Consider the following 130,903-nt stretch of genomic DNA (forward strand, 5'->3'; position numbering starts at 1 on the left):
GTGTTTCGGCTTTGTAGAAGCCTGCCTCAGAGGTACAGATGGTAATGTAAGTGCCGATTGATAAAGCATTTTCTCACTGATCGTGGACATGGAGCCACATACCTTTTGAGCAACACATCAGACCTTTATCAATTAGCACTTAGATTACCATCTGCAACCCTGAGGCAGGCTTCTACAACAAAGCCGAAACACCGACTGTGTCAGGTCTGCAAAGACAAACAGGTCTTCATACCACATATTTGTTTTTTTAACAGTTGATTGTATTTAATAAACTCTACTTTATCCCAAGTTGATGTGTACGGTTCCTTCCCCGCCTATTCGTGACAGCCGTTTTTTAACACTTGATTGTATTTAATAAACTCTATTTTATCCCAGCTTCCTTCCCCACTTTCTCTCTGCTGTATACGTGCCATGGGGTTGTCTGACTTGCTTTTTGGATTGTATTTGTCATGAATAGGCTGCATTTAGTGGGTGAAAAGCAGCACATTGAGTCTGTTCTCTAATACACAATGCAAACAACATATTATTTACTGTGAAAAGTCCCAGAAAAACAGCACGTGTTCAAGATGCTATAAACCATGCAAAGCTTGTTAACTAGCATGCAGAAACTATCCAGTGACAGGTGACATCATTGCAAATTTACAACCTTATTGTATTCCACATTAAGTTTACAGAACAATTCTTCAGGTTAGAACAAAGAAACATTAAAAAAATTTGCACATTTCTTTAGTGCAAACAAATAGCAAGCTGTTTTGAGGTAAGAATCTCTTCTACTTGTTAAACTGCATGTTGTACCACATTTCAATCGAGTGCACCCTATATCAGAGCTAATACCATTATAGCAGTTCACCTCCAGGATGCATTTGTGCTGTAAGCAAGAAGGAAATTCAATGGTAGTGGAAGGACGACTAGATTGGACTGCAAATATCTTGTTCCATAGATTATTAAGTGACTGAATGAGAGTGATCTGAGAGATACAAAAAAAGGGCAACAAAGAAAAGAAACATTTCCTAAGCCTCATATACACAATAACATTATTGTAGCAACATTGTTGCAGAAATATGACATTTATCTGTTGCCAGTCTAACAAATGAAAGAGACATGATTTTACATTTTTATAAAATGAAGAGTAGCCTGCATTTAAAAAGAAGGGGAGGTGACCAGTAAAAGTGATCTTCTAATCTAAAAGGTTTAAAAAAAAATTCAATGGGTAGCAGAACCTTCCATTTATTTCTCTTCCTTGTAGACCAAATTACTACATCAGTTAAGATCCCCCCCTCCCATGAAAAATCACTGCCAGGAATCAAACTGTCACCCACACCCACGAGATGGGCTTCTTATACTTCTGGACCAGAAACTGCACTGCACGATACAGATCTGCAGGACAGCAACTAGACTGAGAATCTCCGTGCCTGTGAATCATACGATCATGCTTCCCAAATCTTCTGGGCTAGGAGTATAGCACCCCAGAATCTGCTATCTTCTCAGCCACAACCAAATGTTGATGAAACACGCAGTTAGCATAACTGAGAAGATGACGACCTCCTTCTGATGCATGCTTATTCTTTCCTCCTCTAGAATTTGAAGTCTTCCAGAAATTATATTTAGCTGTAGAACAAAGAAATTGATAGCATTACAAAGCAAGCAGATGTCTGACATCTCAAAACTAAAGGAGACCTCAATATTATTACTCTTTCTCAGCAGAAGTCACTATAGTGATTGATGTATTTCTGTTACTTAAGAGGGAGGTATACAAATATATGGTCTTATGGATAAGTGGGCTAAACCATTTTTCACACATGAAGTGTTTAGCCTGGTTGTCCATGTGGTCCATGGTAATAGTTTGTTAATCATGAGCCAAAATCATTGACTTTTAGCTTAGTCCAACTGTCCATAGTTACGAGATATTGTCATCTTGTTGCAAGAGTTCCAAAAAGCTGCAAGCCGTCAAAATTGAGGGTTAGCCCACTTGTCTGTATGACCACCCTAATGTCCAGTACAGTGGAACCTTGGTTTACAAGCATAATTTGTTCCAGAAGCATGCTCGTAAACCAAATTACTCGTATTTCAAAGTGTTTCCCCATAGGAAGTAAGGGAAACTCACTTGATACGTTCCCACCCACCCCCATCCCCCGAGGCCAGCGACGCTGCTCCACCCCCCCACTCGCAAACACTCCCTCCCCCCCACCGCCTGAACAGCATTCAGCCTTAGCCCCCATCTGGCATCGGCACGCAGCCCACACGAGAGTGAGAACGAGAAGACCTTGAGCATGCGCAGATGCTCAAGGCCCAAGCAAGAGGCAGGAATTTCTTTCAACGGCACCAGCATGTCCTGTGGGCTGCGTGCCGGTGCCAGATTGGGGGGGGGGGGTAAGGATGAATGCTGTTCGGGCGTGGGGGGGGGGGCGCTGGTTCGTGCAGGGGGGTGCTCGCAAATCGAGTCAACGCTCTTTTTGCAAGACAAGATTTGTGAGAATGTTTTTGCTCGTCTTGCAAAACACTTGCAAATCACGTTACTTGCAAACCGAGGTTTGACTGTATTTTAAAGTGAAAATTCCAAATAAGGTTTCTAAAATAACCCACTTGTTCTTATTTCCTTCTTTCCAAAAAAAATAACTGGCTGATGATGCAAAATGTTGGCTACACATCCATTCCATGCCTTTGCTAAGAGAATACCTTCAAGGAATACATAAATACATTCATTTTAGTATACTAGCCTGAATCGGGAGACTATCTAGTATAGGAGTCTAGCAGTATCATTTCTTTTCTCTTACTTGTTTCCTCATTGCTGCAACCTCCAACATGCCAGTCTCCTCCACTCGACCATCTGAGGATTCTGATCTAACCTCCTGCAAGCTTTGAAACAATACAAGTTAGCATTTAATTTATTTACCAGCATACATATGCTGGATCACTCATAGATACTGTCACAGGAAAGAACCTGTGAGCACTGAGAGAGACCTGGAGAAGCCAGAGGCAGATAAAAACACAGCCAGATTAGCAGATTCCTGTTAATCACAAGCCCATTGCTCACACCAGGTTAGTGCAAAAAGAAAAAGTGTTGCCCCAAAGCACCTTTCAGAGTGAATCTAAGCAGCCTAGTATCTGTTTAACATTTCGTAGCTGAAGGTCTAGCAACATAGGATCAGGACAGAAAATATCTGCTAGGCTGGGATGCTAGGACAGGGCGATTCAGAAACTAAGGCCAAACCAGATCCAGTGTACCTCAGGCAGAAAACTAGTTTAAACCAGTACAGCACACCCAGGAATACACAGCCAATTAAGGGAAAAACTGGGTCTGGCTTTAACTTCCCATTTGCAGGGAGCGAACCAGGAGGAACACACAGCAACAGTCATGAGCAGCAGAATTGGAAACCTGCCAGCAAGCCACGTTTGGTTAGGAGAGCTAATTCAGCTTCAGGAGAGCAGCAGAACAGACCACATTCAGAATCACAGGTAGAATCCCATGAGGCTGAAATTCAGGATGAAAATATGTCTCTGTGCTCGGAGAATTCTGAAGCTATGGAGAAAGATGAAGGCTCGGGCTTCTATAATAGCAATGGTGATTATTTACTTACAGAAAGCACTATGGAAATGGACATTGCTTAAATGGGCAAAACGTTTATTGTTGAAAAGAGAAGTAACCTGAAATGCTGTGTGGTTTTTTCCTTGATCCATTGAAGGCAAAGCTTGAGTGGGAGAAGCTTCAAAAGAAACTGTTTTTGTAAATACACTTCCCCCTCCGTATTCATGGGGCTTGGGGGCAGAGCTGGCCCGCAAATATTAAAAAACCATCAATAATGTTCGGGCCAGTTCTGCCCCTAACCCCCGGCTATTTTAAGCTCTGAAAGCCCCCCCCCCCTAAGCTTTACCTGGTGGTCTAGCAGGTTTTCAGGCAGGAGCGATCTTCCCACGCTTCTGCCCCGTGCAGATCGGTCACAGGAAATGGCTGCCTTGAGCTCCCATAGTCTCTTGAGTAATTTCCTGTGAGCGATCTGCACAGGGCAGGAGAGTGGGAAGATCGCTCTTGCCCCAAAAACCCGCTAGACCACCAGGTAAGGCTTAAAGGGGGGCTTACAGGGCTTAAAATAGCCTGAAAAATGAAAATAAATGTTTTGGTTTAAAACCGCGAATAAGCGAATCCGTAGATACGGAATTCGTGAATACGGAGGGGAAGTGTAATTTATTTACTTGCTATACCACTATAAAACTAATGTGCAGAACTAAGTGGGTTACAATACTAAAAACACAGTCACAGGAAAGGAACTCCAGTTCTTAAATAGGAAAGAGGCCATAACAACAAAAAAGACATATATCTAGGGAAACAGGTGGACTGCCAAATGCCAATCCCACAACTTCTGATTACAGTGAGGCAGAAAACATCTGATCTAAAAGTGAAGTTTTCAGTAGGACATGACATTTTTTCAGTGATCCTTCTGCACATAAATTTAACACTAATGTGTTCAAAAAATATGGAGCAGCAAAAAAAAAAAAAAAAGGGCAGTTGTGCGTTGTTTCAAGTTGCACCAATCGTGGACTAGGCAAGACCATGCTATAGTCATTTAAAGACTTGCCTCAGGTGTATTTATGTCACAAAGGTATTTAAACATCTCTATCATATCTTCCCCTCTCACCTTTCCTCCAAAGTATACATATGGAGATCTTTAAGTCTGTCCCCATACGCCTTACGACGTAGACCAGCAACCATTATATTGCCTTCCTCTGGACCAACCCCATCCTCTTCATATCTTTTTGAAGGTACAGTCTCCAGAAATGTACACAATATTCCAACTGAGGTCTCACCAGAGTCTTATACAGGGGCATCAATACCTCCTTTTTCCTCCTGACCATTCCTCTCCCTAAGCACCCAAGCATCCTTCTAGTTTTCAGCGTTGCCTTTTCAACCTGTTTGGCCACCTTAAGATCATCACATACTATCACTCCCAAGTCTCCCTTCTCTTTTGTTCACAAAACTTCTTCACCCCCAAAACTCTCACCATATTGCCTCCACGAATACAAGTATGTAGTAGGCTTACTTTTCTGAAGTAGACTGTGAAAACGGTAAGGCTGTTTATAGCTATTCTGCATGCTATTTTAGATTCTTTAATTTGTAATTTTTCAATATGTAATTGTTATCTTTCCATTACTTTTTATTCTTTAATTTTTTTAGAGCTACGTTGTGATTAAAATGTATAATTTCAATTAATGTAGGTTGGGATTCCCCCCCCCCCCCCCCACCACTACAGCTGCCTGTGCCTTTATCCAGATTCACAAGGAGCTGCAGTGGGGAAAAAGTAAACAACATACCTTTAATCACACCATTAATCGCAATTAAAATTCTAATCAAAATGCAGTCCTAGTACGTAGCATGAATTGCATTAGTATGCTAATTAATACACCATAACTATAGTTTTCTCTCTTAGAAAGGTCAGCGAATCAGTCATAGCCAAATCAGCAAGTTGGAAGGCATGTCAAAATAAAAAACAAACAAAAATATTTCAGCATGCATACATGAAATGTAAGCTCTGAATTCTGTCTTCAGTGTTTGTCCTGTTTGGTAATGAGTGCATGAAACCTGGTTTCAGCTACTGAATTCACAAGAGACATACTTCCTCTCTTGTGGGCTGATGCTCAAAACCAGTGTCAGGTTGCTCACAGGGCTCTAACCATTGCCACCGAACACAAAATGCATATAAATGTGATCATTAGTAAGGCTGTTGTATATTATTTTTAACAAAGGGCTGTCTGGTGCTTTAGTGTCAGAAAATGAATGCCTGATCCAGGGCAGTGCTGAGGGCCGTTTGAGAGAAGTCTAAGGGCACCCCTTCTCTCCCACCAATCCAACCACCTTGCCCTACCAGACATGCTTACCCCGCCATCAACCAGGATGGGCCCAGCCCTCTAAATACCATTGGACTTGGTGGTCCAGTGGATTCTTGAACCCTCCAGGCTGGGCCTGGCCCAACCCCCTATCACTGCCCTGGTGGTCTAGTGACTCTCAAACATTACATTACATTAGAGATTTCTATTCCACCATTACCTTGCGGTTCAAGGCGGATTACAAAAGATTTATTAATGGGGGTTACAATGGAAGAATAATTGTCATTTCTAGAGTTGTAAAGAGTAAGGTCATTTGTCAGTTCTCAAGTGGTAAAAAGTGGTGAAGAGTAGGTAGATATTTATGAATGGAGGGTAACAAAGGAAGATCATTTGCCATTTCTCAGGTTTTACAGAGAAGGTCATGGCCCCACATGGCCATGTTGAAGTGGACCTGATCCCCTATTACCATCCTGGTGGTCTAGTGACTCTCGAACCCCCACCATCACCACTGGTCCTGGTGGCCTAGTGGAATCTCACTCCTCCCCACACCTTTTCAAAATGTTGGTACCCTGCCCCTATCTGGTACATCCTGGGATGCACAGGGCGGGACCTAAGTACCATATAAGGACTTTTTTCCTTGCCTAATGCATCCTAAGATGCGCCAGACAGGGGCAGGGCATCATCATTTAAAAAATGGCAGACTAGAAGCAAGAGGCGGGAGGAAGTAGGCATCTCTCGTACGATTAAGATAAGTGGAGGGATGAAGATTCTACTAGGTCACCAGGGTTGGAATGGGCCTGGCCTGGTTAGAGGGTTGGAATGGGCCTGGCCTGGGTGGGTCTGTTCGGATTCAAAGAAGTAGCTGGCATGTTGTGACATGCTTTTTCTGTTTGTTTGTTTGTTTTACTTGACTTTCCTATCAATGCCTGAGCCAATCAGTGCTCAGGCACCGACAGGAAAGTCAGTTCAGAGTAATGAGCAGCAAATTACATATTGCCATGATGTTAACATGGCATGAACTTGCAAGCTCATTCCTTTGAACATGCTATGCTGATTTTTTCACGCTGGATTTGCAGTAGAGTTTGGGCATCTTTTGAGCATGGACCCACTGGTTCATTCAGCAGACTGAGGGGAAAACCTAAGACATTAAAGGGAGGAAATAGTTCAATAACATTCCTCTTTCAGAAAAGAAAAACACCAAATTAGAAATTTTGCTTCAAATGAAAGCACCTATGAATTAGAAATTTTGCTTCAAACAAAAAACTTTTCCCAGTTTGGACCTCAACTTGTTGGCTATATAACACACAGTCTGTTAAATTCATGCCACAATTGAAAGAAAACAAACATTTTGGGGGTAATTCCACAACAATGGCACTTATTTTAAAAAGGAAAGAAAGTATCTACTTTGTTTTACAGAAAGCTAGCTTAAGAGGTAAAATGTGTGCTTATAATTAGCTGTGATCACGTGCCAATTAGAGAGCTGGTATAAGTGCTTCCATCTAAATGTACAGATTCCTCCTATGTGTATGACTACCTGTAAAACACACTACACTTCTCCCTCGTTATTCGCGGGGGATAGGGGCAGAGCCGGACCGTGAATGGCAAAAAACCGCAAATATCCGGCTCTGACCCACTCCCGCCTCCCTTCCACCTTCCCCTGGCATCCCGGCCTTACCTGGTGGTCTAGCTGGTTTGGGGGGCAGGAGCGATCTTCCTACACTCCTGCCCCGTGCAGATAGCCATTAAGAAATGGCTGTGGGGAGTTCCCGTAGTCTCTCGAGAGACTACGGGAACTCCCCACAGCCATTTCTTAATGGCTATCTGCACGGGGCAGGAGCGTAGGAAGATTGCTCCTGCCCCAAAAACCAGCTAGACCACCAGGTAAGGCCGGGATGCTGGGGGGAAGACAAAAATATGGAGGTTTTTCTTTCCTCCCCACCCCCCCAAAAAAATCGTAATTATGTGAAATCACGAGTAGGGAATCCGCGAATGGGGAGGGGGAAGTGTATGTAAGATATGTGCATATTGACAGAATAGCATAGTGCTTCGCAAACTGTTTGCTGCAGCACACTAGTGTGCCACCCGAGATTCCAGGTGTGTTGCAAGACGCCGGCGCTGGCTGATTGCCTACAGGACGTACCTCTCACGGTGAGACCTAACGAGTCACCGCATCAATGTCTGCACACTTCCGAATGCCTCAAGCCGCGGCCACCACGTTTAGTGTGCCATGGCTTGGCAAAGTCTACGAGACACTGGAATAGCACTTGGGTGAAATTTTGGCATTTATGCGCTTATGTGAATATATATGAAAGTATCTGACATTATTCTAATCATTTATATATGCAATCAGCTGTAAATATAAAAATCTACTTTATAGAATGACCCCCTCAATGCATCTTATACAGCTTTGTTATTTTCACTGTTAGGTGAGGTGAAGCAAGCTCACACAGTAAGGTCCCATTTAAGAGAAGGCAGGTGGTGGTGGCTACCTGGAAAGCTGTGGCCAAGAAAGAGACCGATGTTTCCCTAAAGTCCGTAGTTCACTGCCTCCATTATCCATGAGAGCAGACACACTACCCCAAAACAGACCATACGAGACAGAGGCAGGGTCAGAAATAAGAAAAACAGAATTGGGGGGGAAAAAAAGTTAACTGATAGGTCTCTATGAATTGCATTAGTACATACAGATAATGGATTCAGTTGAGGGCATGCATTGTACCACAGCCATATTTTGAGATCACAATATCAGAAGAACTACAAAAAGGTAGGAAAAGAAGTCCTTTTCTTAAAATGTTGATTGTTACATCACAGTTTCTAAAACCTGCAACAGGACAGTGAATTTGTCCTACACTGGGCTGAGCTAAGATTGTTTGTTAACCTCTCTTGTTTAGTCACTATTATCTAAGGAATTACAATTGGTTGGTTATATAGTACATTTAATAGTGGAAGTAATCTAGGGTTGTGATCATCATGCATCCTGCCGATCAAAGCCATGTGCAGCATGATGCAATCATAAGAAATTATAATTTTGTTAAGTACAAACTTTGTGATGTTGAGCTACTGTTTCGTTGTTGTTGGTTTTTTTATTTTTATTAGACACTCACTGGCAATTCTCAGGGTGAAGAAATACAAAAGGTTCCCAGATGAGCTCCCCCAAAAAAGTATGTTATCTAAATAGTTTCCTGAACACAGAAATACATTTGGTTTTCTACTGTACAGTCTCTACACGCCAGCTAAAGGAGAAGGCAAGAACCCTTGACATTCTAGCTCTTTTACACACATCAGAATTTATCAACTGGAGAGCAAGATCTCTTTGGACAAAATAAAAGGATAGACTTTTTTTAAAAAGGACATTTCTAGAGATGCTTTATAGACTATAAAGCCCCAAACCAGTTCATGCTGCCATCAGACATAGGGAGATCATGCGCAGAGAAACATGCATGAATGCCATGACCGAGACATGACAAAGGGAATCACCTGGGGAGGGGTGGGGAATGCAATGATTCTTGCAGGCGGTGAGAGAGCAGGCACCCCAGGAACCGCACTGTTCTACAGACATTCTGAAGGGAGTAGATCTTCCCATTCTGAGTGAACGAGGGAAAATGGGGGACACTGGTAGGGTGATTCTCCTGCCTGTAGCATGTACACAGAGACAAGATAAGTTATTATGGTCCTTTCCTCCCTCTTTTATGCTCCACCTATCATCCCTTCTTTCTACATACAGAAAATAAATCTGTTAAAAGCAATGAACAGGACAGTCATGGAACCCAAGACACGTATTTGGCGTGTGCAGTGTGCGTCTATACTTCTACGACTGATTTTCCTAGTGACTTTGAATCTTCAGTTCCTTATTCATATGAGAAATTATGATCATGAGTTACAAAGGCTTCCGAAGCAGGCTTTAGAGGCCGAAACACGTGCATGTCGAGCCACCGCACAAGACTGTAATTTGATTAATAAAATTGCCCACCATTGTTCTTGAACCTCCACTGTTGTTTGTTGGACAACATTAGGATCTATACTTTTGCTATGATTGTGGTAACAGAACATCAGAAGGAGATAACTCAGTAGAGGAGTACCGAGTCTTTATCCACGCATCAGGGAATCTGTATATGAATCCAATGTGCTTTTTTCTTTCATAAAATGGGGCTTTTAGCCGGTTCTTATCCTCTGCAAATTCAGTGCAGAATATGGATCAACATTACATAAAACTACTAGACAAAAGGCACATAAATCTCTGGAAAGATTTTAGCAAGCAAAATATTCAATAGCAATATCCTAAAAAAATCATTTGTCAGCTGTATTTCTGCACTAAACTGTTACCTGTGATATTAAATTATGTAGCATATTGTTTTTGCTGATGTTATGGTTCATTAGCCTGCATGCTGCAGAGTTGTTTCATGAGCTTTATTTGTCTGCTTGACATCAAAGAAGAAAGAAGAGGAGAAACCCCTTAGAGACAAATTGTTGGATCAGCATAACTGATTGCAAATCAGGATCATAATCACAAGAAAGTCTGATTCACCCAATCAGATTAATTCTGGTCATTGAAATTTCAATCTGCATGCAATACCTTCCATGTAAGAGAGACTTACCCCCTCCCCTCCCCCCCCCCTTTTATGAAGCCACATTTGGCTTCTTTTTTATCACCGACCACAGCGGTTTTAACTCGTAAGAATTGCATGTGCGTTGGAGCTAATACTGCCACGGTCAGTGAAAAAAAAGCCTAATGTAGCTTTGAAAAAGGAGTCCTTAAAAATACTATAATAAGGAAAAACAAGAATTAAAGAAACAATTTGCTTCAGTTATATGAACATATATCTTATTTATTTGCATTTTTTCGTGAGGTGGTTCACATTAATGGGTTCTTTTACTAAACTGCATTGGGCATGAATGCATGTCTAATACAGCTCAAAATAGCGTAACAAGAGACATGATCAAGCATCCTGTGGCAGCTGCCAAATTAGCATGCGTTAATCTAGGTGCTAAAAGATATTTCTTTTTTTTTTTTGGGGGGGGGGAAGGTTATCAGGGTTGCAGAGTGGGTGTTTCTGTGCTAAACAGCACATTCATATTAGCACATGCTAACTGGTTAGTACATGATTACTGGAAGAACTCTTAGGGCCAGATTCTACAATCTCATTCTTGGGTCATCCATCCCCTTATCCTATGAGGCTGTAATTTGTGGTACGTTATTTCATGTTAAGCCTACTTTAGACAAGTATAAAAGTCGCCTTTTCCTGATCATGACAGGAATAGCTGTTCAACTGATCACACATAATTGGAAGAACCATGACAGGATTATTATACTTTTGGGTGGGTAAATGTGTGTACCACATATAAGTATGAAAGAATGATGGCGGATCGTTTGGGGCCTAGGAAGTCTTTTAATGATGTATGGAGTCCATTGACTACTTTTGTTGCATTACAGTAAGGGTCATATTTCTTCCCTTTTCATTAGATTTCTTTACACATCCAGGGAGGGTGGGTGGGTGGAGGGAAGGAAATGTACTTTGAGGAGTTAAATTATTTAATTATAATATTGAAATCACATCACATGTATTATTGTATTAATAATTAAGATGAGGATGGGAGTAAATGATTGTTTAATGTAATAATTGTATAGTTATTAGTGCGTTTTATGCAGTATTTATGTACCAATTGTATTGCACTATTAAAGTTTGAAAATCAATAAAGATTTAAAAAAAAAAAAAAAAAAGCACATGCTAACTGGTTAGTACATAATTACTGCAAAAGCTCTTAGGGCCAGATTCTACAAAAGCCACTGAAAGTTACGTGCCACCTAACTTAATTGGTTTAATTGAGTTTCAGTGGTGTGTAATTGGTTGCACAAGTGGTGTGATAACTGGTTGCGCCATTAAAACCTAATTAACCCCTTGTTAAAAAGAAAAATAGCCATCGCTATGTGGCCTCTGGGACTGGCGCTTAGGTCCCTGGTGGCTAGTGGTACATAATGACCCCAAAGCCCTGATGGTTAGGGGCACCGCTGACTTTGGTGTCACTATGTGCCCCTGGACACAATTCAGGAAAGACCATGGGTGCTGGAAAAGTAGGACTGTAAAACCCTGGCCTACATTTCCAGTGTCCTTGGCAGCCGTGATTCTGGAAGCGGTGCCTATTGATTATTGACACGTGGCAGGTGCCCGTCATGGCATGCACTGCTTACAGAATTATGGCTTTACTGTTTACAAAGCTCACAAGGCCACATTAGCACATGGCCATTAATAAAAAAAATTAAAAAAAATAAAATTGTCCATTTTATGGTTGTGGTAAAGATGACATTAGTGCAGAGGTAGGCAATTCCGGTCCTCGAGAGCCACAGGCAAGTCAGGTTTTCAGGATAACCACAATGAATATGGATTTGCATGCACTGCCTCCATGAGAATGCAAATCTATCTCATGCATATTTATTGTGGATATCCTGAAAACCTGACCTGCCTGTGGCTCTTGAGGACCAGAATTGCCTACCCCTGCCTTATTGTGTGGGTAAAACCTGCGCAAAGGTGTGCTAAGGCCACTTTTTACTGCAACTTAACAAAAAAGACCCCTGAGTTACATAAGTACTTCTGTGTCTCCCAAGGGGCTTACAATGTAAGGGCCTAACCAACACTCAGATTACACATGTATACTGTTTTAGCATAAGAACAATTACCATGGGATTCGCAGACCCAGGGACCAGTAGCATAGTCAGGATGCCAATTCTGAGTGGGCCTGAGTTTAAAATGGGTAGGCACACAATATTTTTCTCCATGTTACTTCAGCTAGGGATTAGACTGCCAAATGCGGTAAAGTTCTGTGATAATTCCGCTAAGGACCTTTGGCCACCATTTGTCAAGTGGCAGTCACTGAGGCAGATGAAGCTGGGGATCATTCCTGCCCTTCCTGCTAATAACCAGGTATTCAGAGGCATTTGCTGAGGGAGATGGGGGACACACCACATTTGTAAGGGATCAGGGGTGGGAGAAAAGCATTTTCACTGTGTCAGCCTCCTAAACATGCTCCCCAGAAGCACTGGCTCAGCCATTAGCAGGCTGATACTCCAGAGGGAAGTTAACACTACCTCAAACTGGTGTTAACTTTCTATGAATAGTGCAGCTTGTGAGATTTAATGCAAACATCCTTATTCATTGTGCATAATAAAGATTTGTTTTGCATGTGCTGTGGTAAAAAAAAAAAAAAATCTTCCATTAAGCTGCATTATTAGTAAATAATGCACATTATTGCCATTTAATAACACATAATTGCTATACAGCTACTTAGCAGGGTAAAGTAAGATGAAAAGAGTTGAAAGAAGCAGATTTTGAAACCTGCTGCCCTAACCATAAGTCTGCTCTTCCACTTCTATGCACAGTCACTGTGGATAAACTGAAAACTCAGAGACAGATATTCAAGGCTGCAAAAGGAAGCCTAGCTACCTCCCATGGTCAGCAGTAAACCTGGATATTCAATACTGGGGCCATATCTAGCCATTGGCAGTCAATTTTGAGGTTAAATGCCACCACTGAAGATTTAGCCAGCCAAGCCTGATTTTCATCAACTGGCTGACTAAAGGATAGTGGCCAAACATAGACCTGCTTTTTAGGCGGGCCAATCTGACCGCTAGACTTAGCCGGTAAGACAATGAATAATGGCGGAGATCGGCTATGTCATGCAACAAAGCCAGTCATTGGCCAATCTGCTGACTGGGATATTCGGCGAGAGATGGCCAGTGATTGGTGGATAGCCGACTTAGCAGTATTTAGCCAGCTGGGAGCTATTCTCACCAGGCTAAATACCTCTGAATATCTGGAGGAAAGTGTCTGAAGTTCCTTGAGTACACGTTTGGGTTTTATTGACATATATTACTTCAGATTCCCTGTTCTCATCTGCATCACTAGTTGATCTACATTTGTGGAATATACTACCTCTATATCTGCAGCAGGAAAAGAGATATTTTACACCCACACCCACACCCTATTATGAAGAGAGAGATTGGAGAAACTTGGCCTCTTCTCCCTTGAAAAGAGGAGACTGAGAGGGGACATGATCGAAACATTCAAGATAATGAAGGGAATAGACTTAGTAAAGACAGGTTGTTCACCCTCTCCAAGGTAGAGAGAACAAGAGGGCACTCTCTAAAGTTAAAAGGGGATAGATTCTGTACAAACATAAGGAAGTTCTTCACCCAGAGAGTGATGGAAAACTGAAACGCTCTTCTGGAGGCTGTCATAGGGGAAAACACCCTCTAGGGATTCAAGACAAAGTTGGACAAGTTCCTGCTAAACTGGAACGTACGCAGGTGAGGCTGGACTCATTTAGAGCACTGATCTTTGACCTGGGGGCCGCCGTGTGAGCGGACTGCTGGACATGTTGGACCACTGGTCTGACCCAGCAGCGGCAATTCTTATGTTCTTATGCTGCGTAGGGTTTTTTTTTCGCAGGCCATAGTGGTAAAAGCTCTGACGCTCATAAGAATTCTATGAGCATTGGAGCTTTCACCACTGCCGCCGGCAATAAAAACCCTAATGCAGCTTCATAAAACGGGGGTAATTTTTGTTAAGAAGTTAACAGGTTTCTTTTTAATCTTTCTTTTTTTTTGTATGTTGTATTTGTTTCATTATTTGTGTGCATTAATTTGATTTTGTTTTGCATATATTGTGTTTGTTTTGAATACTGGAAACCTCACAAATTTAAAATGATAGAAATTCAAACATGCAAAACTACCTACCAGGATATTACATGCTCCAATAGAACTATAGCATGCATGGTGTAAAAGTCTCTACCTTGGTTCTTACCTGTAATGTGGTTGGTCTACAGTATGTACATTGAGAGGATTATGCTCATTTCCACTTCGCTCCCTTTTGGATTTGTTTTGAGATGCCTAGGGAAAAAAGATATGTCATTAAAAAAATCACAGGTAAGTCTGGCACTCTCATTGCTCTACCCCATCACTCTCTTAGGCTCAGCCTTTCCATATGGCACTGTCACATGCAGGAAGAAGGGTACTAATCCTCGAGTTGTCCCAGAGTTTCCAAAAACTAAAGGTTCAGCCTCCAAGGAGGTGCAGCAAGCAAAACTGAAGAAATCTCAGAAGCAGAAAGAGAAAACCAACTTATTAGATATATCTCCTCATCAGCTTCTTATTCATGTATTCCTGAAGACTGTATTTTAACCGCTGTCTACAAGGTCCGCACTAAAGAACAATCATGTGAGCATAGTCTTACAGGAGACTCCTCCCCAATTTGCGAGATAAATCTAACATTTAATCAGCCTTTTTTAACCTAATCTCTGAAGAAAAAAAAGATCTATGAATGTTATGTCTGTGTAATCCTAATAACGTTTTGGTTTGTGTCCTACCAACACCAAATTTTCAGGTGAATTCAGGGACTTTAACATGTAAGTGTGTGGATAGCGGATACAGAAACATCTTGATTAGCAGTTTGCTTTAGCTCTAGGTAGAACTTCTTCTTAGTTCTCCTATATTTCTCATGTAGTCAATTGTTGATGGTAAATTCTTCTTCTAGGTTTAATTCAGGACTTGACAAATCCCAGGCACTAGGTTGCCATGGTACCTAGAAATTGCACCCCATAACCCCGATGTCATACCCTCAATTTTCCTTTTCTGGTTTCTGTTGCTGCGGAAGAGGCAGTGTTCTCCTACAGCCCCTGTGACTCAGCTCTCCAAAACTAAGTCACATAGCGCAGGAAATTCTAGCTGGTCTTGCAATTACAACTTGGCCTCTGAATGAACTCCCAGGAGGTACTCACAGAATAATACTGAGTCAAAGATTTGCTGCAGAGTAATATCATGGTTATAGAATGAAATTCTTTTATTATACCTTCCTCTTTCCCACCAGGTCAAAAAAGATAGGCAATTCTCATAAGACATCTAAGGGAGAAGGGATAGTAGATAGAATGGATAAGCAGACTGGACAAGCCACATGCTGGCTGATATTCAAAGCGATTTAACCAGCAGGAGAGGTTCCTGCCTACTTAAATCGCTAGTCTCTGGCTTACTTTAACTATTCAGTGGCACTTAACCGATTAGCACCACTAAATATTTGCGGTAACCACCTGAGCCGTTCCAGGGGTGGAGTTTGCACTTATGCAATTAAGTGCTGATATTCAGCCTTAACTACATAGGTTATTCACTTAAATAGCAGCCCTATCTTTAAGCAGTTCAATTTATACAGTTAAGGGCTGAATATTGCAGTTAACCACATAAGCTTTAGAAGCCAACCGATAACCACATATTCAATACCTGTGCCCGGATATGCCCAACACTGAATATCTGGGAGCGCAGTTGGCAGTGGACAGTGGACAAAAATGCTGACTGCCACCGGCTGAGTAACGGCTGGATGGTCATTATCTGCTGTTATTTTCTATATTTCTATACATATAAAGACTAAACTTCATAAGGATGACTTCTGGTTTCATTTCTAATATTTTTATAAAATTTCTGTGCATTTAATTTTATTATATGTCATGTTAGATTGTCAAGTTATTATATGTCAAGTTAGATTGCAAGCTCTATTAAGGACCTGTTTAGGAAGTTGCGTGGCAACGGCCCTGAAGCCCTTTAAATCTTTATGGGCTTCAGGGTCGTTACCGCAGTGCAGCCGCTAGTGCGGCTTCGTAAAACAGGCCCTAAATGTCAAAATGTACAGCATTGCATATGCCTTTCAAGTGCTATATAAGTGATAAATAGTAGTAGTAGTAGTAGCAATATAAATTTTTAGTTGTTTTAAAATAAGCCAACAGAGTTGGTTTGGTACCAGTGCTGAGATTTTCTGGCTCAGAGCGCCCCTCAGAGGTGGGAATATTTACAGCTCTGCTGGGGGTGGATGGAGAATTATTATCGTGGAAAGGCCACATCTAGTGGCAGAATTTGTTTAAGAAACTTCTTATCCACAGCATCTTTTACTGTAGGCAGATAAATTCATATACATAATAATAATAATAATTAAAAAACAAAACAAAAAAACCCCAAGAAAAACGTTTTTTTGTTTGTTTTGAAAATAGTGATTTTTTTAAAATGTGCTTGTCCTCAGTGCATCTATCTTTTTGAACCATTAAAAAAAAAAGTTCAAAAAAAAAATTCACAAAACAAGCCTTTGGGATGTAAGAGGGGCCAGCAGAGAAGTGGAGCACCTTAGGGGGCACTGCAGTGAACTTCATATAAAGAGGCCCAAGCACACATCTCATCATTTCCCCCTTATAGTGTGTGGTGAGCCCTCCAAAACCCACCCAAAATCTACTGAGCCCAACTATACACCACACCAATAGCCCTTATGTCTGCAGGTATCACCTATATGTAGGTACAGTGAGATTTGGGTAGACTGTGGAAAGCTCAAATATTCCACCACATGTGTATTGTGGGGTACAGGCGGTTCACTACACCACCCACAAAGCTGCTCCAGGAGCCTGCTTGCTGATCTACTAGGACTGGCCATAACATCTGAAGACATCATACAGGCTGGTAGAAGGCAAAAAGAGTGAAGGTGTTGATTTTGTTCATCACTAGGGTTTTCAACTTTTTTGTAATTATCTACTTTGTAACATATACCGGACAGTTGTACAAATGCTTTAGGATGGAGAGGGGATCAGGGGATGTGGGATTGCATCAGGGTAGAATAAAAATGGAATAAAATTGTAATATTATACTGTTTTCTACTGCGGATGGTTGTATACAAACCTGCTCTTAATATTATGTTTGCTTTGTGTTGCTGTTTCAGTGGTATTTTGGTGCTTATTTGTACCATGACAATTTCTCAATAAAAGTTAAATCTAAAAACATACAAAGAAAAATACCTTCTTTTTAGGTACTGGATGACTAATATCTCTAGTAAATAGAATAGAATAGAAAAAAAGATGAGCAGAGACTTTATTATTGAAAGTTTACGGATGCTACTTGATACAGACTTTCAGAATAGCAAGATCTCTTTCTTATAGTGTCAACTTCATCCACTATAAGACGTAACTATAAAAAGATAGGAATGTACCATGAACACAGGCAAGGACATTTGTTAAGTTTTATGCACAGTGCTCTAGCAAAAACTGAGGAGGCAGTATACAGTACATAAATAGAAATATGTAAGCCTTTGCAGCAGTTGAAGGTGTTAATGTAAGATCAAGCAAGGAAAGATCTGAATGAAACATATTTCACTTAGAGTAAAAGGCTTGCTATTAAAGATCATTTATATATAGACCTGCTAAAACTATGTATGAAGAATGGGTTATAGAAAAAAGTAGAACGGTTTACAGAAAACTAGATGATTCATGTCCTGAAAACCTGCTGAACTGCAAAAGCAGGTAGGTAGGAGAATTTATCAGTTCAAGGCATATTAATTGTTGTGGCATTCATGGTCTGTATTTACTGTGCTGTCTTGTAATTTATGATAACTGTGCTGAACTACATGAAGAGTAACCAAACTTCGAAAACTAAGGGATATACATATGAAATAGTTGTCCCTCTACATTAAAATTCATGGGTTTATTACAGAAAGAATGAATAGGGAAGGAGAGGGAGCTAAGAAAAACAAATAGTAAAAGGCAATTAGTTTAGATTATGGAAATTCATGCCTATGAGATATCATAACCATTCCAACGGAGGAAGGCCCAGGAAGCAGAATTTAATGGTAATGTTTTTAAGTTAAAGATAAGGAGTAATTTAATGCTAAGAAAGCCGTTTTCAACCAGGATAAGGCCTAGACGGTATGTATCTAGTCTTCCACCTAAACAAAAGGCAAACAATTCCTCCTGTGCCAGGCCTGACAGAATGCCACTCTTCTCCACCTTCCCTAGTGGAAGGCTACTCTCTCTCATCCTCCATTTCGGTCTTTCTCGGGCATTACCAACTCCTCCTCTTCTGGGCTGGCAGGACACAAACTCTACCTTCCCCCGCTGAGCCCAGAAGTGACACTATGAATATTCCCTTTATTTTGTGGGACCAGAAAATAAGAGGCAACAGAAGCTAAAAAGCGAACTCCTATTGCCTCCTTTTGTCAGAGCGGGCTTCCTGCTTCTAACTTTTTTAAAAAAGTGACTCGTTGCTCCCCTGAAGAAGGCAACCTGTTTGCCAAAACTTGGATCTTAGTTGAGATTTTACTTGGATTCTCATACACAGGCACCTTGGAACTGTTTTTGATATTTCCATGGACTTTTGTGGAATTATTGTGTTTGTATTATAAACATTAACTGTAGTTTGGAAATCAGACATCTCACTTGTCTCTTCTGTTGCTTTGGTATAATTTTGAGGCAAGATTTCTTCTTTCCTTCTGTTTGGTTTGTTCTCCTTTTGTCAACATTATGTCATCCAACTGGCTGAAGGTGAAAGCAACTGTCTCCTCTATTATCATCCCATTAACTCTGACAAGCTGTCAGCAAGGATGGAGTTTCAGGCAGCCAGGAGAAGGGAGGCTATGTGGGTCTGCTAGGCAGAGAGGGGTAGGAAAGCATGAGAAATTATGAAGCAAAGTGAATGGGTAGGTTAGAAAAAAATTCAATATGAAGATAATAGGGACATGTATGGAGAGGAGGAGTAAAAATAATAATAACTTTATTTTTCTATACCGCCACAGTAGGTGTGAGGTTCCACTGCTTGTTTCAAGAAGAGCCTCAACTATGCATATCTCTGACCTCCAGTCAGCAGGTGTCAGTAGGCTCCAGTAGGTTTACAAGCCATCCTAGCCAGCTGTCTGCCACTTCCTGTCAGAGACCATCTTGTTTCTGTCTATGGTCTGTATATAAACCCAGTCCTGGCTAGGTTTCTTTGCTAGAGATCAGTTTGCAGCTTGTCATGTTGCCTAGTGCTTCGGCTCCTTTGCTGCATTTCTATTCCATCTCTACAGGGACCACCTCAGCTTTATACCAAGTCCCTGGCGAATTCCAGCTTTGAATCCATTCCGAGTTACTGTGTGCATGTGTTCTCTTCCTTTCTTCCCATGCTCAGAGATGCCAATTATCCAGTTCCACGAGGGAGACATTTTGGCTAATATTAATTTGAATTTATATAAGAACATAAGAACTGCCATCTCCGGATCAGACCTTTGGTCCATCAAGTCCGGCGATCCGCGCACGCGGAGGCCCTGCCAGGTGTACCCTGGCGTAATTTATAGTCCATCATATCTTTATATGCCTCTCTTAAGGAGATATGCATCTAGTTTGCTCTTGAAGCCTAGGACGGTCGATTCCGCAATAATCTCCTCTGGGAGGGCATTCCAGGCGTCAACCACTCTCTGAGTGAAGCAGAACTTCCTGACATTAGTCCTGAACCTGTCCCCCCTTAGCTTCATTTCATGTCCTCTAGTCCGTGTCAAATTGGACAATGTAAATAATCTTCTCTGCTCTATTTTGTCGATTCCTTTCAGTATTTTGAAGGTCTCGATCATATCCCCACGCAGTCTCCTTTTCTCTAGGGAGAACAATCCTAGTGTTATAAGTCTATCCTCGTATTCCAGTTTCTCCATACCCTTCACCAGTTTTGTTGCTCGTCTCTGCACCCTCTCCAGCAGTTTTATATCCTTCTTTAGGTAGGGAGACCAATGTTGGACGCAGTATTCCAAGTGTGGTCTGACCATTGCCCTATAAAGCGGCATTATAACTTTCTCCGATCTACTCGAGATTCCTTTCTTTATCATGCCCAACATTCTATTTGCCTTCTTTGCCGCTGCCGCGCATTGTGCCGACGGCTTCAGGGTCCTATCTATCAGTACACCCAGGTCCTTTTCTTGTTCACTCTTCCCCAGAGTTGCACCTGACATTGTATACTCGTATTCCTTATTCTTATTGCCTAAATGCATTACCTTGCATTTCTCCACATTGAACTTCATCTGCCATTTCTCCGCCCATGTTTCTAACCGACACAAGTCGCTCTGGAGTTCCTCTCTATCCTCCTGCGATCTGATTGCCCGGCATAGTTTTGTATCATCTGCAAACTTGATGATCTCACTGGTTGTTCCTTCCTCCAGGTCATTGATATAAATATTAAAAAGGATCGGCCCAAGTACCGAGCCCTGTGGTACACCACTAGTCACTTTCTCCCAGTCGGAGAACTTCCCATTTATGCCCACTCTCTGCTTTCGGTTTTCCAGCCATTTGCCTATCCACCTTTGTATATCCCCCTCTATGCCATGGCTTTGTAGTTTCCTGAGAAGTCTTTCATGTGGAACTTTGTCGAACGCTTTCTGGAAGTCCAAGTATATTATGTCCACCGGCTTCCCACTATCAATTTGCTCGTTCACAGTCTCAAAAAATTGGAGTAAATTCGTCAAACATGATTTCCCTTTCCTGAATCCATGTTGACTGGGTTTCATCAAGTCGTGTGCGTCCAAGTGCCAGACTATGCTATCCTTGATCAGTGCTTCAACCATCTTGCCGGGGACAGACGTAAGACTCACAGGCCTATAGTTGCCCGGTTCCCCTCTTGATCCTTTTTTAAAAATTGGCGTGACGTTCGCTATCCTCCAGTCGTCCGGTATCTGTCCAGTTCTGATTGTCAGGTTTGCAAGTTTTTGCAATAACTCTCCGATTTCAACCTTCAATTCCTTTAAGACTCTCGGGTGAATTCCATCCGGTCCAGGGGATTTGTCACTTTTAAGTTTGTCGATCTGATAGTATATCTGGTCTAAGTCCACTTCAACTGTGGTGAGGCTGTCTTCTATTTCTCCTGCAAACACTTTCTCCGCTTCAGGTATTGTTGAGGTGTCCTCCTTCGTAAAGACGGACGCAAAGAAGGAATTTAGTTTGTCTGCGATTTGTTTATCTTCCTTGATGTACCCTTTTCTTCCCTGGTCGTCCAGGGGTCCCACTGCCTCTTTTGCAGGTTTTTTCCCTTTCACGTATCTAAAGAAGGGCTTGAAGTTTTTGGCCTCCTGTGCTATTTTTTCCTCATACTCCTGTTTGGCATCCCTCACCGCCTTGTGACATTTCTTCTGATCATCTTTATGTTTGTTCCAGGCTTCGGTTGTCTTTATGCATTTCCATTTTTTGAAAGAGTCCTTCTTTTCTTTTATGGCTTCCTTCACCTGTATGGTAAGCCATGCCGGTTCTCTTTTGCTCTTTGTTCTCCGATCTTTGGAAATCCTCGGAATGTAGAGATCTTGTGCTTCTGTGATAGTATTTTTCAGTAGGGACCATGCCTGATCTACCGTTTCAAGTTTGTCCACCATCTTCTCGAGTCGTTTTTCTACCATGGCTCTCATGCGATCGTATTTACCCTTTTTAAAGTTTAAGGTGGTGGTTAAGGTTTTGGCATGTTTTCCTTTCCCGATGTCAAGTTTAAAGTTGATTACATTGTGATCACTCGTTCCCAGTGGAACCACGACTTCCACTTCTGTTATCGGTCCCGTGAGGCCATTTAGGACCAAATCCAAGGTGGCGTTGCCTCTTGTCGGCTCTTTTACCATTTGTTCCAGGAAGCAATCCCCTAGCACCTCCAGGAACTTGGCCTCCTTGCCGCAGTTGGAGGTTGCTAGTTTCCAGTCTATCCCTGGGAAATTGAAGTCTCCCAATATAATTACATTTCCTGTCTTGCATTCTTGTTTGATTTCCTCCATCATTTCTGAGTCAGTTTCCTCCGCCTGTCCTGGGGGACGATAGTAAAGGCCAATTTTCGTATCTGCGCCATATTGACCAGGAATTTTGATCCAGAGTGACTCAAGCTTCTCTTTCATTTCTGTTGTAACCATTTCAACAGAATCTATTCCCTCCTTAACATATAGAGCAATACCTCCACCTTTCTGCCCTACTCGATCTCTTCTATACAGTTTGTATCCTTGTAGTACTGTGTCCCATTTGTTTTCTTCATTCCACCATGTTTCTGTTATGCCAATGATATCCAATATGTCATGTCTTGCTATTGTCTCTAGTTCCAATGTGTGGTATTTGCAGTCCCTAATTCTAGCCACTGAAATTAGTGCTGAGGTTGCTGCCATTAGATCACTCCTCACTCCTTTTAGCCTTTCCTTTCTAAACAGTGCTCATGATGCCACATTTGTGTGGTTGCCACAACCTATGACACTTCCCTCAGAAGCTAGTGCTCTAGGCATTAATCTAGTGCTATCAATTGGCAAGAAAATTTGAATAATACTCTTGCTTCTAATGCTAACCAATGCAATTGGCTAAAAATAAAAATATTCTACAACAGGGGTTCCCAATCTTTTTTTTTTTTTTTTTTTTTTTTTTTGGGGGGGGGGGGTAAAATGGTTGAGGACTCTCTCTTCATCCCTGTCTCACTCCTAGACAGATCCCATCAGTCTTTTCCTAAATCTGCCAATCACTCTCTCCTCTCCCCAATTACTCCCAGCCTCACCTATGACAGCTCTTATCACTGTGCCAGTTCAACCTATGGATCAGGTGAGGCACTGGTTCAGGGTGTCAGAATCTCTCCCTCTCTCTCTTTCCTCCCCCTGCACAACAAGGGGAGGGGAGGGAGAGATGCTAGACCAGAATTCAGGATTTTGGTACCCTATATCACTTGGTGGTGGTGGTGGGGGGGGGGGGGGGCCTTGAGAGAGAGGTAGAGCTACTGATTTGTGAGTGGTGGGGCCTATTGATGCAAAGATTAGCTCTAGGCTTCACAGACTTTTGAGTGGCCCTGTGCCTGTGAGTGCCTTTTTGGCTATACAGACACCTTGTCACCCTCCAAAATATTCTGAGATCCCTACAGTCCACTTTCATCACTCACTCTCTCCATCTCTACCCATAAGCCTGTCCTTACTAGTCTCTCTTGTTGCTCAAAATCCAACCCACTTTCTCTCCCATCCCTCTCTCACCTGCAACCTAGAATTTCCTCATCAGTTGATTGCTTGCTACAGTACATTCCCACAAACTGTACTTTACCCTTAAACCAACTTGTCCCCATTAGTGTCTTTTCCCCCTCAACCTGATTCCACTTGATTGATCTCCTCACCAGTCATCCATCCCTCTATCCATCCTTTGCATCCTAGCCTTATTACGCTTTACTGCCCCAACTATTACTAAATCCTGCCACTATCATCCCTCCTTCCCTCAGCCTCTGATCCTGTGGCCACTATCCCTTTTTTGGGCCTTGAGGGGCTGCCACCAATATCACCACTGCTGTTGAACTCTATGGCCTGAGTGATGTACAGCCTCACGATTGGTATTTTTTCCTTTCCCTGTATTGGAGGATGGTCTCATGGATCTCGAGATTGTCTCATGGATCACAGGTTGAAAACCACTGTTTTATAAAGCAGGCGTGCTCACTTTCCCCTTCAGAAGTGCTGCTGAACATAAAATGACTATTATGGAGCAGCTGTGGACAGCAGGAGTCCTTTCTTCCTGCACTGCTGGGTTTTTAATGAACACTAATTATGGTCAGTGTTCTATCCTATAAATTTTAGCATGTGGCATTAGGATGTTCTCCAGTTTGAGAAGTGACCTCTGGGACGTAGAACAGCAACAGCAGTGCACTGATCTGATAATGCAGAGCCAGAACTAAACTGTCCAGCTACAATGCTATCTCACCAATCCCTGATTTGTGTGAACAGTGATAAATGTAGAATATTGTTGCTTGCAATTTATAGAGAATCAATTTATTATTTTCTTGAGATTTTCCTCTGTAAAGACTGTACGTCTAGGTTCATCTTGCTCTGCCATAGATTTAAATATTTGCACACTTTAAAATGAATAGTGTACATCTTGAAGTTAATTGGATAAATTCTTCCTACTATATTTCTCCAATGAAAAGTTTGATAAGAAAAACAAGTTAAATATATATTTTTTTAAACCCAGTTATATTTCTCAACATAGTATCCATTGTGGTCTGTACACTTAGTCCAGCAAATGCCCAGTTTTTCCAACCTATCAGAAAAATAAGTTTTGTCAAATTTAAAAAAAATGTATAACTTGCTTTTATTTCCTAACTTTTCTAACCGCCCTCATATGTGCTGTACATTTACCGTATTTTTCAGACCATAAGACGCACCGGACCATAAGATGCACCCATCTGTAGAGGAGGAAAAACCAAGAAAAAAAAATTTGGTTCAGAATTTTTTCTTCTTGTTTTTTCCTCCTCGACACATAGGTGCATCTGGTGGTCTGATGAGTCTGGTGCTGGGAAGCCCGCAGCCCAAAACTCTGAAGCCGCCCATAGCTGCCAGAAGCTGCCCGGTACTTTTAGTGGCGGTGGTCCAGCGTGGTCTCCTGGATGGCTGCCTTTGTCTTAGAAGAGCGACGCTTCCTGCCTGGTCCCGTGCCACTCTGTGATGGTTGAAGTCAGTAACTGACTACAGCAATCACAGAGCAATGCAACCAGGCAGGAAGTGCAAAGGTTGCGCTCCTGCATTGTGCGTCGCTCTCCTAAGACAAAGGTAGCCGTCCAGGAGACCGTGCTGGGGGGGTGAGGGGCACAGTGTATTCGGTCCATAAGACGTACCCCCTTTTCCACACATGTTCCTTTTCCACACAAGTCACATGTCTGCATAAGTTTGGTGATAATCAGTCCACAGCATCCCACCTTACTTAGATTTATCATAGTGTGGTGTGGTTATGGAGATCATTTCAAATGTATCAAACAGCCATTTTCCAATTCTGGAATACCATAGACTTAGGGCTGGATTCTCTAACTGGCGATGCTGCTGGAGGCCGCCTTAAAAGCAGTCACCAATCGTGTGTCAATCATGCAACGGTGCCAGTTACAGAATTGTGTCTCCGGCAATGGTAGGCACCAGAAATGTAGGTCAGGGTTTTCCAGGCCTATATTTACGGTCCCTACCTTTGAAATGAATTGCACCTCCCTAGTCACTTTAGGACGCCTAACGCCACTTCCAGAATTAAGCACGCCCACAGTGGTGTTAGGAGGCCTAAAGCACCTACGGAGGTGTGATTCCAGCGCCAATTTTTTAGGCGCCTTGAAACTCAGTTAAAAAACATCATTTAAACAACATACAAAGTGCAAAACCTGTATTGACAGACACATACAGATTATGTTTCCTCAGCTAACCAATACAATAAATGATAATATGAGCTGACGTGGTCATTCTTCTTCAGACCAAAAATCAATCTGACCGCGGTGTTCTGAATTATTCTCAATCTTCTTAAAATTTTTTGGAAAGATCCCAAATAAATGATATTACAATAATCCAGAATAGGTAAGATCAATGATTGTACCAATAGTCTAAAAGACAATGGATCAAAATATTTTTAATGGTCTGTAATTTCCATAATATATAAAAACATTTTTGTACCACTAAATTTGTGTGATTGATCCAAGTCAGTTGACGGTCAAGCGTGATTCCCAGAAATTTAATGGAATTGATTATTGGATAGCCATGTCCAAATAATGCTTTCATCTCCACCAGGAGGCTGTTCCCATACATCCACCACCCTTTCTGTAAAAAAAAAAAAAAAATTCCCTAAATCTATTCCATTTCACACTCTTCCACTGACCCCTTATATTCAAGACGCCTGCTACATGTGTATTTATGCCATGGAGGTATTTAAATGGATTCCAGAAACAGCATTATCCTGTTTTGGAAATGACTCAATTAATTTACTCTCTAAAGAAGACAGACCAACTAGTTTGTAGTTTCCTGCCTCTTCCTTGCTTCCATGTTGGTCAACAGGAACCACTCCATGCCCCAAAAACAGACCCGAGTCAGATGAGTACTCACTTCAGCACATTCTGCTTTTGGGAAAAATGTACAGCACTATAGGCATTTTGCCCAGTTCAGTTCCCTCACAACTATTTAATGCTCTCAGGGCCAATGTTGCAACATGCTAAGGCCTGGGACAGAAAACTGGGAGGGGCCCCAAAGCCCACCAGCAGGCTGTATCTTCAGTTTCAGGTAGGCTCAGAGGCCTGGGGAAATTGCCCTGTTTGCACACACCTCTTCCCCTTATGTTAGCCCTGAGAGCTCTGGAAAAATAGACTGACTATAAACAATTCTGTCAAAGGTTTCATATATTTGGGACTGCTGTAGATTATGCACAAAATATTCTTCACAGTTTTCTTTGCACAAGTATTCCTTTACTTTGGACTCTAGATAATGCTGGTGATGCATTCTCAGTGACCTTTGCCATGACGAATTCAAGAAAAGTAAACATCATTTCTGTTGCTCGGGTACACTCATTCACTGAGGAAGATGATAGGTCAAACACACTCATGTGCACGGTTCTATCATGATACTTACTATGAACAAAGTGGATAGTGAAGAAAGTGATGCATTTCAGCACACCAGGAATTACTCCCTCCCTCATGAGTGTGTAGTCACAGTTAAGATTACTGTACCTTTCTCTGATGCATTTGCATTCCAAATTTGGTAGAAACCTTCAGGAAGGGTGGTTCTGCTGGCTGGATAGTAGAGTGGTCTATGGCGTCATACGCATGAACCAAAGACTTTTCTTGCATCTCGTCCAATAGAAATGGTCTCATACTAACATCCGCCATCCCTAAACCAGGCAGAGAGTGAACAATACCAGTATATTAGCAAACAAAGCTCATATGCTGGCAGAGGTAGGCAATACCAAGCGAGATAAGACTAGGTCTAGTTTTCCCAATTTGTTAAATGTATTTACATATATAACTGGTCTAATTTCCAAGTTTTTTTTATTCGGGAAACCACCTCTCAAGGGCTGGGGAGATTAAACCTTCCAAAAACCCTAGTGTTATTTACTAATCTAAGTTACGCCCCAAACCATACATTCCACCAATGTACTAAGCATATTAAATAAAATGGTATTACGTGGTATTTTCCCTATGAATAAAGCTCTGTGTATGTACATCCAGTAATGCTACAGAAATGCACAGTAGTAGTAATACTGTTATAAGGAATGCACAGAGAAACAAATCACCCAAATTCCTAAGGGATATATTCTGCACATTCCTATGCTTTGAACTTGTGGTATTTGTACTCCCACTTCTTCCATTCAAAATCTGCACTACAGCAGGCACCTAAAGCTTAAGATGACCGCCTGAAAGGTAATTTAGAAAGTCATTTCTGTGAACAATGCAGTGCGTCAAATGTAGAAGTGGACTTTAAAAAATAATTCACTTGGTATGTAGTTAAACTATACATGTAGGACCTGATTACATGTATTTTGCTTGCAGCAAGGAGAATTCCTGAGGGCAAGGTTTTTCATTTAGCTTTTGAAAATGTGCAAGTATATGATCAGGGCAGGATTAATTCGTCGAGGGCCCCTAGGCACTCAAGTACACTTGGCCACCTGCCCTGCCCCACCCCACCATGCGCCCAGGCGGAAACAGGAAGCTGCGTCGGAGGGAAGCTTTGGGCAAGCAGCACCACTTCCAAAATTACAGTTCCCATTGCCTTTCTTACCTGCGTTGCTTGCTTGTCTTACTTTCCGTCGATTGAGGGGGCCGGGTTGCTGATCGGGGGGGGGGGGGGGGGGCGCGTTGCCGATTGATGCTGGAGGGCCCCATCGCCGTTTGGTAAAAACAATGTTGATGCCCTCCTTCATTGGGCCCCCCCTGACCATTTTGGGCCCTAGGCACGTGCCTACTTGGTCTATTGGTTAATCCTGCCCTGTATACGATATACATGTCTACAACCCCTAAAAAGTGTGCCAAATAGCAAATGTAAATGCTTGTATATAGTTTTGCTTAGATAAATTTCAAAGCAAAAGTATGCACCAACTTCATTAATGCTGTAATGATGATATCCCATAAATGACCCAATAAAAATGTGTGAAAAAAAGAGGCAGTCATCTTTCATTTATTTATTTATTCATTTTTCTATACCGTTCTTCCAGGGGAGCTCAGAATGGTTTACATGAATTTATTCAGGTACTCAAACATTTTTTCCCAGATTCAAAACAAATGCCAGGAAGTTCTTCTTTACCCAACGTGTGGTGGACACCTGGAATGCGCTTCCAGAGGATATAATAGAGCAGAGAACGGTACTGGGGTTTAAGAAAGGATTGGACAATTTCCTGCTGGAAAAAGGGATAGAGGGGTATAGATAGAGGATTACTGCATAGGTCCTGGACCTGTTGGGCCGCCGCGTGTGCGGACTGCTGGACATGATGGATCTCAGGTCTGACTCAGCGGAGGCATTGCTTATGTTCTTATATTCTTATTTAATGTACCTAAGGCAAAAGGGGGATTTAGGGGTCCTTTTACTAAGGCGCACTAGCCGTTTTAGCTCGCACTAAACGCTAACGCGTCCATTATATTCTATGGCTTGGCTCCATTGCTCTTTAATATTTTCCTGGCTCTTTTGCTTTGCCCCATTCAATTATTACATATGACACCATCCCCCTAATTCTACATAGAATGCTCAAAATTGTATGTACAAAATTTAGGCACATAATAATAATAATAATAATTTTATTCTTATATACTGCCATACCCAGCGAGTTCTAGGCGGTTTACATTAATTAGAATAGGATCCACATAGACATGTAGATTTACCACAAATTTATCGGATTTACAACAAATTTAGCCAAACTTGGCAGATGAAGAAGGAAGAGGGTAGAAGAAGGGGAGGATAGGAGCTATCATGAGGAGGAGATGAGCCGAGCCAGGGGCCCGGAGATTACCGGAAGGGACCGTTAAGGGTCTTGTTTGCTGAATAGGTAAGTTTTGAGTAATTTTCTGAAGCTGAGGTAGGTGGGGGTCTCGAGTATCATTTGGGCTAGCCATGGGTTCAGCTTGGCTGCTTGGAAGGCGAGGGTTTTATCTAGGAATCTTTTGAGATGACAGAGCTTTAGCGAAGGGAAGGCGAACAGCTGAATTCTGCGGGATTTCTTATTGGTGCAGTGAAGGTTAAAGTGGGGAGTGATATATCTTGGCGAAAGGCCATTTACCGCTTTGTAGCAGAAGCATGCGAACTTGAAAAGAACTCTGGATTCGAATTGCAGCCAGTGAAGTTGGTGGTAGTACGGGGTGATGTGTTCTCGTTTCTTCAGGCCATAGGTGAGACGAATGGCGGTGTTTTGGATCAGTTTTAGTCTTCTGGTATTTTTCTTTGTGGAGCTCAGGTAGATAATATTGCAGTAGTCCAGCATGCTGAGAATGGAAGATTGTACTAGTAGGCGGAAGGAAGTGTCATTGAAGTATTTTTTTATGGTACAGAGTTTCCAAAGTACCGCAAAGCATTTCCTGACGATGAGGTCGGTGTGATTTTCTAGGGATAGGTTTTTGTCTAGGGTGACTCCCAGTATTTTTAAGGTGTGTTCTAGGGGGAAAGTCATTCCTTTCAGGTGAATTGAGGTGTTCTTGATTTTGTCCTTGGGGGTGGCTAGAAAAAATTTTGTTTTGTCAGGGTTTAGTTTTAGCCTGAACGATAGCATCCAATGTTCAATCTGATTGAGAATATTTGTAATGTGGTCAAGTAGTTCTGGTGTGAAACTGGTTAAAGGGATGGCTATTGTGATGTCATCTGCATAGATGAAAAATTTGAGCTTGAGGGTGTGAAGGAGGTTACCTAGGGAGGCTAGGTAGATATTGAATAGAGTGGGGGATAGTGGGGAGCCCTGCGGGACACCACAGGTGTTGTCCCAGCTATATGAGAAAGAGTTGTCCTTGAGTATCTTGTAGGATCTATTTTTTAGGAACCCTTGGAACCAGTTGAGGACCTGATCAGATATGCCAATGTGTGCCAGGCATTCGAGGAGTATGGTGTGGTCGACCGGGTCAAAGACACTGCTTAGGTCTAGCTGTATGATCAAGGCACTAGAGCCTTGACTAAAGAGCATGTGAAGATAGTCAAGAAGGGAGGCTATTATGGTTTCGGTGCTGTGGTCCGCTCGAAAGCCTGATTGATTGTCGCTTAGGATGTTGAATTTTTCTAGGTATGTGGAGAGTTCAGCCTTTACCACCCCTTCTGCTATTTTGATTAATAGGGGGATGTTTGCGATCGGTCTGTAATTAGATGGTGAGTTTGGGGATTCTTTTGCATTTTTTATAATGGGTGTGATCATAATGTGACCTTGCTCTGGTGGGAAGTTTCCTGTGGATAGTAGGGAGTTGATCCATGTCATCATGTTTGCTTTGAAGTGGCTTGGAGCAGCTTTCATGATGTATGGTGGGCATGTGTCCAATTTGCAGAAGGAGTGGGTATATTTATTGTAGTAGGTATTAAAGGTTTGCCAGTCAATTGTTGAGAATTGTTTCCAGTTAAGGTCTGTTCTGGCTCCTGGGTTTGGGTTGGCTATATCAGGGTCTGGGAGAATGGGGAATAGTTCGAGGGGATTTGTCCTGGTGGGTAAAGTTGATCTTAATTTTTGGGTCTTGGTGTTGAAGAAGTCTGCGAGGGTGTTGGCGGTTATAGTGGGTTCTTCATAGGGGTTTGTGAAGGTTTCGATGTTGTATAGGTCGTTAACCAATTTAAAGAGGTTGCTACTGTTGGTTACCAATTTTGTGGGAGTAAAAGTTTTTTCTTTTTTCGTTGGTGAGGTTTTTGTAATTTTTTAGTTTTAGTCTCCAGGCCAGTCTATGTTCTTGGGTTCCTGATTTTTGCCATAGTCTTTCTTGTGCCCAAGATATGTGCACAATTTAATTGCCTAACGAGTCAATTAGCACTAATAATAGGGCATTAACAATTACTGGTCCTGAATGGCAATAATTAGAACTTCTGCACACATTTTTATAGTCCCATTGGATCATCTGTGAAAGTCTTAGATAGATCGATAGATAAACATTTAGATTTTAGAGGGCATATTTTTAATGTTGTTCAACATTGCTTTTTTAAAATTACGGATGCTATATTCAATGAGATACTTATTCATTACAGCTGTCCTATGTGTTCTTGTGCATGACTTTGTTATTAGCATTCCGTACTACATTGCTTTGCTGCATAGCACTCAAACCTCTGATATTAAGGGCTCCTTTTACATGACAATGAAGCCGACGGCACAGTGTGCAGCGGCCGCTAAGAGAGAGAATAGAATGCTAGGCATAATCAAGAAGGGTATTACAACCAGAACGAAAGAAGTTATCCTGCCGTTGTATCGGGCAATGGTGCGTCCGCATCTGGAGTACTGCGTCCAATATTGGTCGCTGTACCTTAAGAAGGATATGACGTTACTCGAGAGGGTTCAGAGAAGAGCGACACGTCTGATAAAAGGTATGGAAAACCTTTCATACGCTGAGAGATTGGAGAAACTGGGACTCTTTTCCCTGGAGAAGAGACTTAGAGGGGATATGATAGAGACTTATAAGATCATGAAGGGTATAGAGAGAGTAGAGAGGGACAGATTCTTCAAACTTTCAAAGAATAAAAGAACAAGACGGCATTTGGAAAAGTTGAAAGGGGACAGATTCAAAATGAATGCTAGGAAGTTCTTCTTTACTCAATGTGTGGTGGATACCTGGAATGCGCTTCCAGAGGAAGTAATAGGGCAGAGTACGGTGCTAGGGTTTAAGAAAGGATTGGACAATTTCCTGCTGGAAAAGGGGATAGAAGGGTATAGATAGAGGATTACTGCACAGGTTGAAGCTGGGCTTCAACGCTAAGAAATGAAAGATCATGCACCTCGGCAGCAGAAATCCGTGCAGAACTTACACCTTGAATGGTGAGACCTTAGCTAGAACTTCAACAGAACGAGACTTGGGAGTGATCATCAGCGCAGACATGAAAGCTGCTGATCATGTGGAGAAGGCTTCATCTAAGGCAAGACAGCTGTTAGGTTGCATCCGCAGGAGTTTCGTCAGCCGGAAGCCTGAAGTCAAAATGCCATTATACAGAACCATGGTGAGACCTCATTTGGAATACTGTGTGCAATTCTGCAGGCCACACTACCGAAAAGATGTGCTGAGAGTAGAGTCGTGCAAAGGATGGCCACCAGGATGGTCTCGGGGCTCAAGGATCTATCGTACGAGAAAAGGCTGAAAAATTTGCGGCTGTACTCACTCGAGGAACGTAGGGAGAGAGGAGACATGATCAAGATGTTTAAGCATATTACCGGCCGTATCGAAATGAAAGAAGAGATTCTCTTTCTCAAAGGACCCTCAGCCACAAGAGGGCATCCGCTCAAACTCAGGGGTGGGAAATTTCATGGCGACACCAGGAAATATTTCTTCACCGAGAGAGTGGTTGATCCTTGGAACGAGCTCCCGGTGCAGGTGATCGAGGCAAACAGCGTGCAAGAATTTAAGAGCAAATGGGATGCCCATGTGGGATCCCTTAGAGGGTTAAGCCAAGGGAACCTGTCACCAGGAGTGGGATCCCTAGGATAGTAGGCTTGGGGGTGGGTCAGTAGAGTGGGCAGACCTGATGGGCTATGGCCCTTATCTGCCTTCATCTTCTATGTTTCTATGTCCTGGACCTGTTGGGCCGCCGCATGAGCGGACTGCTGGGCACGATGGACCTCAGGTTTCTATGCCTTTCATGATCTTATAAGTCTCTATCATGTCCCCTCTAAGACTCCGCTTTTCCAGGGAAAAGAGCCCCAGCTTCTCTAGCCTTTCAGCATATGAAAGGTTTTCCATGCCCTTGATCATCCTTGTTTCTCATTTCTGGACCCTCTCGAGCATTGCCATATCCTTTTTTAGGAACGGCGACCAGTACTGGACGCAGTACTCCAGATGCGGGCGCACCATTGCCCGATACAGTGGCAGGATAACTTCCTTCGTTCTGGTAGTGATACCTTTTTTGATAATTCCCAACATTCTGTTTGCCTTCTTTGAGGCCGCTGCGCATTGTGCTGCCGGCTTCATTGTTTTATCCACCAATACCCCCAAGTCCTTTTCTAGTTTGTCTTCCCTCAGTACCATCCCTCCCATCGTATAGTTGTACATAGGGTTCCCTTTCCCTATGTGCAAGACTTTACATTTCTCTACATTGAAGCTCATCTGCCATTTCTTTGCCCACTCACTCAGTTTGTTCAGGTCTCTTTGTAGTTCTTTACATTCCTCAACAGTTTTAACCCTACTGGAGAGTTTCGTGTCGTCCGTGAATTTTATAACTTCGCACTTCATCCATGATTCCAGGTCATTAATGAACATATTGAACAGCAGCGGTCCCAGCACTGACCCTTGTGGGACACCACTCATGACCCCTTTCCAGTCAGAGTATTGTCCCTTTACTCCTACTCTCTATTTCCTATCCGCCAGCCAATTTTTGATCCACCTGTGCACGTCCCCTTCTACCCCGTGGCTCCACAGTTTCCTTAGTAGGCGCTCATGGGGTACCTTGTCGAAGGCTTTTTGGAAGTCCAGATATACGATGTCTATGGGGTCACCTTTGTCCAATTGTTTGCTTATCCACTCAAAGAAGTGCAGTAGGTTCATTTGGCATGATCTTCCTTTACAGAAACCATGCTGGCTTGATCTCATCAGTTTATTTTTTTCTATGTGCTCATTGATACTGCCCTTGATCAAAGATTCAACCATCTTCCTCAGAAATGAGGTCAAGCTCACCGGTCTGTAGTTCCCTGGGTCGCCTCTCGATCCTTTTTTGAAGATAGGTGTAACCTAAAAATAGAATGCCGACACCATGTCAGAAGGCCACAAGGCTCCAGTGCTGTCAGGAGAACTTGGAGATGCTCTATGAAGATCAAGTGAATTTTTTTTCATCGTTTGGTGACTGGAGATGAGACTTGGGTCTATCACAGAAATCCCGAGTCCAAAATGAAGTCAATGCAATGGAAGCACAAATCATCCCCCACCTCCAAAAAGTTCAATACAGAAAAATCTGCAGGCACAGTCATAGCAACTGTCTTCTAGGATGATGAAAGACTTTTGCTTCTAGAGTTCATGCCACACAAGACAACCATACCAGAGAGAGTTACGCCAACAGTATGATCGCTTTGTGGGAGTCAATCAAGGAGAAAAGATGAGGAAAACTCACAACAGGTGTGCTGCTTCTTCATGACAATGTGCTGATGCACATGTTATGACAATCACAAGCTTCCATCCGAGAATGTGGGTTTCAGCAGCTGAACCATAATCCCTACAATCCTTACCTGGCCCCCTCAGATTATTTCCTGTTCTGAGTTTTGAAGAAATCTCTCCTTGGATAGCAGTTTTCAAGTGATGAATAAGTCAAGGAAACTGTGATATTCTGGTTTGAAGGTCAAAAAGAATTCCTTTCAAAGGGGTTAAAGTCATTGTAGGAAAAGTAAAGTATATGGAGATATCAGTGGACTATACTGAAAAATAAAACAACATTTTTTTGAAAACTTTGCTTCTGAGGTAAATATATCATTGAACACCCCTCGTATATATTTTTGTATCATCAGTGTTGTACTCCATCTCAGAGAATTAGGCTATATTATTCTTCACTGATCCTTTTTCATTTTAAATTCAAAAAGAATTCAATTTATCTTGGGCAGAGATTCACTTTCAAAAGGAAGCTGTGACAAAAAAACAGGAAACCAACATGAATTCATATTTTGCTCAACTGTCTGTTTCAAGGGAATTACCCCTTCAACTTCAATTTGCAATGCTATAATTGTAGCAGTCATATCTCTTCCATAAAGCTGAATTCTTTTTTAATTTAAGAGTATGAAGAATATTTAAAAGGAAAAAGAATCAATGAAGAATATTATAGCCTAATCTCTGAGGAGAATGTTTTGAAAGACTATAAGACTCGTGAGCCAAAATATTTATTTATTTATTTTGAAGTGCTACCTTATTGGGTTGAAAGTAAATATGGGTACAGGCAATAGTCAGATTTATTTTGACCCCATTCTGAGTCTTCGATTTTGCCAATGTAATTACAATAACATTAATAAATATGGATAAATACCCTGACTTCAGTTCAAGCCATAAAGCTTTGAGATCTTTCCTCCTTACAAACAATTATGAATGCTGGTTTGTTTACATATGATTAGTATAAGAGATTCAGTGAACTCTTTTGATATTATCTTTCATTAATACAAGTTTACAGCCATCACTTAGCTAGATTGTATATCTAATTCAATTATGGCTTCTAACTCTTTGCAGGATACTTTTAGTTTTAACAGATTACAAAGAAAGACCTCCACATTTGCCAGTTGTCAGATTTAGTCATCTTTAATAAGTTTATGTTAGTAAAATTGTACAGAGCTACTTTAAAATTGAATATTCTAAATGAGAAATTATATGAGGTCTGCACATATTTAAAGAATCTAAAATTATTTACTGATAAGTTTGAATTTCCCAAGCCATTAGAATGCTATCCTTAATGAATGTTCATTAGATTTAGCAGTGTTAGTGATTGAGGCCACTAATTATTTTAATGTGGATGTTGGATGAGAAGTTGGAGACAATTAAACAGAACACTGCTACTGAATCTTTTGATACACACATGAAGATTTAGAAAGGGGGAAAGGGAACAGGACTCGATACACCACCTGTCTGTGGTTACAATCAAAGTGGTTTACATATTATATACAGGTACGTATATTGTACCAAGAGAAACTGAGTGTTTTGTGACTTGCCCAGCACTAGAAACTGAAGCAAGAATCAAACCCAGTTCCCCAGGTTTTCAGGCTTCTGCACTGACCACTAGGCCTGTCCCCGCGGGAACTCATTTTCCCGTCTCGTCCCAGCGAGTTCTTTTCCTGTTCCTGCCCTATTCTTGCAAGCTTTGTCCTCATCTGCCTCAAACACTTTAAAATCATAGGTTTCCAAGGCTTTTGTGGTTAAGGCAGAGCTTACAGGAATGGGACAGGGACAATGACAAAACTTGCGGGGATGTGATGGGGAAATTGAGTTCCAGTAGGGAATGGGACAAATTTGTTCCCATGTCATTCTCTATTTAAGGTTGAATTATGAAGATAGAAATCATTTAAAATTTTAGCATGATGAGATTAAATCCTTTTAAAAATAATTTGTTATATGTAAATACATCCTAATAAGCTGACAGCCAATATGGTATCAGGGAAAGATGTATTTTGGTGGGTTCTCTGGTTTCCTCTCACACCGCTCTGTGTTAGCTGGATCCCTACTATCTCAGATGGGGAAGAAGATGGCAAAAGCGATGCCATACCTTTCAGTTTCAAAGGATCCTCCCCAGCTTGTTTAAAGGACACTCAAGAAATATAGAATTTGCTCTCAACTGGAGGCTGCTGTGACTTTGTGGAGCAGAACAAGGCATCTTTTAGCCCCGATGCAAGTACAGCACCCTTGTGGTTCAGAAGTGGTTTCACCAGTGGGAAAGTTGGCAAGATGTCTGGACTGATATGCTGTGGAGCTGGAGCTGCAATGGAAGGGTCCCCGGTGGCAGTTTTATTTGATTGAGCAGGAAAAGATGTTGAGGGAAGTATCCTGAGAAGGTATAGATTTGGATATAACTTTGAGTGAGACCAAACAGTATGATTCTGGAGGAATGTAAGATGATATTGTTAGACCTATTAAGACTTCAGTCACTTTGGGATGCACCCCAAACAGTAGAAACCTCTCAAAAAATGGCAACCTTGAAACTTTCTGATGAATTTGATTCAATTTCTACACTGTTGAGTGGTCAAGAATGGCCACTGGGTCAACAAGCTTCCAGGTTTGAACAAACAGAGCTATAGATACTCTTAGCAAATATTAAAGACTCCTTTTACTAAGGTGCATTAGGACATTAGCACACGGAGTAGCACGTGCTACAATGCCACACGTGCTAAACGCTAATGCCTCCATAGAGCTTGCATTAGTATTTTTGTCTATTGCGTGGTTTTGCGCGTGCTAAAAACGCTAGCGCATCTTAGTAAAAGGAGCCCTAAAAGCTTTAATGCAACCCTAATAAATGAAAAGGACTTGTTGAAGTGCAAATTGAAAAGATAGGAAAAACAATTTTAAGAATTTTGAATATTTCCAAGTCCTCTTTAGTGTCTCTAGTAGAGAAGGTTTGGAGATAATGTAGAAGGTGTTAAAAGGTGTTAGCAGTGGATAGATTTGCTTCTATTTACAGATGTTTATTTGTCTGTAGGCATAGAGAAGAATCTGGAACCCTGGTTAACCAAGAGGGAGTCCAGTTGGATTATCTGAACCTGATTGAGTTTTCATAGTTTCTGGAGTCAGGCACTGAAGATCAACCATCTTGGCTACTTTTGTGCTAGAACCAGACTACAATACTGTAGCACAATAAATGACACCAGATAAAGCCTACATGTCCATTCAATCTGCCCAACAAGGCGGTCAGAGCCACACTTGCCACACTGTGTGGGTTATATAGTCATTCATGCTTAAACACTGGTTGGCAATTTGCTATCATGCCAACCACATATAGGCAGCTAAATATAATGGAGTCCTGGGACAATATATGTTATAACCAAAATATTGCTAACAGTATTAACTTGCTATTTAAGATGTTTTCCTTTCACTCTTGAGTTGTACAGCACCCTCACTCACAGGATATCATAATAAAGTTGTCAAATCTTCATCTGTCTTTTGCCATTTGCGGGACACGCTGTTCTTAGATCATAGTTCAGTACCTGAACGAGCTTTTCCTTGGTTTTCTTTATTTTGAAATTTTCTTGTTGCATCAGTTATGGGGGAGCCGGAAGTTTCACAGCTCACAAAGGCAGCTCATAATATTCTCTATGTCTCATTGTTGTTACTTCATGTGTGGTCTAATATGATTGTATTTCTCAAGGCTGTGGAGTAGGAGTTGTGGAGTCAGAGTCAGAAGCAATTTTGGGGCTCTGGAGTATGAGTCAGTGAAAATGTGCCAACTCCAACTTTGACACCTAACAGAGTTAAATTGTATGCCATTCAAAAAATTATAATGGAAACATGATGGCAGATAAAGGCCAAATGGCCCATCCGCAGTAACCATTATCTCTTTCTTTCTCTGAGAGATCCCACATGCCTATCCCAGGCCCTTTTGAATTCAGACACAGTCTCTGTCTCCACCACCTCTTCTGGGAGACTGTTCCATGCATCTACCACCCTTTCTGTAAAAAAGTATTTCCTTGGATTACTCCGGAGCCTATCAACTCTTAACTTCATCCTATGCCCTCTCATTGCAGAGTTTCCTTTCAAATGAAAGAGACTCGACTCGTGCATTTACATTACGTAGGTATTTAAACGTCTCTATCATATCTCCCCTCTCCCGTCTTTCCTCCAAAGTATACAGATTGAAATCTTTAAGTCTGTCCCCATACGCCTTATGATGAAGACCACATACCATTTTAGCAGCCTTCCTCTCGACCGACTCCATCCTTTTTATATTTTTTTGAAGGTGCGACCTCCAGAATTGTACACAATATTCTAAATGAGGTCTAACCAAAGTCTTATACAGGGGCATCAATACCTCCTTTTTCCTTTTCTTATTTCACAGATAATAATTTGATTAATACATTTGTTTTAGGATATGTTTTACTTTTAGAATATATTTTGATATCAAGTTCTTTGATGATTTAAAATGTAAACATATTTTATGAATTTATATTAGTGAAAATAGCACATAGAGAATGACGCAGGGCCAAAGTTTGTCACCATCCCTGTGAGCTCTGTCCCCCATCCCTGTACCCATGAACTCCTATATACATATATAGATATATAAATATATAAATAAAGGAGTCGGAATCAAAGTGGAGGTATCATAAAAAAGGAGTTGGAAGGTTTTGTGTACGGACACCACAGCCCTGGTATGTATTTCTTGGGGTTTCTTTTTTCCTTTGTATCTTTCGAATCTAAAGTTATGTTTCATTCAGTTCTCTTAGTGTATAATTAATAAATATTGAATAAAATAAAGTTTTACAACCCCCCCACCCTTTTAATACAGAAGTTATTTATGGTCCAGTCTGAAAGGGAGTAGATGCAATATACTCATTTGAAAGACCAAATTTTGGCCTGGCAAACGTATATAGATGATATCTTTTTGCTGTAGCTAGAGAGATGAATCTAGCCTTATTTGTTTTCATGCATGGCTTAATAGTTGTCACGAGCAGATTCAATTCACAATGCAATATTCTGAAAATGAAATTACTTCCTTAGATTTATGATTAAAGAAGCAGCTAATATAATTGAGACAACAGTATATCGTAAACCAGCGGACTACAATATTATATTACATTTTGATAGTTTTCATCTTCAAGTTTTAAAAGAAAGTCTCCTACTCTTTCAATTTCTGAAGTATACATGTAATTGCACGATCATTAGGCAGTATAACAATACATTTGGGGTCACAGTGCCCTCCAAGAACTGAATATAAGGAGCCTCTTGGGAAGCTGTTAGTAGTAGTAGGGTGACTTAAGAACATAAGTCCATCTAGCCCAGTATTCCATCTTCGCAGAGGCCAATCCAAGTCACAAGTACCTGGCAAAACCCCAAATAGTAGCAGCATTCCATGCTACTGACCCATGTCTGTCTCAACAGCAGACCAGGAACTTGTCCAAACTTTTTTTTTTTTAAACCCAGCTACATTAACTGCTCTTACCACATCCTATGGCAACACATTCCACAGCTTAACTATTCTCTAAGTGAAAAAATATTTCCTCATCTTGGTATTTAAAGTATTACTCTGTAAGAACATAAGAATAGCCTTACTGGGTCAGACTAATGGTCCATCAAGCCCAGTAACCCGCTCTCATGGTGGCCAATCCCCAACTTCAAGTGTCTCCTAGTCTTTGTAAATCTTGATGAAATAAAAAAAATTGATCCGCTTGTACCCGTTCTACACCACTCAGGATTTTATAGGCTTCATTCATATCTCCCCTCAGCCATCTCTTTTCCAAGCTGAAGAGCCCTAACTTCTCTAGTATGCAAGAGTAACCATAGGAATGGGACACACATGCACACAAAACATGCACATCAGCTGCATGTGTACTTGCTGTGGAACTCCAAAAGACTGCTGATCTTCTGCCATAGCAAAGAGGCTTCAGCTGTACCTGGAGGTTGTTGGGGCTTTTTTTTCTTGCCCTTGCTACTGCTTGCTTGAAGTCAGAGCTCTGTCGATCACAGCCCCCTGCACTCTACTGGGCCTGTGAACAAGAGCTGTGCCTACTGCTCAGCTCTTTTGCACAAGCGCCAGGCACAGTCCTCCCCCTTTTACCACAGATACTCAGCACAAATATTATGCATATAACTTGCATGCTGTTTGTGTTGAGCATCAGCCGGTAATCTGAGATCGCTCTGTCATCTACTCCCATGTCTCTCCTTCTGATAGCTACCATCAGTAGTGGAAGCAGAGTTAGTATTATAACGTGATATAATTAATTTACAGCCATTGCACAGCTAGATTTTGTATACAGATGTGAAACACACATTCCCCCTCTTTCTTAAGCTCCTAAAACAGAACAGTGCCACCTAATGACCTTAAAACAGATTGCATCCCCTACAATATAGTAAACTTTAACTTGCTGGCTGTTTTACTTAATCTAATCGGATTTGAATTTATATTGCACTTATTCAGTACAGGTTCAAGGCGATTCAGAAGCTAAGAGGCCTATATGAGGATTTAAAGTTACATTACCTTAATAAGTATGGTTACATAATTGCAAGGAGATAACAGGTATAGGTTCAAGCCAATTCACAGTTAAGAGACCCATTAATAATATGGGGAAATGCAGTTACATCGTCATAAAAGAATAGTTTACATCAGTGGTTCCCAACCCTGTCCTGGAGGACCACCAGCTAGTCAGGTTTTCAGGATAGCCCTAATGAATATGCATGGGGCAGATTTGCATGCCTATCATCTCCATTATATGCACATCTCTCTCATGCATATTCAAGGTAGGAGAGAACCTTGAAGAATATTCCTAAAATATATGAATTTAGAGTGTATCCAGAAAGGACCTGAGACAGTATTAGCTGTTTGGGCCTGGTTAGGAACCAACCCTATAAAGAGTATTAACTGGGACTATATTGTGTGAGAGAGATTTTACTTAAAAGGGCTAAGCCTGTGAAGAAAAAATACTGACTACAGCTTTTTGGTGCAAATAAATAAAGTACTTTTGACTTTTACCTGCAACCTGTGTGTGCAGTATCACGTTATCATGAGCTCTTGCACCCACTTGTAGCCGTGCATATATCAATAAAGTATCAATATTCCCCCTAAGCACAATTCTTTAAAGGTGCACCTAGGTACCACAGTGTCTAAATCTAAGGGGGAGGGGTGAGGGTGTTTAGTACAGTTGCTAAACATGAACAGGGCTGCCACTTACATGCATTTCTTACAGAATTACTGTACATTATGCACCCATGCCACATTTGGGTGTCCTGGCATTGGACTATATTAGTATTCTATTACATCACCTTGGTGCCTATATGCAATTAGAGAATAGGCTCTCTCTTTCTCTATGGCATCAGGGCACCTGAACAATAGCATCAACTTACAGAATTACCTCTTTAATGGATACCTCTGTTATTTGATAGAGTAGTTTCTCTGAAATTTTCTACAATGTTTAGGCTGTCATGAGCTAGTTCAGAGGCGGGCAACCTTTAAACCCTGAGGGCTGCATGAATGTTAGTACTATCAGTCAGTAATGTCAGAACTAGAAATGCAGAGATCTCTGCAGACCTTCTATAATAAATAAATAAAAATTCAATTAAAAATGAAATAAATTGCTGGATTAAATATTCTAAAAATACTTGTGACATGTTGTTGTTAGGTGCCATCGACTCGTGCTCTAGTCCTAGCGACTTGATGAATTGCAGATCTAAAAAAAATTGGTTTTGTGCTACTCCAGAAAGGTCCTCCAGCGTCATCCCCACAGTTGTTTTCAACGTGTCCAGCCATCTGATTGCATGTCCTTCTCCAGTGATCTGTCTCTTCTGATGGTGTGACCAAAATAAGACAGTTGTAACTTCATCATTTAGGCTTCGAGTGAACTAGCCTGTTTGATCTCTCTCAGAATTGATTTGTTTGTTCTTCTGGTGGTCCGTGACATGCCTAGAATCCTTCTCTAGCACCAAATCTCAAATGGGTCAATCTTCTTTCTGTCTTGTTTCTGTCGTGTCCAGCTTTCACATCCGTAACTGACCACTGAGAAAATGAGTGCGTGGACAAGTCCGATCTTCGTTTGGAGTGTTACCTCCTTGCCTTTGAATACTTTGTTGAGAGCCTTCATTGAGGAGCGACCACATGCTATTCTGTGGAGTATTTCCTCCCTGCTAGTTGCTTCTTTATTTACAAAAGAGCCCAAGAGATTGAAATCCTTTACAACTTTTATTCTATCGTTTTCAAGCTCAAAATCTTCATCTTGTTTATGTTCAATTCTAATCCCATGTTATGACTTTCGGCTTTGACTTTTCTCAGTAGATATAGAATGTCTTCTTTGCTACTGGTGATGAGCATAGCACAGGTTGTTTATATTTCAGCACAAACTTTGAAACCAACACTCTCTTCTTCCAAATTTGCTTTTCTGAAGATGGTTTCACCATACAGGTTGAATAAGTAAGGTGAAAAGATGAATCCTTGCCTGACACCATGTTTTATTGGAAACCAATCAGTGTTGCTGTATTCAGTTCTCATTGCAGCTTCTTGATTTTCATATAGGCTTTCAATTAGCTGAGTTATGTGTTTGGGTATTCTCATTTGCACAACAGTTCTCCACAGTTTATTGTGAACTACACAGTCAAAAGCTTTACTGTAGTCGATGAAGCAAAGGTTTTTGGTATTCTTTGTTCTTCTCCAATATCAATCTAACATTGGCAATAATGTTCCTTGATCCTCAACTTTTTCTGAAACCAGCTTGAACTTTGGAATCATACGTTGAGCAATCATACGTTCTTGCTCAATGTATGATTGGAGCCTTCGTTGTATTATTTTCAGCAATATTTTGCTAGCATGTGGATTTAATGCAATTGTTCTGTAGTTGTTACAGTCCTTTGTGTTACCTTTCTTCAGTATAGGTATGAACAGTGATCTTCTCCAATCGGTTGACCATGTTTTTTCCTTCCAAATCTGTTGACACAGTCGAGTGAGAGCCATGATAGCACCTTCTGAGCCTTTTATTAATTCAATTAGAATATCATCGATACCAGGTGACTTGTTTTTTATAAAGTTTTAATTGCTGCTATGACTTCTTCTTTTAAAATATCTGGTTCTTCTTCAGCTTCTAGTTCAATTTCCCCAATTTCCCCAAAATTGCGAGTCATGGAATCGAGGGTGAAATAATCACGTGGATTAAAATCTGACTGGAGCATAGGAAACAGAGAGTGGGAGTAAATGGACAATACTCGGACTGGAAGAGCATCACCAGTGGGGTGCCACAGGGCTCGGTGCTTGGACCCGAGCTCTTCAACATCTTTATAAACGATCTGGACATAGGTATGACGAGCAAGGTGATTAAATTTGCGGATGATACGAAGTTATTCAGAGTAATGAAGATGCAGGGGGATTCCGAAGATCTGCAACGTGATATAATCAGGTTTGAGGAATGGGCATCAACAAGGCAGATGAGATTCAATGTGTAAGTGTAAAGTGATGCATGTCGGTAACAAAAATCTCATGCACGAATATAGGATGTTCGGGGCGGTACTTAGAGAAACCTCCCAGGAAAGGGACTTGGGAGTTCTGATCGACAAGTCAATGAAGCCATTTGCGCAATGTGCGGTGGCGGCAAAAAGGGCTAACAGAATGCAAGGAATGATAAAGAAGGGGATCACGAACAGATCGGAGAAGGTTATCATGCCGCTGTACCGGGCCATGGTGCGCCCTCACCTGGAGTACTGCGTACAGCACTGGTCGCTGTATATGAAGAAGGACACGGTACTACTCAAAAGGGTCCAGAGAAGAGCAACCAAGATGGTTAAGGGGTTGGAGGAGCTGCCATACAGCGAAAGATTAGAGAAACCTCTTCTTCCTCAAACAGAGGAGATTGAGAGGGGACATGATTGAAACATTCAAGGTACTGAAGGGGATAGACTTAGTAGATAAGGATAGGTTGTTCACCCTCTCTCCAAGGTAGGGAGAACGAGAGGGCATTCTCTAAAGTTGAAAGGGGATAAATTATGTACAAACGTAAGGAAGTTCTTTTTCACCCAGAGAGTGATAGAAAACTGGAACGCTCCGGAGTCTGTCATAGGGGAAAACACCCTCCAGGGATTCAAGACAAAGCTAGACAAGTTCCTGATGATCAATAACGTGCACTGGTAGGGCTAGTCTCAGTTAGGGCACTGGTCTTTGACCAGAGGGCCATTGTGTGAGCGAACTGCTGGGCATGATGGACCACTGGTCTGACCCAGCAGCGGCAATTCTTATGTTCTTATGTTATCCTCTTTGCCTTGTTTGTATAAATTTCCCGTATATTCTATCTCTGATGCTTTCTGGATCATTCAATATCATTCCATTGGCATCTTTAAGCATCCCCAGTCGAGATTGGAATTTCTGTTGCAATCTCTTAATCTCCTGAAAAGCTAATCTGGTTTTTCAATTTATATGTTCTGATTCAATTTTCTGATAAATATCCTTGAGATATCATTCTTTGTCTTGCCAAACATGATGTTGAAACATTCAGTTCAATTGTGATACTTTTTCTCTATCACCGGATAGCTTTGCTTATCTTCTTTCTTCTGCTACTTTTCTGGTTTTCTCTGAGATTCTGGAGTGTTTTTATTAGCTTCATCACTAATTACAGTTTTGATGTCATTCCATAAATCTTCAGGCTCTCTATCTCCCATATCAAGCAAGGCAAACCTGTTGTTTAGTTTTATCTAATGGTCTGATGGAATGTTTTCAATGTTGTATTTTGGGAGGTCTCTAATTATCTTCTTCTTATGAAGCTTCACCTTGATCTTGCATGTCAAAAGCTCATGGTCGCTTCAACAATCAGCTCCTGGTTTAGTCCTTGCAGTCAAAACTGCAGATTTCCATCTCTGTCCTATACAGATGTAGTCAATTTGATTTTGATACATGCCATCTGGAGATGTCCATGTGTACTGGCGATGATTGTGGTGTTGGAAATGTGTATTAATGATTGACAGTTGGTTTGTTTTGCAAAAATGTACTAAGTTATCACCAGTGTCATTTCTTTCTCCTATGCCATGCTTTCCAACCACTGCATCTTCAGATATACTTTCTACTTTTGCATTGAAGTCCCCCATAATGATCAGTAGATCTTGTTTTGGCATTTGATCTATTACATTTTGAAGTTGTTCCTAGAACAATTCTACATCCTCAATTCTACATTCTGCATGTTGTTAGAGCTTATACTTTGATCAAGGTGACACTGATTGGCCTTCCCTGCAGATGGATTGTCAAGACTATCATTGATAACATTGTACTTTAGTACCATCTTTGAAAGCTTATTATTGAGGATGAATACCACACCATTTTTCCTGTTTTTCATGACCAGAGTAGCAGATCTAATACTTGTTTGATTGAAAATGGCCCTGTCTTGTTCATTTGAGCTCACTGATCCCTATCAAATCAATTTTGTTTTTTTTCCATTTAATCTTTAACAATTTCCAGTTTTCCTTGATTCATACTTCATACATTCCATGTTCCTATGTTGAGAATACAGTGATGCCTCACACAACGGACGCCTCGCACAGCGCACGCTGCGCACAACGAACTTTATGTCTTGATTCGTACAACGAACTTCGTTTCACACAACGAAGTCGCCCGAGCTGCATCCTTCCGCGCAGGCACTGCGCTTAACTGCCCTCTCTCCGCCTGGCTCCCTCTTGCCCCCCCGACTCCCCGACACGATCGGGGCAAAAAGGAGCCCAAGCCCTCTTGCCCCGCCGATTCCCCAACTCCCCGACAATATCGGGCCAGGAGGGAGCCCAAGTCCTCCTGGCCACGGCGACCCCCTAACCCCACCCTGCACTACATTACGGGCAGGAGGGATCCCAGGCCCTCCTGCCCTCGACGCAAACCCCCCCTCCCCCCAACGACCGCCCCCCCGAAGAACCTCCGACCGCCCCCCCAGACGACTCGCGACCCCCCTGGCCGACCCCCACGACACCCCCAACCCCCTTCCCCGTACCTTTCTGTAGTTGGCCGGACAGACGGGAGCCAAACCCGCCTGTCCGGCAGGCAGCCAACGACGGAATGAGGCCGGATTGGCCCATCCGTCCCAAAGCTCCGCCTACTGGTGGGGCCTAAGGCGCCTGGGCCAATCAGAATAGGCCCGTGAGCCTTAGGTCCCTCCTGGGGGCGGGGCCTGAGGCACATGGGCCCAACCCGACCATGTGCCTCAGGCCCTGCCCCCAGGAGGGACCTAAGGCTCCCGGGCCTATTCTGATTGGCCCAGGCGCCTTAGGCCCCACCAGTAGGCGGAGCTTTGGGACGGATGGGCCAATCCGGCCTCATTCCGTCGTTGGCTGCCTGCCGGACAGGCGGGTTTGGCTCCCGTCTGTCCGGCCAACTACAGAAAGGTACGGGGAAGGGGGTTGGGGGTGTCGTGGGGGTCGGCCAGGGGGGTCGCGGGTCGGCTGGGGGGGCGGTCGGAGGTTCTTGGGGGGGGCGGTCATTGGGGGGAGGGGGGGGTTTGCGTCGAGGGCAGGAGGGCCTGGGATCCCTCCTGCCCGTAATGTAGTGCAGGGTGGGGTTAGGGGGTCGCCGTGGCCAGGAGGACTTGGGCTCCCTCCTGGCCCGATATTGTCGGGGAGTTGGGGAATCGGCGGGGCAAGAGGGCTTGGGCTCCCTTTTGCCCCGATCGTGTCGGGGAGTCGGGGGGGCAAGAGGGCTTGAGCTCCCTTTTGCCCCGATCGTGTCGGGGAGTCGAGGGGCAAGAGGGCTTGAGCTCCCTCTTGCCCCGATCGTGTCGGGGAGTCGGGGGGGCAAGAGGGCTTGAGCTCCCTCTTGCCCCGATCGTGTCGGGGAGTCGGGGGGGCAAGAGGGCTTGAGCTCCCTCTTGCCCCGATCGTGTCGGGGGTGCCAGGGACCACACGGAGTCACCCACCGTACCACCCGATTCGGGTAAGCGCAGGTATCGGTGGGTGGCTTATTTGCGGGGGGGTGCCTTATTTTACATTTTTTTCTAAAAAGGGGGGGCTGTCTTATTTGATGGCCCTGCCTTATCATCGGGGAAACACGGTAGAAAAAAAAAAAAAATGAACAGTTAAGTCCCAGTTTTTGCCGCTGAGACTCTGCCCTCTCTCACTGTAAAATTAGACTCTACTTAGTCTGTCTTTAAATTTAAAAAATGTGTGTTGTTTTAAAAAACAATTATGTTTTTAGATGTATCTAAATAAAAATAATAACCAAAAATTTATCTTTTTTTATGTCATCTTAGCATATTTTATGCTACAGAACGAATTATTTTTTTTAACATGTATTGTTATGGGAAAACGCGTTTCACATAACGAACTTTTCGCATAACAAACTTGCTCCTGGTACGAATTAAGTTCGTTGTGTGAGGCACCACTTGTATCTTTACAGCTTCTGATCTCCCTTTTCTGTCCAGCAACATCAGCATCAGGACGTCTTGGTGGCTTTGATCCATCAGCTTCATAAACACTGGGCATACGCTGAGAGACGGTCAGCTCTTCCCTGGTAGTATGGCGAGTGCCTTCTGACCTAGGAGACCATCTTCCAGCACTATATGTCGATTCTTTATGTCTCATCATCATCAAATTGTCTTGGCAGAATACAGAAGTAAACTGCCGGGCCTTTCTTCTGTGCAGTATAAATTTGTGATATTCAAAATTTAAAACTGCAAAACTCTGGTTAATATAATGTTTTCTGTGCATACTTCCCATGGTCTCGCAGGCTGCATAAAATTCAATAGTGGGCTGCAGGTTGCCCGCCACTGGATTAGTTATATCTGCCTTATCTCAATGCTTACTTATATTTGCCATAGAAGCCAGCTCTGTGAGTGCTTGAACACACTCCAATATTGAGCAAGCTCTCTGACTGAGTCTAGGGAAGGGCAATTACTCTTGGGTTTAACATCCCCAATTCTTTTGCAAAATTGGCTCCTATGGTCTCTGCAGCAGCTCTCTGCTCACTAGCTAAAACTTCACTCAATGCTGGTACCTCCTGTACGTGCCGTAAAGTTCACTTTTATTTTAATACTTCTACTTATTATTTGCTACATCCATGAGCTTTGCACCGTAACAGTTAACAGCAATCACAGCTATCAATGTTATGTCTGGAAAATTATCACTGCCATGGGGATGACCACATTATTACTAAACTATAACCAATGCTAACGGAAGCAAATTTTATACCTGGTATAATCTCAGAGGAAATGTACTGAGTAGATCATCACTGGATTGGGACATTTGTTTCAGTCTGCTGGAACTGATTGCTATTATATACACTGTATGTTGTTGTCTAGGGTAGGTCCCTGAGTAGCACTGCACTGTCCTCAGCAGCGCTTCTATAACTAATGAGCTGGCAACATGAATTTTACCATACTAGAATGGCTTTGATGAGCAGACGTGTCCTCCATTTTATGCAACAGGGCTGCCTACTGTAAGGAAGCTTGTTCTACATATAACAAGCACAGTAACTGTGTGCAGCTCTGGTCACCATATCTCAAAAAAAGATATAGCGGAATTAGAAAAGGTGCAGAGAAGGGCGACCAAAATGATAAAAGGGATGGGACGACTTCCCGATGAGGAAAGGCTAAAGCAGCTAGGGCTCGTCAGCTTGGAGAAGAGACGGCTCAGGGGTGATATGATAGAGGTCTATAAAATAATGAGTGGGGTGGAAAGGGTAGATGTGAATCGTTTGTTCACTCTTTCTAAAAATACTAGGACTAGGGGACATGCAATGAAACTACTAATGGCCTCTTTTACAAAGTCATGCTAGTGGCTGCACTAACGGCCCCGAAGCCCATAGAGATTTAAAGGGCTTCGGGGCTGTTGCCGCGCAGCTTTATAAAAGAGGCCGCAAGTAGTAGATTTAACACAAACCAGAGAAAATATTTCTCCACACAACGTGTAATTAAACTCTGGAATCTGTTGCTGGAGAATGTGGTGAAATCGGGTTTAAAAAAGGTTTGGATAATTTCCTAAAAGAGAAGTCCATAGACCATTATTGAGATGGCTTGAGATAGGATAAGCAACATAAAATCTGTTTTACTACTTGAGATCTAGCCAGGCATTTGGGACCTAGGTTGGTCACTGTGGGAAACAGGATACTGGGCTTGATGGACCTTCTATCTATTCCAGTAAGGCAATTCTTATGTCCTTATGCTCTTAACTTGCAACCGGAGTTATCATCATGTGTGCGCAAGAATCTTACCAATAGGAAATATGGCCAAGTCAGTTTTCTCAGACTTTCAATGACATATCTAACCTTCTAAATAGCATCTAAGAATACATACCATGCCAGGTGGGGTCAGAAAGCAAGAAGTCAGGAAACTATCTTAATAACATTCACCAAAGTTCAGAGTTTTACTGTAAAATACCACCTAGTGGCATTTATCTTTTTTATATTGGAACATATTAATGGATCTTAATGATTGTTTTTTTTATTTAAAGATGTTGTTCCAGATATTATATAGCTACTCGGCATGTGCTCAATGTTTTTTAAACATTATTTTTTATTACAAATATTTGATTATTATTGAAAGATTTTGACAACAGTGCCCATCAAGCTTCAATAAATTTCAGGGAGATCTGAAAAGCCTGGCAAAGGGGGAGGTTCAGAAATTGCAGAATAGTAGTTAAAATTATAGGATTATTTCTGTTAAACCTATTCTATATATTTTTTTTCTTCTTTTGAGTCTCTCTTTACTCTATTATATCCTCCTTCAAAGTAATGGTCTGAGAAAGATTGAATTTATTTCCTTTTTGTTAATTAGCACTATTGCTGAAATTCCTGTTATATGATTTCTTTCTGTTTTACTTGTAACAAGATAATTCTTGTGAAGCAAATTTCAATTTCAATATAAAATAAAAAAAAAGAAAAGAAATATTTTAAAAACTTTATTAAATTTTCAAGGCTAATACAAAGTGCATAAAATTTTACATACATTAAATAGAATCAGCACTTACAATCCATCAGTAACAATACAAAATGAATTACCCCTCCCCCCCTCCCTTCCAGTACATTCAATCAAGGGATAAAATAAAGGAGATAACCCCCCTCACACCCTTCCCTGGATGTGTGCATAAATCTAAAGGGAATTAAAGGTAAAAGGCAACTATACTGAAGTTAATGGACCCCAAACTAATTTGAATAAATTATTATGCCCCAACATGTCAGCGTTCATTTTCTCATACTTATAACACAAACATAAATTCAGCCACTAAAAGGTAAAACTAAGCCAATCCCAATTTTTCCAATTGTGGGTAACCATTTGCATGGCAATCCCGATCATGATAATAAAAAGCCAGCATTTATACTGGTCCAATGGGGGTTTAATATGCAATAGTGTCCCACAGATGACTACATCATAAGTTAATGGAATTGCTGATTCCAGTATGTTATTGATATGTCCCATATCGACTTCCAAAAATTGAGTATCAAAGGACAACAGAATAACAGATGATCCAGTGTCCCTATTTCAAGATGACAGTGCCAGCATCTATTAGATTAAGAGCTATCTAACTTCTGCAAACGAAATGGGGTCCAAAAAGATCTGTGTAACAAGAAAAAACAGGTTTGTCTCATAGATGCTGACGCTATACATCTCATCCTCCAAGTCCAAATCCGTGGCCATTGAGATACAGAAATCTGCTGCTTAATCTCAATGCTCCAAATGTTTTTCAGACTAGTTTTTGGTTTCTTATTCAAATATTCAGATATTAATTTAAACCACTTAACTGCCTGATGCCCTAGCAAATCTGTCTGGAAGCAAAGGTCCAGCAAGCTATACTGATTTTTTTAAATTTCGCCAATCAGGCCTTCTGAATGGCCTGCTTCAACTGCAACCACTTATATGCTTGAGACTTTGCAATACCGAATGATTGTTGCAGTTGTGAAAAATCAAGCATTCTCCCATTTGATACCACATTATCTAAAGTACGTATACCTGCCTGCATCCAATGCTTCCAGAGGATCTTAGACTCGCCAATTTGAATCTTGGAGTATTGGTATAGATGTGAAATTATTAATTAATTTTAATGTTTTCCAAGTGGCAGAAAGAATACTATTGTCCTTGTATATTTGGGGCAACTTGATACACAAAATAAGTTGCCATTCTAAGTAAAGCCAGCCCGGAAGATGCTCCAAGACTTCAGGAAGGATCCAGTACATACCCTAACGCATAATAAAAGCTTGATGGTATCTATAGAAATTTGAAAAATTTACCCCACCCGCCGCAATTGGTTTTTGAAAAGATACTAAGGCTATTCTAGCAGTTTTACCCAGCCAAATAAATTTAGTGAGAATTCCATTCAATTTCTTATAAAAGGACCCCTGAAAATAAACTGGCAACATACTCATTTGGTAGCAAACTACAGGCAAAATCATCATCTTGACAGTTTGGACTCTCCCCCACCAAGAGAGATGTAATGGATTCCAATGCTCACACATTTCTTTGACTTTCAGCAATAAAGATTTTTCATTTGCTGTCATCGTGTCTTCCAATGTTTTTTGAATCATACCTAAATATTTTATACCCTTTTCCTTCAAAAGGAATGGGAATGGATCAAATAATCCTTTTGCACAATGCACATTTTACTCCAGAAAATTTACCAAATCTATCAATCAATTCCAGTAAATGCGGAATGGTAGATTCAGGATTCCTCAAATGAAGCAAGATATCATCTGCATAAGCAGAGATCTTATATTCCTCACCTGCATAAGGAATCCCCTATATCTCCTTTGCCTCCTTTTCCAAAACAATACCAAAAAGCAAAGGAGATAAGGGACATCCTTTCCTCATACGAGAGGAGTTCCATACCCTTTATCATCTTGGTCACTCTTCTTTGAACCTTTTCTAATTCCACTATTTTTTTTTTTTTTTGAGATATGGGCACAGAATTGAATGTAATGTTCAAGGTGAGGTTGTGCCCTGGAGCAATACAGAGGCATTATAACATTCTTAAGTCTTCTTTACCATCACTTTTCTAAGAATTCCTAGCATCTTATTTGCTTTTTTGGCTGCTGCCACACATTAGGCAGAAGGTTTCTGCATACTGTCTACAATGACAACCAGATCTTTTTATGGGCACTGACCCCAAAGGTGGACCCTAGTATCAGGCTCAGGTAGATCTCTTACATATTCTTCACTAAAGACCAAAGCAAAGAATTCATTCAGTTTCTCTACTATGGCCTTATCCTCCCTGAGCTCCCCTTTTGCTCCTTGATCATTCATTGGTCCCACGGATTCCCTCACAGGTTTTCTGCTTCTGAAGTTCCTAAAAAAGTTGTTAGTATGAGTTTTTGTCTCTTTGGCAAGTTTCTCTTCATATTGTTTTTTGGCTTTACATCTAATTTGCCAGTGCGTATGTTTCTTCTTATTTTTTTCTTCATTTGGATCCTTTTTCCATTCTTTAAAGGATTGTCTTGACTTTAATAGCGTCTTTCACTTCATCTTTTAAAGACACCGGCTCTTGTTTTCTCTTCTTTCTACATTTATTAATATGTGCAATACATTTGGTCTTTGCTTTCATGATGGTATTTTTAAAGTAATGTCCATGCCTGGTTTACAAGTCCTAACCTTTGCCACTGATCCTTTTAGCTTCTTTTTAACCATTTTCCTCATTTTATCATGGTCGCCCTTTCAAAATATAAATTCCACTACTTTAGATTTCTTTAGCAACATCACTACAGATATCAGCTCAAATTCTGATCATGTTATGATCACTGTTTCCCAACGGATCCAACACAGTTATCTCTTGTACTATGCCCTGCATTTTTCCAAGGGCCAAATCTAAAATAGCCCCCCCTCTTGTTGGTTCTTGAACCAAGAAGCAGTCATTTATTATGTCTAGGAATTATATCTTCCTGTCACTCCATGATGTAACATTTATCCAGTCAATGCTGGGGTAATAGAAATCACTAATTATGCCAAAAGGGATAAGTGACGTATCAATTAGAAAATCTTACACAAAAACGTACCACAATTCACAGAGGGGATCAACCACCATGCACCTTGATTTTCTACAAGAGTGGAAAAAACCGTAGCACAATATCAGCAAGCACTTCAAAATGCCATCATAGGTCAGAAAAAAATCCACTGTTTCAAGATACAAAAATAAAAAAAAAAAACAAACCCCAATCAGTGGCAATGGAGAAGGGCCCCCCTCTGAGAACTGGAGTACGTTTGTGTAGGATTTTGTAATTGAAATCATACATTATTATACTGTTGACCAATTTGCCAGTTTTCCAACATCATATCATGAGTTTATCTTGTTATCTGCTGTCATCTACTATGTTACTATGTAGAAATCCTAAGCCACAGGATTTTACATTAATGCTATTACATATATATGCACTAATGATAAAAAGGTTTTACCTCACCTACAAGGGATATCCTATCTGGAATGTGCATCTGGAAGGAAGGAGATGGGTCATCTTTCATTTCTGCATCATCCTGTTGAATGGATTCATCTGCTACCTTCAACCTGCTGGGGACCTGCATGCTCTGGTTGATGGCTTCCATGAAACCCAAATCACATTGTATGCGGCTCAAATCCACATCCACAGGTTCCCAGGCTGTCATTTTTAGAGAGGCAGACAGGAACAGTATACTTCCTCTCTTAAGCAAATCACTTTCAAAACCTGATTAAAAAAAAAAAAAAAAAAGGGAGAAAGGTTTGTCACAGAGTGCTTTGTAAGGGGCAAACGGCAAGGGGAGTAACATGGAAGAACTGTCCCCTACTATGACAGAAACAATTACATGGCTACTGAGAAGGTAAAGGGGGATTGAATAAAGATACCCGTTTTGGCTGACAGGACGCCTCTTTCTCTGTGGTTTGTGTTGTGAGGCGAGGACCTTCTTCTTTCCTTTGTTACTGAAAAGGTAAACCAGATGTGCCAAATATACACTTCTTGCTTATCTTTCCAAGGCAATATCAAAACTTACAAATTGATGTTTCACATTTGTTTTGAATATATATCTTTAATATTTGAGAATAAATTACTGTTTAAGGAAATGGCAAAGCTACTTGTAACTGGCAAGGTTTGTATCACCCTTGAGTCAGACATGGGGAGAAGCCACTGCCTGCCTTGGGACTGGTAGCATTGTTACTGTTTGGGTTTCTGCCCAGATAATTGTAACCTGGATTGGCCACTGTTGGAAGCTGAATATTGGGCTACCTGAACCACTGGTCTGACCCAGTATGGCTATTCTTATGTTCAGTGGTATGTGGAAATATCAATACAGTTAGTAAATTACCAACCAAATTATTTTTCCCCTATCATGTTCTTTTACCTGTACGCTCTAATCTAATTTTGACATTCCAACCTGCCTTATCCCCAACAGATCCAAGCAAGCAAAGCAATGGGACATTACAATAAAAACTATTTATTATTATTTAGACTTAGCTCACATCTATTAAGTAGCTTAAGGTGAGTTATATTCAGGCATAGTAGGCATTTTCTGTCCCTGGAATGCTTGTAATTTAAGGCCCCCTTTTATCAAGCTGTGCTAGGGTTTATCGCTGGCTGCTGTAGTAAAAGCTAAGCTAAACTAAACCTTAAGATTATATACCGCATCATCTCCACGGATGTGGAGCTCGGCACGGTTTACAAGAACTTAAATATAGGGAAAGAAGAATAAGGGTAGGGTTGCATACAGGGGGGAAGAGTGAATTACATTTTGGTGAAAAGCCAAGTTTTCAGTTGCTTACGGAATACTTGGAGGGAGCCCAGGTTCCGCAGAGGGATAGTAATATCATTCCAAAGCCCTGTGATTTTGAAAAGGAGGGATTTTCCCAATTTACCAGCATAGAGAATACCATGTAGAGAGGGGAAGGATAGTTTATATCTTTGGGCGGGTCTGGTGGAGTCAGGACTCGAGGAGTTATAAGATAGTGGATTAGGGGAGGAAGGATGCCATGAATGATCTTAAAAGCCAGGCAGGTGCATTTGAAATGGATTCTGGAAATCACTGGGAGCCAGTGAGCGTCGGAGCTTTTACCACAGTGGCCAGCGACAAAAAAAACCAAAACCTAATGTGGTTTGATAAAAGGGGTCCTAAGTTTGTACCTGAGGCAACAGAGGGTTTAGCAACTTGCCCATAATCACAAGGATCAGAAGTGGGATCTGAACTGGGCTCTAACCACTAGGCTATTGTTCCACTCCACTATTTAACCAAAAAGATATCTAGATGTTCCATGTACAGCAATTTATAGTTAACCGAATGTGCTCTCAGTTGAAGCACCACTTCATTAGAAAATACTGACAGCAAATATGCAAGGCTATCAAAGTCTCAGTTCTCGAGCTCTGCTGTTTCTAAATTACAGGGCAGTGTTATTTCATATAGGCCATGCTGGAAGCAAGTCTGAGCACCATGGGGGCCCAGGGGCAGCTGATGCTTGATCTGCAGAAATAACAAAAAGCAACGAGCCATTTGGGAAATTGGTCAGAGCAATCATTTTGCAAGAGATTGATAGTAAATCCACTGCTACACAAAAGGCATGAACACAGTACAGTACCCTGCCAAACATCTAAATCATTTTGCACAGCACCTTGGCAAAGACCAACTGACATATCCAGTTTGCCCAGATTTTGTAATTTACCCAGTTAAAAATATATCCCAGCTGCTAACCATATAACAGCAGGTAGGATATCAATGTTCTCCCCCAAAATTATTAACAGCCAGTTTGCATGGAGAAGTAGCCAAGTGGGGGTAGGGGTGTACTGTGGACTATTATAAAAAAAATTCTGTTAAGTTAGCTGAGTGGTCAGTGAAATCAGCTGGATAGTCCACCCACTGAAAAGGTCTAGGGAGAACACTGGATCCAAGTCAGTTTTTGTTGTCTTCTTAGAAACAAAGAAACACGATGGCAGATAAAGGTCAAATGGCCCATCCAGTCTGCCCATCCGCAGTAACCATTATCTCTTTCTCTCTCTAAGAGATCCTATGTGACTATCCAAGGCTTTCTTGAAATCAGACATAGTCTCTGTCTCCACCATCTCTACTGGGAGACTGTTCCACGCATCTACCACCCAAAAGTATTTTCTTAGAATACTCCTGAGCCTATCACCTCTTAACTTTATCCTATGCCCTCTCATTTCAGAGTTTCCTTTCAAATGAAAGAGACTCGACTCATGTGCATTTATATCACGTAGGTATTTAACACATCTCAATCATATCTCCCTTCTCTCGCCTTTCCTCCAAAGTATACAGATTGAGATCTTTAAGTCTGTCCCCATACGCCTTATGATGAAGACCATGCACCATTTTAGCAGCCTTCCTCTGGACCGATTCCTTCCTTTTAATATCTTTTTGAAGGTGCGGCCTCCAGAATTGTACACAATATTCTAAATGAGGTCTTATCAGAGTCTTATACAGGGGCATCAATACCTCCTTTTTCCTACTGGCCATACTTCTCCCTATTCACCCTAGCATCCTTCTAGCTTTCACTATTACCCTTTCAACCTGTTTGGCCATCTTAAGATCATCACATACAATCACACCCAAGTCCTGCTCTTCTGTCATGCACATAAGTTCTTCACCCATTCTGGGTATCGGAGCACACAAACTCCTATTCCTAATCCTAGTGTTATATACTAGCTAAATAAATGCAACAAATTACTGTACTTAAGTAAAAGTTTGATACCTTATTTGTACAGGATAACATTTGTTACTTTTACTGAAGTAATAATTTTGCCAATTTTTACTACTTTTACCCAAGATGGATGATTTAAATCACTTGCCAGAAAGATTAATTTAAATTATGGTTTTCTACAGACTTTTTCTTGCTGGTATAATCTTAATATTTACAACCAGATGCTTTCACACTAGGCCAATTCTTGATACCTCTCAAAACAATAAACTAGTGTTCCATCTAGCATTTTGTGGGAACATTAGCTTGGTTCCACCCATTCTTTCAGAGCTGCTGCTGCAAAATGACTGTTACGGAAGTATTTAGAAATTTCAATGACATTAGTCTTTGTTTCTGGGACACTGAAGTCTTTTGGCTAAGAGGTGCACTGCAACCATATGTTATTAGCTTAGTAATCTCTTCATGTTCTAAATTTCTTTTCATCTTGGATACATTTGCAGCATTTTCTGTGACTAAACTGCAAACTAGACATTTCTTTTCTTTTTAAATCTCTTTATTAGTTTTTCAATACAACAAAAACAACGTTGACAATAATAATTGAAATACAATAAGCTGTATAATAGTTGTGGAAATGATAACAGAAAATTAGGCATGTAGAGGCATAAGTCAGAAAAAAGTTATGGCCACATTTCAATTTTTGCTCACAATTTATTTTAATAACTTTAGCAATGATCGCATTTGCCAACCCAACTTACCGCCTGGCTTTCTGCACTATCGCTCATTCCCCAATCCAACCATGCAAATAAGCTAATTAATATTAAAATGCCAAGTAAACTAGTAGAGCGATTGATAGTTTAACATGGCTTCCCAATGCACTAAAAAAGTGATCACTTTTAGTGATCCAAAAAAAAGTAACTGGTCAAGACCAGTCCTTACTTGTCTAACCTTTTTTTTTATATGCACATATGCTGAGCATGTTACACATGCACAATATAACCAGCACCTCAAACAGACACCCCCCCCCCACACACACACCCAGTGGCAGTGAAAATGGCCACTTCCTCCTGCCATGCCGACACCACCCCTCCATGAAAGAAAATTGGCAGACGGGAAGCCCACTCCCTCCAGCCATTGGTGCATCAATAGCTCTTTTTAAATTGGCCAAAAAATCAGATTGGTGCAGACCCATACGGTCTTACTGATCCTCTTAGTACATCTAAGTCTAGATCATCTATTGTGATCCTTGGAGTGGGTCAGTTGAGGATCCTAGCCAAAGGAATTTGGTTTTGTTCTTATTTAGTTTCAGACAGTGGGTTGAAGTCCAGTTTTCTATGATGCTACTTCCTGTAAGTATTTCTGCTGTGTGCGTTTCCCGAGATATCAATTGTTTCTGCAAGAAAGACATTCTCTTCTTCTGTTGTTATACAAGCACATACAACAGGATCAACGTGGACATTACTCCACCCATCAAGACTTCCCCCAAAATGTAAACATTGCATGAATATACAGCCTTATGCTAGTTAATTAAAAACTAATCCTTATTTCATGAATAATAACTTTTAGACTATAATTTATTTTAAATAGAAAACTATATTTAGCGCTTTATTTTTAAAAATCCAATTTAAATTTTTTTTATTTAAAAAAAACAAAATCATTGATTTTTATCCATCCTGATGGATCCAGAATATTACTATTAGGCTGTTCTGTTTGGCTGTGAGATAAGATCATTGCTCTCTACTTCTGATCTCTTAACACTGGTTTGCTGGTCACTTATTCTCAGCATGGTCCTCCTCACCCACAAACCTCGACAAACTCTAGCTGAACCTCCCCTCAACAAAAAACCTTAAGTACAAATGCATATTTAGCACCATGTTCACATATATTAGTGCAAAAGCATGGAACAGTCTCCCAACAACCATCAGATCTGAACTAAACTACCTCACATTTTGTAAGACGCTAAAGACCTACCTCTTCGACTCCATATACTCTACCGACATTTAACTCTCAGACCCAACTTTGTAACCCCTATATAATCGGTACCTACATTATCCTATTCTAAAATGTATAACCACCTTGAAATAAATGATAAGGTGATATATCAAATTTTAATAAACTTGAAACTTGAACTCAAGTCTATTAAATACTTTTGCACTACTCAAAAACTGAACAATTCCTATCTCTCTATAGAACTGTATCTTTGATTTTGTTTGCAATGTATCAATTTATATACCCATGATTTCAAATTGTAAGTCAGCTTGAATCTGTTTAGACATAGTGTGACTCAGAAATTCCAGATTAGACTAGATTAAGAACATAAGAATTGCTGCTGCTGGGTCAGATCAGTGGTCCATCATGTCCAGCAGCGGCCCTTAGGCCAAAGACCAGTGCCCTGAGTCTAGCCTTACCTGCGTACGTTCTGGTTCAGCAGGAACTTGACTAACTTTGTCTTGAATCCTTGGAAGGTGTTTTCCCCTATAACAGCCTCTGGAAGAGCGTTCCAGTTTTCCACCACTCTCTGGGTGAAGAAGAACTTCCTTACGTTTGTACGGAATCTATTCCCTTTTAACTTTAGAGAGTGCCCTCTCGTTCTCCCTACCTTGGAGAGGGTGAACAACCTGTCTTTATCTACCAAGTCTATTCCCTTCATTATCTTGAATGTTTCGATCATGTTCCCTCTCAGTCTCCTCTTTTCAAGGGAGAAGAGACCCAGTTTCTCTAACCTCTCACTGTACGACAACTCCTCCAGCCCCTTAACCATTTAAGTCGCTCTTCTCTGGACCCTTTTGAGTAGTACTGTGTCCTTCTTCAAGTACGGTGACCAGTGCTGGATGCAGTATTCCAGGTGGGGGCGTACCATGGCCCGGTACAGCGGCATGATAACCTTCCCGATCTGTTCGTGATCCCCTTCTTAATCATTTCTAGTATTCTGTTTGCCCTTTTCGCCACCACACATTGAGCGGATGGCTTCATTAACTTGTCGACCAGTACTCCCAAGTCTTTTTCCTGGGGGGGTTTCTCCGAGTAATGCACCAGACATCCTGTATTCGTGTATAAGATTTTGTTACTGACATGTATCACCTTACGTTAAACTTCATTTGCCATATCGCGGCCCATTTCTTGAGTGTGTTTATGTCATGTTGCAGGTCTTCGCAATCCTTCTGCTTCTTCACTACTCTGAATAACTTCATATCGTCTGCAAATTTTATCACCTCGCTCGTAGTACCAATTTCCAGGTTGTTTATAAATATTTTGAAGAGCATGGGTCCAAGCACCGAACCCTGCGGCACTCCACTCGTGATGCTTTTCCAGTCAAAGTATTGTCCATTTACCACCACTCTCTGCTTCCTATCCACCAACCAGTTTTTAATCCACGTGAGTATTTCACCCTCGAATCCATGGCTCGCAATTTTTCAAAGTAGTCGTTCATGCGGGACCTTGTCGAACACCTTCTGAAAATCCAGATATACAATGTCAATCGGGTCACCCTTGTCTATCTGCCTGTTAACTCCCTCAAAGAAGTGCAGCAAGTTCGTCAAGCAAGATCTTCCTTTGCTGAAGCCATGCTGTCTGGTCCTCATCAGATTGTGTCCATCAAGGTGGTCAATGATGCAGTCCTTTAGCGCTTCTACCATCTTTCCCGGTACCGAGGTCAGACTCACCAGTCTGTAGTTTCCCAGATCTCCCTTCGAACCTTTCTTGAAGATCGGCGTAACATTTGCCACTTTCCAGTCTTCCGGAATCCTTCCTGATTTGATCAACAGATTGGTTATTAGTTGAAGTAGTTCAGCTATAACCCCTTTCAGTTCCTTGATTACTCTCAGATGGATGCCATCCAGTCTACGGGATTTATCTTTTTTAAGCCTATCAATTTGCCTGTGTACCTCTTCTAGACTGACCGTCAATCCAATCAGTTTCCCATCTTCATTTCCCGCATATAGCCTGTCGGCTTCCGGCATGTTGTGTATATCCCCTTCGGTAAATACAGATGCAAAAAATGTATTCAGTTTGTCGGCCATGGCTTTGTTCTCCTTTAGCACTCCCTTTATTCCATGGTCATCCAACAGCCCTGCCGCTTCCTTTGCGGGTCGTTTCCCTTAATGTATCGAAAGAACGGCTTGAAGTTTTTTGCCTCCTTGGTAATTTTTCCTCATAGTCTCTTTTGGTCCCTTTTCCTGCCTTATGGTACTTGCTTTGATGTTGTTTGTGCTTTTTTCAATTTTTGCCCATTTTTTGACCTTTTCCATTCCTTAAAAGAAGTCTTCTTACTTATGGAGCATTATTTTGTGGGCTCCCAAAATATTTAACCATACCGCTATTATCGTTGATGACCTCTCACCCTACTAGACCATAAATTAGTAATCTCTGTCACCTCCCTCCATATTGGTGTGAGGTTTCAAACCAAGTCTGACAATCTGGGTTCTTTTTTTGCTTGCGTTTATTATGGAATGCCTTGCCCACATATCTGTGGTGGAAACATCAAACTTATACACTTCTCCCTCCGTATTCACTGTGATAGGGGATTAACAGACCCGCGAATACAGAAAAACTGCAAATAACTTTTTCATATGTTATTCGCTGTTTTCTATTAAAAACCATCGTGAATATGGTGAAACCACGAAGAACATGGTGGAAGACCTGGCCTGTTCCTGAAGAAGAGGCAAAACACAGTGAAGAAAGTGCTGGGAATCGGCGATTTTCTTTGTAAACGCTTGGAATCAGCGATTTCTCTATGCAAGCTAATGTAATTTGGGGGCAGGAGCCAGCATGCTAAAAACCATGAATAATCGAAATCGCGATTGCTGAAAACGCAGATATGGAGGGAGAAGTGTACTTAAAAAAAAAGACTTTAGACCTTTTACTTTGAGATTGTGTTTGGGGTGTTGCAGAACAGAGTAGTTATAAGAAGTACTTAATTGCCTTCTAATTTCATCTATTGTGGTGTTAATCCCCAGTTTGCATTTTTCCTGTATTCTTCTCACATGTCCTTTGTTATAAGTTGTAAACTGCTTTGTTATGTAAATAAAAGACAATATATCAAGTACCAAATAAAATATGAAAGCAAGAGTTAGTCATATTGAAATTTGTGGACATGATTTTTAAAGACTACAGGAAACTTGCCATGCTGTTTGTAAAATCTAAAAAGTGGCTGTGAGACAGACTTAATGGGTTGTTTTCAGAAGCCATTTTTCTAATCATAGCCTGTAAGTAGGCACGACAGTCAGGGAGGAGACTGGCAGTGTTAATATTTAGTAATAATGAGCCCATTCCCATGGCAGTGATAATAGCATAAGAATATAAGAACAGACCACAGGTTCATCAAGTCTAATATTTTGTTTCCAACAGTAGTCAATCCAGGTCACAATTCCTGGCAAGATTCCAAAAGAGTAAAACAGATTTTATGCTGCTTATCCTAGGAATAAGCAGTGGATTTTGCAAGAAATTATCCAAACCTTTTTTAAACCCTGTTCAGCTATCTGTTTAGCTAGATTGTGAGCCTTCGGGACAGCTAGGGAAATCCAAAGTACCATTTTTATTTATTTTATTGTATCTTTAATCTATCTTCATTGTAAACCAATTTGAACCTCACGGTATAGCGGTATATAAGAAATCAAATCAAATCTGCTTTACCACATTCTCTGGCAACATTCTCCAGAGTTTAATTACACAGTGAATGAAGGAATATTTTTTCCAACTTGTTTTAAATTTACTCATATTAGCTTCATTGCATGCCCTCTAGTCCTTATATTTTTGAAAAAGCAAACAAGCGATTCACATCTACCCACTCCACTCAGTATTTCATAGACCTCTACAATATCTTTCCTGAGCTATCTCTTCTCCAAGCTGGAGTTCTAGGCACTTTGGCCTTTCCTCATAGGGAAGTCGTCCCATCCCCTTTATCATTTTTCTCATTCTTCACTTTTCTAATTCCACTATACCTTTTTTTGAAATGTGGTGATCAGAATTCCACACCGTATTCAAGGTGCACCATGGAGCCATACCAAGGCAGTATAATATCCTTAGCTTTATTTTTAAGCCTTGGATTCAGCACAAAAATGAGAGCTTAACACTTAACAGAGCTCAATTCAATAAAGTGCACTTGTAAAAGTTAGGCACCAAAAAAAACAGGCACTAAGCTACCTTAATATTCTATAATGGTCCAAGTAATAAAGTCACAGGCCTCAATGATCTGTCCCCATCTAGCAAGATGTGAATATAACTGAGAAGTCAGTAGTTTCTATACTAAATCCTACCCTAAAGCCAAATTGATACGTGCACCACATTTGTTCTTACCAAAAATTACTAACCTGAGACCGAATTTCCAGTTCATTAGAATGTAAATGACAGAGTAGATAAGAACTTCCTAAACTATGAAGTGGGTCCCCCAAACGGGGCTGTGAAACTCACACTTGGGGTCATGGCCTGGGTGGGCACTCACAGGATATCAGTCTGCACCACCTGGTGATCAAATGCTTTCTGTTGTTGCACAGATCGGGTCATTGCCACAGAAAGATTGATGAGCACTGTGTTAGATACTGGATGGAAGTTAGAATTGCTTGGATTGCAATTTAAACATCCTTTGATTTTAAATATGCTATGAAGTTGGTTGCTACACATTTCTTTTTTATTTGTAAACCGCCATGAAGCCCACTGGGGTATTTCAGCGGTATATCAAATATAATGAAAACTAAAGAGTAGAAGTTGTCCAGTGTCGGTCCTTGAGGGCCACAATCCAGTCGGGTTTTCAGGATTTTCCCAATGAATTTGCACGAGTCCTATTTGCTTTCACTGAATGCAAATCGATCTCATGCATATCCATTTGAGAAATTCTGAAAACCCTACCTGGCAAGGGCTGAGGCTGGACACCCCTGTCTAACTGATGAAGACTCTGCCCTTTTTAAGAATGGACAAACTACTGCCTCATTTCAGTTTGTTGGAATTGTGGTTGTTAGTGAGGTATTTTCCTTCCTGTCCTTATGTTTTGTCCTATAATTGTTTTCTTTCCTATCACAATTGTAGCTCTCCACGCATCCCTTTCATATCTAATAAATCATGTTTGTCCATGTCTATGTTCTTAATTGTTTTGCCTGTCTTCCCCACATTTTACTGTACATCACTTTGAATTTTTTTGAAATTGCGATTTGATCAAAACTTTTATTAAACTTAAAACTTCCATTCGAGATATTTCTTGTTAGTGTCTTCTCCCTATTGGGTTTGCCATGATTCCACACAGATGACTCCATTTTGGCTTCTCTTTTCTGGAATGTTTTGCCATATTGCCTCCATTTGGAGACATTCTCTAAATTTAAATCTGATCTCAAAGCATATTTCTTTCCCCAGGCCTTTGGAGTCTGACCAGTCTTGGGTGGGTGGTGTGAGGTTAGCAGCAGCATTGAGCTTTACTTTTCTACTTTCTTTTTATCTTGCTTTAACTATTTCTTCCTTATTTAGAATTTTTATTGTAAACTACTCTATTGCTCTCTGTGAAGGGCAGAATAGGAAGTCTGGTAATAAGCATAAATGAATCAACTAAAGACGTCAGCAACAATTTCTCAAAGGAGCCTAGTGACTTTTGGAAAAGGATGCCACTGGCTAGAAAAGCTGGTTGGTAACTCAAGATGTCCTCCTCAGATAGAGGGGATTCTGGCTCACTTGCCTTATAGGCTCCATTTCGATGTCCTGGTACAGAAGCTAGGAACCACTAGCTTCCTGTACAGTTCAGACCAGATAAAGCAACAGTACTAGAATCCGAGAAACACTCTGGTGACGCTAAGGGCTAGATTCACTAACCTGAGATCCATGTCCGATTGCAGGCAGGCCGACGAATTCACTAAAGGCCTGCATGCAAATGGTGGTCGATCGTTGGCACGTCCCCCACCGACCGCACGGATCACTGGAGAGCAATCCTTGAGCATGCGCAGACCATCTTCCTTGACTGTAGATGGTCTGTGCATGCGCTGGTCCTTTGTGCCCGTATTTTTTTCTTTTTTTACTTACTTTACTGTTTATTTTACTGTTTGTTGTTTTTTTTTTTACTTCGCGAGCCTGTGGTTTGAGCCTGTGGTTTTAACCTGCGGGTTAAAACCACAGGCTTGCACTGCGGGGAAGGGCAGGCGAGTCGGGGCTGAGCAGGGCTGGAGAGTCGAGGCAGAGAACAAAGAGCAGGACGGCCAGAGCAGGAGAATTGGGGCAGAGAGCAGGGTTTTAGCAGAAGTCGCTAGTTTTTTTGATCGGCCAACCAGTCGGTGTGCCAGAAGAAAGTTTAGTGAATCGCGTCCTTCCTGCTTTGCTGTCAATTCCCCTCATTTGCATGCATGGATCGGGATTGGAATCAGTATACAGGTTAGTGAATCAGGTTGGAGGGAAATCGGGTCGGAAAGGGCTCGCAAACCGATTGGTACACAATCAGTTTGCTTAGTGAATCTAGCCCTAAAACCCTTCCTTTCTTATAACTGAATTAGAAAGGATACCAAGTAGACCACACTCTCAGTTTTTCATTTAAAACCTGACCAAATTGTTAAAAGTCTGTTGGTTAATCAAACAGGCTCCCTTTCTGAAAGATCCAAACTCACAAGCAGTTGGAAAAATCTGGAAGCATTCCAAAATATGGATAAACAGTGGAAATGAGAAGTCTAGAATCTGTTTTGATTGTTTAGCCAGTGACATGCTAGAAAGCATTCCTGGGATCCCCATGGGAAATTATTTTATGAAAATAAACATTAATTTGCCAAATAAAGCACAGTTGGTGAGGACTGATTAATAGCCAATTGGTGACAGTCACCTCTCCCATTCTCCAGTTCTTTTTGTTCTAGGGCAGTTTCTCACATCCACATCAGCACAAATGCAATAGTTGGGTCAACATTTATATTATAAAAAAATTTCCAGCAAAATAACATAAAAAGTGAATGGAAGGTAATAACACAAAAAGAGGAAATGCCTTTATCCTTCCTTTTACTCCCACTGAACAGATACTCAAACCTAGGCAGACACACACAAGCAGGAGAGGAGAAAGGAATACATATTTATTTATTTGTTCGATAATAAAAGACCATTTTTCTGATCTCAACAAGCTACCTTTTACTTTTTCCTTTTGTTCTATTTTGGGAGTTATATCAATTTCCTTTTTTCATTTCCCTGCCTCCAGCTTACTTAACTGCCAGCTGCACTGAAGCCGAACTGCAGAAAGATTAAAATACCATGTGCTATGTCCTTTGTTTTGTTCTGGTCCAGGTTTCCTCTTCCATGCTACCTACCGTCACCTTGTGGAGAGGGAAGGCAAGTGGCCGTAACTTCTTTTGCAAAGACAGCAGGAGGAAAACCAATTTCATTCCAAACTTCGGAAGCAAGAAATTCACAGCTCATACCAACTGCACCACTTATATTTAGTACTTTAGACGAGCAAATACTATGTTAACATATGCATGGTTGCTTGGTAGAAATGAAGGTCAACAAATCAGACGCAGATCTCTCTTTATTGGACTAGCTTAATCTGTGACTTGCTCTTAAGAGCTATGCTTTGCTTATGTGATCCACGAAAAATGAGTCAATGATGCAGTTATAAAGAAACTAGAACTGCTTTGTTAATAGTACAGCCAAAACAGTGATGAATTCAAAAAAGGCATAGGATATACACAAAGAATCCCTATCTGACATTAAAACTGAAAGCAAGCATTAAGCGCTTCAGCTCAAAACAACAGTAAAATGGCTTTCTGCACTTCTAAGGAACCTTGGGGGTAGGAAAATAACCTGCAGAGGGCAGCAGTTATATTTCTAATCACCTTAGTGAGCAGACAAGAGTGGCCATTTTGGTTTTTATCTGCTGCAAATGTGGCACGAGGTTAGGGAATCGCTCGGCGTGCTCATTTTATATTAATGACCTTGTTGTACTACATTTGCATGGCAGAATCGGAGACTTCTAGGAAATCTGGAAAAGACCACGGTAAGCCATTTTGATAATCCGCCACTAAAATACATGCACGCAAAACTGTCTGGGATCAGGTTTAGCGAGAACGTTAAAGGCACGTTTAAGTTTTGAGAATCTTCCCCTAAGTGTATAGCCCTCAATGGAGACTGCCACAACTTTGTCGAATGGGTTGAGAACTTTTCAGCGACCCCTCCTATAATACTTGACAATCACCTCTCCACTTTAAGCCCTAGAAAATGGCTTTTAAAATTACATTTACTTATTGCATTGGCAACACATGTTCATGGCAGTAAAGTCTCAAAACACAAAACAAAACAAAAAAAACCCCTGAAAAATAAGAGTGAAAGGGAAACCTATAGCCTCATAGGCAGAAGAATGTACTGGGCAACAGGGCGCTATAACCAGCACAGCATCAGAAACCAGACAGCTTGAAGGTGGGTCTGGAGAATTTGTTTGGTCCCTGAACCAACAATATGTTCCATTGTCCCTGCTTTACCTGATACATTTAAAAAAAAAATATTATCACCAACTGTATTGTCTGTCTATGAAATCGTTTTGGTTAGATCCAAATAATGCAGCCATGAGTACATATCAATGAAAATGGGCTGGAGAAGAACTTGTTTTGGTTTCTTGTCATATCTTTAGTGTGCGGTAACTAAGTATACAGTGAAAACCAAAGTGCACACCATGACAGCTCACAGTACTGTAATCTGTTTAAACTGTACAGGTCTAAAAAAAAAAGCGATGTAGGCTATTACATAACGATCCGATTTAAATTTCTTCTTGCAAAAAGAAAAAAAAAAACCCTTTACAAACTCTCAAAGAAGCTGAAAACTGAGGCTGTGGAAAAATCTAGTGGTCCCACTAGCAGAACTAGTCCGTCCAAAAGAGCACAGGGGAAGCAGTTTGCTAAGTAATGCGTATACAAGTGACTATCTCAAAGGGAGTCCTGCAAAGTGACGCAGAACATTGCTTAGAGCAGCTGCTAAACCGAAAAGCAAACGTTTTAAACCCACCCTTCACTTCTGTTCTAACAACATCCCAGTTTAAGATAAAACCTTTTTGCACTGTTTCAGAAAGTTGGGTCTTTCTAGGGTGTGTTAATCGTACTTATTTTTTTCAGGAAGTAAAGCTCTCTGACCTGTAAACAACTCTTCCTGCTGCCCGATGACCCGGTTTCCAGCAATTCTCACCTCCCGCCCCCCCAAGCTTAGAGGAGTGAATGGCATTGGTCTATTGCCGCAGTTATCCCGCCTCCTCTTAAAGCAGTATCACATGAAATGGCACAATTAGGACATGCACAGTCTACAATTTTAGCAGTTGGCTAGAGGTATGATTCTGAATTAGAGATGGGAAATCTGCAATAAATTAGATCTATGCTGCATTACCAGTCTGAGACATTTCAAAGGCAGTCTGAAGGAAAGATAATTTTTGACAAAGTGGAAAATTTATAGATCTTCAGCAAGAAATACTGCAACACAGGTATTGTATGTACAACTAACTAGTCCAGGCCAAAATCTAAAACATAAGATAAGGCAGGTGCTGAATTTTTTAATTAAGATACTTAGGAGTCCTTTTATTAAGGTACGCTAACCGATTTTGCATGCACTACATGTGCTCCTTAATAAAAGGACCCTTAGTAGAAGAATAGGGTTACAACCTCTCCAACCCTACACCGCTCTGTGATGTAAACAAAATTTTAAAAAAATATTTTTCCTCTCTCTTTTAGGCCCTAGTTCAGGCTTGCTATCTAACACCAGCTCTGGCAGGATACACATTTCAAATCTGATATATTGTAATCATAAAACATAAAATAAAATGATTTTTTTCTACCTTTTATTGTCTGATCATTATTCATATCATGTTGGTCCCAGGCTCTGGTTGTCTTCTGATAACTCACTTGCCAGGGTCTCCTGCCCATTTGTCATTTTCTTCTTTCTCCGTGCTAACCATCCATCTTCCATCTCTGTCCTCCCCTTCCATTTCCCTTCCCTCCCCCGGAGGTCTGGTATCTTTCCTTTTTTTGTCTCCATCCCCACAGCTGCAGCGATGGACCCCACCATCCCCAGATCCATCATCTCTCATTTTCTCAACTACCCTTTTATCCAGCATCTATTCCTCCTTCTCCCCCCCCCCCCCCAGGGTCCACCATCTCTCCCATTGCCCATCATCTCTCTCCCTCTCCTCTGTTTTTAGACCCATTATTTCTTCCCCTCCCCCCACCCTAAGTCCGGCATTTGCACTTCTGTTTGGACTCCCTCCTTCCCTCCCCCCTTGTACTTCTACACCAGGGCCCGCCTTCTTTCTAGCATCTTCCAGCTTCCCAGTCTCACCTTCAAAGCAGCCTACAGAGGATCGCCGGTGCTGTAGCGAACCTAGCAGGCTGCCATCGGCCTCCGCAGCACGTTCCCTCTGCCATGGTCCCACCCTTTCTCTGACATACGGGACTGCGGCAGAGGGAACGTTCTGCGGAAGTCGATGGCAGCCTGCTAGGTTTGCTACAGCTGACCGGCAATCCTCTGCAGACTGCTTTGAAGGTGAGACCAGGAAGCCAGGATGGAGGGAGGAAAGGAACAGAGGGCCAAATCTAACTACCCTGAAGGCCACATTTGGCCCACGGGCCTGAGTTTGACACCCCTGAACTAGTCTATAAAGTAGAGGTTATCCAAATGTAAACCTGGCTCCACCCACATGCAGTCCGCAGGCTCCAGCCAGCTTTTCAGGGTCGGGACACCCACAACAAGGGTCCATAAAAAGAATTTATAAGTGGGGCAACTCTCACAGTCATTTGAGCTAAGCGCAGGCCAGCACAGTCTCTTGCCTATATTGCAGTTGAAAGCATAGGCATTAGAAGGGGGACCATGGGGTCTGTGCTTCCTCCACCCCCCAATTGTGTCTGCACGGTGCTCTCTTCAATGGATTAGTGGTAGCCGGCAGCAATTCTCACACGCTTCCTGCCGTTAAACCGGGAACTTCCCCTCTACCAAGTCCTGACCCTTTCTGCAATTTCTTGTTTCTCCAAGGCAGAGGGAAGGCTTCCAGGTTAGCAGCAGGCAGCATGCGAGAATTGCTGCTGGCTGCCACTGACCCATTGAAGAGCAAGAGGAGAGCTGTAGAAATTGGACAACGAGGGAGGGAAGGAGAGATGCTGGACATGGGGTGAAGAAGGGAGCTGGGGAGAAAGGGAGATATAGCAATGGGATGGAGGGGAGGAAGAGATGCTGTTTTGAGATAGAGAAAATGTTGAACATGGAGAAGGGAAGGGAGAGATATTGGATAAGATGATGGAGGGAAGGGAGAAAGTGCATAGGGAAGAAGGAGAAACATTACTTAAAATGGTGGAGGAAAGGAAGGGAGAGATAGTGTATGGGGAAGAGAGAGGTAAATATTGGATTGGTGGAGAGGAGGAAAGGAGAGATGGTGCAAGGGGAGAGAGGGAGAAATATTGGATAAGATGGCAAAGCAAAAGAAGGGAGAGAGAGTGCATGGGGAGGGAGAGAAAGAAATATTAGATAAGATGGTGGAGGGGAGAAAGTGAAAAAGATGTTGGACCCAGGGCACGAGGGGGGGGAGAGAGCTAGAGATATTGGACATGGGAGTCAAATGTATGTATATCTTACCTATTTATACCATCTATGTACATATAATATTATTATAGTTTCTGTATATCATATATTCATCTTTCTTTGCATTATGTGTGAGTTCACCCTTTCATGTTCCAAGTGGGTAGTAGCCTGCTGTTTCCTCCATGTTGCTATTCTCCCTAATTGATTCTTTATTTGTTAAAAGTGTTCTGTGCTATTCCCCCTAATTGTTTCTTTATTTGCTAAAGTGTTCTGTGAGAAGTTTCGTCGTTATTCTTTACTTGAACTTTTTGGTGTCCTTTTCTAGTTTCAATTCCCTCAGAAGGGAGTTCCATCACATTGGAGCCATCACCGAGAGCATTCTTTTCCTGACGCTTTTGTATTTGATGTCTCTGAAGGAGGGTATTTCCAGTAGGTATTCTAGGCTCAAGTGTAGGGTACGAGTTGGTTTATGGTTGTCTATTCGTTTTCCTAGATATTGCGGTTCTGAAAGATGAATGATTTTGTGCCAGTAACATGATCTTGAGAATTTCCCCTGCTTTCAATTGGAAGCCAGTGTAACTCTTTCAGTAGCGGGGTGGCACTCATCTGCTTCAATTTTCCCAGCAGAAATGTAGCTGCAGCGTTTTGTACTATTTGGATCTGCCTGATCATGTACTTCATGTTGCCTAGCAGGATTGCATTGCAGTAGTCAAAGATTGAGAGTACCAGGGATATTACTACGTTGGACATCACTTGATGGGTTAGGTAGGGTTTTAGTCCTCTGACCCAGTAGTTTGCCATAAGTGTTTTTCATGATACGTTGGATATGTATTGTCATGTCTAACTTTGGATCTAGCCATACTTCTAGGTTTTCCACTCCTTCCGTTGATGATTTTATGGTGTTGCCCTTCAAAGTTAGTTGGTAACTTGGGCTGTTTTCACCCCATTTGTTGATTAGTAGTTCTGGTTTTTCCCTGTTGGCTACTAGTTTGTTTGTTTGGAAAGCAAAAACCAGAAACAACAAAGGTAAAAAAAAAAAAAAAAAAAAATTCTTTTTTCTTATAAATAGAAAATGGAAATAAAGTGATCTTTCTATTGGACTAATTTAAATATATTTTTGACTAACTTTTAGAGACAAAAACCTTCTTCTTCAAGACAGGATACCATAACTGACGTATACTGTTCTGATCTGAGGAAGAAAGTTTTGGCCTCCAAAAGCTAATTGAAAAATGTATTAGCCCAATAAAATATTATCTTTTGTTTTATTTCTATTTGTTAATTTGGCTTGATCTCTGGGAAAAAACCCATAATATAAATGATAATTAAAAGTTTCTCTACATACAGAGTGCTTTGTGTAGTTTAATTATGTGGTTACCATTATGTGTTGTAAATAAGATTTTATTATGTATATATGAAAAATGAATGGAAGAAATGGCATTACAATTATAGTAGTACCATTATTATGGGGGCAGGGTCAGAGCTTGGGCAGGTCTAAGGTGGAGCTTTAGGACCCCCCGCCAAAAAACAAACAAACAACACACCCAAAAAAGCATTCTGCTTTTAATTTAACTTGATTGTAGATTTCGAAATCAACTATTTTACAAGTTCTTCAGTGCTGGCAGTCATCACCTTCAAAAGACATATTTCTCTAAACAGCCACCTCTTCTCACTTGCTCCCTTCTTTCCTCCTTTAGTCCTATATTTTTGTCCTTTCCCCAACCAGTAGGAGAATTCCTTCAGTATCACAGTTTTACGGGAGAACAAGGATAGACAAAGCCTGTGTTTTCTCTGAAACAGAATGTAACCAGCATGAGTAATTACTGTCAAAATAAGGGACAATGGTCACTTACTTTCCCATTTCTCCTCTAGTGATATCCACATTACAACTTATGCAACTATTTTTCCCATTCAAACTTTCCTATATATTGTTAAATATTACAGCTCAGAAATAATGCAGATGCAGCAAACCCTGGACATCAATTTCCAGGTTCTTTTATTGATTTGGCTCTCCTGTTTCTCTTCCACTCAAATTTCTTTCTCCCTCTTTCCATTCCCATTACTCTTTTTTTAGTTGTTGTTATTTTTTAATAATCCTTTTTATTGTTGATTTAATTTGGTCCTATATGTATTATTCCTCTTTGCTGAGCTATTTCCACCATGGTCAGTTCATTCAGTTCAGCTAAACAGATTTGTTTTGTCTGAAACCAAAATATTTTCATTGAGCAGAGGCACCATTTTAACATGATTCTGCATATCAATTTAAAATTTAATCTAATTTCAAATTCATATTACACTTATTGGGCTCAAGATGGAGTACAACAATATAAACCATAAATATGACAATAATCAGTCAGTGGTAGCGAAATTAAACCTAGATAATCAGTGCCATAAGAACACAGTTGCCATAGAGGCCCTGATTCTGCAAAGTGTGTCCCAATTGTAGGCAGCTGTAGGCGCCTACAGCTGTCTAATCAGCCAATCGGGAATAACTTTTTCTAAAAAAATGCTCCCCAGGCAGGTTGCCTATAAGGAAGGTGCCTCTGGGTACCTAGGGAGACCTGCAAGCTCGCCTAAGGCTAGGCGGTAGCCTTAAGCGAACCTAGGCGGCCCTACATGTCTCCCTAGTAGAGCGGGAGATGTTTACAATGTAGGCCAGCAAAATGCTGGCCTACATGGTAAGTAGATGTTGCTGCTATGCTTAATCGTGGCAAGGGATCTCCCTGCCGTGATTAGTATAGCGGCTGTGGCTACGGCCGCCAGTCTCCCCTCTCCCCCCACCGATGATCGCGGCAATAAGGTGCTCAGTCCTTCCTGCCGTTAGAACCCCACCCCACCGATGATCACGACAGGAGGGTGCCCAACCCCTCGTGCCCACAGAACCCATGATCGCCGGCAGTAAGGTGCTCAACCCATCCTGCCGTTAGACACCCCCACCCCTGACGATTGCGACAGGAGGGTGCCCAACCCCTCGTGCCCACAGAACCCACGATCGCCGGCAGTAAGATGCTCAACCCTTCCTGGCAGTAGGCCCCGCCCCCAAAGATTGCCAGCAGGAAGGTACCCAACCGCTCCTGCTGGACCCCCCCCAATGACCCCCCATCAAAATGCCCTAACCCTCTTCCCCGGAACCCCCCCATTGAAACCCCCACTCCGGAAACCCCCCCTTAGGCTTACCCGTAAGTTGGACAAATGGGTCCTCACACCGTCCGGCCAGCAGGCCCACCTCCGTCCAAATGAGCAACCACAGGATCCTAGAGCCGGATTGGCCCAGGCGTCTAAGACCTCTCCTGCCTAGTGACTTATATGGGCAAAAAACCTCCACCCAGTGACCAATGAACAGAAGCTGACACAAACTCTATAAAATACAAATGTATGCAAATCATTCAGACAACTTTAATATATAATTATTATTTGTAGCTTGTAGAATTTTTGTTGTTGTTATAGATTCAGAATAAGAAAACCGTGAATATGGCAGGTATAAATGTTTGGACACCCATTTAGTCAGTACTTTGTAATACCTACTTTAGCAGAAACAACATCTTCCAAATGTTTCTGTATTTATTTATTTTTATTTTATTTATTTAATTTTTTATACCGTTCTCCCAGGGGAGCTCAGAACGGTTTACATGCATTTTATTCAGGTACTCAAGCAGTTTTTCCCTCTCTGTCCCAGCGGGCTCACAATCTATCTAATGTACCTGGGGCAATGAGAGGATTAAGTGACTTGCCCAGGGTCACAAGGAGCAGCGTGGGTTTGAACCCACAACCTCAGGGTGCTGAGGCTGTAGCATTAACCACTGCGCCACACTCTCCCAGCTAAGAGTCTTTCTGTCCTAGCTTTTTGAATGTTGTCTCCCTTTTCCTTGCACAATGTTTCTAGCTCAGAAATTTTCTTAGGTTTCCATGTATGCATTGAAGGTTTGCGATCTCTCTACCGATTCATACAACATTCAAGTCTGAGGACTGTGAAGGCCATTCTAAAACCGTCATCTTTTTGTTCTGTAAATACTTCATAGTTAACTTTGAGCTATGTTTCAGATCGTTGCCTTGCTTAAATATCCAACACTTTCTCTAAGATATACGGATAGCTTTGTTAGATCCATATTTCCTTCCAAAAGCTCAATCTTTCCTGTGTCAGTTGCTGCTACACAACTTGAAAGCACAAGGGCTTTCTTCAAATGTTTCACCCTTTTTTCTCTAAATCTGTCTTGCGTGGATATAGCCACACAGTTCAATTTTGGTTTCCAAAGCACTTTGTTTCAAAAAGTTCTAGGTTTGTCAAGTTTTTCTTTGGCATACTGTAGATCAGTGTTCTTCAACCACTGGTCCATGGACCAGTGCCGGTCCACATAAATTTCCTGCCGGTCCACAGGGCCAGCACATGCATCAGGCCCAAAACAGTGTTCTTCAACCGCCGATCCACGGTGCAATCAATGCGGCGTTATCTTCGAGCCAGCTCCCTCTTCCTAACTGATTCAGTGCACAAAGCCACGGGCAGTGGCTCCTACGGGCATCATGCGCCTGAACCAGAAGCCTTCTCTCTGACGTTCCAATGTCAGAGGGAAGGCTTCCAGATGAGGCACGGGACGTGCAAGGTGCAATTAGTACTATTATGAGGGCAGGGTCTGGGGTGGAGATTGGGTAGAGATGGGCGGGGTCTGGTCCACAACTTAGCCCAGTGTTCTTCAACCACCGGTCCACGGACCGAAGCCGGTCCACAGAATAATTATTTTATTTCTGCCGGACCATAGGTGTAAATAGGTTGAAAAACACTGCTGTAGATAATGACTTTTGTAGTGACATATTGTGGCTGCAGTGTAGTCCACTTAAATGTTCAGAATCAAGGTTAATAAATAAAAGTAAAAATAAATTATTATAAATTATTATTAGACTAACACTTTTTTATTTATTTATTTTTTTTTTACTAGTTTTCAACTGCTAAACCCACCTTCCCAAGGTCAGGACAGAATAAGAAAAACATGGCAATCCTAGAATATTGAAATGAATCATATAAGCATTCTAGTAATCTGAGGGAAATAAGACAGTGGAGGAGGAGAGGGGGCAGACAAAGAAGATGGATAAATTGTCAAAGGGTGACACAGCAGAATGTTATAATTTACAAGGTGTTAGAAAGCTGTTATTTGGGGCTAGATTCACTAAGCTTACTGATCGTGTACCGATCCGTTTGCGACCCCAACCCGATTCACTAACCTGTAGCCGATCAATCTCCAATCCAATTCCAATCCTGGCATGCAAAGTAGGAAGGCAGCAATTCACTAAACAAAATCTGGAACACCGACTGGGCTGGCCGATCAACAAAAAGTAACTGCTGGGACCAGTCGCTCACGTCCTTTCTGACTACCCTCTCCTGCTATCTGCCGCCCTGGTCAGTAAACTTATTTTCTGCCCCAATTCTCCACTCTGCTCAGTGCTTTCTGGCCCAACCCGATTCTCCACTCTCTGCAGCCCTGCTCAGTAAAAAACGCCTGCTTGTTGCCCTGATCCAATTCTCCACTCTCTGCCACCCTGCTCAGTAAAACTCCTCTCTGCCCCGATTCGCCAACCTGTTCTTGCCCCAACTCTCCTCTCGCTGTCCTGCTCTCTGCCCTGACTCGCCACCCTGCACCCCAAATCTCCTCTTGTTGCCCCAACTCTCCTGCCCTTACCCGCAATGCAAGCCAATGGTTTTAACCCGTGAGTTTAAAGCGGGTTAAAACCATGGGCTCTCATAGTATTAAAAATGTAAACAAAAGTTTTAAAAAAGAGCAGCTCTGTAAGCATGCACAGACCATCTACAGACAAAGAAGATGGTCTGCACATGCTTCAGGATCGCTCACTAGTGATCCGTGTGGTCGGGGGGGGAGGGGGGCGCGTTCCTCCGATCGCCCCCATTTGCATGCTGACAATTGGACAGGTTAGTGAATCTAGCCCTAAGTCCTTTGTGGTTTCAAAGTATTTGATCATTTTAACTTCAAAAGTCTTACATTCCTGGATTGTTTTAAAGTTCCCTTTTAGTAACTTGATCATAAGGTCACAATGCTGTGCTCTGGTCTTAGAAAGTGCTCCCCAGAGAGGTATTTCCTTGATCTGCTTTGTGATGTCTTTGTAAATTGATTCTTATCTTTAAAGTTTGACCTGTCTCCCCAACACATCATCCTTCTTTATCTTTTTCTGATGAGGTTGTACAAAAGGAGCCTGTGTGATTACTCTACCATGCAGATCATTGTTTTTTAAACAACAATGTAGTGTGGTCTTGTGGACAAATGTTCTAGTGTCTGCTAAACTTTTTAGAAGGTCAATAAAGAACTCTGTGAGTTCTATTTTAAAGATCTGACCAATTTCGAGGGCAGTTGTATCAGAGATTTTTCTTGGTCTTCCAGATTTTGTCTTGACTTTAACAGTTCCATGTAACTACATTTTTAAAATCAGTTTCTGATAATTTACCCCCCCCCCCTTTTTATAAAACCACGCAAAAGATTTTTAGTGCAAGCCAGCGCACTGAATGCTCTGCACTGCTCCGACGCTCACAGAAACTCTATGATTGTCAGAACAGCGCAGAGCATTCAGCTGGCCGACTGGTGCCAAAAACTTCTTGCACAGTTTTGTAAAAAAAGAGAGGTGGTGTTAAATTGCTAGCTGGAAGCATTTAGAGATTTTTGTTATAGCCACCCCCCTGCTTCATAAAAGTTACTTTGGTAGTGGCATGCTTGACAACCAAAAATATTTGGGTTATCATAGGGAAGAGAAAAACAACAGCGAGGTGCATGTGCGAGACTGACCACTGGGTAAAAAAGGTCATTTTGTACAAGTCAGGATGACTACATGAACATAAGCTGAGGGCAACAGAATATACAAGAAAAGGGATATCAAAAAAAGAAAAAAGCCCTGATTCTATAAATGGTACCTAGGATAGGCGCTGCTAGGTGCCTAGATTGGAGACGCCAAGCTGAGTTCCATGCAGAACTCAAAATTGTTTAATTAGCTTAATTGGCATGGGAATTGACCACACCATTAAAAGCTAATTTTTAAAAACTATTACAGTACTCCCCTGATATTTGCGGGGGTTCCGTTCAAAGCAGCTCCTGATTGGATAAGGCCCGACTTAGTGCAGGAAGAGGCGGTCGGAGCATAAAGCAAGTGATTTCCTGCATTCGCCGGCGCTCCGGCTGCTCTCTCCTTCCTCTCCCGCTGACCTCTCCTTGTAGGTGGTTCGCAGTCAGAAAATACCGCAAATGACCGGGACCGCGAACTGCCAAACGAGCAGGGGAACACTGTATTATGAGTTCTAAATGGAACTCGATATAGTATCTACTGATGCCAAAGTAGGCGTGGTTAGGGGGCAGAGAATAGGCATTAACATTATGATACCTACCAGCGCCTAAGTTGAGTTAGGCACCACTAGGTGGGATTCTATAAATGACGCCTAGCAGTTGATTGATAATTACACTGAATGTTGTTTAGGAGTTAAGACACATCTTATAGAATCAGGCCCAAAATGAATAACAAGAGAATCCAATCTGATTACCCAGTTAATGTCTTGACTTGGGGCAAACAATCCCATGTGAAGAAAGCACCCTAAAAGTAATTCTCAAGACAAGAAGTTTTATAAATATGTATTTATATATTTATACTGTATAATATATATGTACATTTATAAACATTTGTGACAATGCCATTGGTTATGGAAAGCAAATTTTACAAATACATAAAGGAATTTTGATTAGTTCTGAACTCCCACAGCAATATCAGTATAAAATCTAGACTACTGGGATACGGGTAAGGCTGAGAATAAGGAGAAAACTGAAATATACATCTTGGGCATTAAGTCAGAGGAAAAGGCAGATCAATTCCACCCACAGTTGTGCAAAACAGTTTGTTGGGACTGGATGCTTGCTGTAAACTTCAGAAGAAATTCATCACATACAACTACTGAATTGACATCTTGCATCTTAATAGCAAAAAAGAGATGTCTTTCTGATTGAGTAAACCACCGGAACAACAATGAATTTGTGTGCTTTTTAAAAATCTGTCCTTTCTTTATCATTCACTTTATTAGGCAGATCATGTGGCTTAGTGCTTAGAGGTAGGGTATACGAGTCAGGAAGGCTTGTGTTTGAATATGAACTCTGCTTTCGATTCTTTGTGTGAGCACCCTGTGCTCAGTTCCCCTGCTGTCCTTAACAGCAATATTCTGATTGAGTGGTATAGCTGTGAAGAGCTTTGTATGTTCTATATGGATACAAATGGTTACTGTATAAACGTGGGCAGTCACAACTAAGTAGAGACCACAATTCATGCAACTTAAAAGCACAATTTCTCACATTCATGCAATATCCTGTATTATGGCACAGGCACAGTGACAGTCTTCAGTGGCTACATTTCTGTGACTTTTGCATTCTGATAAGCATGCTATCAGTGCCAGGCAGGATTCTGACCAATCTTGTATTTAATCTTACATGATTTCTAAACCCACCAGCTTCCAATTGAAAATGAACAAAGAAGACTGCAAGGATAACCATGGGCTAAATTCTGATCTACCTAGTGAGTCAAGTCTCATCACACTTATTTTGTGGATTTGAAACGTATGGCACTTTAAAATAAAGATATAGGATGTCAGGCTGACTATTTGGCTAAAATGTATCCATGACTCATCCTTGATGTGGTTGCATTTTCACTCATGGAAAAAAACTATGAAAATGTTATAAAGAAAAAGTGCTTCACACATAATATCCACATATGATACTGGAATTATTTGTTGTGCAAATGACAAAATTGTAAACACTTGGAAACACTGCATCCTAAAAATGTGAATTTCGCATTATGTACATAGGGGAATACTATACTGACCAGCTGTGGCATTATATTTGTGAAAATAAAGTTTAAAATAATCATAGGCAATAACTAGCCCTGCATTAGAGCAGCGTTTACAGTATGGGTGTGTGTGCTTCACCTGAATTTGCAAAAGACAACAAGATGAGCAGTGATGCTGTTTCAACACACACACGCACATAAAATATACAATCTGTTTATTTTCACAACAACAAAATGTTTGTTAAAGCAACATCTAATCACTCCCATCTGAATCTGAAGCCTGCCACTGTAGTCTGCTGATGCATGGGCACTTGAAGGTCAGGAATGGTGCATGCCTCCATTTAGCCTCTGCTGATTTATTTTCCCTTACTATGTCATTCATAGGGCTTCAGGTGATTTAACCTCACCAGGCTTTATGTTTCTAAGCCAGCAGTCGTTAATCCATCAGAACACCTGTATCAGGAGATGTAGAACTCCTATTCACTTGCTTGGCTTCATTTTCTGTGCGCTTTCTTTTTTCCCTATCAGTCAATACACAATAGTCACCTTCTAGACTCAATGCAGTTGTAGTGGTTCCAGGAGGACTGTCTTTGCTGTTTGCACAATATAATTTCAGTTTCCTCAGTATACATTTATTTTGTACATGCAAACATTTTGGGTTCCACCTGGAACTTTGGTTCAGAATAGCCACTGATAGGCTGTAAGGCTAAGGGCATTCTGGGTATTGCCATTTACATTAGCATGCCTCAACTGTCCCAGTTCTGCTTCTTGAATCCAGTGAATACTGTAGTAGCTATGCCTGTCACAAAGAAACATGATGGCAGATAAAGGCCAAATGGCCCATCCAGTCTGCCAATCTGTAGCATCCACTATCTCCTCCTCTTCTTAAGAGATCCCACGTGCCTGTCCCATGCTTTCTTGAATTCAGACACAGTCTTTGTCTCCACCACCTCTACCAGGAGACTATTCCTTGCATCTAACACCCTTTCTATCCATTACTACCTGCAAGTCTCCTCTTCACTGTCATGCCTAAGGATATATTTTTATTTGCTAAGCTGAGAAATCTTGTATTGACAACCCACAGTGAAATGTGTGTTAATGATATGTTCTTTTCTTCTTCAACTCTTTTAAAAAAATAAAACACTTAAAAGAGATATCAAGAAAAGGTAGACAAACAGAAGACAGAATGCAGGGGTGAATTTGTTTCAAACATTTCCACAGCTGCTCATGCCTTTGCTCGTGAAGGGAAATTTTGCATGTTTGGATGTTCTTTTCTTTTACCACATTTGTAACATTTTCTGATCCATTTTTTCTTTATCACTGCCATCAATATTTTGCCATTTACTGTTATGTCCTGTGAACAGCAAAAGATAAGGCATGTGAAACTGAGAAATACAGCTGGCCTAGGACTATGCAGCACCCCCACCTACCACTATTTGCCATAGGTGGGATTTGTGCCTACAATTTCTTCATACTTGGGCGGCGGATCGCAGTAGGGCACACTGGTTTCTTCGCTACTACTCTCTGGGTTTCCAGTTACCTCTTCATAGGAGGGAGGAGGTGTGGCACTGGAGAGTCTAGACAAAACAGACACTGAATTTTCTGGGGCATAGAGAGTGTTGTCTAGATGGGATCCTGCCCTCTCTACAGGTGCTCGGTTTCCCAGCTCATGTTGATAGTGGGTATCTGCCTGGCTGTGTGATGTTTCACGGTACACCATGACTCGAGGAAGGCTGCGGCCTGCTCTGCTAGTGAGGTATCGATTCTGAGAGTATGAGGGACGATGGCGGGTCGCCTTTTGCAGTTGACACCTCCAGATGATAAACAAAGCAATGACAATCAATAAAGCCACACCCAAGAGAGGTACCACCACATAAACGGCATCTGAACGCTCTGTTATCTGCCCAGGGTCCTTGACAGTATACAGAGAATTGATGTAGCCCTTCCAAAACTCCATCTTAAAGTTAAAAAGAAAAACAATAGTTACTGCTATTTAATCTTTGAGAAACTTCAGACAATTTACTGCATTAGTTAAAACATTACAATGTAATTTTATAAAAAGGCACCTGGATTTAGCAGACAAGAAGGTGCCTTTTTCGGCCCTGTTTTATAAAGAGACAGTCAACCTATGTTTTTATAAAATACTACTGCAAATTAATAGCGCCTGCATTGAAGGGGTGGATACAGTGCATGCTTGACATCATGTGTAAATGTTTGCATATACAGTACACATATGTGCACTAAGATTAGCATACTTTATAATTAATGCATGTACTTTGTGACTCTGCTCACATTTCACACATCATGCACCCTCTGCTTTGCCTACACCAGAGATGGGCAACCATGGTCTTTGAGGTCTACAACCCAATCAACTTTTCAGGATTTCCACAATGAGTGTGCATTAGATTGATCTGCATGCACTGCTTCCATTGTATGCAAATAGATCTCATGCATGCTCATTGTGGAAATCTTGAAAAGCCAACTGGATTGTGGCTCTCAAGGACTGTGGCTGCCCATCTCTGGCCTACACTGACAATATATGTTCATACAAACCTGTGTACTTTTATGTTTGATCTAATATTATAAAAATAAGTTTTTCATACATGCTGCCTTATACATGATAACATTATTTGTACAAATACTCCCCTAAAGAGGAACTTCAAGAAATCTTACGGTTTTAGGTGTTTAAAAAAATAAAACTAAAATGTATCAATGGATGTATACATGCAGAAAATCAGTGAGGGGTTTTTACGGGTTTACTTATACTGTATTGTATTCAAATTACATTGTGATCTCTTTTCTTAAGTCTCTGCAAATCTTCCCACCTTCTCAATGCTATCCTTAACTCTCTCTTCCACAATTCTTTCAAGACTCTCACTACTCTTTTGCTCATTCTATCTATTTACGGACAATTCTTATGGCAAGTCTTACCCCCTCTTTTACAAAGGTGCGCTATGCTTTTTAGTGCGTGCTAAATATCGCGCGCTAAACACACGCTAAACACTAACGCATGCATGTTATCCTATGGATGCGATAGTGGTTAGCGCATGCGTTGATTCAGCATGCGCTAAATCCGCGCTAAAACGCTTAGTGCGCCTTTGTAAAAGAGGGCCTTAGTCATGCTACTGATGCTACCCCATTAGAGCTGCTGCTATCTGACTCAGAATCATCACTTTTTGGTGCTTTATCTGCTCCTCATTTGCATAAGTTCTAATTGGTTGTTGGGCTACTGCCCTACTCCAGCAGTCTCCACTACATAGCTGTTCCTGCTGTTGGCAGCTTGTCAGCTGTCACTGGCTCTAGCTGTTGCTGCTTCAGAACCACATGGTTCTCAGTGTGGTTTACATTGCTCTATGCATTCTCACAAGAACTGCATGGAAGAATGGACACCATGCAAAGCTATAACAGAAGCAGCAGCTATATAGTGAAACTGGTGGGAAAAAGAGGTGAAAGAACAGCAGTGAGGTCTTGTCTGGAGAACAGCACTACAGCAGGGTTGGCAGAAAAGAAGGGCAAACCTATTGGAAGATAAGGACTCATGCAGCCTAGGAGCCAACAGTGCTACAAAGGCATACAGAAAGAGTAACAGGCTAGAAGCCAGCAAGAAGCATGTTGAGAGTGCACCAAGGACAGTGGTACTTTCCAGTTTTTATCTGATAAAATAGAAATTTAGGTCTTACCTCCTAATTTTTTTTCCCTTTAGTCAACAGATTGGTTCAGAGCTTGTGGATTAGGCCCATTTACCAGCAGGTAGAAATGGAGAGTACAGAACTGAACTCTGCCATAAGAGGCACTGCTTACCAATTGTAGCTGTACCAATTCAGTATTTTGATAACAAAGTAGTTAGATAAAATGGATTTTCCAACAAACTTCTCCTTCCCCATTTAGAACAAAATGAGTAATAATACAAATTTTCCAAGTCAGAACAACTGAAAATGAACTTTATGTATATGAACAGAGACGTCTTGAGAACTAAAATATATTAGCCCCACAAAGGAATAAAAAAAATGGTGGGTTTCTAGATCAATCTGTTGAGATTAAAGGAAAGAAAATTAGCAGGTAAGACCTAAGATCTCTATTCCTACTATCTCCAACAGATTATAAATTCCTGTGAAAAAGTGAATTACTTGTTGAATTTTCAAATATCCAAATTATGATACAAGTAGTACTTATCTTAAGGCGATCTTTATTCACACCCATATCTCTTCCAATATGATTCGTGTTTCATGCATTTCGTCATGGTTGAGGTAATCATTTCATAGCAAACTTGCAATCAGTTTCTGAGTATTTCAAATGGCCCAGAATCAGAAACTGATTGCAAGTTTGCTATGAAATGATTACCTCGACTCTGACAAAGTGCACGAAACACAAATTCATGTCGGGAGAGGCGTTGGTGTGAAGAGAGGTGTCAGTATGAATAAAGATCGCGTTGCAATAAATACTACTTATATCATAATTTGGATATTTGAAAATTAAACAAGTAATTCACTTTATCCCAGGACAAGCAGGCAGCATATTCTTAACGTATGGGTGACGTCACCGACGGAGCCCTGGTACGGACATTTTTCACTAGAAAGTTCTAGTTGGCCGCACCGCGCATGCACGAGTGCCTTCCCGCCCGACGGAGGAGTGCGTGGTCCCCAGTTTCTTCGTTTCCGCGGAGCGAAGAAGACGCATGTGGTTTCAACGGCCGTTGAAAACTTCCTTTTTGCCTTCCCGCTCGCGTTATTTTCTTGTTTTTTCTCTTTTTCCCTTCGGGTTTCTTTTCCGTTCTAAATTGTAAAAAAAAAAAAAAACTTTGTTTTTTTTCTTTATTTTTCAGGCCGGCCCCGGCGGGGCCTGTTGCCATCATACAAGCCTCCGACTTTGATTTTGCGGAGGCCGTGTTTCCCTTCATGCCCCCTCAACCGGGCTTTAAGAAGTGCCAGCGGTGTGCACGCCCGATCTCTCTCACTGACCCACACAATTGGTGCCTACAGTGTTTGGGTCCAGAGCATCGGGCTGACACCTGCACCCGCTGTGCCACTCTTAAGAAACGCACCTTAAAAAATCGGCAGATCCAGCAGAACATCCTTTTCGGTACCGGATCTGCTATGGAACCTGCAGCGACGTCGACGGTACCACAAAAGACGGCACCGACCACTTCGACGACGCCCGATCCTTCCTCGGGGTCGCTGGCACCAGGTAAGCCGGCTAAGAAGTTACCCGTCCATGACATACTGCGGGAAACTTTTTATAAAAATTGGGAAAATCCACTCACTGTCCCCGGAGCTCCTCGTAAGCTTGACAGCCTATACAGGGTCATCCCAATTCCAGGTTTTGACAAACCTCAATTGCCCCATGAGTCTCTCCTAGTTGAGTCTACATTAAAGAAAACTCAGGGCTCCAGTGTTTATGCCTCCACCCCTCCTGGCAGAGAGGGCAAAACGATGGATAAGTTTGGCAAACGCCTTTATCAAAATGCCATGCTAGCCAACAGGGCGAATAATTACACATTTCACTTCTCATTTTATATGAAGTATCTCGTACAGCAACTATCCGCCTTACAAAAATACATCCCTGAACGCAGAGTTCCACTCTTTCAACAACACATTTCCAGCCTCCTTCAACTGCGGAAATTCATGGTGCGCTCTATTTATGATTCCTTTGAGCTGACCTCCCGAGCGTCTGCCAAAGCTGTTGCCATGCGACGTCTGGCCTGGTTGAGGGTATCTGATCTTGACATCAACCACCAAGACCGTCTAGCTAACGCACCCTGTCTTGGGGACGAACTTTTTGGGGAGTCCCTGGATTCCACCACCCAGAAGCTCTCAGCACATGAGACCAGATGGGACACTCTGGTAAAACCTAAAAAGAAGACTTCACCTGCTCGTCCTTATAGACCACAGTCCTCTTACCAGCGCAGGTTCTCGGCCAGGCCTCTCAACCCGCCCCAACAGCAGCCTCGCAGACCTCGTCAACAGCAACACACTCTGGCTCGCTCTCAATCTCACCAACCTCAGTTCACACATTCACTACTCACTACTGTCTGGATACCTTCTCCAGACGGGATGGGCACTTCGGCCAATTTGTATTACACAATTTATTTTCCTAATGGCCAACCATCCCTCCTCCCTCTCTGTTAGCTTGGAGGTCACCCATACGTTAAGAATATGCTGCCTGCTTGTCCTGGGATAAAGCACAGTTACTTACCGTAACAGGTGTTATCCAGGGACAGCAGGCAGATATTCTTACGACCCACCCACTTCCCCGGGTTGGCTTCTTAGCTGGCTTATCTTAACTGGGGACCACGCACTCCTCCGTCGGGCGGGAAGGCACTCTCGCATGCGCGGTGCGGCCAACTAGAACTTTCTAGTGAAAAATGTCCATACCGGGGCTCCGTCGGTGACGTCACCCATACGTTAAGAATATCTGCCTAAGGTCCTTCTAAGGTCCTGAACATCTTTAAGAGTCATGCCACCCTCAACAAAAATAATTGTTTCTATGTGACTGCTGTCTCCAAGGATCACCTTAGGCAGTTTGAGCTTGTCCAATTCCCCTGGAAGGAGTAGATAAAGCTAAGACATAATGGGTATTATGCTATGCCTCATAAAACAGAAAGACTTTAGGGGATTTTAGTCCCTGATGTAATGTGATCAGACATGGAAGAGGGTGCTTGATTCACTGAAGAAAAAATGTTAACAATTTCTAAGGCTTTTGTGGTCAAGAAAGAAAATTCTTCTTTGTAAAAATAAAAAATCTAGCCAATGTAGAATCATTGACTTCTTTCTCTTGGAGCTCCTTATCTTCCAAGGAAACCCTGAGCCTGAAGGGACCTGAAACCAGAGAATGGACAGTCTTAGACTGCATTCCCAAGAACAAGGATTCTGTCTCCCAAGTGTGTGGTGCTCCAATCTTCTTTGGCTTGAATACAACTCTTCTTGAGTCTGTGAAGAAGCGCAAAGAGCTTCCTGAGAAGACTGAGCCCTCTTGATTAAATAGGCTTGGTGAAGCAATAAAACCAAATAGGAGAAAAGGAAGCAGGAGCCATTGATGTTAGAGAGTCAAAGAGGCATGAAGGACAGTGTTGGAGGGCCAAATCCAACAAGAATGCGTAGAATCTAAAATTGCCACTGCTCCTGTACTGTGCCCTGATGTGCTGCTAAAACTTCATACCACAAACCAGCATCCTGACCTGAACTCAGGATAGGATTGTTAATCAAACCGGTAGCCAATTCTTGCAACCAGTGAGGAGACAAGCTGAGTACTGCTCTGAAGTTGCTCACTGAGCACCACATCAGGAGCAGCACTCTACAGTCTCAACCAGTGCTGCAATGAACATGGGAGAGAAAGAAAGAGCCAGCTACTTAAGGGAGCGATAGAAATACTACAAAGCTACTCACAAGTTTAAAGTACCCCCCTTTCAACGGATTTCTCTGAAAAAAAAAAGATGCTGAACAGTCAAGTATTTGAAACACTTTTTATTCTACATTTATATATTGGTTTCAAAGATGGAAGGAGTCAGCCAAAGGTGAAAGATGGGGGGGGGCCCAATACTGACACCTCCTAGAACAAGGATAACAAGTAAATAGCTTTTTCCTCAGCTCAACTGAGCTGAACCAGAAACAAGCATCAATAGAATGGTCCTGAAGCTGCACATGGAACCATCTTCCATCTGTTGGAGACAGTGAAATACTGAATAGGCACAGTGCCTCTTGTAGCAGAGCTCAATTCTGTACTCTCTATCTCCATCTGCTAGTAGATGGATCTAACCCACATGTTCTGGACCGATCTGTTGAAAATGCTAAGGAAACCAGGTTATTAATTAAAATATACAATAAACAGGCAAAGCCCATACAAATCTTTATTTCAAGACAAAGAAATTGAGATGACTCCTTCTCAGAACTATCATATAAAAAAATGGGGACTAAAACCGTCTGTTTATATAAATATGGAAAAGGCACCATGCTGTCAAAACCCAATAACATTTTTTTTGTATATTTATATCTATCTTATTTGTATCATCAACTTGTATGCAACTGCACTAATGTATCTTAGAATAAGGGACAATAAAATAGTTAAAGCCTTTAAAAAAATCCAGTTAGTGAAAAAATGTATTTAAAAACATCTGTTTTGAAAATTGTCACACAGAAGTAACACAGCAAGCAGCATAGGTGCACCAATAGATAGTCAATGTTTTGACAAAAAAGTCATGTTTCAGAAGTTATTTGTAATGCAGACACTATTCAAAAAGCAGCCACATCAGAGCATAACACTGTAACACTGTAGAAACCTGAGAATTCAGTTATATACACTAACACAGCCATGGGCAACTCCGGTGCTTGAGGGCCGGAATCCAATTGGATTTTCAGGATTTCCCAATGAATATGCATTGAAAGCAGTGCATGCAAATAGATCTCATGCATACTCATTGGGGAAATCCTGAAAACCCGATTTATTCCGGCCCTCGAGGACCAGAGTTGCCCACCCCTGCACTAACATCTCCAACATACTATGCTTGATCTCCTGATTGGTTCATGTAAAACTAATGAATGAACCCTATCCAATCAGGGTATGTGTTGAGATAATGCCACTGTACAGTTTTCTTCTTGGTAAGTTTTGGGGGTATACATACTAGTATTTGAATTCCATATGTTAAGAAGAAGCCATGTTCTATATAATTTGTTTTTGTTATGCTGAGATGTGGCTGTTTTAATAGAGTCTGGATTACAACTATATTACTGAGCCCTTGTACTCAGATACAACAGCTTGCTTACTCAGAATGAAAAACTGAGATAGAAAATAACTAGTAAATATTACTAGGTTTTTGGACTGTGTGGTGTTTTTTTGCATATTTGTATAAATTGATTTTTTTTTTGTATGCACATCTTTGTTGTAAAACTTTCTTTGATATAATTGTTTGAGGAGTTTGTTTTATTTATTTCATTTGTACTCTTCTAGTACAAACCTGCATTCTACGATGGCTATAGAAATGATAAATAGTAGTATTAGTGGTAGTAGTAATTTCTCCAGAACTGTTCTACAATTAAAGTAATTAGTAGACTTTGCTAACTGCAGGACTGAGTGTAACATCTGACCAGACCTGCTTTATTATCTGCTCTCTCAAAGCACTGTAACTCTTGCTGTTTTCCATTCATTCTCCACTGGCTCTGCCTATCAGATAACTCATACGCAACAAACTCCTTCATCATTGTTTCAGAGAATCCTCACCGTTTTCTCTTTGTTCTCAAATACTTCTTTGACCTCCTCATAACTGCAGATCTCTTCCATACATTCCCGCTCAATTGTACCCTGGCGGAACTCCTCTAGGAATCCATTTGCTCGTGGCTGTCTTTTTAAAACAGAGTGGGCATCCTTGGACCCAAGAAACACTACAAAATATATAAAAAGTGTCTTAGGATTAATAACCTTATGCCAGAGGTCACATGATAAACATTTTCAATTAATAATCCTCAAAAAAAGGTCAAGATTTTCCTTCTTCATGTAATTTAAGAAATTGCAATGGATCCCAAAAAATGAAATCTTTATCTTGAAGTTCCAATAAGCATTTACAAGAACATTTCAGAAAATATGTGGCTCCCAAAGCCAACACCCTAGTCTTTAATGCCAAAAAGGCCTTCCGTCTAAGCCAGTGGTCTCAAACTCAAACCCTTTGCGGGGCCACATTTTGGATTTGTAGGTTCTTGGAGGGCCGCAGAAAAAATAGTTAGGCCCTGATTCTCCAAAAGTGCGTCCCGATTTTAGGCAGCTGTAGGCGTTCTACAGCTGTCTAATCAGCCAATCGGGATGCACGTTTTTTTTAAAAAATGCTCCCCAGGCAGGCCTGAAGGCGCCTCCGGGAGCCTAGGGAGACCCGCAAGACGCCTAAGCTCGCCTAAGGGCCTTAGGCGAACCTAAGTGGACCTACGCGTCTCCCTAGTAGAGGAAGAAACCTTAAAATGTAGGCCAGCAAAATGCTGGTCTACATTGTAAGTAGACGCAGCCGCTATACTTATCGCGGCAAGGGATTTCTCTGCCGCTATAAGTATAGCGGGCCGCGGCCTGTCCGATCGGATGCCCTCCCCTCCGACACTACCGACCGTCCCCCCGACACTACCAACCGCCCCCCCCCGCCCCGACATTACCGATCTCCCTCCCACCCCGACACTACCGATCGCTGGCAGGAGAGTGTCCAATCCCTCCTGCTCGAAGACGGCACCCCCCCTCCTGCCCGAAGATGGCTATACTTATAGCGGCAGAGAGATCCCTTGCCGCAATAAGTATAGCGGGCCGTGTCTAATCTAACCTAACCCGATTCTCTAACCAGCGTCTGTAACATGGACGCCGGTTACAGAATCGGGGTTTTAGTGTAGGCCGATTCTGAATAGTACGCCTCTCCCGGGCGTCCTATACAGTATCAGGGCCTCGGTGTCTTGCGGGCCTCGCCTTCAATATAGGCGGCCTGCCTGGGGAGCATTTTTTTTTTAAAACGTACATCCTGATTGGCTGATTAGACAGCTGCAGGACGCCTACAGCTGCCTAAAATCGGGACGCACTTTTGGAGAATCAGGGCCTTAATGTCTTATTAAAGAAATGACAATTTTGCATGAGGTTAAACTCTTTATAGTTTATAAAACTTTCCTTTAACAATTAAAAGGAAAGATATATAAACTATAAAGAGTTTTACCTCATGCAAAATTGTAATTTCTTTAATAAGACATTAACTATTTTTCTGTGGCCCTCCAAGTGCTCTATTTTTTCTGCAGCCCTCACATTTAAAGTTTAATATCTTTTCTTTCTCAAAACTGGCACATTTCAATCACTAAATTGAAAATAAAATCATTTTCCTACCTTTGTTTGGTAATTTCATCAGTCTCTGACTATGCATCCAATATTTCTTCTCTTCTTTCAGCCTCCTGTATGCTTCCTCTCCTCCAGACCTCATTCTCTCCCCCAACTTTTTCTTTCTTTCTCTATGTCTGTCTTTCTTTGATTCCGTGTCCCATTTTTTGCTTTGTTTCTGGCTCCCTGTCCCCCCTTCTTTCTTTCTTTCTTCCTTCCTTCCTGCCCTCCCCCATGCCACCGCTGCCGGGGAATAGGCTGCTGCCGCTGCCGCCATCGGGAACAGGCCGAGATCTCCCTCTTTCTCTTCTCCACGGGGCCGACCAACTCTCGCCGCCCGACGTCAATTCTAACGTCGGAAAGGACGTTCCGGGCAGCCAGGCAGCGATTGGCTAGCCAGAACGTCCTCTCGACGTCAGAATTGATGTCGGGCGGCGAGAGTTGGTCGGCCCCAAAGAGAAGCAGTGAGATCAAATAACACGGTGCCGGCCTGAGAAGGAAAGAGAAGCAGGTTGGGCACCACTACTCTAGACGAGCCGCACTCTAGGGAGAACAGTGGAACGCCCCCCCCCTTGGTACGCCACTGGAGCAGCAGCGTGTCTGGCCGGCTCTTCCGTGGATAGCGCAAGGAGCCGCCAATCCGCGGCTTTGAATGGAACGAGCCGGCCAGACATGCTGCTGCTCCAAAAGGAAGATAATGATCCAGTCCAGTCCGCGGGCCGCAAATAAAATCTGGAGAGCCACATGCGGCCCGCGAGCCGCGTGTTTGAGACCGCTGGTCTAAACTGTGTAGTTTTGGCCATATCAGGAAACATAAGAATTTTTGTTCCACAGAATATAGCATTTTTATTCTTGAAATAAGTTTTCATAATTAAAGCCTTATCACTTTCAGTGGAGCATACCATCAAAAGGGTAGACCTAATCTGGATTACATCTTGAGAGTCTTCTAAAACAGTGTTTTTCAACCTTTTTTGGGCAAAGGCACACTTGTTTCATGAAAAAAATCACGAGGCACACCACCATTAGAAAAAGTTAAAAAATTTAACTGTGCCTATATTGCCTATATATAAATATATAGGAATCAAATAAACACAAAGAAAGTATTTTATAATGCTGCCACCGCCACTGAGGAATAAGCTGCCACTGCCGCCATCGGGAACAGGCCGGCACCGAGTTCTCCCTGCTTCTCTTCCCCGCAGGGCCGACCAACTCTCGCCACCCGTCGTCAATTCTAACGTCGGAGAGGACGTTCTAGGCCAGCCAGGCAGCGATTGGCTGGCCCAGAACGTCCTCTCCGACGTCAGAATTGACGCGAGTGGCGAGAGTTAGCCGGCCCCACAGGGAAAAGCAGGGAGAACTTGGCGCCGGCCTGTTCCCGATGGCGGCGGTGGCACTCAAGTGGCTAAAGAGCCGCAGTTTGCCGGCCTAGGGACAACACTGGAGGGTGGCAAGCTGTGCACCCCCTTGGGACGTAAACCCGGGGTGGGGTAGACCGCTCCCCCCCACCCTGGTATGCCACTATCTGTACCTCACTCCCTCCCTATGACCAAAAATTCTCCTTTCTTCTATTCCCCGTGTACACAACCATCTCTTTCCCTCCCTTCCTCTCTCCAAAGTCCATGCCTTCTGTGTCCAAACACTCATTCCCTCCCCCACCTCAGCATCTCTTTCCCTCCCTTCCTCTCTCCCAAGTCCATTTCTTCTGTGTCCAAAAACGCATTCCCTCCCCCACCTCAGCATCTCTTTCCCTCCCTTCCTCTCTCCCAAGTCCATTTCTTCTGTGTCCAAAAACGCATACCCTCCCCCACCTCAGCATCTCTTTCCCTCCCTTCCTCTCTCCCAAGTTCATGCCTTGTGTCCAAAACGCACTCCCTCCCCCCTTTTGTGTTCCGTGTTTGCCTCCCAGCCCATCTTTGCAACTTTCTCAGCAAAACGAAGCTCAAGCCGCGAGGCTTGTCTTCTGCTTCCTGCCTGCCCTGCCGCACACAAATAGCCGAACGGAAGTATTCTCCGACGTCAGCGCTGACGTCGGAGGGCAGGCTTTGCTTAAGCCCTCCCTCCGACGTCAGCGCTGACATCGGGGAACGCTTGCGATCGGCTATATGTTAGCTGCAGGGCAGGCAGGAACAGAAGACGAGCCTCGCGGCTCGAGATGTATTGAATTCCGCAGGTCCCCCGTCCAGCTCTCTCCTGTCCACGTGGGGCGGACCGCCCCTCTCCCTAGACTGGTGGTACTGCCCTGATGGCGGCCCTGACCGTACGGCACACCAGGCAACATCTCGCGGCACACTAGTGTGCCGCGGAACAGCGGTTGAAAAACACTGTTCTAAAAAACCTGTAAGATCAAAATCTGTTGTAATCAATTGGTCCACCCATTATTCTGTAGGAAAAAACTTCTTTCCTTGAAGAATATAATAACAATTAGAAATAGTAATTGAATCAGAATTTTGTAACCCTAAAATCTCCTTGAGATATTTCCTCAATAGGATTTCAGGGGATAACAAATGAGTAATTGAAAAATTTAATAATCGTAGGTTCTTAGATCTTGCATTATTCTCCAACATTTCAAATTCTAAATGTAAACTAAGGAAATCTTTAACTGATGAAGTGAAGACAGCTTGCAAGGCTGAAACCTGTGTTTCAACCATGGATAACCATTTTCTAGAATCCTTAGAATCTACATTTTCTAATTTTCCAACAACTTCCTGTGAGAAAACCTGCCTTTGATTAATGACTGATTTTAACAAACCCTCCATTTTAACATTGATTATCCAAACATCTTTTAAGGAAATTTCCTGTGGAACCTCCACCAGTCCTTATGTCATCAGACACATTTACTGAAGTAGTAAAAACGTTTGGCATAGAAGTATATGAAATCATCTAAATAATGTAACTTTTTCCCCCTCCTCCCCTATTATCCTCACTTTCTAGTTCGTCTAGTCTTTGTCATTTACGTTCAACTTAGATATTTTTACTCACTTTCTACTATTTTTAATCTCCCTTTTAAATTTTATTGTTAACCGGCCAGACATTTGTTTGATGGTCGGGATATTAAAAACTAATAAACTTGGAAACTTGGAGAAAAATTAGGACCTATTTCAGGACCTAATCCAACAGGAAAAGGAGGGAGTGGAGGTGTACATTCTAAGGAACTGAAAGATGCTCCCGAAGATAAATCAGCAATAGGAGCTTGTGGCAAAACCACATTTAATGTAGTTACATGTCGATCCATAGGACCACTAGTCACAAGTGGAACTCTTAGCCTTTGCCTTCTGTTTAACCATTATATAAAGACGGAAAAAAACCCTTTTATGATTCACTAATTCCAAGCTTTCCTTTAATCCTCAAGGCTCCTCGTGGCTCCAATGGGCCACCAAGGGACCTAGCGTGCCCCTTAAGTTACAACCCTTTGGCCATGCCCTGCAGCTTCATACTTGCGCCCAAGCGCTGCAGTAGTTGCCCAAGCGCTGCAGTAGTACATTCATAGTACCCCTCCTGAAGAAGCCAGTTGGCGAAACCTGGGTAGGGGGGTCGGCAATTGTAATGAATGCAGTCACTTGAATAAAAAGGAACCCGGAGCAGCTATATTGATTACCCACTCCATTCAAAGCTAAGTTGGTTTTGTTTTACCATCTTTGTGCAGTTATTTAGCTGTTGTATGGAGGGTGAGACTGTGAACAACGATGATGGTCTCTTTAACAGCTGCTCCGTGAATTTTTTCACTGAGACCTCAGCTGTGGGTCTGAGTGTTCACTAAATAACCTCAGTTATTTGATTGATTGATTTGATATTGTTTAGAATAACAAAGTGAGCTAGTAGAATATATTTTTCAAATGGAGCCAAAGTTCATGTTTGTCTCTCCAAGTGCCTGATGTAAACAGCATACCAACAGACACGGTTCTAAGCAAGCTGAGGCAACTCAAAAACAAAAGCAAAGCAGTCCTCAATTGGAAGACACCAATGGTAGGTATCACCTCTGTTTTGCTGCAATAGCTGTGGCTTTTTCAAATGGAGCAAAAGGTCCCCAGTGAAGTCTCATGTTTGTCTCTCCTGGTGTCCGATGTAAATGGCACACCAACAGCCAAAGTTCTAAGCAAGCAGAGGTAACTAAAAAACAAAAGCAAAGCAGTACTTTTGCGCTTTTGAGATGTCTTCTTAATTCAGTTAAGTTTGCAATTTTTTGTACTTTTGATTTTTGCTGGGGGGGTCGGCTGACTCGGTTCAGTTTGGGGCCACTCAGTGGTTTCACCTGTTATTCACTTCAGGTTATTTATTTATTTGATTTGTGAGATTTTGCACTTTGATTTATTGCACACATTGGGTGCCCAGTGATGGTGTGCGGGTGGGGGTATATTACTTCTACCTGATCTGTGAAGCGTTGGAGCTTGTCTTCCGTCGCTGCTCGCTCACACTTAGGGCACCTAACATAGGACATTGTCCTTTTCAGTATCACTCGGTTTCGTGTGGGGCGTACAGTTTTGTCCCTGAGCGGCCCCTTTCTGAACCTTTAGACTATTCTGCCTTTTTTGTAGTTTCTATATTTTTATTACAGCTTCACCTAAATGCCATTATAGAACTGAAAGCAAGCATGTTTTTTGTGTAGTACCTACTTTATGCCAGTAATTTATAAAACTGCCATCTTAAGGATTCATTAGAAAATACAAATTTCATGGGTGTAGTACTCAAAGTTAGCCTTAGTAAATAGTTGGAATGGAATCACACTCATATGCAAACAAAGTAGAGGAAAATAATTCTAATCCAGGGTACCAGCCAATCCCAAATGCTTTAATGTTTTATTTCTTGATTGAATGTACTGGAAGGGAATGGGGGGGAGGGAGGGTAATTCATTTTGTATTGTTATTGATTGATTGTAGTGCTGATTCTGATTATTAATGTATGTATAATTTTTTGCACTCTGTATTAGCCTTGAAAATTTATAAAGATTAAAAAAAACCAAAAAAACACCCAAAACAGAGAAAGACTAAATAAATTATTCTTACAGAAGATAGGGTCTCAGGAGGCCTGAACCTCAAGCCTCCATATACTAAGCTCCTCTGTATGCCAGTATCCAGCACTTGAACAAACAAGTTTGTCATCAACTTATATACATCTCCTCTGAGATACTTACTTGCCATGCTGTTGCACTGGTACCCGAGGCTGTCGTCTACCTGTTGGACAAAAAGTAAAAGTTAAAAAACATCTAAACCAACCCCTAATTCCTGTAGCTCCAGATGTTAGAACCATTTTGTTTAAACCATATCTTCGATTCTACTACCCCTTATCGTATAAACAGCTCAATCTTTGAATACCGCAGCTCCTCACATAGTTCTACTCCTCCTATCTATTCCCAAGTATGGTTTTCCCTAATCTTGTAATACAAATCACACAGGATTACAGTTCTCCATCTTTTAACTTTTACCAAATAAATGCACCATGTACAGTAACTTCAAGAAATATTTTCAAAGAGAAAAGTTTTAAACTCAAAGGATTTAGTTATGTGTATTGATTTCACAAAATATAGATAAAATGGATGTACTGACAAGCTCTATTTGTAATGGATTATTATGAAGATACGACGGCCGATATTCAAAGTGATTTAAATGGGCAAGAAAGTCACCTACACCTCCCCTCCCCCCTTGATATTTAGTGGCACTAAACCAGACAGTGCTGCTGAATATTGTCTGACTACTATAAAATAAAATGGACTGGTCAGGAGTGGTGTTTGGGAAGAGCCAGCAGTTATGCAGGATCCAGTGATATTCAGTGTCAGCATCTTCATAGCTAAGCAGATGAATTTAGGACAGGTTCAAAGCTGTCTCAAGTCCACCCACTTAGCTATGCAGGTTCCAGCAGTGAATATCAGTCCAAACCCACATAATTATATTTTAACTTTAAAGAAGCCTTGATCCCCCTCCTGGTCTTCAAAAAAGCCCTCTTCCTATCTCTTAACCACCCCCCCTCAAGCCTGCAAAAATCAAAGTTCTCCTCTCTGGAATAAGCTCCTCCACCCCCAGGCTTAGGAAGGCCCCCTAGAGGGAGCACTGGGGGCAGGAGTGAAGCTCCCTTGCTCTTGCCCCCTGTGGCTGACCTCTGTAAATGGATGCCCCCACTAGGACCTCCAGGTATACAGGTAAGGTGGGGCTTTGATTCTCATGGACTGGGAAAGAGGTAAGGACATTTGTGGGCACTGGGAAGGGGGATTGGGGTTCCTTTAAAGTTAAAATATAGTTATGCAGGTTCCCATCACTACAGCCAGGGCCCGCAGTCTTATGTGGACCCCAGCCGATACCATCTCATCTGCAATGCACGTCTAGGCAGCTAACAATTATAAAACATACAATTGAATTAAAACTAGGAAAGGAACTGCATTCATTCTGGAGTTTGGGGGGAAAAGCAAGAAAATGGCATACTAGTGAGTTCACCGTTTGCTCCTCTGTATACCCCTCATCCAGAGGAATGATGAAGCAGAAGGGCAAGGCTTGAATTTATCCATCGGAGTTGGCTGCTCCAGAATCTTCAGGGCTATAGACTGCTTTCTAGTAAGAAGTGCAGCTGATGCAGTGCTCAGGGAATCCTCATGAGAGGTTGTCCTAGGTGGAGATATGCCCAAATCTTCCCTGGAGTTTGTGTTCTTTCTCCCTCCCAAGCCCAAAGTGCATCTTGCCAACACAGCAACAATGTTGGATCAAGGTGCCTCCCTACTGCAAGCTGATGAAGTGCTTCCTCCAGCGAGAGGGAGACTCTGCTGGGATATTCACTCTTGCAGGTTTCTGATGCTGGGAGTGGAGATGGAGTTGCCCCTCTAACCTTAAGATGTGTCGAATATCAGAGGATTCCCTTGGATGCATAGGAGTCCAAGAATTTGGCAGGTCATCTTCTTTCCAAAAGAATGGTGGTAAGGAAGCAAGCTTAACTTTGGCTTTTTTTTTACCTATAAACCCCACCCCCCAAAAAACTGTGACTATATGTATTCTCTATGGGATGCCATAGGTGGTCTTGGATTTGAATTCGTTATTGCTATCAGAAGAATTTTATTTCCTTGACCCTGAAGGTCAGGAAGGGCTGATTGGTGTTCTCCACTGTAGGCTATGGAAGCAAAAAGATATAAAAGGTGTGCTATTTCTCATGTTCTTTGGGATTTTGGTTAGTGTCCGTAGGAGCTCCTGCCGGCCATCTTTCTGTGTGTTTGCAACTTTGAGTGTTTGGTGAAGATACACTCTTTTCTTCCTTTTGTGTGTGTGTCTGGAATTAGTGAGCTGGATTGGGGTCTGCATGAGTTCTTGCCACCTCAATGGAACTCCCCAAGTATGAATGTTTTTTCTGTGTGTATGCAATTCTAGATTCTTGTAACTGATGAAACATCTCCCTTCTTTTTGTGCTTGCTGACAACTATCTGATTGGCCCAGGCACCTTAGGCCCCACCATTAGGCGGGGTTTCAGACGCCAGGGCCAATCCGGCCCCATTCCAGAGCCGGCTGGCCTGCCAGATGGGCGGGCTTGGCATCCGTCCGTCTAGCCAACGTTGAAGGTACGGGGAAGGGGGAGTGGGGGGTCGGCCGGGGGGGCCAATCATGGGTTCGGGGGGGCAGTCGTTGGGGGGAGGGGGTTTGTGTCAAGGGCAGGAGGGCCTGGGATCCTTCCTGCCCGTATTGTAGTGAGGGGTAGGGGGTCGCCAGGGCCAGGAGGGCTTGGGCTCCCTCCTGGCCAGATCGAGTTGGGGGGTTGCCGGGGCCAGGAGGGCTTGGGCTCCCTCCTGGCCAGATCGAGTCGGGGGGGGGGTCGCTGGGGCCAGGAGGGCTTAGGCTCCCTCCGGGCCCGATCGTACTTGGTGGGGGGGGGGGGGCACGATCGCCGGGGCAAGAGGGCTTTGGCTCCCTCTTGCCCCAATATCATTGGGGGGTGCCGCGGGTGCCCGGGGCAGGGGGGTTGGGTTCCCTCCTGCCCCGATGTCGTGTGTTTGTGTGTGTGTGGGGGGGGGGGGGGTTGGTGTGGATTCTGTAACCGGTGTTGTTTTTGACAGACACCGGTTACAAAATCTAGCTTTTAGGCGAAGGACTGGCTCCTCCTTCGCCTAAAAAGCAATGTTACTTACCGTAACAGTTGTTATCCAGGGACAGCAGGCAGCTATTCTCACTAGTGGGTGATGTCATCAGACAGAGCCCCGGTACGGACGTCTCACAAGCACGTGTTGCTTGTAGAAACTTAAAGTTTCTAGATGCCCGCACCGCGCATGCGCCGGTGCCTTCCTACCCGGAGATCCGGGCGTGTCTCCTCAGTTCAGGTAGCTAGCCTGAGAAGCCAACCCAGGGGAGGTGGGTGGGACGTGAGAATAGCTGCCTGCTGTCCCTGGATAACAACTGTTACGGTAAGTAACATTGCTTTATCCCAGGACAAGCAGGCAGGTATTCTCACTAGTGGGTGACCTCCAAGCTAACCTCAGTGGGATGGAGGTGGAGTTGGCGACTTAAGAGAATAAATTTTTCAATACTGTTTGGCCAAACTGTCCATCCCGTCTGGAGAGGGTATCCAGACAATAATGTGAGGTGAATGTGTGAACCGAGGACCAGGTGGCAGCCTTGCAAATTTCCTCGATTGGTGTTGATCTGAGGAATGCTACTGAGGCTGCCATTGCTCTGACCTTATGGGCTGTAACCTTACAAGGAAGTGATAATCCAGCCTGGGCATAGCAGAAAGAGATACAAGCCGCCATCCAATTAGAGATGGTGCGTTTTGATACGGGTCTTCCCAACTTGTTAGGGTCGAAGGAGACAAAAAGTTGAGGAGTGGTTCTGTGTGGCTTGGTGCGATCCAGGTAGAAAGCCAAGGCACGTTTACAGTCTAGAGTGTGAAGGGCCGATTCTCCGTGGTGAGAATGAGGCTTAGGGAAGAATACTGGAAGTACAATGGATTGGTTGAGATGAAATTCGGAGACCACCTTAGGCAGGAATTTCGGGTGAGTGCGGAGGACCACCTTGTCATGGTGGAATACTGTGAATGGTGGGTCCGCCATCAATGCCTGGAGTTCGCTGACTCTGCGAGCGGACGTAAGGGCTACAAGGAAAAGCACTTTCCAGGTGAGATACTTCAGAGGGGCCCTGTTGAGTGGTTCAAACGGGGGCTTCATGAGGTGGGAAAGGACTACATTGAGGTCCCAAACTACTGGGGGTGGTTTGAGAGGAGGGTTAACATGGAAGAGTCCTTTCATAAATCTGGCGACCACCGGATGGGCCGAGAGGGGTTTCCCTTGTAGAGGCTGGTGGAACGCCGCAATAGCGCTCAGGTGGACTCGTATGGATGTGGACTTGAGCCCAGATTGAGATAGGTGTAGGAGATAGTCCAGCACGGAGGATAAGGAAGCTCGTTGAGGTTCCTTTGACTTAGAAACGCACCATGAGGAGAATCTGGTCCATTTCTGGGAGTAGCATTGTCGAGTGGCAGGCTTCCTGGAAGCTTCCAAGACCTCCCTCACTTCTTGTGAGAATTGGTGAGGGGTTACGTTGAGAGGAACCAAGCTGTCAGGTGGAGAGACTGCAGGTTGGGATGAAGTAGTGATCCTTGATGTTGAGTAAGTAGTGAAGGAAACACTGGAAGTGGTACTGGTTCCCTGCTGCTGAGTTGAAGTAGGAGGGAGAACCAAGGTTGTCTGGGCCACCGAGGAGCTATTAGAATCATGGTGGCCCGTTCGAGTTTCAGCTTGACCAGAGTCTTCTGGATCAGCGGGAATGGTGGGAACGCATATAGAAATCGTTTCCCCCAGTTCAGTAGAAAGGCATCTGCCTCGAGGCGATGAGGAGTGTAGATCCTGGAGCAAAACTGAGGCAGTTTGGCGTTGTGGGGAGCCGCGAAGAGGTCTATCTGAGGCGTCCCCCATTGCGTGAAGATTTGGTGAAGGGGGTTGGAATGGAGAGTCCATTCGTGCGGTTGTAGCAGACGGCTTAGTTTGTCTGCTAAGACGTTGTTCTCCCCCTGGATGTATACTGCTCTGAGTAGGGCGTTGTGGCGTACCGCCCAGTCCCAGACTCGTAGAGCTTCCTGGCAAAGGAGGGCCGAGCCCGTGCCTCCTTGCTTGTTGATATAATACATGGCGGCCTGATTTTCTGTGCGAATGAGGATTACCATGTCGTGGAGTAGATGTTGGAAAGCTTGGAGCGCATTGAAGATGGCTCTGAGTTCCAATAGATTGATTTGGTGTAGTCTTTCCGCACTGGTCCAGAATCCTTGGGTGCGGAGACCCTCCAGGTGGGCCCCCCATGCGTAATTCGACGAGTCGGTTGTGAGAACTTTCTGATGGGGGGGAGAGTGCATCAGCAAACCTCTGGATAGATTCGAAGAGGTCATCCACCAAAGTAGAGACTGCCGAAGAGCAGGTGTAACTACGATGCGTTTGGATAGTGGATCGGATGTCTGATTCCACTGTGATGCCAGGGTCCACTGGGGGATCCTGAGGTGGAGTCTGGCAAAGGGTGTCACGTGTACTGTGGAGGCCATATGGCCCAGGAGCACCATCAGTTGTCTCGCCGGTAGGGTTTGGCGAGTAGCCACCGACTGGCAGAGATGAAGAAGAGACTCCATGCGTTGCCGGGGCAGGAATGCTCGGAGTCGGGTGGTGTCCAGGACCGCTCCGATGAAGGGGAGGGACTGGGTGGGTTGTAGATGAGACTTGGAGAAGTTGATCTCGAAGCCCAAATTCTGGAGGAAGTAGGTTGTAGCCAAGGCCGCCGAAGTGACCTCTGGGGCTGACGGGGCCTTGATGAGCCAGTCGTCGAGGTATGGAAACACCTGTAGACCCCTGTCCCGGAGTGCTGCGGCCACTACCACCAGGCACTTTGTGAAGACCCTGGGGGACGAAGATAGGCCGAATGGTAGCACTCGATACTGTAGGTGCAGATTTCCCACCCGAAATCTGAGGAACTTTCGGGAGGCCGGGTGAATGGGGATGTGAGTGTAGGCCTCCTTGAGATCCAGGGAGCATAACCAGTCGTTCTGCTCGAGGAGGGGGTATAGAGAAGCCAAAGTCAACATGCGAAACTTCTCTTTGACCAGGAACTTGTTGAGGACCCGAAGGTCTAAAATGGGTCGCAGATCGCCCGTTTTCTTCGGGACGAGGAAGTACCGGGAGTAAAACCCTCGGTTCAATTGGTCTGACGGGACCGGCTCGACCGCCCGAAGCTGAAGTAAGGTTTGGACTTCCTGAAGAAGAAGGGCGGTCTGCGTCGAGCTTGAAGGATACTCTCTTGGAGGATGGTCCGGGGGGACCCGGTGGAATTGAAGAGAGTATCCTTCTCTTATGATGGAGAGGACCCATAGGTCCGTGGTTATGGCCTCCCATCGGTGGTAAAAAAGATGGAGGCGGCCCCCTATGGGAGAGGCCGAGGTTATGCTCCCGGGAGGGGCGTCAAAAGGGCTGGGGAGCCTTAGGTACAGCCGGTGGCTGAAGTTTTTGCTGAGACTTCTGGGGAGGTTGTCTCTTCGCAGGCTGTCTCGCAGCAGGCGTTTGTCTGGGCATGTAACGCCGCTGGTAAATCAGGGGTGGCCTGGAAGGTCGAGACTGTTGAGGTTTGGGTTTGGGCCGTAGGATGGATTGAAAGGATTTTTCATGATCCGACAGCTTTTTGGTAACAGTTTCGATAGACTCATCGAACAGGTCAGCTCCAGCACATGGTACGTTGGCGAGTCTGTCCTGTAGGTTGGGATCCATATCGATAGTACGGAGCCATGCCAGGCGACGCATAGCTACCGCGCTTGCGGCGGCGCGTGCCGAGAGTTCGAATGCATCGAAGGAGGATTGCATCAGCTGGAGGCGTAATTGGGAGAGGGAGGCTACCACTTCCTCGAACTCGAATCGAGCTTGGTTGTCTATGAACGGAGTGAACTTGCGGAGTACCGGCAAGAAGAACTCCAGATAGGAAGAGAAAAAGAAGTTGTAGTTTAGCACCCGTGACGCCATCATGGAGTTTTGGTAGAATTTTCTACCAAATTTGTCCATCGTTCTCCCCTCTCGGCCCGGCGGTACAGAGGCGTAGACCTGGGAGGGATGAGAGCGTTTAAGGGAGGACTCGACCAGTAGGGATTGGTGGGAGAGTTGGGGGCCCTCGAACCCTTTATGGTGCACGATGCGGTATCGAGCATCGAGTTTGCTGGGGATCGCCGGTATGGAGTACGGCGTTTCGAAGCACTGCATGAAGGTCTGGTCCAGTAATTTGTGCAGGGGGAGCCGAAGCGACTCCGTTGGAGGGTTAGGTAAATGCATGGTGTCCAGATACTCTTTGGAGTATCTGGAGCCCGTGTCAAGGGTCACATCCAGATCATCCGCCATTTGTCGGAGGAATGATGAGAAGGACAATTGTTCCGCCAGCGTCGGTCTGTGGGACGGGCTGGAGGATGATGAGGCCTCCAGGTCCGTGGACATCGGGGAGTGACAAGGAGAATCGGGCACCGGTGTCTCCTCGTACTCCGGGTCCCTCGGAGGGGACACCTCTGATGAGGAGTATCCCCTACGTTGCAGTTTTTTCTGCGGTGACACCTCCGAATGGCGTGAGGAGTGCCAGGATGAGTGTCTCGATCGGTGCCCGTCTCGGTGTCGGGACGGGGATCGGGATCGTATGTGTATCGCATGGTCTCCCGAGGCCCCCAAGTGGATAGGGCTGGAAGCGGTGGATCGTAACTGGGTTTGCGATGCGGGTTCTTGCGATGCTACCCAAGTCTGGTAAGGAGTACGGAGGAACTCTTCCTGACTATGCCCAGGGCTTCGAATATCGATCGGAGGTCTGGTCCCATGTTGGCGCGGAGGCGTGATGGGTTCTAATGGCGGCATATCGGTAAGCGAGGCTTGCCGCATGGGCATCGCCGCCCTCCCCCGTTCGTCCTCGTCGGTTGTCGAGGTCGAACGGTGTGGGGGAGGGGGCGGACCGCCCCTTTGGATCGGTACCGGGAGGTCACCCTGTATGGCAGCGATGAGCCCGGGTCCGATGGTCTGCATGAGCTCAACGAATTGAGCTTCCAGCACGGACCGTAGCGAAGCCGATAAGGAGGGATCCGCACCGAAAGGGGGTCCTCCTGCACGGGCATCGCGCTCCTTCGAGGCCGAGTGCTTCTGCTTAGTAGCTTTCGGCACTTTGATGACCATTGGTGGCACTGTGGAAGGAAGAGGTACCTGAACCGAGGAGACCGGGGCAGGCACCGACGTCGAGCTCGTGGATGGTGTCGGGGCGAGCGATGCCGGTTTCACCACGCTCGATGCAGGAGGGGTCGATGCCGGTTTTGCCCGAACCGGGGAGGTATCGGATGAAGTGGAGGCTGAGGGATCCTTAGCTGCGTCCATCTTGAATATCGATTCCCACAATAGGCAACGCCGCTTGAATGAGCGTGCCGTAAGGGTAGAGCAAGGCCTGCACGATTTCGGAATGTGGTCAGGGCCCAAACACTGCAAACAGCGCCAGTGAGGGTCCGTGAGTGAAATCGCGCGTTGGCACTTGCTGCACTTTTTAAACCCGGTGATTGGCCGGGACATAGGCCGGAAAATCTCCGCCGCGAGGTCGAAGCCAGTGGGCCTGAGCCACGTGGCCGGCCCGTTCGACCCGCCGGAGGAAATAATCTTCTTTTTTTTTTTTTTTTTTACGAAAATAAAAGGACTGTTAACTGTAATTAAAAGAAAGCGAAAACGCGGACAAGGAAGGCAAATTTAACTGAATTCAGCTAGCGCATGATGAAGTTGAACTTCTCAGCTCCGCGGAAAAGAAAGAACTGAGGAGACACGCCCGGATCTCCGGGTAGGAAGGCACCGGCGCATGCGCGGTGCGGGCATCTAGAAACTTTAAGTTTCTACAAGCAACACGTGCTTGTGAGACGTCCGTACCGGGGCTCTGTCTGATGACATCACCCACTAGTGAGAATACCTGCCTGCTTGTCCTGGGATAAGCCCTTGTGTTGGACGTTTTGGGCTTATGCGTTTTTTTGGTTCATTATGGGGTATAAGTGTAGACGTCGTTTGGGTACAAGTGTAGACGTAGTGGTGGTCTGGGCGTTTAAACAGCTGAATGTAGAGGCAGGCCATTATGTAAATAAGGATGTTTGTTTTGGTTATGGACACTTTCCCTGCTTCTGCTTTCAATGTTTAAGGCCTTAGGCCAAAAAGGGACTTAGACGGTTTTTTTGATTATGCCCCTCTAAAGGTCTGTTAACACTGCTGCATCACCCAGCCTTCCTTGATTATTATCTATTGATTAGGCACTTAACTCCTTTTGTTTTAGGTTTTCAATGTCTCAAGGCAGAAGGGCTAGATTCTTTCAGAGTTTTAAGAAATACATTTTAAATCCAGAGTTCAAGCCATACTTTTATAATTCTTAGATCCATCAAAATTAATCATATCATGCTACAGTGGTAGAGACAAAGAAGGTATCTGGATTAAAGAAAACCCAGGAGAAGCACAGTGGATCTCTAAGGGACAGGAAGGGATTGCAGTTGATGAGGTTGGAAAGGAAGGATGGCCAGGCTAAACAATCCAGTGTCTCTTTCTGCCACCACATTCTATGATTCTATATCACAAAGTCAGCTTATGTTTTACTAGATTAACCACTTGCCATAAAAAATAATAATAATAATAACTTTATTTTTCTATACCGCCATAGTCAAGCGACTTCTAGGCAGTTCACATTGAAAGAAGGCTGGACAGTCAGCAAATAACAGGAAGCATAAAATAGAAAAGTTACATACTAATTGGAGTTCCATGGGTAAAGAATACATGAAAATTGGAGTTACCTGAGAGATTGAATTAGCGTTTACAGCGGGGAATATCATAGTGAGAGAGGGTCGTCTGTTTAGTCAATGAATTTGTCGAATAGGGTGGTTTTAATTGATTTTCAGAATGCGTTGTAGGTCAGTTTGGGTTCATTTATGCAGTTTCTCAGCCAGACTTGCTGTCTATTCGCTTGGAACATGAAGGGTCTATCCAGGAAGGATTTGTATCTGCAGCCTGTGATCTTTGGGTATGCAAAGATATTTTTGTTTCTGGTTGTTCGTGTGGGGTTGTGCAGAATGAAGTGTGTTTGCAGGTAGGAAGGTGCTAGACCCCAGACTTGTTTGAAACAGATACATGCAAATTTGAATAGTATTTGCACTTCTATTGGTAGCCAGTGCAGGGGCTAATGTGGTCTTTTTTCTCAGTCTGAAGATTAAGCGAACAGCGGTGTTTTGTACTAATCTCAATTTTTTTTACTGTTTTTTGTGGGATACCCAGGTAGACGATGTTGCAGTAGTCAAGGATGGATAGGATCAGCGATTGCACCAGCAACCTGATAGATGTTGTGTCGAAGTATTTTTTAATAGTCCTTAGCTTCCACAGCATGTAAAAACATTTTTTCACCAGTAAGTTTTTGTGGTCAGCCATGGTTAGGTGTGTATCTAGAGTGATACCCGGTATTTTTATGGTATTGGATATTGGATATTCATGGTTGTTTATTTTTAAAGAAGTTCTCGTAATTTTGTCATTGGGGCTTGCCAAAAAGACTTTTGTTTTCTCTGTGTTTAGTTTCAGTTTGAAGTTGGTGGTCCATTTTTCGATTTCTGTCATTGTGTTTGAGAGGTTGTCTATAATTTCATTTGTGATGTCATTTAAGGGGATTAAAATGAATATGTCGTCTGCGTATATGTAGTGCTTTAAGTTTAGTTTTTGTAGAAGGTGACCTAAGGATGCGATGTAGATGTTGAACAGTGTGGGCGATAGAGGGGAGCCTTGGGGCACGCCCGACGGGTTTTTCCATGGGTTGGAGTAATTTCCATTGCTGGTTACTTGGTAGGATCTGTTTGTTAGGAATTCTTGGAACCATTTCTTTACCTTTCCCGAGATTCCCATTGCATCAAGGCACAGTAGCATGATTTCATGGTCTACTAGGTCAAATGCACTGCTGAGGTCTAGTTGTAGGATCAGTGCTGAACTGGTGATCCCATAGACATTCCTATTTTCAGATATCCACAATGAGCATGCAAGAGAAATGTTCATAACGCATTCGAATGTATGTATATTTATCTCATGAATAGTCAATGTAGATATCCTAAAAACCCACCTGGCTGTGGGGTCACCTCAACAGGTTTAGCAAGCTCTGTATTAGCATAAATATTTGGTAGGAACAGCGATTTTTACTTGCAAGGTTTACAGATTTTTGACAACCCCCCTCTTAAGGCCATGTCTAACTGCAAACAAAAGTACTGACCTTTAGAAATATTTGCTTATAGTTTATTTTGGGGGCAGATATTTTCACACTGTAACTGCAACATAGTATTAATTGTACTAAGAATAGCATTCTGTTGGATTAGTTGCAAACTATTGTACATAATCTAAATTTTGTATGGCAAAAATCACAAGGGGAATAAAATAAATATAATCAGGAGGGGTGTGAAGGGTTTTTGATGAATTACTGAGGTAAATCTATGCACAGACAAACTAGAAACACTCTGAAAATGCTACAATAGCCTTTATTTATTTACAGAGCCCAGAGTTTGTTCGCTCTCAGTTCAAACTCAGCAGTCTGATTCAACAACAGAATTTTTTATATCTCATAAGGTTCACAAGCTCTCCAAACACTGCTTTGGTCAATGAGTATCTAGCTCTAAACTCTGGCTGTAACAGTCTATTCAGTATGTACAATTTGCTCACCTTTACCACACTAATATTCACCATCCCTCTCTCTCTCACACACACTATTCACTCCTTCCCAGGCTTTGTTTCTTTCCTGGAAGTCTCTCTCAATCACTTGAGGCTGCACTGCGTCCCAGGGCTTCTACTTTGCCCATAGCTAGGGAAACCTGCTCTCTCCAGAGACCTCTTGTATATGGATCTCTCTCTTGGAAGCCACAACCCCAGGGACCTCCCCAGATGATTCCAGCCTGGGGCCGAAGTACTCCTCCCTGCCTGAGTCGCACTCTGACTCAGCAGGGCTGTATCCTTTCCCTAATGGGGATCTCAACTCTGAGTTGCAAAGCTCAAGGCATTCTGGGACAGGTAGTTTTCCCTGATTTGTCTGATGCCCCCTGCTGCCCAGTGGCATAACTGTAGTCTTAGTAACAGAAAACCCCTTAATCCTTCATAAGGGGAAAAATCACAAAATTGTCTTCAAAGAAAATCCTGATAGTTAGGAGAAGTGGGGTAAATAGAGGGTAGCAGTATGTAGAAAAGGTGACACTATTGCATACTTTATCATACGGCACTTCCCTAGTATACATCTTCTTGCATGACATCCTGTGGTTCTGCTTTAATAATCTTTACCAATAGGTTTTTTGTTAATGAGTCTGTTGAGGTAAATATGACTATTAACTTTCTCCCAGAAAGATCTGCTGTTATCATTTTGTAAGGTTATGTTGTTATTAATTTCTAAGATGAGCTCAGTGAAATGAATATAATGAAGCCCAAATATTAAACTACACACAAAAAGAAGGTCAATTGCAATTGGTAACACATGGGACTATGATTCTAACTAGGGCTGCACATTGGTTAAAAGTTTTAATCGCACAATCGCAATTTTTAATTGCACAATCGTGATTAAAATTTTTAATTGTACGATTAATTGTATAAATTGTTCTCCCTCACATTCCCTCTTGTACTACCACTACTACTATCCATTCAGTTGTGTCTGACCCTTGGCCAGTCCTTACCATGATTCCCTGTTTTCCATGGCTTCTTTCAATTGCTTGATGTTCATTCCCATGTCATTCTTGATGGTATCCAGTCAATAGGCCTTTGATTTCCCCTGCTTCCTTTTACCACTGACCATTCCAATAGCAACTCCTTTTCTAGTGAATTCGCCCTCATCACATATCCAAAATATGTCAGTTTCTGTCTGGTAAGCTTGCCTTCCAGGGAGAACTCTGGGTTTATATGATCAAGAGCACCTTTGTTGGTGATTCTAGCTGTCCATTGGATTCATAGCAGTCTTCTCCAGCACCACAGCTCGAAGGCATCAATATTTCTTCTAGTTACTTTTGTGAGTGTCCATGTCTCACAGTCATATGTCATGATTGGGAACACAATGGAAATGGTCAGTCTTTGTTTGATGGTGACTGAGACATCCTTGCACTTCTATATTTGATCCATGCTCACCATGGCTGCACGCCCCAGTGCTAATTGATGCTTGATCTCTGCTGTCAAACCACCATTGTGATTGAGGGACCCAAGGAAAATGAAGCTAACAGCCACTTATATTTCTTCATTGTTGATCTTTATATGGACTTCCTTGTTGGCTGTAGTCATGATTTTGGTCTTCTTGATGTTCAGGTAAAGTCCCATTTTCTCACTTTCTTCTTTCAGCTTCAGGATCAACTTGGAGCACTCTTTATAGAATAGCACTCCACATCAATTTTTCTAGTGTCCAAATTTGAGCACCATTTACTAAATTCCATGTGTAACATTCACTTGCACAAGTGTAAGCATTCTATAATCTTAATGTGTAAATTATGCTTACATTTTAGATGCTAAGATGGTATGGGGAGAGTGTAATTTTACAAGGAGACGCCTACAAGAAAAGTAGGCTCCTACTATTCTTTATAAAATACTGGAGTAGAGCTGTACTGAATATTTGTATTTGATTCAATTCAATCCCAAATAGTGCCCCAAATACATTATTCATATTCAGCAGAATAGTGATTGAAATTTGAATACGAATAATCCAGGGCTCTACTGTGCTACATCCTACTGAAATAAACACCTCTGATTTTAAGTTGCTTCTTTCATTTGCTATGTTAAAGCTCAATGCCCATTTATTTGTATTTGTATTTGGCCAAATTTTTTTTTTCTTAATTCGTATTCAGCCAAATAGTAAAATACGCTATTCAGTACAGCTCTAGAGTAAGTCACCTAATAAATGTCTACATTGCAGGCATGGACTTTTACAGCAGCCCTAGAGCTGGTGTAAATGTCCACACCAATATCTTGCAAGTTCACATGTAAATGATACCATTTTATAATCAAACAAAATGATAACAACACTCAAAAGTGTGTCTCTATGGAGACCAGCAGCAACTGAGTGCTATTATCTAATGCTGCTAGTCTCCACATAGACACATGTTTTAGTGTTATTATCTTTTACTTTATGGCTTTCACCTGTTGGTGATTCAGTTTTTATACACCACCTAGGTATAGCTTTGATTGAGCTCTTTATTATTTAGTTTGTATGATCTGAAATAGTGTACAACCTTGGACTCCTGATGAAGGCAAATAGCTGAAACACAGCTTGTGTTGAGTCCATTATTTGGAAAGACATAATAAAGAGCGTATTCATCTAAGTCACCTCTCAATGTACTTTGCTTTTATACTCACTCGTTTTGTTTGCTTGTTTGCTTTTTATGGGTTCTCTATATCTTCTTTGTGTATTGTGGACACCATTTTATAATTTACATGGGTACTGCCTATTCTCTGCCCATATGCATGAATACTGGCAAAGTATGCACCTTAATGCCACAGCACATACTTTTTATGCAGTTGGTATTTTTTAAGAGGCCATTTACAGTACATACATGTATAACCACAATGTAGGAATGCCTTTATTAAATCACCTCCAAAAGTTTCCAATTTTTGTAAAGTAATGCTACTTCAAATAGCATCATTATTGTCTTACAAATGATGCTAATTACCAGATCTATAACTTGCCAGAACCTGCCTATACAAATAATTTGTACTGCATTCATTCCCTAGAGACTCATTGGATTATTTTCTCTGTTTTTCATTTCCTTTAAAAAGTTCCTGTAGTGGCTTCCAGCTGTTTTGGATTTTGACAACTTTCATTTAATTACAAATGAGTAAATTACTTAAGGCTTTTACAGTACCACTTGAATCTTGCTAAGCACATAAAAAGACTTGAAGCAGTTCAGAGGAATGTGACAAAAATGGTACAGGATTTGTGCCATAAGACTTGTGAGAGAAACTTGAAAACCTGAACATGTATCCTTAGAAGAAAGGAGGGATGAGGGGATATGATGCAGACATTTAAATATTTGAAAGGTACTAGTACAACAAGTCTTTTCCAGACAGCGAAGAAGTAAAACTAGAGGACATGAACTGAGGTTGCAGGGGACGTAAATTACTTTAGGAAATACTTTTTCATTGAGAGGGTTGTGGATGCCTGACATGCTCTCCCAGTGGAGGTGGTGGAAACAAAGACAGTGAGGGAAATCAAGATCACATGGGACAAACACAGGCAATTCTTAAATAGAAAGATGATAGCATCAAAACAAAAACTAACCCCCCTCTTTTACTAAGCTGTGCTAGCATTTTTAGCGTACGCAGAAAATTAGCATGCGCTAAAATTGCACTACATGGCTAAAACTAACGCCAGCTCAATGCTGGTGTTAGCGTCTAGCGCGCGTGGCAATTCTGCGCACGCTAAAACCACTATTGCAGCTTAGTAAAAGGAGCCCTAAATGACCTCATAGCTAATGAGCAGAAGTTGTGGGGAACAAAGGCCAATGCCAGAGAGACTTCTATGGTTTCTGTCCCATATATGTCAAGAGAGATCAGGATAGGTTGGAGTGAGCTTCAACAATTCCAGTAGTTGGGAAGTATGGCCAGTGTAGAGCAGACTTCAAGTTTCAAGTTTATTTAAAATATTTGATATGATCGCAATATCCAAATCCAATGAGATTTACAAAAGTTAAAAATAGAAAAAATAAAAAAATCCAACAAACAGGACATTAAAAACAATTATGACATAAAAATACAATAGCGGGGGGTGGGGGGGCAAAAAAATTGGATTAAATACAATTCCAAAACAAGTGAAAAAGGATGGGTAAGGAAACAAAAGGTTAGGGAACGTTACCCACATAATTTCTATTTAACAGTGTTCCTTGTCCAGTTTAAAGTCCAGAGTGAGGTCATATGATTTTAAATGAATCAGTTAAAGGCATCCTTAAACAGCCAACTTTTTAGTAGGCCTTTGAACTTGTTAAGTAGTTTTTCTTCTCTTATATTGAATGGAAGCGAGTTCAAAATTTGAGGAGCTGTTACAGAAAAGATCATATCCCTCCTTGAATAAATGAATTTTAATGAGGGAATTACTAACAAAGATTTTTCTTCTGATCTTAAAGATTTTACATATGACAAAGGCAGATCAGGATCAAGTATATATACAGGTACTGAGTAACTCAGTGGGGAAGGGAGAATATCCTACAGTTGAATTTAGTGAGAAAATATTATTAGTTAATAACTGCTGGATTGTTGGTTTAATCATGAATTGATAATGAATGTGAATGTTGGGCACACTGTGCAGGTCTTTATCTGCTGTTACTATATAATTGCCTATAAGGGATGAAATATATATATACAGAGCCATACCTAAGCATACATATATTTATTTACTTTCTTGCATCATAATGCTATTTACTATGTTTTTCAAAATAAGGCAAAATAGACTCGGAAGTCTGTTTATAATCCAAAAATATTGTCCCCTTTGGAGGCTGATGAGGGATCTTTTAAGCTTTGCTCCAGGGAATTTAACTTACTGTGACAACAGTTTTCCTCTACAAGGCTGTCATATACAGTGAATCATAAAAATGTCTTTGCACCCTTATAGATTTTTCACATTATGCTGGCTTAAATATACTATGCACTTTCAATATGAAAGAACAATTATAGAAATATTTTTTTTTTTAAATTTAAAAACATAAATATGGTATGCTTAAGTCTTTATTCTTTTTGACTTAATATGGAAGTTCTTTCTGTAACAATAACAGTCCATGAGTCACTTACGATGTGTCTTTTAACTCTCCACAGCAGGATAGCACAATTTCTTGCCTGTTTACAGAATAACCCAAGTTCATTTTGAATTGCTGAGGAGCATTTGTGGACTCGTTTTCAAGTCTTGCCCTGGTTTTTCTATTGGATACAAGCCGAAGCATAATTGAGCCTTCGTTTTCTTCTTGTTAGCTACTCCATTGTTGCTTTAGCTTTGTGCTCAGGGTCAGTGCCCTGATGAAAGGTGAATCTTCTTGCTAATCCCAGGTCTGTGGCAGACTTGAACAGGGAGGGAGGAATGAAAAGCTGCTGCACATGGGGGAACAGAGGAAAGAGGAAGAATTATTGGACATGGGATGGACGAGAGGAAGAGAGAAATGCAACAAAGAGGTAAAAAAGGGGTAAGAGGGAGATATCCTGCATATGGTGAAGGGGAGGGAGACATGCATGGAGAAGAGAGAGGGAGAAATGTTGGACATAGGGTGGAGGGCAGTGAGAGATGGTTCATGGGGAGAAAGAAATGTTGCACATGATAATGGAGGGGAGGAAGGAAGAGATGCTGCATGGAGGGGAATGGAGAGGTTTGACCAAGGGCACAAGGCAGGGAGAGAGAGAGAGAGAGAGAGATGGCAGACAGTGGTAAAGAAACAGAAATGTTGGATAATGTGGAAAGGAAGGTATAGAGATGGAAGACGAATGGTGAGCATGGAGAAAGAAAAAAACATCAAATGGGCAGGAGATCCTGTTGAGCGAGTTAACCGAAGATAAACAGAAACCAGAGTCTGGGACCAACATGATTTGAATACTAAAATGACCAGACAACTAAAGGTATAAAAAAAATTATTTTCTATTTTGTAATTACAACATGGCAGATTTGAAATGTGTAACCTGCCAGAGCCGGTGTTAAGACCTACCAGAGAAAGGAGAAGTCTTTTGTTTGTTTTGTTTATACTACAGCACTGGTATGGGGTTGGAGAGGCAAAGGAGAGTGGAATGAATGAAGATACTACAAAATAAACCCGCCAGGATGTTTAAAAAAAAAAATGCCCAATTGGGTGGGCAAAGCAAATCAATTGGCCGAATCAAATCAAAAAATTTTCCCTGAATCGAGCAGCAATAGGGCCCAAATGCTCAGGTTGTTCAGCCATCTTTTTTTTCAATTGCGATTATTGAGGAGACTTCTTGTTTCACAGTGATTTTCGTACTGTTCTTCAAAATCTGGTTCTTGGTAAAACTGATTATTGTAATATGCTATATTTGGGTCATGTGAAACATAATTGAAGGCGCAGTTAATTCAAAATGCTGCAGAACAAGTGCTCACAGGTGTAAATCGGAATCCTCATGAGGAGGGCATCAATGGGAGCTCCACTAACTTGAAAAATGAGGACGTTACTGGCCAGACTTTATGGTAGATATCCTGCAAACAACGGGATGGTTCGATAGGCTGGAGTGAGCTTAGATGGCAACTTTAGCAGTTGGAACCTAGGACAATACCAGGTGGATTTTAGTCTATGGCCCAGAAATATCAAAGAAGAGACAAGTAAATTTAATCATGTATTTTTCATGAGAATAACTAATGGGCAGACTGGATGGACCATCCAGGTCTTTATTTGCCGTCATTTACTGTTACCCCAATTTTGAAACAGATGTACTTGCCAGTTAGTCACAGGGTACAATTTAAATTTTATCTGTGATTCATCAGACTTTGTATGGTGAACAGTGGCGTAGCGAGGGTGAGAAGCGCCCATGATGGTAGCGCCTCTCCCTCACCCTCTTCTCTGTCCCTCCGCTCCTTCCCCGCCACTTCCCTACCCCTACCTCTTTTAAGTTCCCCGGCATGAGCATCCATCACCAACTTGCTGCCTGCTGCTCGTGCCAGCATTGGCTCTCCCTTAGACATTACTTCCTAGGCGCGGGACCTGGAAGTGAGTCAGAGGGAGAGCCAACGCTAGCACGGGCAGCAGGATGGAGTTACTGCTCATGCTGATGAAGAGATAGAGGTATGGTGGAGGGAAGTGAAGGCACATACACAGCGGGGAGGGGGGAGAAGTGGGAAGGAGCGGGGGGGCAGAGAGGAGGAGGGATGCTGGAGCCCTCACCAAGACAGCGCCTGGTGCAGACCTCCCCCTGCTCCCCCCCCCTTTACTAAGCCACTGATGGTGAGGCACTTTGATCTCTGGTGCAAACATTATCACCATATATGCCCCAAAAAAGTTTGAGATCTGAAACAACTATGTTCAGTTTTGCAAATTGTTGGAAACACATTTGTTTGTTCAGATGTTCATTTAATTGAGGTCTCTTTTTAAGAATAGGTACTATAATAATTCTCTGAGGAGGAAAATGTGAGCAGCAATCTGTTGTTTTATAGCTTGCTTCTACCCCAGTACACTGCTGGACTACCAAGGTGTGCAAGGTAGACCTTTGCGATAGGGAGGTGAGGTGGTGCAGAGCCAGCTGGTATAGGAGACGTGAGGGGTCGCTCCTGTCCCGGCTCAATACGGGACCACCAGGGCTCAAGGCAAGCCCAGAGGAGGCTTCCAATAGATCTGGGAGTGGCAAGGGTGCATAGCTGGATGAATTGAATGTAAACCGAGACCTCCATTTTTTGGACCAAAAATCTTGATTTATATTCAATTATATATGGTATATATGTATTATAACTGTGACCCACATAGACTGTATGCAGGATACAAATTTTAAAATAAAATTTAAAAATATTTATCTTCAATATTTGCATTTATTGTTTCTATACTTTGAGGTGAAACAAAAATCTGATTAAATTGTCAGGAGTGTCCCTCGTTCTGTTACTCTGTTGATTTGTTTGGTTGACAAGTAGCCTAATGGTTAGAGCAGCAGGCTGTAAACCCAAAGAAGTCTCGCTCATATCTCACTGAGGCCTAGATGCACTAGAGCAGTGTTCTTCAACCACCGGTCCATGGACCAGTGCCAGTCCACAGAAATTTCCTGCCGGTCCACAGGGCCAGCACATGCATCAGGCCCAAAACAGTGTTCTTCAACCGCAGGTCCACGGTAGGATCGATGCGGCGTTATCTTCGAGCCAGCTCCCTCTTCCTAACTGATTCAGTGCACAAAGCCATGGGCAGTGGCTCCTACGGGCATCCTTCGCCTGAACCGGAAGCCTTCTCTCTGACGTTGCAACGTCAGATGAGGCAAGGGACGTGCAAGGTGCAATTAGTACTATTATGGGGCGGGGTCTGGGGTGGACATTGGGTACAGATGGGCAGGGTCTGGCCCATGACTTAGCCCAGTGTACTTCAACCGCTGGTCCACAGAATAATTTTTTTATTTCTGCCGGTCCATAGGTGTAAAAAGGTTGAAAAACACTGCACTAGAGTCAGCAATCATTGCTAAACTGGTTTTGACTGGTTAAGTGATGATCGGATTTGCCAACCCAATGCACAAAACAGCTCACTGTATGCTTTTCTGCACAATCACTCAATCTCTGAAACAGCCATGTAAATAAGGTCATTAATGTTGAAATGCCACTTAAACTAGCAGAGTGATTGATGTTCTAACATGACTTCACGATGCACAAAAAAAGTGACTGCTTTTAGCGATACGAAAAAAGTGACTGGTCAAGATCAGTCACGTACCTATCCTACCGATAGTTCAGCCCTGAAATTAATATATTTATAACATACCATACCTTTTTTTAAAAATGGGCACAGATTCTATGTGTGATTGAAGAGGCGGGCCTGCTGGCAAGAGGGAGTGAGCATCCCTCTTACCGGCTTCTACAATGAGACATGGGGGAGGGGCTGGGGAGTTCTGAGCTGACCCCACCAGCCCAGTCTTTTGGGGTCTTGTTGGTGAGATGGTGGGAGTGGGGATCTTCATGTAGAGTTGGGGTGTCAGGGGAGTGTGGGGGAGTATAGGGGAGAGAGTTGGGGGTTCAGGTGACCTGGATGCACAACGGGGTTGCTGAGGCAGGAGGGAGTGGGCATCCCTCAAGTCTCTCTGGGTGTGTTACTGTTGCAGGGGTGACTGTCATCGTCGGGGGTTTCGGGGCCTGCGACTGATGTTGGTTGATGGGGGGAACAGGTGTGATGGCTGTGGTCGGGAGGGAGAGCCAGCACAATTTTTTTTTTTAAATAGGGACAGATATTACATGTGGGTAACACACACAACATCTGTGTCCATTAAAAAGAAAAAGAAAAAAAAAGGTTTTCTGCTCTGAACAGTTGAGTGGCAGGAGTCTGCTTCGGGGCTTCCCCTGCCAGTTCTGCGTATGTGTGAAATTCACTCTCACAGCGAATCATAGACAGAATCAGACAGTGATTACGATGAACTATGGCTCAAATCATTTGCATGCAAACTTGTTTGAGCATCAGTCGCTCTTTTGGAATTGGCCAAAAATCGGACCGCAGCGGACCCACGTGGTTTTACCATTCCTGTTTAGTGCATCTAGGCCACAGACTCCAAGGGATCATGAGCAAGTCAGTCAACCCGTCATTACTACAGGAAAATAGCCACTGTACCTGAATGGAGCTAGAATCAAGAAAGGGATGAGTTAAATCCACAAACCCTTCTTTTCCTCATTTTACCTATATAGAAACCAGCATCATTTGGCATAATGAAACAGTTAAATAGATGTTTTTCAAATAATTAAGGCCTCTTTTATCACAGCAATATCCTGTCTCATCTCATACACATTACATTATGGCAATCATTCTTTTCTTTTAGCACTTAGTTCCATTGATATCAATGATATCATTAATACTAAAAAAATGCCCATAATTTTATATCCTGTCTAAAGGAAATGTCATAAACTTCTTCTTAGTAGTTAATTAACAAGTTACTAGACGCAGTGTTTTCACAGGAGAGAAGGGTACCTGACTGTTGTCTACAGCAACACCTACTGAATGATATAAAAATGCACTTGTACTAGCCTCCCGGGGATGTGCTGCTGGCATCTCTCAGCCATGGATCACCGTCACAGAGAAAGGGAGGGAAAATTAAATTAGAGGGAAACTTCCAGTGGCAAGCAAATGAAAGCTTAAAACACTGGAGAAGGCTGTCAGAGCAGGATGTTCAAAATGAGTAGCAGAAAGATGCTAGCAATGAACAGAATGGGACAAAAAAATGTGTCTAAAACAGCTAAAAATCCCCTAGTTAATGTATGTTTTCAGCACAGTAGAAAAGTCAGAAAACCCAAACACAGAGCCCACATCTAAACACCCACCCACTCATCTCACTCCCGCCCCTTAGTGTTTTCCTCCTCTATAAATATACCATCAATGGAAGGTTGCTATGGAAACCATGAGGAAGCAGGAAAGATACAGAGATGGGAATGCACTGCAGATGCAGTGTCACGTACATATGTCTTACAGACTTCATAAACACTCCACACCGTGGCAGAGGAAAAGGAGTCTGGTGAGCACGTTAAACATCTGCCCATCCCCTTCAAAATTTAGATATGATGTTTTAATCACAGAGAACTGCCAGTTAAACAACACCCATAACCTTCCCTGTAGAGAGAGAGAAAGAGAGAGAGGATTCCTTGACATCTATGATGAAAAGGGACAAGTGTGTCAGGAATCATATGACAATATTGTATCACACAACATTCTTGTATCAAGCTTGATAAATGGCAAGCTCTAAGTCCTAAAGCAAGCAACTAGAACAGTTGCTAGAATGATTAAAATGCAGCATAAAAGCAGCAGTCTTAATTCACCCATTAGAAAGGTTCAAATTCAAAAACAATAAAACAGTACTGTTTCAACCAGCTGCAATTCACTAGATCCAGAAACATGCACTCTCCCGCAAATGTAATCCCGCAGTCCTCATTCCACATTAACATTCCACAAGTGACTGTCTCCCACAGGACCATGTTTTACAAGTGATTGCACCCCACAGATTTACATTCCATAAAATCACAGGACAGGGAACTACTGTACATTCCACAATTCACATTTGCCAAATCAGAATTCTGTAAACTACATCTCTAATTATAAGGTAACATGTGACCAATCACATCTATACTCACGCTGGTGCCAATTAAATATAAGCATATAAGCCAGTGTAGTAAAAACTAGCCAAAGCATTTGCTCTAAGTGTGCATGTGCTAAAATCAGTCAAACAGGATATTATGCTGCTTTTAAATCAGGCATTTGGTTTTGTTCTGCAATCTCCCCTTGGTCCAGAAAGCTATTTCCATTGTTTAAACTGATCTTGAACATAGTGTGTAGTAACACCTCTTTTGTGGCATTAGTATCATAACAGGCATGTAAAGAATCATTCATAATCCTTTACAATTTTATTTAAAGTACTTCTTCATACAGCCTTTACTATTGAGGCAGATATGGGCTAAAAGGTTGAGTTTTGAGACTGACTCAAGCTAATGGCAGCCAGCTTCAACCTACCCAGTTTTTTTTTTTTTTTAAACTAATGCTGTACAGAAATATTCCCACCCTTAGCCCCTACAACAAAAAGCATCCTATTAATATACCCCATTTCCATTACAAAAACATAAGCCTCTACCAATATTCTAGTGAATCAGTTAATTACTCAAAATGCCTGTAACACTATAAAAAATAAAAACCACACTTTCCATAGAAAGAGTTGCATCAACATTTTCCTGGCAAACACTCAAGCAAAGAAAGAAAAGTGCTTTTATGAGCAACAAGTTTAATTTCAGTTGTATAGGAAGGCAGATCGAGGATGCTCCCACCTCTACTCCCCCACACTGCTGATATAAGATTTTTTTTTTTGTTACTTATTGCTGCAATTTATAATCCTGCGTGGTTTCCTTATTGGCTATGCACTTCCTCTTCATTCTCTGCAACTCCTAATCCCAGTCCTCCGTAACTGTACCTTTCTCCAATCTCTTGCTCCATGATTCCACTTTTGAGGCTGATTACTGTCCGTCACTGCATTAATACTTACATACTCTCATGCTTTCCTCTCATTCCCGCGTTTAATCTCATTCTTCCAGCCTCCTCGTACCCACCTAATTCCATTCTGACCCCCCCCCCCCATTAACTCTTTAATGCCACTGGCTACTCAACACCCCTCCCCCCCCCCACCACCACCACCATCACCACCTTTCCTAGAATACTAAGAACCTACCTTCCCGGACTCCCCATTCGCACATCCTCCATCATCTTTAATTCCTATCCCTCAGTTAACCCCGCCTTTTCCACTCATACCTCCAGTGCCACTTTTCATTGTGTCCCACTTCTCTACTCTCGCAAAAATCACCTAAAGCTCAGGACTCTTCTCACCCCACCCCACTCCTTCTTCCTTCCCTCCACCTGTCGCCCTTCCTCGTTCTCCAAGGTGATGCCACACGAGCATCTCCACAGCAACAACATCGCGGTACCCACGAACACATAAAAGAGCCGGACCGCTGCCCTTATCAGCAGCAATGGCCAGTCTAGCGGGACTCCCTGACAACCATTTACCTCATCGCGGGATTTCTCCCGCCGGCAGCGCTCGCGCACTCCAGACGCACCACCAGAGCCAGCGGCTCCAGCCGCTGCCGCCGCCGCCGCAGCAGCCCCCCTCGCCGCAGCCTAACCCAGTCATGCGGGGCGGGGCAGAAGCGCGAAGTGATGTGTCTCGGCCAATCAGAAAGTGCAAGCCGGCGAGCGCAGTTGGCTGGTTGTCGGCCGCTTGCCTCCTGGGAGTTGTAGTAGAGATACTGCGATGTCCCGGCCTACAGTTTTTCCCGAAAAAGGCTGAGGGCTGGAGTGTTTTGCTGCAAAATGACTACGAAGGGATCCTTGAAGTCTGCAAGAGATTTGGGCCGTGGAAGGCGAGAGTTTCTTTCAGATCCCCCCACATACTGTAACTTCCATTCCCTGTGTAGCGGGTAAGAGCACCAGTCAGCCTGAGACTTGTCGACATTCTACGCGTGCGCGAGCTGACGAGCGCTAGGGAAGAACTGCAAGGGGCACGCGAGCAGAACCCCTGGTACACAGGCTGTTACCTAGGTGTACCTAGTTCATTCGACTCCCAAAGGGGGCTTCATCCCGTTGCAGCCCGCTGGAGGGCCAAATCATGCAGGGCATAGTGCGCCTGGTGAAGGCAAGAAAGCGTGTTTGAGTAACTTCTGGATGGAAATGATAATTCACCAAGCCTGCAAGAATATCACGCTATTATTGCACGGAACTCTGTTTTCTGCTTGTTATATGCTTGTACCTGAAGCATAGTTCTGAAAGAGTGAAGGCGTAGCCTAACGTTTCGTGCAGTGCCCTGAGAAGCAAGGGAACTGGGTTGGATTCCCACTGTAGCTCCTTGTGATTCTCGTTAATCCTCCTTTTGTCTAGGTACAAAATAAGGGTTTGTATATAAACAAATTTAATTATAATTATAGACAGTATATCAAATCTGTCATTCCTGTCCCATTGTCATTGTCTTAGCCAGTTCCCAACAATTCACCACCTTTTGCCTATCTCTTCACTGCCACTACCCAATCCAGTGTCCCTTTATCTCTTTCTCTATATTGATCACCCTCTCTCCTATTCCATCCACATTAGTTGATTCATCTTATCTTCTCCTTTTCCTCCATATTTCCATCTATACTGCTATTCACAGCCAAATAGGGAAGGCAATGGACAGAACACAATTTTGGAGCCCCTACCTCCCATGTGCCCTGTGTGGTTGCACTGCTCACACATATCTCGCTACAGCCATGACCTTTGGGACGGCTGTAGTTGTATCGGGTTTCATTTTCCCACTCAGTTTAAGGATTGTTTTGCTGCGTCCCATAAGTTCTAAACTAGTCTGATAGATGATAAAGAAAAGAAAATAAGCAGCTAAGATGAAATTTTTCTTCCTTCAATCCAGCCAGACCACTCCAGAGTCCCATCTGGTGATTCCACTAGGCTCCCTGACATCTCTATATAGTGGCAGGGAACGATGTGAAGAGGACCTTGGAACTTCTTAGTAGTCTCTGAAGCAGTGGACTCATTCTAGCATTAGATCTACTGGATTAGTTTTGTGGAGGATAGATGGGGGTTCATTATCTTTTTTGTTACAGAAATGGTGCATTGCTGGAGCTGTAAGGCTCCTTTTAATTCCCAGAACTCACAGCTCATCTTAAGTCTTTTGACTCCATCTGTTGGCTGAGTTGCATGGTCCATAAGTTCTGGACTAGTCTGGCTAGACTCGAGGAAAGAAAATTAGCAGGTAAAACCAAATAGCTTGCACAAGTAAACCTTTGCTACAGGAAATGAAGCAACACCTTTTCTGAAAGAAAGATCTTGGACCAAAACCTGTTGTTGCCAAGCACCATTTCAAGATAGCCTCAAATTGAAAACATGTCAGAAGGAACTCATCATTATGATATATCAATATAAGCCCTGAGAAATCTCCCAGCACAAGAATCTTAGTGCATAGTGTGCCAAACAAGTGATCCACTTGGACATGCAAGGTAGGTACGTCCAAGCTCCTTTTAAAATGCCAAATCTTTAAATAGATAAGCTTCTTATCCATGCTTATATCCTCCAATAATAGCCCCATGAACACATCTGATATATTTAATGGGGCAAAAAATTCTCTCACCCAAAGAGCAGCAAAAATTTAAGTGAAAAAGATATCTGAAATAACCACCTCGTACTGTGAGCACAAACCCTGGACAAGACCTTTGAACAGTGTTAATTACCAAGTGTTAATTAGCTACTAAAACCCAACTCTCTTGACTACTCCTCACTTGAACACCCCAGGGTTAGACATAAAACCTTGGCCATTAAGGGTATGGAAGCCTATAGTGAGAAAGCCACTTTAAGATAGGTTCTCTAAAGATAGCGACTCAATCGCTGTTGGTCGATTCTCTGGCCGATTTTCCAGCAGCGATTGATTCACTATCAAATTTGCATGCAAATGATTTACATGGAGGTACAAATCATTTGCATGCAAACCCATCGACTAAATCACTCACTGAGCCTAACAGTAGTGACAGGGGAAGCAGCAGCCTGTCACTGCTGTCAAGGCTTCTGCTTTTCTTTAATGGAACAGATATTCTGCGCGCCATCTGTCTCATTAAAAAAGCCCCCTACCCCAGCACTAGCACTCCTGAGCCACCGTCCCCCCCAAAAAAGATGGCAGGATGAATGCCTACTCCCGCCTACCTGGAAAGACCTCCACCCTACCCCGAAAAAAAAAACAGCAGGAGGGTTGCACACTCCTTCCTGCCTCCAGGCCCCCATACCTTGAAGTTGGGAGCAGAAAGTACTGAAAACACCTACTACTCCTTCTCCCGTGACAACACTGGGCCTGTGGGCGGGGCCTGTAGCATCTAAGCTAATCATGGACTTCCTTAATAAGAAGCCTAAGGAAGTCCCTGATTGGCTCAGATGCCTCAGGTCCCTCCCAAGGGAGGAGCCTGAGGTGTCTGAGCCAATCAAGGTGTTAGGCCCCTCCCTGTGCATTACATGATACACTGGGGGAGGGGCTTAAGGCCCAGTGTCATTACAGCAGGAGCAGGGTGTTTTCAGTACCTCCTTCCAACTTCAAGGTACAGGGGCCTTGCGGGAGAGGGGGCATCCCTCCTGCCTTTTTCTTTCGGGAGTGGGGGAGGTCTTTCTGGGCAGGAGGGAGTGGGCATCCCTCTTGCCATTTTTTTTTGGGGGGGAGGGAGTGAGCATACCTCATACCATTTGTTTTAGGGTTGCCGCATTTTTGGGGGGAGGTCCAATTGTCAGAGGTCATTGGGGAGGGCCGTTGGCAGCAGTGGGGAGCGGGGGGGTTCTTCTGTTTTTTTAATGGGCAGATATTTTGCTTCTGTAATCCATGTAAAATATCTGCCATAAAAAAAAAATAACTCAGACAGATCTTTTGGTAACACAGTTACTGACAGGTCTAAAAGCAATCGGGTTTTAGGATTGGTAAAACCCGATGCTAATAGCCAAGCAAAGTAAGTAAATCAGTCGCTTGGCTATTTTCCATGGGGTTTTACTAATTTGCATGACCGGATCGGAAAATGGACAATCAAGGGGAAAACACTCGGTGGACCGTTTAGTGAATCAGGTTGGTTAGCAGCGATCGTCGTTAAACCTGTGAAAACAAGTTTAGCGATGATCGCTGACTTTAGTGAATCTAGCCCTTTCTCTGGCCCAAACCTCACCGCAGTCACTTATGCAAGGAAATTATGAACATTTTGAAACCCCCCATTCATCTCATTTTTCTTAGGCTAGATTCTTACGAATTGCTCATCATAGTTTAGCCGAAGTCTTCATTAATGTATCATTGCTGAGTGGGAAAATATAAAAATTGTAGCTATAATACCAAGAAATTTGGTCCAAAGTATTGCTGCTAGTGTATTATTGGGCTAATCATGTTGAGAAAGGGTCTCCCCCATGTTGGTGGAATTACACTGGCTACCAATTTTGTCAAGAATAAAATTTTTAAAATTCTGTTTTTGACCTTTAGTGTAGTGAAGCAGGACTGTCCTGAATATCTTAAATAGGAGGTTGAAAAACTACGTCCCTAGACGTCTTTTGATATCTGGTCAAGAACATCTATTGGAGATGCCAACAGTTAGGGCTCCTCTTACAAAGGTGCTTTAGGGCCTTAACGCACGGAATAACGAGCGCTAAATTGCCAGGCGCGCTTGCCGCTACCGCCTCCTTTTAAGCAGGTGGTAATTTTTCGGTTAGCACGTGCTATAGTGCATGCTAATCCGGTGTGTGCGCTAAAAACGCTAACGCACCTTTGTAAAAGGAGCCCTTCAAGTAGTAAAAGGAAAAATGATGAGATCAAGCATGTTCTGTGTTGTGGCCTCTGGTGGAATAATTTACCAAGGGAACTTCATCCGGAAAAAAAATGTGGAAAAATTTAAGAAATCGTTAAAAACCTGGCTCTTTGTCCCCTGATTTAAAAAGAGGAACAGAAAATTATTGGACATTTGTTCAAGCTATGGGAAGGGTTTTTGGTATAATTTCTGGGTTTGAGTTATGATTTGTATGCTGTTAGTAATTTCTTGATTTTATGGACGATTTTATGTAAACCAATCATGTATTTGTATTGTCTAGGGATATATAAGAATTTTAATAAACAAACATGTCTGTGTGCATGCAAAAACAACGTGAAATCACGCAGCAGAATTGATTGGGAGAAGGATCGAGGATTAAGGGGCAACTTCCCTTAATGCCTTTTGTAGAATGCAGTCCAAAATGGAAACATTTTTTAAAAACTTACCCCCTCTTCTGTTAAACTGAGCTAGCGGTTTTTAGCACAGGGAGCAGCGTGGGCCACTCAGCACTAGAAACTACTAGCGCAGTTTAATAGAAGAAGCCCATAGATATCCTCAAGATCAGTTGTAGATCCCAATATTCAGAATAGTGATTGATATGCATTCTTTTTAAATGGGAAATATTCATGCATATTTTGGCCCTACTATGATATTGCCGTTTTCCCATATGCACAAATTCACAATCTACAGGTGTAAATCCCAGCTTTCAAAATTTGGACTTTCTGTGTTTATTTGATAAGCGTGTTTAAATGCTTTACCGAATATTTGTATTTGATTTGGCCCCACATATATTATTTATATTCGGCTGAATATCAATTTAAATTTTAATACAAAATAATCCAGGACACTACTGTGCTGGATCCTACTGAAATACTTGGGGGCCGATATTCAGAGCAATTTAAACTGGTCAGAGAGGCTCTGGCCCGCTTAAATTGTCGATCAACGACTAAATACCGATATTTAGCTGTATTAAGCCAAGCAGTGCCGCTGAATATTGGCTCAAACTGGCCCAATAAAAAGTGGGCAAGTCAGAGGTGTGCCAGGGGGCAGTGCTGGGGAAGGGCCAGGGCTTATGGGGGTTCGAGATATTTAGCTGTGCCCGCATAAGAGTTTTTCTTTTTTTAATTCAAATGCCCTCCCCGGAGCCCCTGGTTCCCCAATCTCCCCCAGCTTGCAGCTAAAACTTTCTTCGTAAAGGCCCCCACACCCCAATATGTAGCTAGGCCCACCCGGGATTACCTTTGTCCCTGGTGGTCCAGTGAGGGGAGGTAGGGGCAGGAGCGAAGCCCCCTTGCACCTGCTCCTTGCTCGCAGCTCTTCGAAATAGCTGCTGTGACCTCTCACAGCAGCTCACTATAACAAGAGGTACCACGAGCTGCTGCAAGAGGTTATAGAAGCCATTTTGAAGAGCCACAAGTAATAGACAGTCCCTACTCAGAATAGCACACAATCTAATTTGGACAGACAAACAGGACATATAGGGATTGGGAAGTCATTTGCAGAGAGAATGATAGGATGAATAAAGGTAATTTTATGGTAAGTGGGAGTTAGGAGTTGAAAGCAGCCTTGAAAAGGTGGGCTTTAAGCTTGGATTTGAATACTGATAGGGATGGAGCCTGTTGTAAAGACTCAGATAGTCTGTTCCATGCATATGGTGCAGCAAGATAGAAGGGACAGAGCCTGAAGTTGACAGTGGAAGAAGCCTAGACCTCTCATCCAACTACAGACCAATAGCCTCAATACCTCTATATATCAAACTAACAGAAGGATTAGTAGCCAAATTCCTCACCAACTATCTTGAGGACCATAACTTACTCCATCCCACGCAATCCGGCTTCAGAACTAACTTCAGCACAGAGACACTATTAGGCTCCCTTATCGACACAGCAAGACAACACCTCAGCATTGGAAAAAAAATGCTGCTCATACAGTTGGACCTGACGGCGGCATTTGACCTGGTAGACCATAACATCCTACTGCAAATCTTGGACTCAATAGGCATCCAGAACATACAAAGTAAAATCTGACAAAGAAAAATCCAAACCTTGGTCCAACCCCTGCGGCGTTCCACAAGGGTCCCCACTATCCCCTACTCTCTTCAACCTATATACGGCCTCTCTTGGCGTTTACCTGAACAAACAAGGCCTATCCTCTTATAGCTATGCTGATGACATCACCATCCTCATTCCTTTCGACCAACCAATGCTCTTAATGTCAGACACACTACACAGAACTCTAGCTACAGTTACGACTTGGATGGAAGACCACAAACTGAAACTCAACCCAGACAAAACTAAATTTATCCTCCTAGAAAATAACAAAATCCCAACCATAACCAACTTAGAAATCAACTCTATCAACTACCCTTTGCAAACCACACTAAAACTTCTAGGTATGACTATTGACAGAGGCTGCACCATGCAACCACAAATTAACAAAACAATACAGAAATCTTTCGCAGTTATGAGAAACCTTAGACAAGTCCGAAAATTCTTCGAAAAAACACAATTTCAGCTCCTAGTACAATCTCTAATCCTAAGTATTCTAGACTATTGCAACATCCTCTATCTCCCCTGCCTTGCAATAATGATTAAACAACTACAGACAATTCAGAATACAGCTCTGAGACTCGTCTATTCATTGAAAAAACATGATCACATTACTGAGGCATTCATCAATTCTCATTGGCTTCCAATCCAGGAAAGAATACAATTTAAATTCTACTGTATACTATTTAAAACTATAAATGGAGACAGCCCAACCTACCTAAACAACCGCCTCATCCAAACCACCTCTACCAGGCATAGAAAAACACACACCCCATTCACTTACCCCCCAATCAAAGAAGTAAAACGGAAAAAACTATACAACGGACTACTGGCCACTCAGGCAGCGAAGATAGACAACTGAGTCTCCAACCTATTGACAACAACCCCAGACTACAAGATGTTCAGAAAGGAAATAAAAACTATACTCTTCAAGAAATCCCTTAATAAAGCTTAATACCATGATAAAGCTTAACCCCCCTCTTACCACCCCCTCCCTAACCCCAGATACTACTTTTCCCTCTCTTGGAAACCTTCTCTGATCTAACGTTGTAACCCTTCTTCCATAACTCTTTTTGTAATCCGCTTTGAACTGAAAGGTAATGGCGGAATAGAAATCTGTAATGTAATAAGAGAAGTTTGAACTGTGTTTGGAAATGGATGGGGAACCAATGAAGTGATTTAAATTGTGCAGCAGAATTTTGCATGGATTGAAGGGGAGAGAGATGGTTGAGTTAAAGACCTGAGAGAAACAAGTTGCAGTAATCTAAGCGAGAGGTGATGAGAGTATGGATAAGGGTTTTGAAGTGTTCAGAAAGGAGAGGTTGGATTTTGGTAATATTATAGAGGAAAAAGCAACAGGCTTTAGCAGTTTATTGAATCGTAGCTGAGAAGGAGGGAGAAGAGTCAAAGATGACCCTGAGGTTGTGAGCTGACAAGACAGGGAGGAAGAAAGTGTTGTCCACAGAAATAGAGAATGGGGGGAGGTGGGTTTAGGTGGAAAGATAAAGAACTCAGTCTTGGCCATATTAGTTTTAGATGATAGTGAGATATCCAGGCGGATGACAGCAGCGGCCTCGGGGGACCCTTGATACAGCATTACATGCGAAACATGTCGGGTCAGACTCCTAGGTTTTGGCTGTGATACAAGCTAAGTATAAACTTACCATATAAGCACTTTATATTTATATGGATTTATTTGAGGAAATGTGACTAACGCAACATAAAATTTATATATCCACACTACATAAAAAAATTAGAATAAGGAATGTTTCACTACAAGTAAGCGGACAGCCAATGATGAGGCACCACGTAAAGCTTCCCGCAATTTGAAAAGTGGCTTTGCGGTGGAGTGGTGGGGCTGAGGCTTTCCTTTGAGATTCATTAAAGGTGTCAGCTATATAGAGTCCAGGCGATAAAAAGATCTTCAATTTAATGGCAGGAGGCTTGGTGGGGCGGAGGTGGGGGGGGTCATGTGGGGGTTTCCTGGAGGGCTCAACGAGAGGGGGATTGAGGCAAGGGATTTTTTAAATTTTAAATTAGGTGTTGGGGGCCTTTACCAGCAGGGTTGGCTGTCATAGCCTTTCTTTCCTGTCAGTGTGCTCAGGCACTGACAGGAAAGACTACAACAGCTCAAACTCTGCCGGTAAAGTTTGCATGGGGAACATTATGTTTCCCTGCTGTGTATTACACTAAGTGCTCATTGAGATACTAATGAGCTCCTTGTAATGCATTAGCAGAGGATTCTGGGTGGCTGGTACCACAGGGAACTAGAGAATGACACGGGGACCGTTTACCACGGTAAACCATGGGTCACCACAGTAAATCCGCAGGAATGGAGACATTTGCAACTGGTTTACCTCAGGAATGGGGACAAGACCTTTCACCAGCCCACGGGAATGGGGATAAGACTTTTTACCGCCCCGTGGGAGTGGTGAAAAGTCTTACTTACTCCTGTGATAAAAAAAATTACACCCGTGTCAGACTCGGCATCTTCTCCCCAGCTCCTCTTGCACCTATTTTACCTTCAGGAGCCAGCCATGCCACTATGAAGACAGAAGGAACCTAAAACCAAAGCTTGAGACCAATGTGATTTGAAGAATAAAATTACCAGACAACAACAACAAAAAAAAAAAATTATTTTATATTATGTGATTAGAATATTTCAGATTTGAAATATGTATCCTGCTAGAGCTTGTATTAGACATAACTGGGGACCGCAAAGTCCAGGCTGTGCTTCTTTAGCTTCCAGCTGGCTTAGGGCTCTCTCTCTGACCAGGGGGCAGTTGCCCTAGTTGCATTCCCCTAACATTATTCTTGCCATGTGTGACTAAAGTATTCTGTTAGCTTGATTTTTCTATGTAGCATTCTGTAGTAATTTGGTTTGATCAGTTTTCACAATAGAGGAGATGAGTTTTGTTGAACCTTGCTCTGTTTTATTTGTGTTTATAAAATGACAGTTGTCAGAGGAGAAGCTTCCGCCCACACACACGTGACTGCAGGGCGGCACAGGCAGGCTTTGCCAGCATCAGTTTCTTTTCTAAAGCGCCGCGAACGTAAGTAAGGGGGAGGGAGAGAAGGAGGGAGATAGATTTGGCCGGAGGGAGGGAAGGGGCCGCACGTGTAATCAGTGACCACGCGCCTTCCCTCCCTTAAGTTTCTTTGCACCGCGAAGGTAAAGGGGAGGGAGGGAGATTCTCGGGCCATTGAAGGCCAGTGAGGTGGTGAGAGGGAAGGGTTGATGCTGTGGGGACGGGGCGGTGAATGGGATGACGTGTTCGGGGATGGGGCAGTGAAAGGGACGGCGGGGACAGGGCAGTGAAGGGGATGGTGGTCCAGTGATGGGGCAGTGACGGGGACAGATTTTTTCCCCCATGTCATTCTCTACAGAGAACCCTTTTGTGCATCGGCAGGAGAGTTTCCTTGTAAATAAGACCAGTTAAAACCAGTCTTACTTGCAAGGAAACTTTGCATCAGGATCCCTGTCTGAAGGGCAGGGACATATGATTATTCTGAATGATGATGAGTCCAACAAACAGAGGAGAGGCGCCAATCTGCAAATGCCAAAGCAGCACAGACTTGGTCTAAGTCAAAACATATAAGTTCCGACTGGGCAATCTCCTAGACTTTTGGTTATACTTGCAGTACAACTAAGTCTAGGTCGTCCCACCTCCCGCCTTTTCCCCTCTAAAAACACCTCTTCGCTCTAGGCGTTCAGAGACGGGAAAGGCCTAAGCTGGTTTTAGATACTCAGCTTTGATTATTGGTACTTGGACGATCTGTCTTTTTGATCATCCAATACCGATTTAGGCCACTTTTTGAACTTTTTAAAAAATTATTATGAGCCCCATATGTAGGATGTAGGCTTTTAAATGCTGACATGCTATCAAGCTTTTGACCTCTAGATGGTGCCATTGGATTGAATACAGTAGTGTATACTCTTATGCATGTGAATATTGACAGAGGATACTACGCTTGTTTTTTCGTCATATTAATGATCAATTTTTAGGCTCTAATGTTCGAATATTTCCTGATATGTCATTGAGATCTCAGAGGCGTAGGAAGGAATTCTTGGCATTACGGCCAAGAGTCCTAGCCTTGGGAGCAAATTTTATGTTGAAATTTCCTGTAAAATGTTTTGTTTCATATCAGAATAAGAATTACTTATTTTTTGAGCCTAAACAATTGATAGGATTTATAGAATCTAAAGAGCATGTAGGGCCTGTAACTGAAAATGAGTAACCTGCTACGAATGGCTGTAGCACCGCAGAAAAATGCCGCTTTCTAAGTTGGACAAGATTCGTCTTATTTCTTATTTTTTCTTAAGTTTCTCTCTAAAAGTTGTGGACTAAATAATTTGAATTATTACTGAGTAACCAAAAACACTGTGTTAAGTGGAATTGGGGTTATAGTTTTTTTTCTTATAATATTTTGTGTAATCTGTGTACAAGTATGTTTATTGCTTGTTTGTATTAATTAAATTGAATAAATAAATAATAAAAAATATATATATATTGACAGAGGACAACTTCACAAGTGTCTGTCTGAGGAAGAGATAAAAAATATGTATATATAATCATGTATAAAACCTCAGGTCTAGCAGAAATGTGTTAAGTTTTTTAGTTTTAGTTTTTTTTTGGGGGGGAGGGCAAAAATATGAGTATTCCTTTACAATAGCCATATTATTGTAGCTATTTCCAGGGAATTAAGCGAAGATGTATCCAAGTTGCCACCCCTTTCACCCATCCATAAGTGTAGAAGTGAAGAAAAGTTTTGCTTTGTTTGTTTTTTTTGTTCTTTTTTTAATAAATCAAACCTTATGTTTTAATGGATTAAACTACTTGGGATGGAGACATTTAGGAAAGGATTCTATAAATGGCATTCATAAATGGGTGCTGGAAAGGATTGATGTTAAGCACCATTCTGTAAAGAGTATGCACAATTAAATTGTACGTAGTGCTGATCCCCATGCCTTAACTTCGGGTGTCAGACTTATGCCTGCTGAAATCTAGTGTAAATGCTGGCACCCAAGTTAAGAGCACGGACCCTTTATTCTATAACAATTTGCTCAACCTTTTGGAATTCCCCTGATATGCCCCTGCCCCTCCCACTCCCATGGCTAC

General features: G+C 42.5%; 2 protein-coding genes across 5 annotated transcripts; both read right to left on the reverse strand.

The window, feature by feature from the left end:
• Positions 1-276: 276 nt before the first annotated feature.
• On the reverse strand, positions 277-66,896 carry LOC117360779 (mitochondrial fission factor-like). 4 transcript variants are annotated; one of them, XM_033945121.1, is made up of 8 exons: positions 66,436-66,896; positions 53,973-54,233; positions 27,071-27,231; positions 14,616-14,701; positions 9,298-9,453; positions 8,310-8,393; positions 2,775-2,856; positions 277-1,608 (listed from the first exon to the last, which is right to left on the reverse strand). In XM_033945121.1, the coding sequence occupies exons 1-8, from the start codon at positions 66,542-66,544 to the stop codon at positions 1,477-1,479; spliced, it is 1,071 nt and encodes a 356-aa protein (XP_033801012.1). In that variant the 5' UTR covers positions 66,545-66,896; the 3' UTR covers positions 277-1,476. The 4 variants fall into 4 exon arrangements, with proteins under 4 accessions (XP_033801012.1, XP_033801015.1, XP_033801014.1 ...); XM_033945124.1 differs by lacking the exon at positions 9,298-9,453 and having other exon boundaries at positions 66,436-66,895; XM_033945123.1 differs by lacking the exon at positions 8,310-8,393 and having other exon boundaries at positions 66,436-66,835.
• Positions 66,897-78,283: 11,387 nt separating this feature from the next.
• On the reverse strand, positions 78,284-119,561 carry PRRG3 (proline rich and Gla domain 3). Its single transcript, XM_033945126.1, has 4 exons — positions 119,444-119,561; positions 95,433-95,472; positions 88,694-88,854; positions 78,284-81,440 (listed from the first exon to the last, which is right to left on the reverse strand). The coding sequence occupies exons 2-4, from the start codon at positions 95,437-95,439 to the stop codon at positions 80,916-80,918; spliced, it is 693 nt and encodes a 230-aa protein (XP_033801017.1). The 5' UTR covers positions 95,440-95,472; positions 119,444-119,561; the 3' UTR covers positions 78,284-80,915.
• Between the last annotated feature and the right edge of the window lie 11,342 nt (positions 119,562-130,903).

Source organism: Geotrypetes seraphini, chromosome 5 (assembly GCF_902459505.1).
Source record: "Geotrypetes seraphini chromosome 5, aGeoSer1.1, whole genome shotgun sequence".
Classification (NCBI taxonomy): Eukaryota; Metazoa; Chordata; class Amphibia; order Gymnophiona; family Dermophiidae; genus Geotrypetes; species Geotrypetes seraphini.

Excerpts from the sequence above, each read along its gene's own strand:
- LOC117360779 (XM_033945121.1), bottom strand. The coding sequence starts at position 66,544 with ATGAGCTGTGAATTTCTTGCTTCCGAAGTTTGGAATGAAATTGGTTTT. Across the intron at positions 54,234-66,435 it reads TCCCTCTCCACAAGGTGACG|GTTTTGAAAGTGATTTGCTT; the intron begins GTAGGTAGCATG and ends TTTTTTAATCAG. Across the intron at positions 27,232-53,972 it reads AGATAGGATATCCCTTGTAG|GGATGGCGGATGTTAGTATG; the intron begins GTGAGGTAAAAC and ends TGCCTGGTTTAG.
- PRRG3 (XM_033945126.1), bottom strand. Across the intron at positions 81,441-88,693 it reads TTGAGAACAAAGAGAAAACG|ATGGAGTTTTGGAAGGGCTA; the intron begins GTGAGGATTCTC and ends TTTAACTTTAAG.